Here is a 142,353-nt window from a genome sequence, read left to right as displayed (position 1 = left end):
AATCAACCACAATCTTCACCTCCACAGATCTGTTTTTCGAACTATCCAGTTCGCTTGGTCTGTACAGATTCGTTGCTAGCTTTCCTGGTTCGTCATTTTCAGCAGTGACCGTAGAAGATGGAGTGAGATCAGATGGAAGCAGCGATTCTGACGAAGGTGTAGGAGTCGGACTCATCGCCATTGAGAAGCTCTAGAAAATGAAACACAGAATTCAAACTACATTATGTGGAAAATTTTCTTCTGTCTTCATTTCCTATATTTTCTCAGAAACCAAACAGTGCAAGTTGATATTGAATTCAAAGCTTTACACGTTCGTAATCGTTCTAATTTCGTTGATAGTGAATACGAAAGAGTAATCAACGCAAATTAAGCATCAAACAACACGATTATCAAACTTATATATAGATAAAGATGAATTTGCGTGCAAAATAGATTACATGAATGCAATTTTTCACATAAAAATGTACACACAGCTTGAAATTTGGATTGGATTGGAAATTGAATCTTACATCTGTGATATCTCCGGCGTGAATAGATTCCGAGATCTCAGAAATCGAAGATAACTCGTCCTTGGAAGATTCATCGGAAACTGACGTAAACACCGCATTCAAGTTCTTCTTCGTGACCTGGAGAAGAAGAAAAAGCGAATCTGAATTCGAATTCGAATTCGAAACGTAGAGATTATGGTTTGGAAATGTACCTTCTGGAGCTTCTTCAACGAGGAGTCCTTGAATCTCCGATTCGCGAGCTCTGGTTTTTGGTGCTCTTTCATTTTTGCTGTGTGTTTTCGCGGAAAGAATTTGAATTTCAATTTTTAACCGAGTATGGGAAAAATGAACCGTATATATAGTGCGGGATTTGAGAGAGATTAGAGAATTGGGGTTTGTCGTTTTAGGTGGGCTTTTGCTACTTCCGAATTCAAACTAGTTTTGGGCTTTAAATTAGCCCAAGTTGGAGTACGCTTTGGGACAGGATGCAAGTTCCAAACTTCACACATCGTCTATAGTTCTGCACTCCTATTTTTGGCTTTTTCTTGTTTGTAATAAACATTTTTCTTGGTTCTAAAATAACTCTACAGCCTGTATTTAAATAGATGCAAAACTTGAGAACAAAATTGTAAAAATATATCTCTAACTCTCACCTAAAACATTTTTCTACAAAATAGGATCACCCTCCCACTAATCTACTTCTTTAAAACAACTATAGGTTTACTATTTATTTATTTTAAATAAATAAATAAAAATTGAACAACCCCATGTTGCTGTTGTTGTTGTTTTTTTTTTTTCTTAAATAAAAAAAATCACCCTCACATTTATCTTCCTAGCAATTTTTTTTTTAACATTCTCAAGTTTAAGATGTATTTTATTTTATTTTTTATTTTTCTAACCTTCTATAAAAAAAATTTTATATTTGAAATTTCAAATGAAAAAGAAAGGTCCAAGAATTAATTTGAGTAACATACTATAAACTATCACTAACTCACTATCTCAGCACCATGCACTATATAAACATCCATTATAAACATCATCAACACTATGCACGATCCCTCCATAATATCTAGAATTGACAATGTTAACACCAAGAAGTTGAATGCCCACCACCATAGAGTGTGGTTTGGTGGTAGGAGTTCTGTATCGTTTAACATAATATTTGGCAAGAGTTGAGCGATTAGAGTAGTACTTTAACGAATGTGTTGTGCCCTACTGTGATAGCCCTATCAAGTCCAAATGGTACACATGATATTATTTATTGTTGTCACGTGGTATGAGGTTGATGAGTTCACACCGCAGGCCCACTTTTTATTTGGGAAAAAAGAAAAGAAAAAATCGAATGCCCAACCGTTTCACTAAATCACATTTGAACGTTTGTACATGGCCATATCTTAGTAGTAACAAAGTTTGCTAATAGTTGTAGGATTAATTGGTCCAACCTAAAAGAAATTGATTTTAGTATAGGATTACTTGACCAATTAGATTAATCAATCCGAATAGCTCTCAAATCTCAATCATCTAAGACTAAGAGAAATGAAAAGGCAAATATGTCCGCATTCAATCAAAATAACTTAAATATTAAAAAAAAAAAATCATAAAAAATTATTGTCAAACCAAGTGTGGTTCTACAACTTGACAAATGCACCATTGTTTTTGACTAAAATGTTTTTCCATTTCCATATCCTTCTAGTTAAAGAAAATAGGATAAACAATTACACAATTTTATACAAAAAATATTAATGTTAATACAAAACGGTCATCTGGATTACGACCTGCATATTCCAAAACCACTCACAATACTTCCATTCTACTAATATTTACATTAATTAATTAATCAATAAATTAGCCCAACAACCCCACATCTTGCCTTTACAAACAATATGATTTCCATGCCTAGTTTTAGTGGTTTGTTGTTTTTCCTAGTCTTTTGATCCTTTTCTTAGCAGTCTGGGTATGCGGCTTTGCATGCATTGATGAATTGCTAAAGTAAAGATAATCAAGATACACTGCCTCTGTTCTTAAGGATGCCCACACTGAGTAGTCCTTGCTTACTAAACAAAATATTAGATACATTTATCTATTAGTTTACAAAGTAGAAGAAAATATTAAAGAACCAAAGGAAAAAAAAAAAAAAAAAAAAAACTCAAAACATATTAGATTTACTTTTTCAAGTGTGGTATAAATAAAGAAAAAAAAAAATCAAAACATATCAAATTTCACACCTTCATCTACCCTTTTTTTTTATTTTATATATATATATATATATGATTTATTAAACCCATAAAAGAAAGTTAGACCTGATAGCAGACCTCTGGTTATGATCGGACAATGCAAGAAATTGCAGCCGTGCAGACATCTGTTGGAAATTCTCTTTGAATTATGAAAGCCAGGTTTTTTCCTACGTACCCAATATGGCTAAAGAATTTATGAACCCCTAAATTGGTATTAAAAAATTAAAAAAAAAAATCTACCGTAAAAAAAAGTCCAATCAAATGAGTATAAAATATATATTAATGCAATTCAATAATTAGAAGGAAGAAATGGATTCAGGGCAATATACCACTGGACAAAGAAAAAAAAGGAATCCAAAGACCATTCCTAAACACAATACTTCCAAAACCAACATTGTACTTTGGTCCATCCATTGTGTTTAAAACGTGGGTTGAGTATTTTAGTAATCGAAGGAATATGTAAGCTGTAGCAGTTTAAATCTCTAATAGATATCAAGTTGAGTTTGAAAACCACCAAGAGAGTTGTCTTATTTTGTAAGTCATGTTTCAACTTTCAAGTGGGAGTTAAAGGGGGTATTATTACCATGTTATCCTCAAGTTTTGTTTCTGCTAAATTTTAGTGTAGAGAGATCTTTTTGGAAAAAAAAATCAGGTCCAAACAAGAAAATTTCTTTAAATAGTAGTATAGATATACATGTTTGATTACAATTTAAACAACTTTTAAAAAAACTAACTGCTCTTAACTTCTTATACTTATCTAAATTAACAATATCAAATCCTTCATTGTTCATAATTCTATCTCTATAGGTTGGAAGTCTTGAATCCAAGAGGTTCAATGTGATTTTTTTTTTTTTTTTTTGGGTGTTCAATCATTAATGTTGTTTTGAAAGTCATATGCTCATTTTAGGTTCACCGCTAATGCATTATGTTGTTATTTACTTATTTTTATTCTTTTGTGTAGATGAATTTCTTTGTTAAAATTTTTGCCTTGCATATTGTGTTGGGACCCCAACTATTAGGTCTCTTTAGGGTTTCAGGTTTATTGTTTCAAATAATTTAATCTTGCTTTAGACAAGTCTTCACGTTTGTCATGTTCTATCTTGCTTTAGTTTTTGATCTCTTTACATTCTGTCCCTTTTTTTTTTCACCCGTGAGTTAAGGTTGGAAATGTGTTCCACTCTAACAATACTGATTCGGCAGTAGGGATGAAGGGAGGACTGCAGCGAAAAGCGAGAGACGAAGAGAGCATGGACTATGGAGGAACCACAACTAAAGCATATGCTTTGATGTTTTGTGACAATGCAATAATAGAATAGTTGTGTTTGAGTCTATTAATAGTGTTGGGGTTGTCAGAGCATCTCCAGCAGCTCATGTATAACCAAAATATTAGCTATAATAGAGAATAGGACTAAAAAAAAACTACTCTAACAACTTCTCTATACCCAAATTTTTTTTTGGATTATGAATAGTAGCCCATCAAATTTGATGGGCTACCGTACATTAGTTATTAAATTTGTTAGATTAAAATATTACCAATAGTTCTATTATATTAATTCTTTCTCTCTACTCCTCCGAATTTCTTTTTTTTTTTCTCTTCTTCTCTCCGTTGCTTCTTTTTTTCTCTCATTCTCTTCGTTGCCGTTGCTTCTTTTTTTCTCACAAACCAAATGAAATCAGAAAAATTAAAGAAAAAGAAAAAAGGAAAAAAGAGAGAGACATGTTCATAAGCAAAAGAATTAATCCAAACACAAAACACAAAACAAAATCCAATTCTTAAAATAAAGTTGAATCAGAACAAGCAAATATGAAAAAGAAAAGAAGAAAAAAGAAAAAAAGAAAAGAAAAAAAGAACAAGCCGATCAGTGGGGAGGACGACGAGCGGCACTGGAGTAGCAACTGGAGCGACGCTGGAGCAGCGATTGGAGCGATGCTAGAGCAGCGGCTGAAGCGGCGCTGGAGTGTAGATGGCACTAGAGCGACGAGCGGCGCTGGAGCCGATCTCTCCTCTCTCTCTCTCTCTCTCTCTGATGTGAAGAGTAGATGTTGCTAGAAGATTGGAGTGCAGAACTATAGACGATGTGTGAAGTTTGGAACTTGCATCCTGTCCCAAAGCGTACTCCAACTTGGGCTAATTTAAAGCCCAAAACTAGTTTGAATTCGGAAGTAGCAAAAGCCCACCTAAAACGACAAACCCCAATTCTCTAATCTCTCTCAAATCCCGCACTATATATACGGTTCATTTTTCCCATACTCGGTTAAAAATTGAAATTCAAATTCTTTCCGCGAAAACACACAGCAAAAATGAAAGAGCACCAAAAACCAGAGCTCGCGAATCGGAGATTCAAGGACTCCTCGTTGAAGAAGCTCCAGAAGGTACATTTCCAAACCATAATCTCTACGTTTCGAATTCGAATTCGAATTCAGATTCGCTTTTTCTTCTTCTCCAGGTCACGAAGAAGAACTTGAATGCGGTGTTTACGTCAGTTTCCGATGAATCTTCCAAGGACGAGTTATCTTCGATTTCTGAGATCTCGGAATCTATTCACGCCGGAGATATCACAGATGTAAGATTCAATTTCCAATCCAATCCAAATTTCAAGCTGTGTGTACATTTTTATGTGAAAAATTGCATTCATGTAATCTATTTTGCACGCAAATTCATCTTTATCTATATATAAGTTTGATAATCGTGTTGTTTGATGCTTAATTTGCGTTGATTACTCTTTCGTATTCACTATCAACGAAATTAGAACGATTACGAACGTGTAAAGCTTTGAATTCAATATCAACTTGCACTGTTTGGTTTCTGAGAAAATATAGGAAATGAAGACAGAAGAAAATTTTCCACATAATGTAGTTTGAATTCTGTGTTTCATTTTCTAGAGCTTCTCAATGGCGATGAGTCCGACTCCTACACCTTCGTCAGAATCGCTGCTTCCATCTGATCTCACTCCATCTTCTACGGTCACTGCTGAAAATGACGAACCAGGAAAGCTAGCAACGAATCTGTACAGACCAAGCGAACTGGATAGTTCGAAAAACAGATCTGTGGAGGTGAAGATTGTGGTTGATTTTCTCAAAAAAGCTCGATCTCGGGCCTTGAACTCGGTGGACGTAGATACTCGATCAAAGAAGCTTCTGGATGCGCTGTTGAGTATCATTGTAGACGAGTTCTACGCTCAGCCAGAGAAGAAAGATCGCTTTGCTGAACTCATCGCAATGAAAACAAAAATTGTGCTTCTCTGTTTCGTGTTTTGGATCCTTGCGATGGCTGTGACTTTCTTCTTCAGCTCAAGAGTCGAAAACTCATTCCGTGGACCTCCTCCGACTTGAACTATAATGGTGAGAACTTTCATCACACTGATTCTGCTTGGAACTGTATAGTCCCACACTGACAAGATGTGTAAATGGAAAAGTGATTTGGTTGAGTACTGTTTCACAAAATTGAATTGAAAACTTGGTTAATGCAGCACAGTACTCGTATGAATTGTTAAATTTTCGTTTCGTATTGATTGTGATGTGAGCTGTCTGAATTTCCTGTATGGGATGTATAAATTCAAGCTCTGGTGCCTTGGCCTATGATTGTGACATATATATGGTGGTGACAAATTTGTAGTTTAATAGTTCTATTGGGTCTTGATTTGCAAAAACTTACTAATTTTTTCTCTTAGGTTATGAATAGTTTTTTTTTTTTTTCGGTCCACTTTGATGTTTATGATCTATGACATTTTCTGTTTTTCTGTGGGGAAAACAAAATCCCTAAAAAGAATGACTAATTCAGTTCCTGATGATGGGTTTTGGAACTATGTGAAATATGTACTTCTGTGGAAAAATTCTACCAAATATGATGCTTAAAAGTGTAAAAACATTATTAACCTGCCAGCATCATTCAATATATCAAGTCATGATTTATGTTGCCCCCTGATCAATGAATTATAAAAAGCATTTAGATACTTTTCCTTGTCCTTCTCTCAACACGTGAAACAAGCATCTTCATTATGTTGTCTGTCTTCGAGTTTCAGAAACCAGGCTGAGTTGGATATTCATCAGACTATCTGAGCTCAAGTAGCCATAGCACATTTGCTCGTCCTGTTAATGCTTGATTTGTTTATACACCCAATGGTTAGTTCTTAGCCTATTCAGATTAAGCTAAGATCTTACACTTGCACCTGTACCATGTGCCCCTCACCCCAAATAATGAAGTTTGATAACACTACTAACTACAGCTTGCAACTCAGATAAAATGCTGGCTTGATTCTTTTTAGTTTTTTCCTGATACTTGTCATACTTAAGTTGATGCAAAATTACAAACCAACTCAGTTTGATGTTATAGTTGATACTACTGGAGTCGCTTAGTAGCCTTTTCACCCACCTCTTATTGCAGTCAATTTTGCTTGGTAGTACTAGTTAGAAGTTAGCACAATTTACTTTTAAACTGTTGAGCCTGTTGGGATTCTTTAGGTTTTAAATGAGCAAACCCCAGCCATAGATTTGTTCTTCTGACTACATAGTTTCTCATTTCTAGTTAATTTTTTACTTTTTTCTTCTGTCAATCCTGTGCTTGGGTAAGATAGATTTCCAGCTGGGAAGACTCAAAAAACTAAATTCCTAAGGCATGACATCTAACAGATTACTAGCAGAAGCAATGACATCTTCCCTACTTTCTTCTATTACTTTACATTTACAATCTCCTTGTACGGCCAATTTCAAAAGAGCACAGTTGTATGATATCTTTTGAACCTACTTTCTTCGAATTAAATTCCAGAGCTAGCGATAACTTGTGTTCCCATTTTTGTCCCGACTGCCCAAACCTGTAAGGAACCAAGTTTCAGATAAAAGTGCTTGATCAACTTGTCTTGCCAGTCCAAATACGTCTCTTTGAAACGAAAATGAAAGAATAGCAAGCACAGCTATGAAGCTAGACATCTATACTTCATATATAGTCTTGTTGCTGAATGAATATAAGAGCTCAAAAGTAATATTGCAGCTTTCATATAAAGTAAACAGGCTTGCTAGCAAAGCCAAAAAGTAAATGAGCTTCTTGTAATATGGACATTACAATACATCTCAATAATGTTTTGAACAGTTAATGTGCTTTGAACAGTTAAACTGTTCAAAACATTATTGAGATGTATTGTAATGTCCATATTACAAGAAGCTCATTTACTTTTTGGATTTGCTAGCAAGTAAATGAACTTTTTTTTTAGAAGGAGCAAGTAAATGAACTTATTGTGATATTAACTGTTCAAAACATTATTGTATTTGTAATGTCCATATTGATGGCAAGTGGCCTCGTGTATAAGTATCTTAATGAGGCGTGGAAGGCAATATATAGGCCTTCCAGACCTTCACAGCCATGCAAACATTGTAAGTTGTAACATTAAATTTTCCTTTTTCATGATTTTTGTCATTGTTACATTGAACCCATTCTTGGTGTTCTTGCATAAAATGTATCTACAATAAGGTTCATTCTTCTTGATAATTGATTAATTTTGCATAATTATAGTACTATTAGAAAGCATTATCATACTTATTTGTGCTAATTCATGCATAAAAATACATATTTAATTTGATTTTGGAATAATGTTAAATAGTTAATTTTTTGCTTAAAATGAATTTTAATGTATGAATATGTCTTTCGTAGGAAAATGAAATTAAATGCAGCAGTTCCCCCTCCTAGGACATTAAAGTTAACATTACCGTATTCACGACAGCCACATTCTTTTTGAGTTGTATTTTGGTCTTTCACTCATATTTAGGATTGCATTATGGGTAGAAAAATATTGGAGGTTGCACATAATATGTACAAGTGTCTAATTATTTTCCTATATTCTCACTTTGGGGTTGGTTGGGGGACTTAAGTTATTTTATTTTTAATCTTAAATGAGACATAATGGAAAATCAAGATGTTATATCTAGAATCCAAAAGGATGTTCAACCCATAAGTTGATGGAATAGAATCTCAAGACATATTACGAAAATTTGGTCATGCTTTTCCAAAATCAGTTGCCCAAATGCCTTCATGATGATTTACACATTATCTACTTAATCATTCTTCAACATTTCTTCTTCATATAGCCCAAGCGTATTGGCTTACATAAAACATCAAAGTACAATATATACGACAACTTATTAGAAATTATCCAACAAGACATGAGCTTGGGGCCCAAACGCCACAATCAGAATAGTTTTGAAATTCAAATATACTATAGCATGAATTCAGGTAATGCGATCCTTGAATAATATTATTTTAATAATAAAAAAAGTTGATAATTAAGGCAAGAGGCACTAGGAAATTTCCATATAGCGGGTCTTTCTCTTCCACCAATGTTGGCATTTATCTAATTGAATCTGAAACCATTGTAAAGTGCAACTTTGTAAACAAAGTGGGTAAAAAATAGCATGGCAAGAAAGAAAATACAAAGATTTGTTATGGTTCTATACTCCTAAGCATGTCCATTACATTGACATAGTCACCGAGGAGTCATGTGTATCTAAACGTTTCCCACTATACTGTATAACGTATATAATCAACACAATCACAATTAGAAATTGCAATTAATGGTTTTAGAATATATATATATACACACTCTCTCTCTCTCAAAGTCCACCATAATCTCAACTAATTAATAGATTACGCAACATCTGACAAAATACCTAAACTCTTGTGGTAATGAGTAATGCTACAACCACAAACTATTTTACAACATTTTTACGAAATATTGATGTGGTCAATTTTTTATTGGTTTTCATATAAGGACTAGCCAATGCCAATTTTACTGGTGTGTATATATATATATATAAATTCATAGATTTCAAAATTAGGCATGAATTTATTATCTATTAATTACTTAAATTGTTATGAGAATAACTTGAAAACTCCAAAGTAACGTATTCTACACATAAAGCAACCCAAAAGGATACAAAATCAATCAATTTAATGATTCTCAATACTTTTATCTAATTAATTTTATATGATCAATTCAGTTAAAAAATCAATATTACATTCCTATGTAGTTTGTAAAAATTATAATTTACACAATTTTCTCTAATATCCTAAGTAGGAACTCAAAAAAAATAAAAATAGATTTCTCACAAAAATTGAGTTTTGAATAATATAATTGATTTCTTTCATAGGAAAGAGAATTATCAATCAAGGGGTTTTTTTTCCCCCCCCGATAATTTGATAGTTGAGGGTGGAGGGATTTGAATCCTAGATGTCTTTGTTAAAAATATCAAGAGGTAACAACTTGTTGAGGTCCTCCAACACTCGAACACTCTTCTTTTTATGGTTATGCATGGATCATTTTTTGTGCCCAACTTAAAATCTTGTCGAATGATTTGAACACCCGACCTCAACGACTTTTGATTAATTTTCATCTAAATTTGTTTCACACTTCTCATCCATCTATCTTAGTTTTAGTCCCTCCATTATGCATTAATCATATATATATATATGTTAAACGAGCGTGTCCACATCTTTTTTGAGTATTTGACTATTCCATTAGGTGTATGCAATGCTCCCATCCCACATGCACTAGATTATTACAAGGAGAAATCTCATTGGGGTGTCCCCAAGATGTTGGCAAGAAGTTTCGAACCCAGAATCTCATAGATATCATGAGACCTTAGGAACCACTAAGCTAACCTCTTGGGGTTACATTAATGATATTTCAACCTAGATAAAGTTTGGCAACAAATATGGTTATAGCCTAAGACTATAATTCCACTTAATATCTTTTTATTAAATGTAAATTTTGACAAATTCAACATTGGATTACATTTTCTTCTTGTATCCTATATGTTTGCGAAATTTTCAAAAGATCAAAGATCAATAAATTTGTCATCAATGAAATGTTCAAATTTCAAGATTTTATAATATAAAATTATAAATAAAAAAGAAGTTTATTGATCAAATAGTATGAATTTTACATATGTGTTAAGAATATAAAGAATATGCAATTCTACGGATATAGTTTCAAAATATGTAGCTATGTTCATATTTTTGGTGAAATTGTAATCTTAGGCTACAACTAAATTTGTAGCCAAATTTTGTCCTTTCAACCCAATCAATTTAAAGATATGGACTGAAATTGCATGAGATTACAAAACTGGCTCTGGCATGTCAACAACGACTTCAATTCAATCACGTAAGATTCGCGCGGTGTAGAATTTGTTGGTTTCTTATGCAACGTAACAAGGATGAGATCCATAATTTTATCGGTTTATTTTGCATTTGGCCAAAACTCAAAAGTAAGTAATCAGCTAAAGAAATAATTAAAGCAAACCCTTAATACTCGCTTTCTTTATCAATTTTAGTAATTAAGTCATTAGCTCTTCTTATTAAAAATAGAAAAATAAAAAAACAACATTAACTCTCTACTCTCTATCATCATCTTCATCCTCTCTCCCCCTCTCAAATGGCCTCGTGTTCTATGTACTTTCACCCTCAACAATAGAAATTAGGGACAAGTTCAGGAACAAATGAAAGTTTTTTTTTTTTTTTTTTTTTTTTTTTTGTTTAAAAAAAATAATTTTGAGAGTAGGAGTTTTTGATAGCTTCACTCATTTGCTGCCACCAGTGAAGCTGTTCTTTGATGGGGCCATGGCTTCCATGTACCAATGACGGAGTGGAACAAGAATTTTTGTTGATCAATATATTATATCTATTCTTCCCTCCCTACTCCCCTTCTTATAGATATAAAGACTCTCGTTCGGTTTCAGTCCTTATAAAATAATTAATACAACATTTCTTGACCTTGAATCACAAATCTGAAATCTGATTTTAATTAGATAAAAGCTCTTAAAGGTAGCATGTATAGTCTAGCTTTATGGTTGGCATGGTGATTGATTTACTAAATAAAACAAATCCATTGAACTTTGGGGTTAGCCTGACAACTTTGTGATTCTTGTTGTAGAGCTAGCGATTTGCCCTTAGATCTTAGTTGGGTATACAATTTAACAATTTTATAATTAGAAGTTGCTTTCTTTCATGTGGTAATGCCTTCCATGGTTGGTGCTTTCTATCCGTCATTGGTGGTGCCACAGTTTCACTAGAGGCTGCAAGTATAAACTTTTTTTCAAGTTACATCAGGTGTAAACTTAAATTGATTTCTCTCTCAAATCAAATCCATTAATTAGAGAGAGATAGAAGGTAGAAAAAATAATATAATATTCTCTAAAATTAATTTAGTTAGCTAGTGTGGCAAACGATAAATGTTTAATGATGACATAGATAGTTAGCATTTTTAACCGTTAGATCTTGTAGAAATCTATGATTTAAAAATGGTGTAATTCTTGTGAAGTTATATCAAGTGTAACTTGAATTCATCTCTCTCTCTCTCTCTCTCTCTATATATATATATATATAGTCTTATAGTCATAATTTTATGTTAATCTTTATCCATTTCTTACTTTCTCAATCCTTTTGGCTTAGATCAAGTCTTGATCTATTCACTTGCAAGTCACTTTTATTTTGGACTAAAATGGATCGAATTGACCAAAGTAAACTGAAAATGAATAAAGTAGACCGAATGGACCAAAACAGATTGAAGTGAATCGAATGGATCGAAGTGGATCCAAATGACTGAAACAGACTAAATTGGAGTGAAATAGAACAAAGTGGATTGATTTATTATAATTTTTTTTTTAATAAATAAAAAATTTTGGCACATACAAAATTCGCTCCACTTAATATATTTAATATAGACAATGAGGTCAAAAACATGATAAATTATGTTTCATATAATTAAGAAAATGATTGCAATGATACCAAAATTAGTAACTCTCTAATACAAATGCTTAACAAAAGTCCATGGATCACTTTGTAGAATCTAATACAACAAATGTGAGATTGCATCATGTTAGTAATTGTAAATGTCATTCTTCACATATAATGTAGTCACATTTAATTTGATATAAAAATATTAACATTCTTTTTTTCACTATTAATTGTTCAACTTTTTTATACGTAAGCACGGATTACAAGCTAGTTAATATGATATCGAATCATTGATTCTTGAACACCCTGATCAAGTGTGTCGGTTATAGTTAAACTCACCATTTGAAGTCAAAATTATTCAATCCAACGAACACATGACAATTGTATAAAACAACCACAGAAAAGTAAGCCTGAATATAGTTGGAAGATTTGTAAATGGTGATACATGCTCAATATGGTTCGAGATAATTTGGGCAAATGCATGGAAGGACTCAAAGCACATCATTATTTCTCAAACAATAGGATTTAAAACCTTGGCAAGATTTGGACTAGCTAGTAAAATAGTGTATATTACGATTAATTACAAAGAAATTTTAGATTCATCGGATTTGCTTCTTCTTCTTCTTCATTTTTTCTTCACAAAGGATATGCAAACAGGCAGGGACAACATATTTACATAAACATTAGAAAACGACAGAAGGAGAAAAAAAATTAATTCACATGGAAGCTTTTACTTTATATTTGCGTACAAATTTAATCAAGGATGGTGGACCTTGTGACATTGTGAAAGATAGCCTCGCCTCAACATATGCAAAGCAAAATGGAAGATGACAATCTCTGAGTTTTGGCTAGTTTTTTAAGCGTCTACGTGCTTCATGACATGCCGTGCCTTCTTGTTGAATCAAGGATGGTGGACCTTGTGACATTGTGAAAGATAGCCTCGCCTCAACATATGCAAAGCAAAATGGAAGATGACAATCTCTGAGTTTTGGCTAGTTTTTTAAGCGTCTACGTGCTTCATGACATGCCGTGCCTTCTTGTTGGATTGGAAAATATTATTTAGAACCGAAGGTTTCCATGCCAAAACCAAAGAAACTGCGTGCTGCATTACCATATAGAGAATAAGAACCAAACCCAGTTCAAGATTAGCCTTTAGTGTAACATAATGCATAGAACACATAGAGAAAACATCATATAAATCGATGATAACAATTGAGAATAGCGTTAGAGAGAATGAAAATAAAAGGCCAATCAAAATAACAGAGATAACTACAAGAAGAACGCAAGCGATGAATGAACCATGCAAAAATGCAACGAGGATTAGGTCTAAGTTGGGTATCATCTGCGAGTAATATTAATCACTAAGAATTCTTGAAAGAAAGTAAGAAAAATGTTGGGAGGTAAAATGGTTTTTAGAAGCCAGAAATTAAGTGCAATGGTGAAGAATGAAGAATGAAGTGACTAGCACTCTATTCCATTCGTGCAAAAATGAAAAAAATAGGCGATGAAGAAAAATAATAGGTATCTAACTTTTTTTTGTTTTACAAAATTAAGGACCACAAAAGCATTACTAATTACAATTGCTTGCAACACAAGTGCTTCCCAGTTGAGTATATTACACTATTATAACAATAAAAAGTTATTAAGCGTAACATTTACTAGTATTTACATCATTTGGTAATCTTTATATCCAATTAATATAATACCATGTAGCAGAATATTGTTTCTATTTGAGCAAAGGAAAAATGTTAAATTTTTATCTTTAGAATAACTTGCAGAAGCAAATGTTCCTTGATCCCTTGGGAACAATGGCTACTACTACATTTCATTTGAGCCAAAAGAAAATGGGAAAAAAAAAATAAAGAAGAGGAAAAGGGTCAGCCATTGATCTGTGATCTGACGGTGCTTGGATCTTTGCCCTTTTTTCAAGGCTTTGATTTCAGGGTGAAAAAAGAAACGTCGACAGCAGGATTCGAACCTGCGCAGGCAAAGCCCAACAGATTTCGAGTCTGTCTCCTTAACCACTCGGACATATCGACGCTTTGTTACAAAGATTCCAATATTATAGTTATTAACTAATACAAGAACAAAGAGAAGATGGGCTATTCGAGTTCCATCACCAAAGAAAGAAATCTATAATTGACAATTAGTTAGTTGAATAATGAAGCAAATTGCCACTACTTGAAATCATGGGTGGGGGTTGGTTTTGAAAAAGGCCTATGGATTCATCCAAATTTTAATTGCCAAAATAATAATACAACTCATTTGATAAATTCAATGATATACTGCGTTAGCTAGAAAATGAAAATGTTTTTACGAGTCTAAGAAATGAAACTTTATTATTGGAATTATCATAATACGCAAAAAAATAAATAAAAATTCATCCCTATAAAATTAAAGAAATGAAAACAAATATAGAGAATTTTTAATCCAAGAGAAAGGCATCAACCTGGGAGCTTTATTATTGATTTTTTTTCCCCCATTCTTTTTTGGGAGCTTTTGGAAAATCATGACAATTTGGGCTGCGTTTGTTTTGGGTGAAAAGCATTTCCGGAAATGCTTTTCTGCAATTACGGGTGTTTGGTTGCACCTGAAAAATCAATTTTCCGGAAATTGATTTCCGTTGACTATCGGTTAGAGGTGAAAATCAATTCAGTTCCTATTTTCACTTCAAATTCTATTTTCCGAAAAATGAGAAATAGAGAGCATGAAGAGGGAGAGGGAGAAAGAAAGAGAGAGCCCAGCGCCATCGCCGATCCAAACCCAGCGCCCATCGCCGGCGGCCACGAACCCACGAACCGCCGATCCAAGCCGAGAGACCATCGCCGGCGACCACGAACCCAGTCCCCATCGCCTCACCGCAACGAGCAGATCCAATCGCGCCTTCGATCGCACCGCGCCGCACCGTCGATCGTCGATCTCCTTCAAACCCAGAACCCAGTGCTCTTCGCATCGACGAGTCGCACCGCGCCGCGCCGTGCTGTCAATCGTCGTCTTCCTCGATCGCTTCCTCTTCCTTGATCTCTCCATTTTTTTTTTTTTTTTTTTTAAGTTTGATTGTTGTTGTTGTTTTTCTTTTGATGAACTGATTGTTGTTGTTGTTGTTGTGGTTGTTGTGTTGTTGTTGACTATGGATTCATCCAAATTTTAATTGCCAAAATAATAATACAACTGATCATTTGATAAATTCAATGATATACTGCGTTAGCTAGAAAATGAAAATGTTTTTACGAGTCTAAGAAATGAAACTTTATTATTGGAATTATCATAATACGCAAAAAAATAAATAAAAATTCATCCCTATAAAATTAAAGAAATGAAAACAAATATAGAGAATTTTTAATCCAAGAGAAAGGCATCAACCTGGGAGCTTTATTATTGATTTTTTTTCCCCCATTCTTTTTTGGGAGCTTTTGGAAAATCATGACAATTTGATCATCAAAAAAAAAAAAAATTTCTTTTGCAGGTTTTAATTGAGGTTAATATAAGATATTGTTGGAGATATCTTAAAGCATCAATTTGTATAATTTAGGGTAGGGTTACACTGTATTAGTATTTTGAGTTTTGAGACATAATACACTCTATCATTGTCCCACCCCCAATAGCCTTAAGATTCAATGATAATCATTGTTAGATTTTTTTTTTTAAAATTTTTTTTTTTAGGTGGGTGAAATGAGACTAAATCACGGGAAAGAGAAGGAGTATCACATGTATCATGTTGTATGACTTTCACTTTCACATATGAATAAGTTACACTAATGAGATTTGTCCTCATGTGAAAGGATGTTACATGCATCATGTTACACAACATATGAGCATTAATATTAAAAAAAAAAAAAATTAGCTTGTAAATATGTAAAATATATTTTTGTCTCATTGTCTTAATTTAAGCATTGCAAGATTTGGATTACTAAAAAAAAATTAGAATGAAACTTCAAACTTCAATTATTCTGTTAACTAAATTTTGCCCCATTCAATTTGAATCAGACTTTTGATTTTCATAATATTATAAAGGTAAAAAATATAATTTGTTTGTATTTTAATTAACTCAATTAGTTAACTATTTTGTCAATAAATACAACTGCAATAATAAAGCCATAGTCCCAAATATTTAGGGTCAGCTGTGAATTTGTAACAAACTAGTTTGGATTTATCACTTTTTTTCCCATATTCTATTCCATTCTCTATTACTTCTCTAATTTGAACATTATTTATACTACTATTTAAAGAGCTTCTCCTGTTTGGACTGGATTTTTTATATTCCAAAATACCCCTACACCCCTAGGTTTAAGTAGAGACAAAATTTAAGGATAATCTAGTAAAAACATGTTTATGCACTAAAACATTGCCTACAAAATATGAACAGTCTTCCACTAACCCACTTCTTCAAAGTAACTATACTTTTTTTTTTTTTTTTTAAGAAAAACAAGTTAAACAACCCAGCAACGTTGTTTGTTTTCCTATAAAAAAAACACCCCACGTCAATCCAAAAAAAAAAAAAACCTAAATAGATATATACACGTCCTTTTTTTTTTTTTAAATAGATTCATCTTTAACTCCCACTAAAACGTTGTCTATAAAACAAAACCACTCTCTTGATGGTATTTAAATTACTTTATTCATTTAAAAAAAAATTAAAATTAAAACAAACGCAGGTTTCTTTGTAAAAACACATCTGCCATACTAATAAATAAAAAAAAAAAAAAAAACACATCTACCATTATTGGGAAAAAATATATATATATATATATATATATTTTTTTTTTTTGAACTAAAAGAGCCTCTGAACACGCGCGTGCTTAGAGACTTGTTTTTTTTATTATTTCTATTAATATTATTGTTGGTCTTCCTCTTTCTTTTTTCATTCCTTAAACTTAGATCAATTCACTCTTTCTTACCTTGCATTAAATCCTATGAACATTAAAAAGAAACCTATTAATATCTTGATGTGATATTAAAGAGTGATCATTATAGAGCATCCACCATAAGTTTAAATAGTATATTAAAAAAATGTCCCTTTTATTGTAAAGGAAGAAAGAAAAGCATAAAACAAAGTGTTGATGTTCATTTGTTTTGTCCGATCCCTATACTGCATATGATATGAAGTAAAATCTAAAATGTAATCAGTTGCATTTCCTATCTTAACATCAAGGATAATTGCTCTTTACCATCAATTAAAAACACAATGAATTAAATAGCAGGAAAAAAAAAATCCCTCAATGAATATCTTATTGTTGTCCCTTCCTCAAGGACATAAACATTCCCAGACCTATATGAAACTCATTGACACCCTTATAGCCCGTTTGGATTGAAGGAGGGAGGGGGAGTGGAGAAAAGTAGAGTAGAGGCAAAAAATTAGCTAATTTTGAGCCAAATTCCACTCTACTTTACTTCTCCTCCCTCCCCCTCAATCCAAACAAATCATTAATAATATCATTGTGAAGCATCAAGCTTGACAGTTGACACCACTTATAAGGGATCACATGCAGTGGCCTATCATGTCAATGTACTAAAATGGCCGGAGCACCAACTAAATATTCTCTCTCTTTTCTTTTTTTTCTTTTTTTGGCTGAATGACCAACTAAATATTACAAAAATCAAAATTGCTTGTAGTTTTTTTACATGGAAAAAGGAATCGCAACATAAACTGAAATAGCTGGATCATGCATCTCTCTGCAGATGATGATTGTTTGCAATCTTGCTATTTCTTCCTAACTGGTTGTGTTGAATTTCACTGTTTTAAGAGATAGAGCAGCCAAGGCAGATAATACACAACTCATACAACTGTACAAAGCTATTTTTTTCCTTGAAAATAATGGAAGCTAACACTAATTTTAAGGCTAAAATGAGCAGAAAATGTGCCTGCAAAAACCATGTTCTCATGGAGGAACTGCATCAGCCAGCCTTAAAGGATTGGCCCTCTAAACTTCCATTAACCACTGGCAGGATGATCTATGATTCTTGATGATCTTTCCTACAATACAGATAATTAATGTGAAAAAAAGGAAGAGAGAATGATATAGAATTGGTTTTCAGAATACAACCCAACATAACAGAATTAATCAGCTGAGACGTGTTTGACACCATGAGCTAGAAGTCATTTTTTTTTTGTTTTGTATAGCATGTGAAATGCTTTTGCATGTTACTTAAGTTAATTGAAACTGGCCTTTGTAGTTGTAGCCAAAAATGATTCTTTCCTCAAACTATTGTTGGTCAGTAGGGGATCAAGTCCAGAAGTGGCCTTATAATTGGTAGGTCCTGCTTCAAGAAACTTTAGGCGTGTGAATCTCTGCATAAATCTTTTAGTAGGATCTAGACTAGGAAATCTTAAGGAATGGGAGCAAAAGAGGATGGTCTCTCATTAGATTTATGGGATGTTTGAGAATCTCTGTATCGGTCTTTTTCTTTTCAAGGAATTATGTATCAAATAAATGAAAAATTACATTCTCTTCGTGTGGCATCTGAAAATATAACAAGAGGAAAAGAAAATGGCAAATTGAACTGTAGGTCTCAAAGAGCTCACTTACTTTGCTAATCCAAATAGACTCATCTCACACCGAGAACTTCATGTAAGTGGAAGAATGACATCTAGATTATTCTTCATTAACCATGTGCTGGGATAGATGGAATTAGATGATCCAAGGTAATTATTCCAAACCATGATCCTTGAGCAGTCCTGCAGTAAGGCTTCCATCTGGCTTTCATCTTCCACAAGCTGTTCAATAAATGTGCTCACCTACATATGCAAATCAATTAGGTTAGCAAATGAAGCCAAGACTGTTCAAGCTTTCTGATAAAGGCATCTCAGGATATTATAGTGGCTAAAGTGTGAATTTCTCTCCAATAAAAAGGGATTAAACATTCAAGGGTGCACTTGAATATGGTTTAAGTAAATTCGTCTCTATGATTGCCTTTGTGGACGGTGAAGCTTAGATTCATTCCATTAGGAATAAGAGGACACACCAATCATGTTATGAAGACCAGTCACATTTCCAAAAATACAAGTTCTTTTGAAAAATGAAAAAATGACTATTTTGGCTGCTTCACATAAACAGCAGCAATGGCAAATCATATTGCAACATGAAGTATTATTGTGGACTACAGGATAACCAAAGAAGAAGCAAGGCAGACTAACTTGGAAGTCATCGTTGACTGTGTCAAGTTGCCTAATAGGTTCAAGAGTGGGTCGGTGCCACCTCTTTGGATCCCATAGTATAGTGCTATTGAAAGCAAACCCAGACATTTCAGCATGGAATCTCTGGAATCTCCCATTTGATCCATTTATGTGCCATCCAGTTACTTGAGATCCATTACAGATGGGCCCCTCCAACATATTTTTGCTTCCATTCCCTGTTAGTTTGGCCACCATCCATGTTCCAAATCGCCTGCAGATCAGAATAGAAATTCATGGGTTGTCACAACAAAATGCACAAAGGTATATATATATATATACACTTGTAATAAGCACATTTGTGAAAGAATAGAAAGAGGTCTATTTTATAATTGCAATAAAACTTAAACGATGATCTGGGATGATTCAAACAGACAAAATGTCTCACTAGTTTACATTTACAGCAGCACATAATTAGTAGTGTGGAACAAGTATAGATAAAGTTAAGCAATGCTAACTGAGTATATGACAGAAGTCAATCATTTTTAATTCCTTTACAGTTATATATATGGGGAAAGTACCCCCCAAAAAACAAAACTCATAGTTTTATTATTGGGACACATTAAACCCTAGACCTTCATAGATGTATTCATGTGTGAGTGGGATTTGTTTGGGTTTTTTTTTTGGCTACATTTATAAAAGTTCGAAGTACCCTTATATATATATATATATAGGTCCATCCTTGGTGCTAGCAACTGCCTTCCACCAAAAGCGACAGGTCGTGGGTTCAAGTCCAAGAAACAACCTTTCCAAAAAAATTTGGGTGTAAGACTTCCTACCATGACCTCTCCCAAACCTCGCAAAAGTGGGAGCCTCTGTGCACTGAGTACGTACGACCTTATATATATATATATATATATAAAAGCTCTCAGTAGTAACTATTAAGTTGTGGAAAAGATGGTTACAATCAACTAAACCCAAGATGTACAATCATCAGGAAAATTATTTAGACCAGGGGAGCCTTCGTGTGGAAGATTAATCTCAAAACGGGCCATATAGCCTTCCCAATCCTTCCTTGAACTAATACAACTTATAGAAGCTTTCTTCAGATGAAGCACAAAAATAAATAGTATTACTGGCAAAATGAAAGTTACTCAGTCACCAAAGGGTACCTTTGGAGAATAGAACTCCCAAGGAATAAATTAGGCACTTTCTATTCCATGTAAAACAGCCAGTGCCAATACTGAGAAAATACTATTTTTTTGGCTCAGAAATGATTCTTCAAAGAAAGGGTTGAGAAGGAAACCAAGAATGGGATCATTGCTCTCCAGTAGAATCGAAATGGGTCATAAATGCTCACTTAGCCAACCCTTCCAAGACAACATTTACTTATTGTTTACCCAACTGGTGCTAGTCCAAGCTCTCATAATGATAAAACATATATCTCTTTTCTCACTGCATTGAACCACATTCTAAATTCATTGTGTAGTATTTTGAACCATTAAGAATGACAAGCTTTATGAACATCCTTTAAACAAATCTCAGGAGACTTTATAACTACAATGATTATATTAATCCACAACCTCCACATTCTGCTCCAAATTTTCTCATTCTTGTCTTAAAACTCGTATCCTGTATTGTCAATCTTCCTAGATTTTTCTTTCCATTCACTTCTCTAAATAAGGCCCATACATATAGCCTGAATGGTTTTTTTGTTCAATTAAATCATGGTGTTTATAAATTCCTTAAGAGCTGCCGTTAAACAGTCAGAAATTACCTGCTATTGGAGTTACTAGCTAAAATTGTAGTAGTGCAGAATCTAAATTTCATCCATTTAAGATGCAAAGGCATTTAAGCAAGGCATCTATACCACAAGGTATTGGAATGGTTACCAAAATACCTACTTAGCAAACTTCGAAAGGCAAGCACAAGCATCCAATTACTTTCAAAAAATTACACGTCTTGCTCAATAACCGTAAATCATGGAAGGAATAAACTCCAACTAATATTTATGGTTAAAGAGGACACTATGCCTATGTTCTGGGTAGATATTATGCTTTGATATAAGTTAATTACAGTTTTAAAAAGCTAGAAACCACATTTTAGAAACTTTTTGCTAAAGACAGGCATATAGCACATTGGGAAAGAGACAACCAACAATAGGCTGACATTAATTTTACCAAGTGGGTACTAATAATCAATTAAAACTTAAAAGCAATTGAAGCTCACCTGAGTTACTCTTAAGATCCTTTTTTCCCCCTTCATGTGGATCCTAGTTATTTTAAGGCAATTTTGGTACCAAAATACCACTTGCCACAAGGTATTGGAATGGTTACCAAAATACCTACTTAGCAAACTTCGAAAGGCAAGCACAAGCATCCAATTACTTTCAAAAAATTACACGTCTTGCTCAATAACCGTAAATCATGGAAGGAATAAACTCCAACTAATATTTATGGTTAAAGAGGACACTATGCCTATGTTCTGGGTAGATATTATGCTTTGATATAAGTTAATTACAGTTTTAAAAAGCTAGAAACCACATTTTAGAAACTTTTTGCTAAAGACAGGCATATAGCACATTGGGAAAGAGACAACCAACAATAAGTAGTCCTAGAAAATGTAGCAAATTATAACCATTTCAAGTGTTCTTCCCCACAAGAACTTCCTATATGATGGCACTTAAATCTAACCTTTTTTTTTTTTCTCTTTCTAGGTAGCTCATAATTCGGCAGACAAAGCTACATTTGCATAAAAAAACAAAGAAGTAAGAAATAACATACCTGATCTGCCTCATTTCCTCAAAAAGTTCAGCCAAGTAAAAATTAGCATCATCAGCAAAGTAAACAATTCCATCAAGACGGTGAGTTTCTATGTGTGACAGCGCCACATTTCTTTGATGAATGTATTTATCTTTTATGTCAGACAGATTTTTATTGCAAACAAGATGCCTGTACACAACCCCAGTTTTCCTCAAGATATCAGCTGTTTCTGCAGATTGGGAGGTCATCTCCACTACAATCCATAACAGAGGAGGTGGGACAAGCTTCAATGTATGAGCTAAACGTATCAGATAATAGGCTTGAAATGGCCGAGCATATGTTGGTGTCACTATTATCAAAAGCTTCCGGGACACCAAATTTGAATTTTTGTTGAGTAGCTGGCTATCAAATTTATCACCGTGTATCTCCTCCATCAGTTTCACTTCCTTCACTTCTGACTCTAACGTGGCATTATGCTTTATGTCCCCACTGTCTAATGGCTTCATGGTTCTGGTCACATTGTCATAAGACTGAAAATTCCCAACAGTAGATGTTACCTCAAATGGGAAAGCTTGATGCTTTGACATGAGATTCGTGGATAAATTCATTGAGGTAAAAGGGGTAAGTCCAATGAAAACCCCGACCATGAAACTAATCAAAAAATGGAAAAGAGACCTCCTCCAAAATTGCACCTTTGGTTTTGACCTCTCAAGAGGCCTTGAAGACCGTGACGAAAGTACACTAAGAACAAAACCTTGAGAGTACAATGAACCCAACAACGAAGATAACAATCCACCAGATGGTTGATAGGGCTGAGGAGATGATGAGGACTTGGACAAGGGAGAAGCAACTGAACACACTTCTCCATTACGTATAGTTCCAGGTCTAGGCACAGGAGACAATGCTCTTCTAATAGAAGCCATCAAGAGGAATCAAAATCAATCTTAATCACTTCAGACTAGTAGCTCTTAAAAGAGCTATCCAAAATCACAATAACCGCCCACTAAACATGATAAACATACAAAAGTCGAACCTCATTTTAACAGTTTGCTAGCTATGGATGTCACAATTCATCTTTAAATCTGTTGACCAAATTGAGATTGAGCCAGATCAATTTTAAGAGTATAATAGTGAGATCCAGCTTCATTCAGCAAGCATTTCATAGGAGACAAAAGTCCATTTAAACCTGCCAATTATCACAAGTGAGTGATATCCAAATTACTATTGAAACATCAATAGCGAGTCCAGATAACATACCACACAAAATTTCAACCCATTCCCCACTTCACAAAGACATCCTTAATTAAGCATATAAACACCAAAAACAGTTCAAAATGCAAACTCATGTCCCAATCTTACCAATGTCCTAAGAATATATGAAGTCCAAATTAAGTTCTTAATCTACTATGAACTTCCCAAATAAAATACATACAGAAAAATCAAACCAGAAAATAACCAAGATTTCAGCTTTAGACATGAAACAGTGAGATTTCAGACAGAAATGCAATAAAATACATACTGAAACGAAAAGGGTAACCATGTTACCTTTCAGTGACAAATGGGTCTTCGATCTTTCTGACCAAATGATACCAGAGAGAGAGAAAACCAGCAGTCTCCGCCTTGTACTAGTCACACTCTTGACTCTAAAGAGATAAACTTTTTGATGCTTCTTGGTCAAACAGAGAGCGTGCTGAGACTAGAAAGTGATTTGGAATCTGTATTAACAGTTTAACTGTTTAAGAGTAAAATGAGTGTCTTTGAGAGTTGAGACTAAAGAAGACAGCGATGCTTTCCTTTAGAGTTCAGACGTTCAGTTAGACAAGTCTCTCCTCTCTCCCAAATAGAAAGATTCCGACACAAGAAAATATTTTCATTGCTTTGTGTGATCCTCCATACGTGATGCATTTTATGTAATTGGATCAAAAAAATGTACAACTCATACATGGCCCACATGTTTAATCCTGATGTTTTTCTATAATAGTATTAGTTTTTTTTTTATGTTGTTTTATCTTTCATTACCAACAGTAAGAATGACAATGTTAATATTCTTCTAAAGTTAATATTTTTTATCGATATCATACCATTTGAAAACTATTTATTCGTTTATTTATATAAAAAAAATAAAGTTATTTATCCATTTTATAAATAATAACTCATATAGTATTGATATGAGAGGACATGCACAAGTTATTATTATTGTTATTATTTTTTTAGAATCAAGGCATGCATAAAACTATTTGACTAAATCAAAGCATATAATCTATTGCTAACACAATTTAGTACCAATCACAAGGAGACACATTAATTAGATGTAGAATTGAGTATGCCCTTAGACTTATTGTTGACGACAATAAGCTTCCCTTTAATAACTTTCCACATAGTCCTATTATGCCATAGAGATATAGATTCATCTTTCTATGGTAATATGGCAAGAGAATATTTGGAGAGTTATTTAATAGCCAATAAATGATTGGTTACTTTTTTAGCCTTCTCCTAACATAGTTTTGTTTAGCATTATACTTTTTTATATTTATTATCACATCAAATGTGTCTACAAATTTAGTCTTACCATTTTCCATAATAACAAGACAAGGGTAGGAAAAAGAGAATTTAAATTATTTTTTTAAGCCCTTTTGTAGTTGTACATGTAATGTATTATAAACCCCATTTAAAACACTAATATTACTATTTTCGTGTGTATTCTAATAAGTATTATTATTTACCAAAAAAAAAAATTGTAATGGTGAATTTATATTGCAAGATTTGTGTCTTTTTAAATCCTCTAAAACTTTTTGTTTGTTTGTGGGAACTCTAAAACTAAAGTGAACTCAAATATTGAAAATAGGGCTGGTTTGGTCTCTAATTTCAAACTCACATTTTTATATTTTAAACAACATTACACACATTTTCACACATTTTTTTTTCACCCACACATATTTCAAAAAATTACAAAAACTCCATCTCAAATTACTCTACCAAACACCCCAACTTCAAGCCTCTTTGGTAGTAGTATTTAAAAACATTTTTTGAATTTAAAAACAAAAAATGGTGGATCCCACACCATAAGCACAATATGCACCAATAAATTAGTCTTACTATTAGGCACTATTTTGATAGCAATAAAACTACGAACACTTCATAAATTTATAATAATTTCATAACATTTCCAAATTAGCTTATCATCTCACACATAGACCTACTACAATTTGTACTTTGAATTTATAGTTTTTCATGGTATATTTTTGTTTGAACATCTCATCAGCAAACATTAATAAGATACCTTAAAACTGTTAGGGATGTTCATGTTGAGAGATTCATAGAAGTGGCTAGTATACTTGTACTAAAAAAAAAAAACTGCAATTAGAAGTCTTAAAATGGCTAACTTTTAAATAAGCAATTTTATGATCTTTCTCTAATTGATTTTGTTCCCAATAAATATAAAATTTGATAATTAAGATAGTTATTAATAGGCATTTATTGTGACTATGTTTATATGTTGAACTATCTATTTAAATAAAATATACTTTCATAATATTTTAATGGATGATGTAAATACAGTGGGTTTTACAAAGAATTATTGTAGAATTTAAGCTCAATTAAAAATATATAGATTAGAATAATGATATGAAAAATGAAGGCTTTCAAAAGTTAGAAACTTTTCTTTAACAGGGGAAGTTACTACCCCAATTTATTAAGCATGTCTGCATGACTTTGTGAGGCTGGGCTTGCTTTTTTCTTTTTCTTTTTGTCCCTTATGTGTGGGCCTGTTTTTCAAGTGCTGGATTAAACTGCCTCACTAACAAATCAGGAGGAATCTTGATTAGAGTAGTGGGTCGAAACCTGGACCTAGTTGTGGTCCATACTCCTCACCATGGTTCAATAGCAAATAAAACACCAAAAAAATAACAAAAGTATTTTCTAAGCGAAGAATATACAATATTTTCATAATAAATTATAAATAATTAGTTGTTATTAGTTTTAATTTGAACTTACTAATAAAATTATTTTTTGATTCTTTCAATAACAACCTGTTACTTAAAATTTATTGTGTAAATATTATAAAAATATTATAGCCATAGCATTTCTAAAAACATTTTAGACCAAAATAAAAACCTTACTAACGAATTCTTTCACTCTTCAATAGCAAATATTATTATTATTATTTATTTACTTTATACTTTATTATATATAAGAAATATTCAAATTCTTTTGAACCGTTATTTTATTTTATTTTTTTAAGATAACACATTTTTTAAAATAAAAAATTAAGCAAAATATTACTACTCCACAAACAATAGTGGTTGACTTTGTTCAAACCTCAAAGTGAGTTAAAACAATGTTATCGTCAGGAAGCGTAACACACTCAGGTTGCTGTTTAGAACCATGTCTCGTCTCGTTATTCGTTAAAACTTATGCATAATATTAATATCTAAAAAGTAAAATATTAAAAATAATAATTAAAAAAAAAAAAAACACGAGAAGCAAACCCAGTAGAAGTAGAAGTGTAGAACTCAGCTCACTTCTCTTTCTTCTCAGATCTGTCTTTTCTTTTCTTTTTTCTCTCTAAACACACAGAGAGAGAGAGAGAGAGAGAGAGAGAGAGACGCGATGGCCATGGCGATTAGGGTTTTTCTTCTTTCTCTATTGTTCTTATCATTCGCTGATCACAGCTTTTCGCTTTACGAAGATCAAGCTGGCCTCATGGACTGGTATAAATTTTTTATTGTCTTTCATTGATTTGTATGCAATTTTTGATTTCAAAATCAAATCATTTTTCTCTCATTCGTTTTTGTAATCCAAACTGAGCTTCGATTTCCCTTAGCTGATTGATTGTGTGTTTGAATATGGATTTTGATTGAAAATTAGGTTTCGTTTTTTATTAATTAAATTTAAATTTGAAATAATCGTGAATCACAGGCACCAACAGTACATAGGGAAAGTGAAGCACGCAGTGTTCCACACTCAAAAGACTGGGAAAAAGCGCGTTGTGGTGTCTACTGAAGAGAATGTCCTCGCTTCGCTTGATCTTCGCCACGGGCAGATTTGTACGTGGGGATTTTTAGTGTTTGAAATCTTTGCCTAATTGGGTTTTGTTAGCTCCAATGATTTTACATTAGGAAACTTTCATTTTTATGGGATATGTTAATTTATGCTCGGGTTTTGTGCAGTTTGGAGACGTGTTCTTGGGGCCAATGATGCCATCGATGGAGTTGATATTGTGCTGGGAAAATGTAATGATAACCCTTATTTTCAACTCATTTATTTAAAACCATATGACTTGGTAATGCAATGTTAAGTTGTTACTTTGGTCGTCAAGAAATTTTGATTTGCATGCTATGAGGCTTGCTTTTAATGTTCTTCAGCAAATTCGTAACTCGGGTTTCTTTGTATAACGGGAATTATCTATATTAATATCTCTTCACCATTGAGCAATTGAGTTGACTACTTTTTTTGTTGTGTTCATCAGTATCTATTTCTGTCAATAAACATAAATTGCTATAGCAATGCCTTGATTTTAGTAAGTGTAGAAGCAACCACAAAAAAAAAGAAAAAGAAAAGAAAAAGTATGCTCAACGCCGTCTACTGTGCTTATACCATGTAGTTATGCATATTACTGGATTTGATTGCTAATTTTAAGAAAAGTTTATCATTTTATTGTGCTTTGAGTTTTTGCTCTTTCTATTATTTCTTTGTAAATTTGCTTCTTCCTTTAGGCATCACCTACTGGAGTCCTGATCGTACAACTTATATTGTTGATCAAATGCTTAGATATTCCATTTTAAAATTTTCAGATGTCATTACCCTTTCGTCAGAGGGAAGCATTTTACGTGCATGGAGCCTTCCGGATGGGCAGATGGTGTGGGAATCTTTTCTTCAGGGTTCAAAGCCCTCTAAATCACTATTGTCTGTACCGGTTAGTGAATGTCTTTGATGTTATTCTTAGTAATTTGTATGAAGCCTTTTACCTTTTTCTAAAACCTTTATCCAGTGAACATCTTTCTCATGTTGTCTATAAATTTCTCTTCATAGACCAGAATGTATGGAATTTCTTTGTCATTTTGCATCAAACTTATATTTCAGATAACAGTCCTTAATCCAATTATCAACATTTTTTCCCCAAATTAATATTCTTGGCTGCAAGTCATATATTGCTTTTTTTTTTTTTTTTTTTTTTTTTATCTTAAAGCATATGGATTTTGCTCCTTTTTCATCAGCCAAACTGGTATCCTTCTGGAGTTTTTTTTTTGGTTCTCGCCAGCCTGCACTGGGTGGTTGGCAGACATGTTGAGGTTCTAGTAGACAATGCGCTATAAGATTTTTATTTTTATTTATTATTTATAATGAATATATATATATATTTAATTAGTCTAGTATTGTGCAGATAAATTTGACAGTTGACAAGGACAATGTGATTCTTGTTTTCGGTAAGGGATGTCTTCATGCTGTTTCTAGCATTGATGGCGTGGTTCTCTGGAAGAAGGATTTTTCAGCTGAAAGGTTTAAAAATTTTAACTTCAATGTATCTAATGTTGTTTTTTCTTTTCAAACATCACCATTTCATTAATGTTAGCTTGGTTAACTTTTCTGCAGCATAGAGGTTCAACAGATTATTCAGCCTCTTGGAAATGATAAAATCTACGTTGTTGGTTTTGTTGGTTCTTCCCAGTTTGATGTTTATCAGATAAATGCTAAGAATGGAGAGTTGATCAAGCACGCAAGTGCTGCCTTTCCTGATGGTTTTTTAGGGGAAGTATTATCAGTTTCAAGTGACATGCTTGTATCGTTGGATAGCACTAAGTCAATTTTAGTAACAATTAACTTTCAGAATGGAGAAATCAGCTTTAAAAAGACCCATATTTCAGATTTTGTTGAGGACCATTCTGGGATTGCAGACATATTACCTTCAAAGCTCTCAGGAGTTTTTGCTGTAAAGATCAATACACTTTTAGTATTCATAAGAGTGACAGCTGAAGGTGTTTTGGAGGTTGTTGACAAAATTAATAATGCAGCTGCTGTTAGTGATGCTCTCTCATTTTCAGAGGGTCAACAAGCTTTTGCACTAGTTGAACATGTGGATGGTAAGGTTCTCCTCACATTGAAGTGTAGTCATGACTGGAATAATGATTTGCTCAAGGAGAGCGTTGAGGTGGGCCATCAGAGGGGGCTAGTGCACAAGGTTTTTATAAACAATTATATCCGCACAGACAGATCTTATGGGTTCAGGGCCTTGATTGTCATGGAAGATCATTCATTGTTGTTACTGCAACAAGGTGCAACTGTCTGGTCTAGGGAGGAAGGCTTAGCCTCGATTGTCGATGTAACAGTATCGGAACTACCTGTCGAAAAGGCAGGTGTATCGGTAGCGAAAGTGGAGCAGAACCTCTTCGAGTGGCTTAAGGTATGGATATTCTGTAAATGCATAAAGTACATTTAGAAATGAGTTCAATGTTAAAAGGCATCAGATTTGTGCAAATTTCATGATTCAATGCCTGTATTCTTCTACTTTATTTGGATTGTATGGAGGTGTGGTTTTATTTGCAAATATCTTTTTCCCTTCTCTTCTTTACTTTTTTGTTGTAGTTTTGCACCAAGGAGTTGGATAGAAAACGTTGATACGTTTTGTTTGAAACCTCTACTGGACTGGTTCCCTTCTAACAACATGTTTTTGATATGATGTTTCTATTATTGAAGGGACACATCCTGAAACTTAAGGGAACTTTGATGCTTGCAAGCTCTGAGGATATAGCAGCCATTCAAGGAATGAGATTGAAAAGTTCTGAGAAAAGCAAAATGACACGCGACCACAATGGTTTCCGGAAGCTGCTAATAGTTCTTACTAGAGCGGGAAAACTTTATGCCTTGCACACTGGAGATGGGCGGGTTGTCTGGTCTCTTTTACTGCCCTCTCTACGTAAATCAGGATCATGCGAACATCCAAATGGGCTTAGAATTTATCAGTGGCAAGTGCCCCATCATCATGCCATGGATGAGAATCCTTCTGTCCTTGTTGTTGGTCGGTGTGGACCAAATTCAGATGCATCTGCTGTTCTTTCTTTTGTTGATACTTACACAGGAAAGGAGCTTAACTCTTTAGGTCTTGTTCATTCTGTTGCACAAATTATTCCACTGCCATTTACGGATTCAACAGAACAGCGTCTTCATCTTCTCGTAGACACTGACAAGCATGCACATTTATACCCTAGAACTTCTGAGGCTATTAATATTTTCCAACGTGAGTTTTCAAACATATACTGGTACTCGGTTGAGGCTGATAATGGCATCATCAGAGGACACGTTTTGAATAGAAATTGCATTGGTGAAGTAGTGGATGAATTCTGCTTTGACTCGAGGGAGTTGTGGTCAATTGTATTTCCATCTGAATCAGAAAAGATCATTGCAACTGTCACAAGAAAATTGAATGAGGTACCTTTTTCCCCGTCTGAATAATGTACTTGTTGATAGCTGTCAGTTCTTCTCTTTGTGTTTTATGATGGTAATGCTTCACAATGAACTTCTAAGACATTCTTGCATTTTATTAATTGTGTGTACAAAACTTAATTTGTTTGATTAACTAGAGATACATAATGCGTATTAATCAAATGCATAATTGTAAAGCTTGCATAGAATCTTAATTTGAGTGATTATCCTATGAATTCCAATTTTTCCAAACTTTTTTTTTTCTTATGAATAATCTTCTGTTGTATTCTATGATGCATGGTACCCTTTTACTGTTGAGCTTCTACCATTCCCCAGTCATACTTATTTGTTTTAGATTTTTTTGATAGGTTGTTATTTTTTGTTGCTTCAAATTCTGAGATACAATTGTAGTCTCATTGAGCATATAAAATGACGACAATGACAATTGTCATTTTATAATTTTGGTTTCTGGTGCATATGGGGTCTCTATAGTGGCGTCATAACTTGAAGTGATTGATATCCATATTCTTTTGGTGTCAAACAGTTGTGAAATAAATTAAATAATAAATGAGTTTTCCTAAAGGAATGCCATTAGTATGCCCAATGCTGTAAGCCTGTAACTAAAAAGATGGGCAATGCCGTGATGGTTCCTCTGGTTGGTTTTTGTGAGAGTTTACCCATGCTTTGTTGCTGCACACACACACATAATGTTATAATAGTATTTTTTTATATTGCTTTCTCTAGGTGGTTCATACTCAAGCAAAGGTTGTAGCTGACCAAGATGTGACGTATAAATATATATCAAAAAATCTACTCTTTGTGGCAACTGCTACACCAAAAGCCAGTGGTGAAATTGGAACAGCCACCCCGGAGGAGGCATCATTGGTTGTATACCTCATTGATACTGTAACTGGTCGTATATTGCACCGGATGGCTCATTATGGTTCACAGGGTCCTGTTCATGCTGTAAGTTCTGTAAATTACTTGTCCCTGTTGTGTTCATGAATGAAAGACATTCCCTCATGCATTTGTGCATTTTGTAGGTTTTTAGTGAGAACTGGGTTGTTTACCACTACTTCAATCTTAGAGCACACCGATATGAGATGTCAGTTATTGAGATCTACGATCAGTCTCGGGCGGTATGCCAGTGAACTCAAATCCTTAATTTTCTGCTGTGTGTTTTCATTTCATAAAATTTATATATAATTATTTTTTTTTTTAAATTGAACAATGATTCACAGGACAACAGGGATGTCTGGAAGCTAGTTTTTGGAAAGCATAATCTTACTTCACCAATTTCCTTGTTTTCTCGGCCAGAGGTCATCGTAAAATCACAGTCTTACTATTTCACCCATTCTGTGAAAACAATAGCAGTGACATCAACGGCCAAGGGTATAACTTCAAAGCAACTTCTTATTGGTACAATTGGTGATCAGGTAGGTTTAAAATATTTGAACATCCTGAGTTGTTGTTGGTGGTGGGTTGTATTTATTTATTTATTAACTTAATGTCAGAATTACATTTGTTTTCTATTTGCTAGTATTTTTTTTTGGGAAAAAAAGAAGGGGGGGGGGGGGTTGTATGGACATGCTTGAGATGGAGCTTGATTACATTTGTTTTCTATTTGCTAGTATTTTTTTTTTTTTTTTGGGAAAAAAAGAAGGGAGGGGGGGGGTGGTTGTATGGAAATGCTTGAGATGGAGCTTGTTTTCTTTTATTATGTGCACTGAATGACAGTAAATTTTTTGCAGGTTTTGGCTCTTGATAAGCGTTATTTAGATCCTCGTCGATCTGTCAACCCTACACAAGCTGAGAGAGAAGAAGGCATTATACCTCTTACAGATTCTTTGCCAATCATTCCTCAGGTGGGTTGGCTATATATAACAATTATTAACATCTTATCATTACTGTTGTGATTTTTGTTTTATATAAAGGTTATTGTTGGCATTAGTACTACTGTTATTTCTAAAGAAAGCATAAAATTTTGGTTGAGATATTGTTTTTGTTTGCAGTGTTATGTAGGAATACCTCAAGTTTTCAACAATAAGATGCAGTTTTGCAAACTTCTATCCTCTTACCATTTTCATTTAATAATCTTATAGTTTGGATATGCATGTGTTTTGTCTTTTTGGTAAGTAAATTTTGAATATGCATATGTAAAGTTGACTATCAGCTGTGTTTTTGTGGGTTGGTTTTGCTTTTAGAGGTTCAACTATGTTACTAAAAATTACATAACAAAAAGTTTCTTACTAAAAATTTCTGTTGGATCAAGAGAGTGTTGATCTTAGCTATGATCCTCTTTACAAGAATAATTGCACGTATTCCTTTTTAATTTCTGGTATTTAAGAAAATTATACATTTTTTCTGCCTCATAAAATTCAATTTATTTTTAATAAGGTGCTTTTTATTTGTTCATCCTTTGATTACATCAAATCAGTGATCCTGATTTGCATGTATAAATTTGGACAAGTTTTGCATTATATCCTAACTTGAACCCGGCACATTTTATGGGCCAATTGAAACTGGCTGTTGGTCTGTTTGTTATATAGAATATTATTAAAAATAATTAAGAATTACTGATAGAATAGGTTTTGGTGAGGCAAGTGCAAAAGCTTTCTTTAATTCAAAATTTTCTAGAGAAGACAATAATAGTAATTTGTTTCTGTCAAGGTTGAGGGTCTTGTTCAGTTCATAATTCAACTGTTTAATACTTAGTAGACCATCGATTCTTGCTAGGCAGACAATTTGCTGAGTTCCTGGATCCTAGCAATATTGGACTTGTGGCCAAGAGCCTTGTAGCTCAATTGGTTGGCACTTCCTGCTTTTTCCAATGTAGACATCCAGGGTTCAAACCCTCCCATGGCCCCATCCCCAATCATCAATCTATCAAGAAAATCAATATGGGACTTGTGAATACATGTGCATAATTAGTGCCAGATGTTATAGATCCAAGTTTGGAAAGAAGCAATTAAATTTTGCTAGATAGCGATGATCCATATGTGGCTTTGTGATAAGGTTCCATGCCATAGACTTGGTTCTAGTTTAAAGTCATTGGTTTTTCCTTTCAGGAGGTTGTATGGCTCCTTATCAAGGAGGTAGACCATGAGATTTTTTATTTTATTTTATTTTATAAATCGATAGTTATAATGGGAAAAGGATTTGAACTTGGGACGTCTTTGCTTAAAATACTAGGAGATGCTAGTTGAGCTACAAAGCTCTTGGCAACAGATGCCGAGGGTATGGTTAGAACTTGAGACATGAGCTCTGAAATTTAACATCTTTTCCACTATAATTAGAAACATATTCACCTTATGGTTTGCAATTATGTGCATCTTTAATTCTTTGTATTTTACGGTGACTTTTAAATGAACCATTCCCATTCATACCTTGAGGCATAGGTTCAGCATGAGTTCTATACTAGGATCAAGTGTGATTTAGCCAACTTGAGTTAGCTCCATCTTTAGAAACTTCAGCTACATGCTTCTGTTTTGGTGTTTATGGATAATTCTTTTATACTGATCTCAGCATTGTATGTACAGTCTTATGTGACGCATGCTCTTAAAGTGGAAAATCTCCGAGGCATTGTTACGGTACCAGCCAAGTTGGAGTCCACAACTCTTGCCTTTGCATATGGAGTGGATCTCTTTCTCACTCGAATGGCACCCTCAAGGACATATGATTCACTCACAGAAGATTTCAGCTATGCTTTGCTGCTGATCACAATTGTTGCCCTCATTGCAGCAATCTTTGTGACCTGGGTTTTGTCGGAGAGGAAAGAACTACAAGATAAGTGGAGGTGATTTCAACTCGTCATGTCCCTTTCCTAACAAATACTTTGTCCTTAAGCCACTTTTAGTTTTTACATTAGGTGAGGAGGTCAAGCCTTCCTTTAATGGCATTTTTGTTGTAAAATTCCATAAGGATTTTTTCGTTTCCAATTTTTGGGGATTTAGATAATTTGACTAAATTTAGTGCCTTCATGTTGTAAATCTAGAAACGCAGGAGGATAATTACATTATTCTGGAGGCAAGTTACATTATAAGTTATGACTTTAAATGGTTTTTTGTCAATTGGAAATTAGCACTGACCAGTTTCCTCGACATGCGGTGCTTTGTTTAACATTCAATAAACTCCTGGCTAAAACACAGCGGGGACTCACTCAGATCCTTTAAACTTTAAAGAGTTCGGAGTAATCAAAGTTGGAGCTGGATCTTCTTATCCTATTAATTTATGTCATGCAAACAATCTATGCGCTATCTGAATAATAAGAGTAAACAATTATTTGGGCTGAAAACTTGGAAATAGAATGATGTTAATTTGTAAGAATTGACTGATCTGAGTTTGTGCCAACCACGGCGGAGTTTGTAATTAAAACATCTCTTTGAATCCTACAATCATATCGTCAGCAAGCAAAGACCACAACCATGATTGAAGTCCACAAAGATAATTGCTACTGAACCGTGTCAGACTTGGCTTTTAGTGTGAAGGTGATATGTGCAGCTTTATACCATTCAAGGCAGACCTCCCTTACCTGACAACAAAAAATGTTAAAAAAATATCAGCAAGAAAGATGCCACGTCCTGCAGGTTCTGCAGCTGCAGTAGTGATCATTGTCCAACACTCCTATCCCTCTCCACCCAATTTTTACTTGCACCATCTTTCTAGTTTCTCTCTCAAATTCAGTTCACTTTATTCACAAGAGTGAGGACAGCTCTCCTCTTTAGTACCTTGGCACCATGAAAACTAATCAACCAAAGCTTAAGACCCAACTCTTCTCTTGTGGGTTTTTCCGCCGACTTATTGGATAACTCATTTGATAAAGAATAAAAATATATAAGAAATTTACAATCTTGAAAATTAATTTTATAATCCTTTCTTTTCNGGTTGACACTCTATTTCAATTTGAGATATACTTTAAAATTTGATTGCTTACTTATTTATACATGGTCTCTTTTATGAATATCATATTATTGTTAAGCAACACACACTCTAGGATATATCATAATTTATTTTGAAAAGCTGTTTATTTTGGACATAAATTATTAAAAAATAGGTCTAAGTATTCATAATTTATGCTAATTTGATACTTTAGCTTCACTATTTTCACACTTGTGAATATTTCTTACATGTCTACAATTTTAAATCTATGTTTTTAACTCTACTGTAACCAGATTATCTTGACATGTACTTTACTATTTGATATCTAAAAATATTCACTCATTACAGAATGTTCAACCATTAATCTTTCAATTAATTTGCATATAGTTATGTAAATGTATCAATTGTTTCCTTAAAGTTCACAATAAACAATTAAACCAATATTGTCTTAGTTTTACTATTTTTTTTACCAAAAAAAAAAAGTTTTAAAAAAATGGTTCGGGTTCGGGTTGGGTCGCGGGTCGGGTCGGGTTGACCCGCAAAAAACACGGGTCGGATCACGGGTCAACCCGTTTTTGCTTCGGGTCAAAAAAATCGGGTTCAGGTCGGGTATTTTTCGGGTCGGGTCAGAAAATTCTGACCCGTTTTGCCATGTCTAGGTATTATGGTGTGCATACAACATAGGAAAATTGTGTTATTTCTTTTCACATTCATAATAGACTTTATCATGAATTTAACAAGTAGACCCTGTTATACATTTAAGAAGAATGAGTACTATTCTCCATGCTCGAGATTTGCTCCGAGATTACCGGCTAATTACTCCAACACTTAGACCAATTCGACTGCACTCTCCACGTTCAAGCTACCACAACAGACAAATCAAAGGCTCAATAGTCAATTCTCAGTTCTCATTCTCTTCACCTTCTTCATCTTTTTCTTCTTCATCTTGTTGTTCTTGAAGCACTTTCAACAGCTGGCCCCCCTTTCTCCTTCCCCTAGCACTACAATTCCCTTGCAATGCCAACGCCACCGCACGCGCCACCTCCTCTACCGGCGGAGCCCCCTGATCCTCTAACGCACCTCCACCGTACATCACAGACAGAACACTGATAGCGTACTCCTTTGCACGCGCCGCCATTCTCCCCATCGTCGCCACCATCACCGGCACTGCCAGAGCGTGTGCTCTCAGCTCCGCCGCGCCCTCCGCCACCGTGCACATCAGCTCTAAAGCCGCCAACGCACGCTCAGCCGCCGCGTCGTCCAGCTCCGCCGCTATCTCAACCACTGCTCCCACCGCACCTGCCTCCACCGCCACGTGGCGGTTCCCCTCCGCTAAGCAAAGCGCTAACAGTATCTTCGTTGCGGGCTTTGCTCCAGCTTTGGTTTTCAAATTCCTCACTACCCCGCGCATTAGTTCGGGCGGGCACTCCGGGTCGGATGGCGGGTTTGGGACGAGCGACCGCTCCAAGAGTTGTAGCGCCACAAGTTGGTCCGGATCCGACCCGGTACTGAGTTGGAGCTCCGCTACGTGGAACAGTTCCTGGAGTTCTGTGGATGAAATGGGTGGAGGTGGTGGCCCGTAATGGGTAATGGGTTCGGGTACCGGGTCGAATCCGTGTGGTTGATTCGGGTTTGGAAGGATGGGTGAATGTGGGAGTGGGAACCTCCACTGGGTGAAGCTTTGGGAGGTTGAGGAGGATGAGGATGATGAAGAGGAGTCGGGTTGCAAGGGTCGGTGAAGTGGCGGTGGTGGCGGGGGAAGCGTGTCGAGTTGTTGTGGCGGTGGCGGCGGTGGTGATGGGAGTATTGGGTCAGATTGTGAGAGAGGAAAAGTTGAGGGGTGAGGGGTACTACTGCCTGTTGGGCTGACAACAGTTTGAGTACAATATTTGTAATTTTGTTTTATATTTGGAATGTTGATATTGTGCAGAAATAAAACTTGTGTATTTGTTTTACTTATCTTTGTGTTATTTTGTTTTAGATAGTAATGTTAGGATTTGTATAATTTTAAAATTGTTGAATAAGTATTAATAAGTTTAATTGAGTTCATTCTTGATATAAGTGGTGAATTCAAAATAATGCATTTTACATTAAGTAATTTGTTGCATAACTTTCCAAATGACAGATACATGTTGTTTTCTATATAAAAATTAAATAAAAAAAAATTCATGTGAAAAATACAGGTCAACCCGACCCGACCCGACCCGCAACCCGATTGACCCGAACCCGATTTTGACCCGTGACCCGTTTGACCCGTAACCCGATTGACCCGACCCGAACCCGACCCGACCCGCCCGTTTTGCCATGTCTAATAATACCAACTAAATGTTAGTGTTGGAAAGTGATCGTGAATAGATTGTATCCTAGTTGTGTGATCCTAAATTCTGCCTTCCATAATTTTCATTTCCCACATGTGCCAACTTGTTTTAGGCTCATCTAAGTTGCAAATTATACCCTTATATTTGAGGTTGTTTTTATTTTTTATTTTCCTAGAATTTCATAATTTTGATATGTTTTCCTTGAATGTTAGATATTGTTTGGATTTATTTTCTTCTGTCCATGTAGTGTGCCTAATTGTTTGTTAAATGTCATCTAAGGCGATTGCATGAGCTATCTACGTCAATGAAATTATGACATGTTCTTCTCAAAAAAAAAAAAAAAATAATAATAATAAACAATTATGACAAGTCATTTTAGTTATGCTGTATCAATTAAACATCTTAATTTTTAAGAAATAATTAAAAAAAATCTTTAAAATATAAAAAAATTATATAATAAAATGACTAGAAAACAATAGCAATGATTTTTTTTTTTTTTCCCCTTTAAATTACTTTGGGGGCGTTAGGGTTTCAAAGATTGGTATATGGTAGGAGCGAGAGTAGAGGATTAAAGTCTACTGGGATCATGAGGATTGTCGATTGAGATTGCGGCTACAAAGGAGAGGCTTTGGGGGTTCATCGATTGTAGGAAAGTAAAAAAGAAAATAAAGTTGAATTTTTGTTTTAATTACTAAGAAATGGGAAGAAAATTAAAAGAAAAAAAAATAAAGGACAAGGGAAATTTTGGTAAAAAAGAAAAAGAAAAATATTTTTCAAAGTTGATGTAGCTTTTGTTGCCATCTAAGTGTTGACGTGTCTACTAAAATTTAGACACGCATCATCTTTATTTAATATTTTAATATTAGACATGCTGACAATACAAAAAGTGTGCCATGTAAGTGTTTTTTGTGAATGAGTTGATGGTATAGACTAATTTGACAATAGGTTTTAAAATAATATTAATTAAATTGACCGACTAGAAAAAGTGAGAAACAAATCGAAAATGACATTTGATCAAAATAGTAATTTGCCAAACATAAAAAAGACAAATAATTAAAAAATTATTCAATGTTTTATGCATCCACATAGTCCAAGACAAGGGTCTTATTTTTAATTTGTACATTCGGCCTTAAGTCCAAATATGCATCCTTATCTAATATTTCACCATATATATATATAGCAATAATATTAAAAGACACAAATCTACATGCTTTATTACCCTGTAGAGTCTTTAACGGACAATTTAATGAACTCAAAGATCACATCGCAACATCCAAATCAAAAAGGTTGAAATTACGCTAATACTGTATAACTTTGGTTGATATTACACTTTTTAAAACCTTTTTATTGAGATGAGTATTTAATAAACACGTCTCTTGGATCACATTTTTTTTATAAATAATTTATACTCTCCGTAAATATCAAAATAATGGAAGATTAAGAACCTTTTTTTTTTTTTTTGGAGAATCAAGATTAAGAACAATTTTACTATAAAAGATTCGAAATTTTGTTTGTTTGTTTGTTTTTTTATTATATATTATTATTTAGAAATTTACATAATATATGAATGGATTTATTACGAAACCATATCTTATCGGCATAAAATTTAGTGCTAACTTTAATATATAAAGGACATGTGGTGGAATCATCACAATATTAATTTGATTAGTGATATTGAAATCTGCAATCTCTTGCTCACCTTACCAAACATTTTAATGAAGTTAATTTAGATACCGGTTTTATTATGGCATAAAAAAAAGGGGGAAAAATGATGAGGGAGTATTACTGCCCTAGCCCTACTCTCTCTCTCTCTCTCTCTTTTATATAATTCTGCAAATAGTTAAAATAAAAGAACTTTTGATATATAGTTTTAGAATATTTAAGTGTGTCTAAGATTGAGATCAAGAGACCGTTTGGCTGGTGCGTTGGCGTTGCACGTTTACGTTTTCAGCTCTTTTTTTTTTTTTTTTTTTTTCACGCGTCCCCAGCTTTTCAGAGACAAAGTGTTACTGTAGCAACACTGTTGTGGTTACTGTTCATTGAACAATAGCCGCAACATGTAACTTTTTTACCCAACTTTTACTGTTCACGGACCCACAATTTTCACTTTTTAACAACTTTTTCATTAAAAATGGGTCCCACGGTACTATTCACACATTTAAAAATTATTTTGCTATAGTATTTTTCAGTTTTCAGCTGTATCCAAACGGGCCCCAAGTATAATACCTGATGCAATTGATAATTGATATGAATAGTTAAAATTTAAAGTTGCAAAAAGCAACTTTAAATCTCAACCATTGAATATAAAAAATAAGTAAAAGCAAAAAAAAAAAAAAATATATATATATATATATATATATTGTGAGAGGGTGGAGGGTTAATTGCCCGGTGTAATTAAATCCGAATGTCTATATATGTTACGTACAAGTGAAGTAACTAGTTATCTGTGCATTTCCTTCATTGCCGCCTCTAGCTTTTCAGCCGCACCTTAATCCCTTTACCTAACACAAAAACCTCCATTACACTTGTGGGCAAACAAAACCTTGATGTACACAGTACACCCCATTGGTGTAGCTCCATTGTGCTCCAAGTAACTACTTTGTTCACCTCCCTTCAAAGCATTGCCTTTATCTTTATCATCCCCATATTTAATCCCTCACCAAACACCAAAACCTCCATTAATACACTACAGCTAGGACAATCAAGACTAAGATGTACACCACTTGGAACTGGTTCCTTGGTGTTCTTCACCTTGTCACATGGGGTTCAAGTTCAACCCTCCTAACCATCTATGCCATGCCACCACAATCCCCAGTTCAATGCAGCACAACCGGTGGCTGCACCCTCTACAATTCCTATGGTGTATGGGGAGACAGAAAGGATTGCCATGCCCCAAATGTCACATACCCAACAACAGAACAAGAGCTCCGGTCAGTCGTGGCCTATGCCAATCAAAATAAACTCAAGGTGAAAGTTGTGACCAAGTTTTCACATACCATACCAAAATTGGCCTGCCCCACATCAAATTCCGAAGCATCATTACTTGTAAGTACTGAAAAATATAACTCTAACATAGTAGTTGACAAGGACAATTTGGTTGTCACGGTTGATGCCGGAGTAGGATTACGTGAACTGATTGATAAAGTGGAAGAAGCCGGACTGAGTTTAGTGGCGGCGCCGTATTGGGAGGGTGTGAGTGTGGGAGGACTTATTAGCACTGGGGCACATGGAAGCTCGTGGTGGGGAAAGGGAGGGGCTGTTCATGATTATGTTATTGGCCTTAGTCTTATTGTTCCTGCTAGACCATCTGAAGGATATGCCAAAATTATCAGATTAGAAGCACTAGATCCACTCCTTAATGCAGCTAAAGTATCATTGGGATTGTTGGGAGTTATCTCTAAGGTAAGAACCAATATACATCCTATTATTTGGATCTAGATCTGGATCTTATTCTGTGAAATATATTTTATTCTTATATATATTGGAGATAGTCCTCAAATTTAGATCCCATGTATATCATGAAAATTCCTTTGGAGATTTTTTTTTTAATGCGTGTGTGTATATATATATATATGTATGTATATGTATGTATGTATTTTTTTTCGTTGGAGCAAAGCTTGAAATAATTATCTATATGTCAAAATCACTGATATAGACATCGGTTATATCCTCTGAAAATAATAAAATTTTGGATCAAACTTTATGGACACGGGTATAAATCCAACAACCACTTGTACTCATGAAACGTGACCATGTCAGTGCTCATATATATATATATATATATTTTTTTTTTTTTTTCTCCTTTCATAAGAATTATACTAAGCAATGTGTTCATGCTGAACCCTACAATTTTTATTGAATCAAAATTTGATAATGATCAATAACAGGTGAAGCTCTCACTAGAGAGAGGATTCAAAAGAAGCGTAACCTATAATTTCACGAACGATGATCACTTTGAAGACGTATTCATGAACCATGCAAAGAAGTATGAATTCGCAGATATAACTTGGTATCCATCAAAGAACACTGCAGTGTACAGATATGATGAAAGAGTTCCCTTAAACGTTTCAGGAAATGGGGTTTATGACTTCATTGGGTTTCAGTCCAATTTAATATTGATCTCCAAATCAATTAGAGCAACAGGTAATTTGATCACTCTTTTACTTCACAGTCTATTTCATGGTTTATATCATAAATTTTTGTGCGCATGTATACATGGTTGTACATAATAAAAATATAGGCTAAATTGTAAAAATGCAGAGAAAACATTTGAGAATACAAGGGACGTGAAAGGTAAATGCACTCTAGCAACTACTACTGTGGCTGCCAAGAAATTAGTGGGTAATGGGTTAAAGAATGGCCTAATCTTCACTGGTTATCCAGTAATAGGTCAACAGGGAAAAATGCAAACCTCAGGTTCATGTTTATATTCATCAAGCTCGTTTAGTACATGTGCTTGGGACCCAAGAATTAATGGGCTCTTCTTTTATGAGACAACAGCAATATTCCCAGCTCCAAAGTTTGGAGACTTTATCCGTGATGTGAAAAAATTGAGAGACCTAAACCCAGAGAATTTTTGTGGGGTGGATGTCTATAATGGATTTCTAATACGTTTCATTAAGGCTTCTGGGGCATATCTTGGCCAATCTGAGGATTCTGTTGTGGTTGATTTCAATTATTATCGTGCTAGTGAGGCTTCAACACCAAGACTAAACCAAGATGTTTGGGAAGAAGTGGAGCAAATGGCATTCTTTAAGTATGGGGCTAAGCCACACTGGGCTAAAAATAGGAACCTAGCATTCTTGGACGTGCAGCACAAGTATCCAAATTTTAATAGGTTTATTGCTGCAAGAAAACAATTGGACCCTCAAAACATGTTTTCAAGTGAATGGTCAGATGAGATTCTATTTGGGAAGGAAGCTGCAAATAAAGGTGATGGGTGTGCCTTAGAGGGACAGTGCATGTGTTCCGAAGACCGGCATTGCAGCCCAGAAAATGGATATTTCTGCAAACAAGGTCTTGTTTACAAAGAAGCTAGAGTTTGTAGGTATTCACAATCCTTAAGTGGTAATGAATATTTCTACGGAATTCGATATTAAACAATTTCATTTTTTGTAACCCCCTCCCCTCTCAATAAAATAAACTTAATCTGCACGTACGATTAATACGAAAAGCAAGTTTGATTTCTAGCACCTATTTTTGTGTCTCAATGGATCACTGATAACAAACCATTGTTCCATTAACAATCCAATCGAGAAGCTTCGAAAAAGAAATTAGTTCACTCATCACTGTAAATCACTAGCATTAAGGAAAAACAAAAATAACATAAAAAATGCCATATCTTGTCATGAGCAAGCTAATAGTTATCCACTAACAATTTTATAGCGCAAGCTTATTTTGCTTTGTTGGTGAATAAATCTATGGTTGCTGCTTCTGCTCATGCTAAAATTTGGTGATTTAGTCTTTAATTTGTATCTATATATTATCTTGATCGATCTGTAAACATTTAACATGTTTATAAATCTATGTCAATAGTAAACAAGGTTTAGGGACATCATATTACGTACGCTTCAGGTAACTTTTTTTTTTGGCTTTAAAGATTATTAGGGCTCTATATTATTATATCGCCGTCATATATAGATTGGCTTAAAAGTTTGATAAAGTAGTCTAAGCAACATAGGCGGCATCCATTATTATAAGTTAGATTCTCAATATGATCAGTATATAACCATATAAATAAAGATTCTGTAAAAGTAGCAAATTGGTGGCCTTCCTGGGGTCTAAATACTCCACTATCTTTAGGTTGAATCTCTAGCCTCCCAAAGCATGGGGAGAGTGGGAGACCATTTCATATGTAAAATTTAGTCCATAAATTTTGCTTGCATGCGTTTTTTTTTGTCAGTATTTACAAGTAGTGATAGTCGATCCACTGCACTGAAATATATTTTTAAAATATCTATTATATATAATTAGAATTGACTTCTTTGATTAATGTGCACTTTTTCATACTTTACCTTATTATATAATTAGTATGTTGCAGTTTGTAAGTCGATTACTAAGTTTTGTTATGCAATGTACTTTTGTTGAGTTGGGTTCAAAATTACAAAAAATTGTAATTCTTTAAAATATTATACAACTCAATAACTTTTAATTACTAATAATTTGTTAATCAAGTTCACGATTCAATAATTTATCCTTTGTATGCTTATCAATTACGGTAATTTTTGTTTCAATTTGATATTGTTCACTATCCAATCTGAAAAATTAATTATTTAGTATATTTATAAAACATTAAAAAACTATAAATCTTTAATATTTTTTTTGGATGAGGTGGTTGTTGATCTTCAATTATTTGGATATTTCGCAAATATGATGAGAATTTAGAAATTATGTAATTCAACAGAGGCTTATGTATATAAAGATTAACAAGACCATATATAGTAATGAATTTAAAACTTGGAATATTTGTGAATTTGACATACTAACAACCAAACTTTGCGATCCAAGTTCTGAACACCCCTTTAATTTCCAAAAATTGGTCATTTCAAGAGTCTTTGATGATTACACTGGTATCCAAAATAATTAATGGTCATAAGGAGAAGAGAGAGAGAAAGGGAGAAGAGAAGTTGAGGAAGGAATGCTACAAGAGAAGAGATTGCAGGAGATATATGGTAGTGCCTTCTTCAAGTGAAATTCATGTTTTATAGACTTTTCAATTTTGAACTTTCTTCAATGTTTATTGTCTTGTTGACTATTTGATCTTAATTTTTTTTTTTATAGGATCTTAAAAAGTTATTATTTTGTCTTTGATTACTTTTAATTTTAGATTTCATTATTGCCTTTTCGAATCTCTTAAAAATTTTCTAAAAGTTATGCACACCTTACTCTTTCTTCTGTTTCTTAAAAAAAAAAAAAAAAAAAAACTCTTTCTTCTAATTTAAATGGAGCAACTCTCTTTCTTATATAGGATGAATCATGTATGTTTTGTTAGCTCTTGTTCTATTCATATATAACATTAAATGCAAGTAATGGATACAATTTAATATAATTTCACAAAAAATTAATAATTGACGTACAATAAGTAAAGAAACATTCAATTCTCTATATCTTGGGTCCAATCTTCACTTAAAAATATATAAACATTTAAGTGTTTGATTATGATTTTTTGTGTGTTAATTTTCAAAATATTTTGCACACTTCCAATTCCAAGTTCCAATCATATGGCATGAATTGGAGTGAGTTTCTTTCCTCTCTCATCTTTCATTTATGATTTACCAATGAGAAATCGAGTTACATATATGTATTCTGATCGGTGGACACATGAGTTTCACTTTCAGTTACTGTTTTATTGTCCCACGTCACCTCTGATAGGAACATAAATACCAGGTGTCTTATCGGTCTTAAACTATCAAGATAAGCTTATAGAGTAAGTATTAGTAGTCACCCCTCATAGATTTTAGTAAATCTTGATAGGATCAACTTTATATATTTTTTTATTTGACATTGCACCAATGTACCTAGAATTAAATAGAACAAAAAGAAAATTCTCTAAACCCCATAGGTTATTATTATTATTATTATTATTGGAATAATTGATAATTCGATAGTTATTTGTCATTCAATTGGCAAAATAAATAAATAAAAGAGAACTGGGTCAATAATTTTACAAAAACCCAATTTAACGAGGCCTCCGATAGAACCAAGAAAAACAGCCCAAAGGGTCAATTAACCAAGATGCTCTAAGATGAACATGGGAATTAAAAAAGGAGCAAAACTTTATATTAAAAAAAAGAAAGGGTCAATCTTGGCCTAATTCTTAAGTACTCTAGAGACTGTTGATCCTTGTAAACTAGCCTCCCTCCTCAACCCCACTTCTCATTACTTTGATGTTACGTATAGGGGCAATTAAGCAAACCTAACTCTTGCGGCACAGTAAAGGAACCAGAACCAACAGTACTGTCCATAACGCTGTACTTGTCAGCTCAATTTAGCCAGAAAAATCAGTGCCCCACCACCAGAAAACCCAGAGCACAGTATGGTGTACATGTGTGGTGGCACATATATTGGTTAACTATTACACTAGCAGCAAATTGAGTATAAGTAGTTGGAGCTAGCTGTCCCTTCCTGAACACTGACGACTCGATGGACTTGAAAAAACGTGTCATAAATTTGGTGACCCAAGTTTGATCCACCAAACTTCATGACGTTTTCGGGATATTTATAGTTTGCCGGTGTTGGGTGGAACCATAGCATATATCTTGGTGCACGATGCTAGCTGGTTTATTAGGGTGGTCTCTGGAGGTAGCATATGGGGAAAGCAGGTTTTTTTGTTTTTTTTTTTTTTTTGGGTAATCTAGGAAAGCAGGTTAATTATTTGGAAGTGGCTAGCTAGTACGTACGTGGATATATCTATGGTCATGTAGGTGAAAAGGCCACGGGGTTAGAGAATAGTGAGTTTATGTTTAATCTTGTCATTCTTGTGCTTGCTTGATCAATGATCAATCTGGTTGTGTTGTCAAACGTAGCATGTTTCAATAACAGTTACAGCAGCATTTGAGCAGCCCGCAGGAGAGTCAGTAACTTTTCCTATTCTGATGAGGGTGGAAGAAACTAGCTAGCCATTTCTAGAGACAGTAACCTATTTCATATACATATATATGACACATGGGTACCCTATAAATATAATAGGTCTTTCTTTAAAATTAAATATGCTTTCAATATATATAGTTCTACATACATTAAGAGTATATATTTATATTAAGGATAAATATTTATAAAACAACTTATCTTTTAATTATATTGATCATAATTAATATATTTTGAAGATCTTAAATCAATACTTTCTGTTTTCAAATAAATTATAGATTGCATAATACTCCTAATACATAAGTTAATTTTAGATCATTTAAGTAATAAATATCAATTTTCTGTGCCCAAATATATATAAGCCAACATAGAAGAGGGGAAAAAGCACAATAATAAAAGCTTGAAGTAAAGCTATTTTTTTGGGTAATGGATGACAAAATAATAGAGGTCCCAAACTCTACAGGAAAACCTTAGCATCTTCTTTTGGCAAAAGGACAAGAACTCCAAATATCTTTACATCCTTACTTCTCTTTACTTCTTTGAATGCAAAATAAAAGAGGGCATTTGTTTTTAATAATAATAAAAAAAAGATGAACCTTTGTTAAAGACACTTATTATCTATTTTTAAACAATTTTGCTATGTAAACATAACTTGTTCCACAATTTATTAAAATAAAAAATTATGAATGGTAAACAATCATTTTTATATATATGAATTCATCATTGATATTATTTTATTTTTCATCACTATAACATGTCAGTAAGTTGTGAAATAAGTTGTTTAGCTAAACTTATCTAATAAAAAGCATATTCTTTAAAAGTACTTTTTATTATTATTATTATTAAGGTACACATTGTAATTTAAATGATTGTAGCAAAAAGTGAGAAATGACATGTTAATCATTTAAATGATGGTAGTATTTTTTTTTTTTTTATAATCTTAGGGGTCTTTTTGCAATCGACATATTTGTTAAATTTATTACGAGAAAGTATGGTGAATTGTGAAGAGGGTGGCATGTACCCCTACTGACTTGAGGGTCATGTTATTATGAAGCGAAAGGTATCCTATATATGTACTATGTACGAGAAGATATATATGTAACATTAACTCTCTATGTACGTGTGATTCATATTTATTGAGAGTGTGATATTGTACCTAATCATTGTACAAGATACCACTTGGTTATGAAGTGTTTCTCTCTAATTCAGCAAAAAAATGAAGTGTTTCTCTCTAGGTTATTAATAATAATTAAAGAGACAGAAGTGTCAATATGGGAGCAATTCAGCTGCAGCTGGAGAATCTGCTAGGGTATGGATATAGATTTTAGCACAATTGGGTACTGAATGATAGGGATTGGAATTGATTGCTGAGGTTGTTTCTTACATGCATTACGGAGGAAATTCAAAGAAAGCTAGCTATCTTTTACTGTGTTTGGTGTATGTTCTCCTTTCTAGCTTTTTGTGGTAGATCTGTAGGTTTGCGGTTTGCCCTTACAAAATCAATGCACCTGAATTAAAAAAAAAAAAAAAAAAAAAAGTGTCCCCACAAAAAACCAAAAGAAATGATTACTATTAAATATTCAATCTATTTGTATTTAACTAATATTGAAGTACGATTACAAGAGTTATTGAGTTCTTATACGCATAGAATGATGATGTGCTCGAGTATATTTTGGATTATACCTTATTATATGGCTTTAGTTTCACATGGCTAAGTGTGCAGAGCTCTCTACCCAATAAGGAAGATTGACTCTAAATTAACTTTGCCTACTTGACTGGTTATATATAATGGTTCGACCTTTTCTGCAGGTCCAGGTTTACAAAAACCAGAATGATCTGTGGGATAGTCAAGTATGTTGAATTGTTCTTTAATATCTTTTATTAACAAATGCAAATGAAAAGTTTGAGGTTTATATTTGTTTTCAAAAATCAATAGGTTGGTTTCAATTTCATGTATATTAAAAACATGAAGTTTTCAGATCACTATTTGGACGTATAAGCTTACATGGGACAGGAAACTACAGAACAGTCCAAATTTTCAACCAAAATATGAGAGGCCATAGTTAGTAATATATTTAATTTACCATTTCAAGTAAATGAAGGAGAAGATATTGATTATATTCTCCTTCATTCACTTGGTTAAAAAGAAGAGGAAAATAACAAATATAGTTCTTTTTTGTCTCATATATATAATTTAAATGGTTCAAATGATTTGATTTTTGTTTTAAAATATAACACATATTTACATATTATATGATATCAAGATATACTCATCCGAATTATATAAAAATCTTAACGGATCAAAGAAAATTCAGAATTATAATAAAAAGAAGAAGAAGAAGAAAGTGTTAGTGTTAATAATAAATAGTAGAACTTGAAACTAATTAAAAAGAGCAATTTTAATAATTTTATTATCACTCATATTAACAGACATTGGCAAATAAAAAATTGTATTGCCAATAAGAACATTAAAATTTGTCAATAGTTGAAGTTTATTTGTAAAATATAGTTTGGAAGATGTGCATTTTTATTTGTATGATAAACAAGAGTTTAGAAAAAATACAAACATACGTATAATATATATATATATATATATTAATTATGTGTGAGACTAAATAGCATACTTCTATATATATACGAAAGATGAATCAAACCCAAGTTTTTTTGTTATTATTTTTCCCTCTTCTAGTTAGTACTTCAAATGTTATTGCACAAAAGGGAGGATCCATCTCCATCTTCAGGTTCCACTAGAACAAAAGCGAGGATATCTGAGATGGGGGGACGACTCCAACCTGATTACAAGAGAGAATCCATTTTGCTACCAAATGGGCAACAAAATTTAATTGTCTACAAAGTACAAACATGGAAAAGTGAAATAATCCAGAAAAGACTGATTCAAATCCAAGTTGAAATCATGGACAAAACAAACCTAAATGAAGAGAATGTGCAAAAAGGAAGACAAAAAAGCAACATGGTCCTATTACAGCATCTAGAGTGGGTTTTGATGTATCTTTTTCTTTTGAAAATTCATTTATTGAAAGGTGGTTAATGCATAGTTGTAACTTGTAAGTTGTAACTAAAAAAAATTCAAAGTGAGGTTTTTATAAAAAGTATACATAAATAAATAAACTAAAAAATTAAAAGATAAAGATCTTCTAAAACTACAGACACTTAACAAGCCAAATTGCTGTAATCAGAAATATAAAATATAATAATAAATATATTAATTCATGTCTTTATGACCAAACCGGTTTGACTTTGGAAGTTTTAACATGTCTTTTGAAAAAAAAAATGCACGCAATTATATAGCTCCATATAGTTCTTGAGAACCAATTTATTTTATTCTCTCTTATATATATTTCCTTTATCTTATTCCCTTCAGGCACTTTTGGACTTCCCGTGCAAATAGAATCTGAAGAGTGAAATTTCAAAGCATTTGAAGAGAAAAGTTAAGGGATGGTGCCAATGTTTATCTTCTCTTTTTTTTTTTTTTTTTTTTTCCTACCTTTTCTTTGAATTCTTTCCTGAACAGAAGTGGCCACACACTCTACCAGCGATGGGACAATTTTAAAATGTTCAATTCATATTTTTTACCTTTTCTTTCCTGAACAAAAGTGGCCGCCACTACCGGCTTAGACAATTTTAAAATTCTCATATTTAAACATGTAGAAAGACAAACTTGTTTGAAAGCATAATGACAAGGGAAAAAAGAAGTCTGCGGTATTAAATTTAATTTGAACCCAATTGAACTCTTTATGAGATGAATCTTGTACAGTTTTTTTGGATAAATCTGATGAATCTTGTATAGTAACCGTGCTAAGTTCATTAACTGTATGAAAATTTGAGAGAATATCAATAATTAATTTTTATTTTTTTATAATTTGACAATTAGGAGAGGAAAAATTTGAACTATAAATATTTCTGTTGAAAATATCAATTGAGGTACAAGATTTTTAACAAGGTAGCAATTGTCTATCTCTTAAAGTAAATGGAATATTAATTTTTGAAATGGTTACCTAAATTAGGGCAATGTGTAAATATCCATCCAATATATTAACTTTTAGTAACTGCAAACACCATAATAATGGCAATAAAGCAAATAATAGCAATCACAATATCAATGATATATACGATCCAATTATATTGCAATTACACTTTGTCACAACTTATACGTGTCAACTTATAATTAGATTACATCAATTATACATAAATCTACCATTGGTATTCGGTAAAAACTAATCCAATCACCACTTAATATACATGCAAGAGTTGATGAAAAGTGTGTCCGTAGACAAGGCAATAGCAAAGTCAAAACCTTGGTAGTCTTGGTTTCAGTGGCTACTCAAGCAGAAAGTATAGGATCAAATTGGGTCTCTTTCTCGTGTCAGCAAACTAGGAAAATAGGTAAAGCATATGCTATATTTTTTTACCATTTAACTCTATTCCACAGAAATCTCAAGTATGAACAAAATTGATATCAAATAAAATGATCATATATCCATTAAAATTGTACTTTTCTTATCACAAAACTATCTTCAAACACAGTATGCTGACGGTTGCAAAGAGCTAAATATACAAGTTTCAGTAAACATAGAAGAATCACATTAAAGTATACACAAGACAATCTTGTTTGTGATATCTTATAAAGTCGTATTCCCAACTCACTCCAATAAAAGCAACACATTCTCTTTCAACTTAGTTTTTGGGCTATATAAATTACAACAGAAAGTAATAACAACACAAGAAGAACTTATTGATGAGTGATGACACCCCCTTGGGGTTATCCTGATACATGCATCCACGTACTACACTATCTAATGCCCTGTTCTTTGTTTCCAATACTACTTCTTGGTCATTGACAGGGCATGGGTTGAAACAAAAATGCATATGAGCCCTTCCTAAATCTAAAAGGGCGATTTTGATGATTATACATGACCTTGTGACTATGAAACAGCATAAAACATCTGATACAGTGATGAACTTGCAGAGAATATGGGTATATGTACGTATATACAGGCCTTAACTTGCACCAGCATGGATTTTGCAGCTCTGATTTGGACATAGAAAATGCCAAAGACAACCGTAAGTCAAAGTATCAGAGTTCCTAAATCAAAACTCTCAACTGCTACAAAAAGCATGAGTGGCATTTGCAGTCTGATCCTCAAAAGATATTCTCAATTTGCAGCAGCTGGCAGGAAATTTAAGACTTCACCTGCTGAAATTTAAATATTAGAAAGTTAAAAAGGAAACTGCGATCAATAATGTTTAGACAAACTATTTACTGAAGAGAAATATATAATAAGAGGTTCTGAAGTATTACTACCAGTATGAATTTCAGGAACTGTCACAGAATTCAATGTTGTACACGTTCTTTGATAGTAGTCTGCTTGGGATTCCTATGTCTCTTGCGCCCAACCAAATTACATACAGAATGCCTGCTTTGAGGAGTCGCCTTTTCAAATTTTAGGTCCTCACCTCTAATCATGTATCGATTTCCTGGCACTGGTTTGCTAAAATCAGCTGGATTTTGATTGATACCGCAAATTTCAGACCTTTTTGGATGTTGGGTTGAATTTTCCATCCCATGATATTGCTTGGTAAAAACTGTAGAATCAGATGCACCAAGGACTCTTTTCTGCACACTAGCAACAGGAATAGCTCCAAGATCTGTGCCTAAACTAGCATTGGGAAATACCAAATTTTCTGGTCTACGACCTCTGCTCTGTGTGGGTGATTTAGAAAATTTTCTTTTGTCTTTGTTTTGAGTCTTCAAGGCAACTTGACCTGTAAAATTAGTAGCCCTTTGGAAACCCTCATCATTCTGAAATGAAGTAGATGCACCAACTGTTGGAGTGCAATGAAAACAACCATGGGACTTCTCTGAAAAGTGATTTTTACTGCAATAGTCAGATGATGCGTGTTTTATGGAATCCATGGTCTTATATGCACCAATCTCAATTCTGGGAAACTCCTTAGAATTATGATCAAGAGGAAAGGAAGGTCTCTTTGGGAACTTTGATGTTCCACCCATGTTGAAGGTAGGACCTGATCGCATCCCTGCATCCATGAGGCTGAGCAAATGCATGGCTGGTATGGTTTCATTAGAATATATATCTAACGACCCCATCAAATTTTGGGGAAGCCCAATTCCATTGTGTTTGCAAGCTAACGGGTACTCCGCATTATTCCTGCCAAAAGTTTCAGAACCAAAGCTCATATTGTGCTCAAGGCTGGGAGCATTTAGATTCAAAAACTTCAGATCATGATCACTTTTCAATGTTTTCATATTCCCCTTATGCAGTGAACTGGGAAACTGTGAAAGCATATCTATGTTAGTAGACTGAGCTACACCCTTTTGAGGCAAGTTATATCCAAAGGGAATTTGATTAGGAATCATGGGTGGCCAAAGATGAACTGCTGCTTCAGTCTGTTTTGGAGCTGTCTGCTGTTGTGTGTTACATCCTCCCAAGGCTTGCAAAGTAGCATGAGAAGGCCCATGCCCCACTATACCTCCATTCCATTTGCAATTCTGACCACGACTATGTGTGCTAGAACTGGTAGCAGAAAATTGGACTCCACTGGATTGGTTCTTTTGGGACTGAGCAAAATTCCTAAACTCTTTAGGATTCTGAAATTGATCCAGGTGGCTCACATTCAAGTGGTTTCTATCAATAGGAGAAAAGTAATCAACTGCCTTTCGTTTGGGGGGTCCCACATTTTTGTCTGTTGTGATTACACCATTCCTCACATTTCTAGCCTGTGATATTCGCTTGTGAGTAAGTTCCTCCTGTAACCTCAACTCCCCATTGCCATATGTATTAGCAGAATCCATCATCTGACCATTTCCTGTATTATTGGTTGTTTCTAACTGGCGTTTCTTATTGTCAGCATCATGAAGACACCTCTCATATTGATTTTTTGCCATGAGTTCAACAATTTCCATGGGTATGTCATCTAAAGTTCCCTGCTCAGACACCTTGTCAGCTTTTTTGTCACTATGTTTCTTATCAACTGCTGAATGTTCCTGAGCTTTACTAGTTTTGGAAATGTTGCTTGCACCAGAATAACCCTGTAAAAAGAAAAATTATTTTCTCCAAACAAGGTATACTCTAAAGCACTTCATCATATCATTTATAGACCACAAAGATGAACAGAAAGACCAGAAACTTGAGAAGCATTTCTGAGAAAAACCATGCGAACCACATAATTAGGAGATTTATAGGCCATTTACAGGAAAAAATTATTGCATAAAATGATCCTATATATAACCAAAAACATTGCTATATATGCCATATCATGTACTCTAGAAGAGCATGGGTTACCATCTATGTGCGCATAAATTAGCTTATGAAGGCTTGGATATGGAAATATTATATGTGTGTGTGTGTATTTGCAGACAACCAAAACATGCAAAGTCTTAAAAGATGTATGGACTGATCTACATGCTAATTTATAAATGAAAAAACTGAGGTTGGCACTCAGCTAACAAATTTAAATACCTCCACTACAACATATAAGATCCAAACTCAACCAAGGTAATGACAATTAGAACAGAACAAAAAATATTGATGCTCTCTCTTTATGATTAGTTAAGTATGAAACTCATAGGAGTTTCCAATTAGGTGAATTTCCTTCACTTCACGGGGAAAAGAAAAAGGGAAAAAATATTTTCCTAACATATATTGTGGTATAAAATATCTTTGTTACTAATTAGTAATTATGTATGATTACAAAGACAATGAGCAAATACACTTCCAAACAGACACCAATATTAGAATTTATACTCATTTCTTCTTTATTTATGGTCTACCCCGTTTTCAACTTCTTGAGGTGAAGTATATGTAGCAGGCCTACTTCAACTACCCAAATGGTTTTTTTAAGTTCTTGAGGCAAGGAAAAAAGTTGGTCCCTGCTCGAGGATGAGAGCTGAAAACTCTTCATTGACTGAGTTGCTGAGTTTAGTCCAGTAAGGTTCTATTGAATTAAGCAAGAGATGGCTCAATCATTGAATGGAAGAGAACGGCTGCAACAGCTGAGAAAGTTTCTTTTGATAGATAGACGGTTAGAGGGAAAAGGGGTTGGTTTGACAATACTTGAGATCAATTTGATGGGCCTTCACTCATGGAAAGACTGGCCCCAACAGCAAACTAAGCTCTTTACATTGCATTTAAATTATGCCATACTTCAGTCAGGATTCTTGATTTTCTTTTTCTAAATGTTCATAGGAGGTAAAAAGAACATCTTCTGACTCAAGAAGCCTAAACTAATTATTAGCACAAAACTCCCAAACAATGGTGACCCAATTGCAGCTCCAAACGACTCAACCAGAGAAATGAATTGTACGAATAAAAGGGAGAGATAATTATGTGTACACACACACACCAACATCACAGCAAAAACCCACCCACATTGTAATCTATACATACATTCATGTAAACATTGTAATGAAACAATCCTAATAGTGAGAAGAAAGAAAGACTCGTACCATTTGCTGAATTTGAGAACATCCCCCAGCCTCAACCCCATAGGTGCAGTTATGCTCATTCAGGTATGGTATTCTAAAAGTGGTTATCTTGCTCTTGACTTCACAATTTACTCCTTTTCCAGAAAAGGCATCTGTAGGGGATTTAGAAGGAACACTTGACTCTCCAAGACTGTTAATTTCCATATGTTTCCTCAAAACCTGATCTACTCTGGGAGTGCCTTCTTGCCAAGGCGACAAGATTGGTTGCCCACCTTCAACCCGACGAATAAGTTCTGTGTCATATCTTGGTACATCCAAAAAGCTATTAAGTGAAAGATGTAGCCCTTTTTCAGTGGATGAATCTTGCACAGATTGAAATGGAGTAATAGATCCAGTTTGCATAATATCTATATTTTTCCGTGTAAATGGATTATTTCTGAGCATGCTGTCGGTCAAAGGAAAAAGAGCAGCTTCACCTCCATCCACTTGTGGGTTCTTGTTTTTCTTCTTGCACATTTTAGGCTTCTTTTCCGTTCTTAGAGCAAAAGGAAAAGTATCCATTTCTCTGCCTGCAAATGCATCATGGGCTAATCTGAAAGAAACAGTATCAACAGCATTGCTCTTACTTGTATTTCCAATTTTATCCTGAATTCCTTTTTGCACATTTGCTTGGGGCAGTGCTAATGACAAATCAGCACCAACATCTTGCATCTTCTTATTCTTCTTCTTGCCTACAGTCGGATTTCGATCAGTTTTTAAACCTATTTCAGCAAATGCATCCTCAGATTCATTACCCACAATTGCATCAGTTGTCTCTGCATCTCCCTTCCATGTCTGAGCTTTTTTATTCAAATTATTTGAAGAGGTTATTTCTGGAGGTCTCCACTCTTCATCCTGAGCCAACTTCCTTTTCCTATTCTGAATCACAGCCCTTTTCACATTTCCTTGGATTGCCACATGTCCTTGGGGAACGGAAAGTGTATCTAACCCTCCAGATGCATTGGGGATTCCATTGGATGGAGGATTATCTGTCTCAATGTGATCACTCTTTGCATCACTATTTTTACCCAACAATTCAGTCAGCAGACGCACCTTTGGAATTTTTCTACGGAGCAAACCACTTGACTTATCTAGATGATGGTCCGGAAGATCATCGCCAACCATAATATCAGCATTTTCAGATGCTTCATAATCACACTCATCTAATTCCAAAGAAGGGTTTCCGGTTGTATGACTCTTGACAGCATTAGGTGCCTCATCAACCATACTGCCAAACCCAACAATCTGACAAGCTTTTGTTAGCTCTATGTGTTGATCAACTGGAGAAGTTTGTGTTCCTGTCTGACAATGTTCAGCAGAATCATTAACTATGCATTTGAGATTCCTATCAGCAAGCTCAATGTCAGCGACTACATGACTCCCACAGCCTGGCTCATAAAATTCAATAGATCCATTGCATTTTGACTTTGGAGCCACTGTTTCAGAAAGAAGCATTATTGTTGTGATAAATATGTAATTTAAATATTTACTGCATGGTTTGCAATTCATAGTAAAATTACCTGCTTCATTTGCATTGCTTCTTTGTATCATTCTTGAATTAACTTCTAGTGCAGCACTTGTTAATTTGGGAATTTCCTTATTGACATTATCTTCTGTACCAATGTCATTCCCTGGAAAAAAACATAGTAAATGAGCCAAACACTAAATAGTATATAAACTTCAATAGAACTGAGCTGGATTGATGTGTACCAATAAAAGTGTTGTTTGCAAGTTCAACTTTCTTTTCTTTCTTATCACTACATAATAAAAGATGGTTGTCATTGCTCAATTTGGTAGAAGTATTGGCATCAACCGATCTTCCATCAAGTACTTGCTTGGGAGCTTGCTGGAAACCTGGGAGAAGCACAGCAGCACTGCCCAGGGATGATACATGGGAACAAGTGCTATTGGATCTACATTTAGTACTACAACAATTCAAGACTGTTCCATCATCTTTTGCAGCACCTTTACTAGCAACCTCACGTAGACAATTTTGGCAACGCCACCATCTGAATTTTGGAACATCTAAAGGGGGAAGAAAAGATGTTTGCTCCTCAGACTCAGTCTGGTCACCCTCTAAAGAAAATGGATAACATCTCTTCCAATCTTTTTTGTGAATCTCAGCAACATACCCACTACATCCAAATGCATGAATTTTATAAGGAAAACTTGTAAAGAAAATCCAGAAGCCAACCTTTACCACACTTTTTTTTTAATGTGTGTGTGTGTATTATAATCATTCACTACATATAACAAATAGGATACATATGATAACCAACCCCCCCCCCCCCCCAAAAAAAAAAAAAAAAAAAACCAACAACTCACCACACATACAATTACAATAGAACTGGTATTGAATCATTGCCACATATCTGATAAATTAAAACAAATCTGAAAGACTATTACATGATTAGGGAGAAGGCTTACCGTATAGAAAAATGCTCGCACTTTCCAGCATCACTCTTATCCTTAGCACTAACAAGATCTATAGATATCGAGTCAATCTGAATAAACGGCCCATCTGACTTGGAGACAGTATTAACATTGCTCTTACAATGATTCTCCTCCACCACAATACTCCTCTCCATGTTAGCAAATAATACCACAGCATGCAAATACACAATTTCCTACGCCCCCTAAGAAAAAGTAACTCAGCAGCATCATTTATCACATGCTAAAATTACAATTTATTGGTAATAAAAGCAACAGACTTGAACACAATTTAAATTTCCATAGTCATTCACAATATCTTAAGCAAAGTCCCAAAGAAACATGCTAGGGTTTAGCACACCCACAAAGAGATCAAAAGTGAAGAAAAAAATTTTATTGTCAAAATTGTTATAGAATGCTTGAGAAGGTAAATAAACTCTATATAAAGTCATTTCACACATAAGATAACAACCCTCAAGCAATATACAAGTACATAAAGTATTTGGGTAATAAATTTAAAACCCTAGTTTTCCATAAAATAACAAACATAAAGATGTTTGCAGCCTCTAATTCCATTCTCAAACAATCCAACAAATCAAGTATCTAAACCAATCCACACAAGGTTCAAAGCAAACCATAAATCAATACCCATATAAATAAAAAAAGCACACATTAGGGTTTTATCCTTATAAAACTTAGATATATCCCCACACATTGAGAAAAAGTTGAGTCAATGTCCCAATATATATATAACACTAATTAACACAAACCCACCTCTAGTTTCTCAAATCAAATAACAAACGCATGAACTTAATTAAACTCAAAAATAAAACTTTATAGTATTTAATTGCTCACCAATTCAAAAGCCACTGAATAGTTATAACAACTTGTTGTACAAAAAATCAATCAAAATAACACATGAAAATAGTACAAAAGCGTTCAAATTCATCCCCAAAACAAAACCCAGATAGGAAAACACAAAGTAAAGGCTGGACTTGACGTACTAAACGCAGTGAAATGACCTAAATATCTTAAAGAACCCAACTTGGCGTTACCCAAAAAATAAAAAAACTGAGAGCGATCAACAGCGAGCCAAACAAGGACCAGGAAACCAAAATCAGCAGAAAGTAATTGAAGCATCAAAATTCACCTTGTGAACTCAATCGACGAGTGCCCAGAGACGATGTCGTATTGTTTTAGCTCCGATTCTCCACGGCGAGTCGAGGAAATGGTACTAAAAGAGAGAGAAGTTGGAGGAGATAACGAGTGGCTCAGCTGTGAGATGGGATTCGAAGCCTCGCTGAGTACAATTTGAGTGCGAACTTTGGAGAAACCCTAGAGAGAGAAAGAGTGAGAGAGAGGTTTTCGATTCTTCAGAGAGAGAGAGAGAGAGAGTGTGTGAGTTTTTATCTATTGCCCTTGAAATGAGGTTTTGTTATATTAAAAATCATCAATGGCATATGCTATATATTATAGACCATGTCATAGGGATACACATACATAAACAAAAAGTAAATATAGGGAGGAGAGAGACAGAGATAGTGTAAGAGAGAGAGATGGGTTGGCCAATAGGAGAGGGACAAGTGGCAGGAAGGTGCGGTTCTTATCACAAACCATTATGGTGTGTGTGAGACAGACAGGAAAGGAAACCCTAGAGTATAACAGTAAAAAAAACTACTTAAATTACTATGGAAAAATATTCTAGTTAATGTGCCTTCCATATGCACACACGATGTCTATAATTTTACTCGTGTTGTCCATACATTTTAGTAGGAATTTATTTGGATCTAATGATTCTGTGCACTAGATTCGTTGGAATGTATAATGTGTTAATTAACATCTATTACATGTTCAAATTTTAACAAATTCAATACCCAAAAATACTAGATCCAATCCTTCCCTCCAATTCTTGCTCTCTAAAATATAGTCACATTTAACATTCAGAATGGACGATATGCAAAAACAAGGTATATTAATGAATATGTAATAATAAATATTTATTTGAGAATAACTTATATAATTTTTTGGTGAAAATTTGTTGCAGAATAAAAAGTATAAATAAAATAATATAAGTAGGAAACTCTCCAAAGACCCTCTCGTAAACAATAAGAAAAAAAAAATTACAGAGGTGGCTTATAATGAAGATTGCAACGCACATCAATTACTATATTAATTAATTAATATAAAAAAATGAAAAGAATAAGGTAAGTACAAAACTTAAGTACCAGTCATTGTACTGTTGTGTTCCTTGCTCTTCGCGTTGTTTACACGCTCTGTTAGGCCGACGGTCATTTTTTTATTTGTGCCTGTCGTGTCAAGTAGGGCTAAAGATGCTCATGCCTTTGCACATAAACGGCTCCTGATTGGAGCGTGTATTACACGTACTACTTCAGAGGGTGGTAGTTGATAGCGAAGTTTGAAACCCTAGGTTCCTCTTGTGAGTAATGAGGATGGAATGGTATCTAACCCTAGCACTTTAGAAAATATTTAACCCTAACGCTGTGAAATGTGAACAGTAAATTGAGGTATAAGAATTAAGGGGTTAACTATTTATTTGCACAAGCAATTTTTTAGTTGCACCCAATGAAGGTTTAAAATAATAATTCCCTTTCTTCCTCATATTATTATTTTATTTTATTTTCCATTACCATTGTTAAGGTTGTGTGAGAATTACCTAGCTATTACCATGGGGGAAAAACCAGTATGTGTGTTTTTTTTTAGTCAGGCACAGTAGCCTTGTGTACAGTTATATATATGGGAGTGCCAGTTCAGATTACTTTGGACTTTGTACAAAACCAAGGAGGATATGCAAATCCATATATGGGTTTCCTTTTACCAAAATGTCATTGTTTTCCTTTTCAGCCAAAAAAACAATGATACTAACATGTGGGGGGAAATTATTTTACTTGAAAATATAATAGAAATGAAAAATGGTTGTATAATTAATGTTAGTTTTTAGTACAAACTCTATAATTTGTAGAATTGTTACTTATAATATATGGTAAAAGTAATGATATATATCCAAACAAATAGTAATTTACACAATGTACACATGTCATGACATATATATTTTTTCCCTAGAGCAAAAATGGCCACAAAAAGCACACCCCACTGTCAATTTAAGTAGATTAAATGGATACAACAAAATCTACCTTTTGCTGTATAAAACAAAAGCCATTCCGGCTTATAATTAAGTGAAAGCCTAGAAAGTTTTACTTGGGTCTCTCATCTTCTCTAAGAGCTACTTTTACTTTACATTACTACATCCGTGGGTCACTGAGTCACTGACCCAATGAGATCTTTGTTGATTTTTCTTTGTTTTTTTTTCGGAGAGCAGTGATCTGTGTTGAATTTCATAATGAAATGAGACACATATCTTAAAATTGAAAGGGTACCTCACTCTTCCTGTGGAGCTAGAGGGCCCCTTTGATATTTTTCTCTGTCGTTGCGCATTCTAGGTCCAAAAGATCCCATCAAATTCAAAGAAATGTTAAGTAGTTAGGGAATTTTCTTCCATGATCCTAGATCCTTGTCGCCTCTGGAAATTTTCTAAAGTTGATGTTTACAATTATCTGTACACGAAAAGGAGGGTCGATGTTACCATCATGACTAGCTAGGCAAAAATATTTGAAAAGTATAATTGGAGAATAAATTTGGAGAAAGGAGAATTTAGTTTATTTTATCCAAGAAGTTAGTGTGTAATTAACGATGATTTATGTGTGATGCATGCCTTAATACGTGTTTTTTATAATGACGTATCTTCATTTCAGATGCAAAATCATTACAATTTGCTAATGGTTCAAAATTTTTGTAGAGGAGTTGGGGTGAGTTTAGCTCAAACATATTTCCATTCATTCATTTGTTTATTTCTTAGGTACAACTTTTTTAAAATTTCGTACATTCTTAAATACGTTTATATTTTATAAATACGGATACTTACTCTAAGTACATTAGTTTATAAGAAATTTTTTTATAAAAAAATAAAAAATAAATAATTTTTTTGACAAATTTTTATATTTTTCATATTAATGTAATTTATTTAAACAATGACCTATGACAATAAAGAGGAACCATTACCAATATGACAATATCAACCTATTTTATGTCGAACATCCCAAGTGAAGCTCTGTCCCAATAATGCTGGGTGTGCACTCGGAGAAAATCAACATTAAATAAAAGAATTAATGGAAGTCAAGGTCATTGATAGAAGCTGGAACTTCTGAAACAACTTTAAACCTTTCTATAATTCTACGACTCTTTTAGGTTCACCCAAAAAGTACTTTTCCTTACACAAAGTTTGTGTACAATCAGCTCAGCCGAAATCACTAAATTAATTTGCCAAATAAGTCCACATCGATCATTACTTATCTAAGTGCGTATTCAGCTCTAATTAACTTGAAAAATTTTGCTTAATCAAATTGTCGTCTTGTCTTTTTTTCCAAGTTGAAATGATGCTATCATGTTAAACAGTAATGGCAAGAAACACGTGTCCGAGAAGAATATTGTACGTACGTACATATTATAGATATATAGCCCATATTGTTGAGAAATACATTACACACACATACATACATATATATATATATTGCATGTTTTGGTTCATAAAGGGTTTTTTTTTTTTTTTGCATAATATTCCTCTCCAAAATCTGTATTTTTTTGAACAAAACTGAGAATGAATATATAATATGATAGTCAGTTTGATAAAGGTACCTCTTAGCATGTTTCTAGGGATGGACCCTTTGAGATTAATTATGTTGTCTCCATGCTTATCAAACTAGCTAACCCCTTTTCTTTGTTCTTTCCTTAAAGTTTACTTAACAATATCAAATTGTACACTCCGTTTTATTATCATGAAAATATTACCGATGACTTCAATATTTTTTTAACCCTATCCAATTAGATCACAAATGCGTGGCTTAATCAAAGTTTAAATCCTTAAACAATAAGTTCCATAGTTATAGAACTTGATTTTCTATTCTATGTTACTTTCAATCATTTTATCGGAGTTAATAACCATCAATCATAATCCTACATTATCGTATTGGGAGGATATACAATATAATAACTTTTTTTAAATACTTATTTTGAATTAATTCTTATATGTAATTCCATAGGGGCAAAGACAACAGTCTCGCACTTATTTTTCCTCATAATTAAAGTTTTAGTAATTTTTTTTTTCTATCAAATCTTCTCATTTTAAATTTTCAAATGTATTAAATTAGTTTTGCTGTTTCGTTGGGGTTAAATGGATAAAATCATTCTAAAAAGACGAAACACGCAATGCATTAGATAAGAATTCACCATATGTTTCACAACGAACCAACAGCAGTATCACTATTCTCTCACAAAAAAAAAAAAAAAAAAACAAAACAAAAATAGTATCACTTCTCTACTTGAGGAAAAGAAAGAAAACAATCTTACTAATCTCGCAACTTTCGCAACCATAGCTTAAATGGCAATCATTGACTATCATTTGTTTTACATTTTCAGATACGACTAGCAGCCTAGCAGGTGGCCCTGCCACTTTCAAAGCACTTTGCAAAGTAATTTGAGGGACATATATTTTAAGCAACATTTTACTAATGAAATAAAAAGTGAGGAGACTTAAAGCTAAAGATAATAGCTAGGAATGGTTTCCCTAAAATTAAAAAATTAAAAAAAAAAAAAGAGGAAAATACGTTTGTTTGTCTTATCATGACCCCAAACATGTCAAATCATGTTCAGTTAATTTAAAATTGAACATATAAAAAATTATTTGACATCATTTAAGAATTAATATATAAGAAATTTTGCACTAAATTAAAAAAAAAAAATTGTAAGAAATAAAGAAAGGTACATTTACTTTTAAATAAAAACCTTGCTTTTGTTACAAAATTTATTACCATGATTTTTTAGTAAGGTTGCAATGTGCTTTTATCTTAGAACTCATTTTTCTCTCCCTTGTGGTGTGTGCGTTTGTTTCTAAAAAAAAAAATTATTTTAATAATTTAAATATATTATTGAGTCTTTTTTAAAGTCCAACTCATAATACAAATTTAAAAACATAAATCCTAGAATATTAAAAAATGTGAAGCCAAACTCAACCCTAAACCTATTTAAAAATCTCAAACCACTTATTATTAGGGTTATATTAGGTCAAAAAGTTCACCAAATCCAACCCATTGTCATCCCTTAGAGAGAGCTAATAAGGATGCAATGAAGAATAATTATTCAATATTCTAAGAGTATATCAATATGGGAAAATTATTGTGTACTCCCAGAATATCATAAATGCGTGCTCCCTTCTTTCACATGAATGGTAGATCTCACTAATTAAATTCATGGCGAGACCTACCATTCATGTGAGAGAGGGGACTACACATTTATAGTACTTTGGGAGTACTTAATAATTTTCCATTAATATGACACTTCCAATTTTTATATAATAATGAGTTTCATTAATTGCATTCATTAGGATTTACCGTGAAATTAGAATTTGGGAAATTAGTACTGCCAAGGAAATTAGTACTGACCTACCTAGCCAGCAACAAGAAAATAGTGCACATATGGCATATATGATATTAGGCAGCTTAGACCTACCTGTTTGATTGTGATTAGGCAGCTAGATGTTGTTTCTTAATTATCTATGCAAACCTAACAGTAACCCATGCATGAAGTATATATATATATAAAAGATCTTGTCAATATACATCAATATACATGTATAATTTTTTTCGTACATATATCTATAGTTGAAACAAAGAAATTTAAACTTACATATCTTCATTTAAAAACATCAAAATATATCAATAACTGACCAATTAAACTACAAAATTCCTAACAAGGTAATACCATACATATCTAGCATTAAACACAAGTACACAACCGACCGTATGTTTTTCATGTTACTGGTTCAAATTAAAAAAAGGAGATGGACCCGTATCATTCAAGGCCTTTGGCTATTTATCGAATCATTGTCACGTAATAACTGTAAGTTGGAAACTCATCCATCGAGATTCAGATATTTGGACCCTTCTGTATGTGTTTGCATGTTTGGACTTTTGGAATTAATTAGTTAATATCGCTATTGATTTTTTTTTTTTTTAAGTCAGCAATTGATTCTATTGAGGTATGATATTTTGTAATATCTCATATATATATATATATATATATACATATATATAATTGAAAAATATATTTTTTTTAAGTCAGCAATTGATTCTATTGAGGTATGATATTTTGTAATATCTCATATATATATATATATATATATACATATATATAATTGAAAAATATTAACGAGTACCCTTAGAGTACCGGTTAATAATCCATTTAATTAAAGAAAGCTTTTATAGGAAATGAAAAAAAGTAATTAATATTTTAACAGTTTTTTTCATTTCCCATAAAAGTAGTATCAAAACTTTCCTAAAATAGATTATTAACAAAGCACTCGTAAGCATTTTCCTTATATAATTTAAAAATTTTGAAGTCACTGTTTCTTCTTTTGCGTCAACCAATAATAGTTTGGCCCTTTAATTTTTTTCAGCTGCAAATATTCAACATTTATTTTAGATAACTAGCTTGTTGATATCGCCATTTGATCTATCAAGGCATGATATTTTGTAATTAATTTAATACAAGGTGTAAAATTTTTGAAGTGTCTTTTCATTTTTATTTATTTTTACCTAATAATCCACTAACTCTTTGGCCTTCTTTTTTGCACCTTCATATATCAAATTATTTATTTATTTTGGCCACCCTTTTTCCTATAAAATGTTAAATTTGGTTTTTATTTACAAATCCTCCCACTTCTCTTCCATTATAAGCTGCAAATATCCAATTAATTAATGTTCCTAATATATATATATTTGAGAATCATGTTCCTAATATTCTTGAATTACCAGTACTGGTACATCTATAGATTAAAAGTACTGCTTATTTCTTAATTAATGGTCCTTCTTTTTATTATAAGAGCATTAAGAACTCTCTCTAGCCTCGGTAGAACCCATCCACCCCAGGGTGGACCATCCTATTGCAAAAAGGTACCTCAGTGTTTTATCTTATTTTGTATCTTTCCCAATATTGATACAAAATATATGCTTCCTTAGCTAATTAACATGGCATATATACCTAATGAATTCCTATTAAAACTGACATTTCTAATAATTAGTACATAATTTCACCTCTGCTTTCACTGGTTATTAAGCTTTCATAAAGCTTTTTAATTTCTTCATTTCCCTTCTACCAAATAAAGGGATTTGTGAGGAAAGCAGTGGAGACAATGGTACGGTGAACTTAGAATGATTTTTTTTATTGTTTTATTCTAATTAAAAATAAATTAAATAAAAATAAGTTTGGGATTTTTTGGTTATCTTTATACTTTTTGTCTTACCCTTACCAAAAAGTAATTATATTTGTAAATCAAAAAGTAAAGTTTAAGAAGTTATATGTATATAAACTATAAAAAAAGCCACAAAATAAGGTGAGTCAAATGGACACTTTTTAAAACTTTATTAAAAACACTCACTAGCCTTTTATAATAAAGTGGGCTACATATATCTTTTCAAATAGACAATTGATGGCCTAATGCTAATTAAATAATGGTTCATTGACAAATGTTAAGTACCAAAAGAGCATTTTGAGTTTAGAAAATCAAGTTGACATCAAAAGATTCAAAACACAAACACAACCTAACCCCTCACTGTTGCCCCATATCAAAAGTACTTGGCAGCCACCTCCACCAAACACAATTGTCATCACTCGATCGTCCAATACTAATTACAAAACACAACTATGTCCACAATCTGTATCACCAAGTAACATATTCTCATCAACAACCAACAATACTCCAAACTTTTCCATACTTACTTTATTCAAAATGGATCAAATCAAGACTGGCTATAATACCCAGCCAGCACCAATGTTGACTTGCAAGTATTGTCAATTTTTCATCGATGCCATCAAAATCCAACACAATAATGACATTAACACCAATACCTCAACCTCAACCTTAACAGAGCCACTGCCACATTAACCAGACCATCAATATGTAATCACGTAGTACTACTAGTGCTGATACCATGTGCATAAATTGTCATGAATGATAATGTAATTTGAACTTATTCACCATAGGAAATAGGAAAGAGCTTGTGTTCAGTAGTTGCACTAGTCACATTAAGATATAGATAAATGTCTAGTTTTAAATACGTGTCCATATTTCAATGTATTTAGTGCAATAATATACTGGACACAAGCCATGTCCTTCACCGTACCATTGTCTCCACTGCTTTCCTCACAAATCCCTTTATTTGGTAGAAGGGAAATGAAGAAATTAAAAAGCTTTATGAAAGCTTAATAACCAGTGAAAGCAGAGGTGAAATTATGTACTAATTATTAGAAATGTCAGTTTTAATAGGAATTCATTAGGTATATATGCCATGTTAATTAGCTAAGGAAGCATATATTTTGTATCAATATTGGGAAAGATACAAAATAAGATAAAACACTGAGGTACCTTTTTGCAATAGGATGGTCCACCCTGGGGTGGATGGGTTCTACCGAGGCTAGAGAGAGTTCTTAATGCTCTTATAATAAAAAGAAGGACCATTAATTAAGAAATAAGCAGTACTTTTAATCTATAGATGTACCAGTACTGGTAATTCAAGAATATTAGGAACATGATTCTCAAATATATATATATTAGGAACATTAATTAATTGGATATTTGCAGCTTATAATGGAAGAGAAGTGGGAGGATTTGTAAATAAAAACCAAATTTAACATTTTATAGGAAAAAGGGTGGCCAAAATAAATAAATAATTTGATATATGAAGGTGCAAAAAAGAAGGCCAAAGAGTTAGTGGATTATTAGGTAAAAATAAATAAAAATGAAAAGACACTTCAAAAATTTTACACCTTGTATTAAATTAATTACAAAATATCATGCCTTGATAGATCAAATGGCGATATCAACAAGCTAGTTATCTAAAATAAATGTTGAATATTTGCAGCTGAAAAAAATTAAAGGGCCAAACTATTATTGGTTGACGCAAAAGAAGAAACAGTGACTTCAAAATTTTTAAATTATATAAGGAAAATGCTTACGAGTGCTTNGACTGTAATTGTAATTGTAATTGCAATTGTACCGGTGAGAGAGGCTGCTGCTGAGGCTGTGGCTGCGACAGTGACTGTGATCTCATTTGCAACTGTGGCTGTGGCTTCTGCGGCGAGAAATCCAATTGCCTCGCCGATTTCTTGGGCGCCGAATCTGAATTCGTTTCGTCGTCCTTCTCCATTTTCAAGAAAAATCTTGAAACACAAACGCAAACACAAAGTTCAGAACCAAATCTATATAATCGAATTCGAATACACAGAACACATTTAACAAACTGTTTCAAAACCTCAATAAATTTTTAGCGCAGTGACATTGAAACCGTGAAACGCCGCCGTCTCTTGGCCAAAATTGGCGCCAAAGAAAACCCCTCTCTCACGCACTGACTGAGACGAAAACAGTGTCGCTTCGAGTCCGAAACGCGACGACGATCGGAATCGGAAAACGTAGAATTGTACGGAAGAGATAAGCGTATCAGCTTATTATAGCTTAGCTTTAGCTGAGGATTTGTCTCAGTCTCTCTCTCTCTCTCTCCCTCTCGAGGTTTTGAAAAATTGAAATTGGATAAAATTTGACGGTTCGATGAGTGGGCTAGGAGATCGTACGGATGAAATTGAAAGGATTGTTTTGACGGCTGAGATTGGGTAATAGGTGGATTAGGATTTTGTAGCCGTTGGATTGAGAAGTAAAGGGTTCTTTTTACCTGGGAAAGTGACGAGAGAGGAATTTGGCGCTAAGAAGTCTGAAACTGTTGTGAGTGTTTGTTTTTTGTACACGTGTACAGATATGTAGATTCTGACATCACCGCTATAAATGACCAACGATTTTTTTTTAATCAAAATGTACGGACGATATTTAAATGGAGAAGGACGACGAAACGAATTCAGATTCGGCGCCCAAGAAATCGGCGAGGCAATTGGATTTCTCGCCGCAGAAGCCACAGCCACAGTTGCAAATGAGATCACAGTCACTGTCGCAGCCACAGCCTCAGCAGCAGCCTCTCTCACCGGTACAATTGCAATTACAATTACAATTACAGTTACAGTCACAGTCACAGTTACAGTTACGGCCGCACGCGCCAATGTTGCCGCAATTGCAACCGCGGCCGCCGCCGCCTCCACCAATGTCGCCGCAATGGCATGTGCGACTGCCGCTGCCGCCTTTGTCACCGCAATTGCAACCGCGGCCGCCGCAGCAGCCAGTGCTCCGCTCTCATCCAGTGCATAAACTTCCAATACCGGCAGTGACGTGAGTCTTGCTTAATATGAGCTCTTTTTTTTTTTAATTTTTAAATTTTTTATTTTAATTTTATTTCTTGAAAAAGATTTGATTTGGGAGGTGATATCAGATATGTCTTAGTTTAGAAATATTGGTTAAAAGAATCACTTTAATTCATTTTTGGTATGGAAATTTTTTTTTTTCCAAATATAGATTTGATATGTTTGAATAGTAGAATTAAGAGCATAGAATTAATGGGATTTCAAGAATATTTAAAGAGGCAGTATGATTGAGCATTCAAAAACATTGTAAAACAGTAATCATGTGTGTTGTGCAACAAATAAAGCTAAATTCAGGAGGCTTTATTGTAATGATGAATCTGTTTAGCGTTTAAGTGTGTTAGAATTATTGTTAAATGGTTAAATTTGGCATTTTTTAATGGCTTAAGCTTTTGGGACGATCGGAATTTTTAAAAGGGATTGGAATGTGAGATGGGTTATGGGATGGAAATTGTATTAGGAAGAGAGCTTAGCAAATAAGGCTTTGTTGTTGTTGTTGTTGTTGTTGTCATATATGATCTACGTGCTTGTCAACAGAATAATTTTCAAACATAATGAAGAATCGAGGGATGACCGTGACCGCAAACACTCCTCAAGAAGCTACGCCACAAAATGCTACAGGATAGTCCATATGGAAAGTTACAGGACAAAATTCTAAGAACTGCTTCCCATTTTGAACATCTAAATCCAGTAAAGGGGCTATATATCTAGAGAAAGAAACAACCCTGCTCTTGATATCTCTTTCATTGTTCCACAGTAGACTGGTAATTTCTGTATTACCTGTCATGAAGATGTTCTTTTTGCTCCCTTCTCGTTGGACATAGACGCAACAGCTGGAGCAAGTCTTCTGATCTTCTCACCACTGCTACAAGGGGTTTATTATATTTGGGTTGCTCAAGATAATCGATTTTCCCAATCCTTAACATTTTTTTTAGCAGAAAACTTAACCCATATGACTTTCTTGTTCTTCTTCTTTTTCCTTTCTCGGTCTCACCTTTTGCTAATTATTGCTTTTTTCTTTAATGAAGATATCTTTTGAGAAGCTTATATTGTGCATACATGCTTTTAATTATATATGCCATTGCTTCTTCATGGAATTGGAAGCATTTTATACAATTATGAATTCAGCTCTATTGTTTTGTTCTTCTAACTATTGCACATTTGTGTTTTTTCTTCAGCAAGCAGGAGTCCCCTAGACCAAAACCACGGGCTAATGCTGAAGCAAAGGATAGTACTCCAAAGAAACAAAAACAATGTAACTGCAGAAGTTCCCGATGCTTGAAGCTGTAAGCACATAGACTCCTTTTCCTACATTTTTAGCATGAAATGCACTTGGGTTGTAGCATTGCTTTTGTGCTCTAGCAAAACTTGCCTCCCTAAATGGAATTATTTTAGAATTGAACTCAAGGGCATCAATTCCTTGCCTTTATGAGGAGGATTAATTAACCCCCCTTCCAGATGGGGAAGGTGATTTTATTTTACTTTTCATGTTTGCTTCTAAAGAACTTTAGCCATTTCTGGGCCCGCATGTCTTGTAGATATTATTATACCATATGAACTAGACAATGGTCCTGCTACTAGACCGTAAGGCTGCAAGTATAAAGAACAAGCCACACCACTTGTTCCTTTTAATCTGGTGTATCTCTTTGTTTGAATTATTTTCTTCTGACTTGACACTTGATCATGAAGGACTAGGCAAATTTATGCAAAACTATGTTGCAGCTGAGTCACCTCTTCAACTGGAGTTCAAACAAGACTTAAGCTGCCAAATATAAATAGGAGATCATCTTCAAGTTTGAGTTGAACAATATAAGGCTTCCATTTTCCTTGTTCAGCATCCTCCTTTATTTCTGCTAATTCTCCTTCACAAACCAAGACTTGGGCAGGAGTGCAACTTGAAATCGACTGATGGGTTTGCCATGCAATTTGCATTAAGCATAAGGCTTTTGAAAGCTATCTTCTGTAGGGGTCTCCAATTTTACTGTTTCTAATAACTTGTTTCCTCAAGGAGAGATTGCTGCCAAATTGCTCAATAATTGGATGACATAGGTTAGAGAAATTTATAATGACTATACAAGTTTCCTATTCTGGAAGTATCATATGCATGATAGTAATAAGTTTTGTAGTGATTTTCCCCTCTTCATCTCCCCTATCTTCACCTCTCTCTCTCTCTCTCTCTCTCTCTCTCTCTCTCTCCTTCATTACGATTTTTTCTCCTCTTCACTATAATTGAGCCTTTTGTGGTCCGCTAAAATGTAAATGAGAGGATACAAGTGAAATCTTCTTAGGACACATGATGAGACATGAAGTAATCCTCATATAACATCCCTGGAGTTGTAATAAAGTCCTCCCTGTTTCTTCTCTTCAATATGACAGAGGTCTCTTCCAAATGTATCTTGAATGGGTTTGGTTGGTTAATTTATTGGTTAATTTGTTGAATCCATTTTCAAATTCTATATGATTTAATAGGAGTGCAACTGCTTGGTCTTTTAGTGATTTATCATAGATTACTGGTAGCTTTAACCTTTATGTATGTGGTGCATCATCTTTTCTTCCCACATATTCTAAAGTATTAAGAAGCAAAGTTATGTAATTGTAGGTATTGTGAGTGCTTCGCAGCTGGGATTTATTGTGATAATTGCAACTGCTTAAATTGTCAGAATAATGTGGAGAATGAGGCTGCTAGGCAGGAGGCAGTTGGAGTGACCTTAGAGCGTAATCCAAATGCATTCAGGCCAAAGATAGCAAGTAGTCCACATGAACCTCGAGATAGTAGGGTACATAATCTGACTCCAACTTGTGCAACAATATTGCATGATGAGTGCTATTGCATCGACTTTAACTGAATTAAATGTTGATGGGAGTGTCTTTTCTAAGTATTTTGATATGTACAAGAAATATCATTTATATGGATTTGTGCAGAGATTTTACTCTTTTATTTTTATTTTTATGATGAATGAGAAGATTTCATTCCAAATGCAAAGAAATACAACACAGTTCAGTGTACAGCAACCATACAACCCAGCTCAAAAGCCAACATCAAAACATTGGCCTAAACCAAAAGAGTACACAGGTCAGCTACAGCACAGACACAAAAATTACATCACAGCCCTTGTTGCCCTCTGCCCTTCAGTACTGAACATGAGATACCCCTTGCTATTTTCATTGTAGCTGTATTGATCCTTTAACCTTTTGGTCTGCTGGTTGTCATTGTTTGGATGGATTGTTTGTGTTGTCCTTGTCTACTTTTATTGACCAGATAATGTGCAGATATTATTTCTGATTTTCAATTTAAATTCTTTGGAACTATGATGTGAGCCACCACCCCATCAAAGAAATAAAATACCCCCTATTTTCCAAACTCTGCATTTTTTGTTTCCTTTTTTATTTTTTCCATTTCTTTATGTGTTTTTTTGGTGATATCTCTTTTACATATCAAACTTCATTTTAAGAAATAGAAATAATCTTCCCTATTTTGTCAATGTATTTAAAGTTCAAAAGTTATAAAAGAAGAACAATGGTAAAAAGAAAAAAAGAAGAAGAAGAAGTTAAAGTCTTTCAAAAGTGTTAAGAGCTCAAAAATCCTTTGTGTAATAATTTATTATTCTTCATAAAACAAGTATATAAGTAATAAATTTAGGAAATAATATATAGTAAACTCCACAGTTTGATATTGTTTTTAAGTCAAACCCTATAGTTTTAGATGCACAAATGGTTACTATATTAGTTTAACAAACATTTTATGAGTTTAACAAATGGTAACCATTAAGTAACATAAGTTGTTCTTGAGGCTACATAGCCATAAAGTAACATAAGAATAGAACTTTTGTTAAATCCATAATTTAGATGTACACACCATAAGTTTAACATAATTTGTTAAATCCAAAATCATGTTACATTTTAGATGCACAAACTTCAGGGGTGTATTTTGTACAAATGGTAACTAGAATTTGAAACTAAAACGGTATATGTTACTAATAATATTTACGAAGAAGAAACCTTTTTTTTGGTTTGGTGGGTCAAGCATATTATCTGTAATCATTAAACTTGGCATTCATTGATTATGTCTTAAAACAAATCAGGAAGATGTTGCAGAAGTTCAAGTGGTGGGAAAGCACAGCAAAGGGTGTCAATGCAAGAAATCAGGGTGCCTCAAGAAGTATTGCGAGTGCTTCCAAGCCAATGTTCTGTGCTCTGAAAACTGTAAATGCATGGAATGTAAAAATTTTGAAGGAAGCCAAGAAAGAAGGGATCTTATTCATGAAGACCATAATGCAATGGCCAATATCCAACAGGCTAAATTAGCTAATGCAGCCATTAGCGGGGCTATTGGATCCTTTGGTTATGGGACCCCGCTTGTGCCCAGGAAGAGAAAAAGCCATGAACTCTGCCAACGGGTACTTTTTCTTAGAATCCTTGAATATGAGATGTCTAGGTTGATTTTAATCTATTTTGTTGATCTTAATGACTGCGAAGCATATATTTAATTTTTCCATTTTTAAGGATCATTTGTTGAGTAACTCTGGATCAGTAGACTATAAAGCTTTTGTATTGCTAGTGATACTTCAAGTGACATATGTTATTCAAATCCTTTTATCCTTGTGTCATGTAATTTTATTTCCTGTAAGTTTGATTTTATTCATCCACATTTAAATCTGATTTCTTGTAATACCACTCTTATGGATGAAATTTTACTAAGAAAAACCATATAATTTACACGTGTACAACGGTTATGCTCCTCTTTTCTGCACTTTATATAATAAATTCAAGTTTTGTATGAAAAAGATTTTGGGTAATTCTTTTTGGGACTCGTAAAAAACATGTTAATGCTCTGAATAATCTTTGAGAGAGAGGGCAAGCTGCACTAACTATTTATGCTCAGAGATTAATTCAAGGGACATATGTTATTCAAATCCTTTTATCCTCGTGTCATGTGATTTTAGTTCCTGTAAGTTTGATTTTATTCATCCACATTTAAATCTGATTTATTGTAATACCACTCTTACGGATGGAATTTTACGAAGAAAAACCATATAATTTACCTGGGTACAACAGCTATGCTCCTCTTTTTTGCACTTTGGGTCTATTTGGGATCTACTTTTTTGCTGAGACTGAAAATTTTTTGCTGAAAATACTGTAAATAAAAGTAAAAATTAGTTGAAATAGTAAAGTAGGACTCATGAATAGTACCAAAAAGTGCAGTGAGGCCCATAAATAGTAGCAAAAAATAAGCTGAATAGTAAAATAAGCTGACTTTTTAATTTTTTCCAAACACACACTTTGCGTGCGTTTGGGTAAGAATGAAAAATTAAAATTATTTCACTATTCAACTTATTTTTACCACTATTCAGCTTATTTTTGCTACTATTTATAGGCCCCACTGCACTTTTGGGTACTATTCATGAGTCCCACTGTACTATTTCAACTAACTTTTACCTTTATCTACAGAACTTTTAGTAATAATTTTTCAGTTTTAGCAAAATAAGCGGTATCCAAACACACCCTTTATATAATAATGAAAAAGATTTTGGGTAATTCTTTTTGCTATAAGATTCCTGTTTTTTTTTTTTTTGGTTCTTCACTGTTTCCTCCATCTTCTCAGCAAAAAAGGAAGAAGAAATGCAGTAATTATTTTTAAAACTTTATTCAGGAAAATCATCTAAGAGCTTCATCCATCCCTGATTCATGCATTGCTAATGCAGCAGTATCAGGATCTTCTAATTTTAAGTACAGGTAGGCATATGATGTCACTTTGATGCACCTGGTAAATTTTATATATATATATATATATATAATATTCTCTTTCTTTTTTACACAAACTAATTGTCATAACTGCTCATGATTGAAGGTCTACATTGGCCAACATACTCCAACCACAGGACGTGAAGGATCTTTGCTCACATTTGGTCGAACTTTCAGCAGAAGCAACAATGACACGTACAGGTTATGATTAACATATAGAAATAGAAAGAACTTTTGCTGGTTCTTTTACATTTAAGCTTGTTCTAACTTTCAGCTTATTATTTGACTGAAATGACTATGCTGCCTGTATTATTATAAGTTTCTATGTCAACTGTTCTATGTAAACAACATTAGAACTGCATAAAGTAGTTTTCTTTTAGGGTAAAACTTAAGTATATTTCCTTTGGTGCTGTATACTAGGTTCCTCAATTAAATTCAAACAGATAATTGTATTGGATTTATTTGTCCAAAAAAATAACATTTTTGTGCTTTATTTCTTCAATGCAAACATGACTATTGAATTTAACATTATAAGTAAATAACCTCTAGAAAGGTCATATTCTAGAATATTTATTATTCATTGTCATGTGAGTTACTGCCAATGATGACACTTGTATATGTAATTGTATAGAACCTTTTTCCTTATTTCTGGCTGATCATTGTTTTCATCAGTTGGTTGGTCTGAAAAGTTTAACCTGTTATTTGTTATTTGCCATAATTAGAGTCCTAAGAATGTCATTTTGTACTTGATATCTATAATTTAAAAGAATTTGTGGAAGGATTTGGTTTGAAACACCCCATGATTTCTTTTAATATTTCTCCCTTATTTTTCATTTCTTTTCATCATGCTCTTATTCGATTGGTTTGATTCCTTTGAAGATGAATGAAAATATCTCCAATTTCCATATTTGGTCTGAAACACCCCATGATTTCTTTTAATATTTCTCCCTTATTTTTCATTTCTTTTCATCATGCTCCTATTCGATTGGTTTGATTCCTTTGAAGATGAATGAAAATATCTCCAATTTCCATATTGGTCGCACATTCAACATGTGCCTTCCAGAACAAGGGGTCTTTATTCTTTAAGCCTGCTTGTAATTTTACTGTGCTCAAAAACCCTTTACAGTGGACTGTTTGGAAAATTGATCAATATAGGCATTTGAAAAATCTTTTTCTTAGTGATATGTGTATATGTGTTTAGCTTAGCAGTACATTATACTGAAAACTATATTTTTTTTATAAAACATTTCATTTGCCTTCTAAGTCTTTAATGTAACATTTCCAGGAAATAGTGGCAAAATGGATAGGGAGACAGACAGGAAGAATATTGAAATTTCTACTGCTTTGTCCACTCAAGAAAGCGAAGTTGCTGAGAATGGACATGGTAGCCAGAAAGCTATTCCTGGTAACCATCTGAGTAGGAATCAAGTGGATAGAGATGGAAGCACTGATTCTGGTTCTGATGGAGTTGATATGGATAATGGTAGGCCAATGTCTCCTGGAACACTTGCATTGATGTGTGATGAACAAGACACGATGTTCATGGATGGTGGGTCACCAAAAGGGGTGCTGAGCGATGGTCAAAACACACGTCAGAAGTCATCTAATGGGCATGGGTCAGAACTCTATGCGGAGCAAGAAAGGCTTGTTCTAGCAAGGCTCCGGGATTTTCTTAACCGAATCATTGCTTGTGGGAGCATAAGAGGTAAGTTTCTGAAATTTATAATTCTAAACTTTCAGACTTTACACTGTTGATGAGAAACTTGAACATGGGCTTTCTTAACTACAAAAGGACAATCAAAAGTCCTATGAAGGCAAGGATACTCAATTGTTAGCTTGTAGAACGTTGTAATTAAAAAGACCTCATATTCTAGCTTCCAGTTCTCGAGTGAATTTTCCTCTTAGTTATTGATGTAAGCATCCACATCAGTCCGTGGAAAATTTTTTCCATTTTACAAGTCTAAAACTTACTTTTTCTATTTTACACACCTATTTTTACAAAACACCCACATCAGTTTGTCTATTATACATATTTATTCAAATAAAATATTCATTTCTTTAACCTAATGCTACAGTGCTACAGTGCCAGGCAAAGTTATGCTACATTACCAGGAAGAGAGAAAAAAACTATTAAAAAATGATATACACATGCTACAGTGCTCGTGTAAATTTACACGGGTACTGTAGCTCGTGGATAATTTTAGAAGATTTTGCAAGATTTTAAACGGACTGATGTGGACTGTTTTTGAACAAAAATGTGTAAATTTGAGCATTTTTTCTATTATACATACTTATACACAGACTGATGTGAATGCTTTAAAAGGTTTTTAATTCGAGTATCAACATTCCTTTGTAAATTGAATGAATGTGTGAAAAAAATGTCTCTGTATAGCTATAGGTTAGAGCTTTCGGGTGTTTTGAGTACTTTATAATGACCTTTAGACAAAATAAAAGGTCAGGAATTTTGTTTTATTAAAGCTGGAGCTTAGTTTTAGAGGTTGAGCCTTGCTTTTTACCATAAGCAACATGTCACGAATTTGAGTTCAAAATCAATCTCTCCAATAAATTAAGGGTAAGACTACTTACCATGACTTCTCTCAATCCTTGTATAAGTGAAGAGTTTTGTACACAGATATTAACTTTTTTTTTAACTTAATGCTTAATTTTACATCCACTTGGATTGTATTTTTTTTTTTTTTAAATGTGGATATTTCCACATCAATTATGGATATTTTATATATTAAAATAGATAAATCTGTCATTTTTATTATTAATCTAATAAAAAGTAAGAACAGTTGTGTTTCTATCACTATGCAGAAACAATGCCTTCGCCGGTGGCCAAAAATGGTACAGGAAGCCAACAAAAACCTGTAGAAAATGGAAATGTAAAATCTGGCAGTGAAGCGAGAAGTCACAAGGAGGCTTATGGCAATGGCATTACAAAGTCTCCAGTTACGGCAAGTGCTGAAGCGTCTTCAAGAGCCCATCCAGTCACTTCTGATAACAAAGATTTGTCATCGAAGGTTGGGTTGCCCAATGGGAATGGGGAGAAGATCAAACCAAATACTGACAGAGAGTTGTAGCTACTGAGAGAAACAGTTCAAATTAAATTAACGTGTCTCAGTGATATGCAGCTGCAGTTTCCCCCTAGGTTAGAAAGTTGAACCTAGGTCACCTTGTTAGAAATGTTTTTGGTTGAAGAATCAACATAACTAGGGCCCTTTTCTGAATATAGCATTTATACAATCTTTGTAGATTATATAGCAAGTAAATTTTGGTCAATTTTTAAGTTTGCTTATAAATGTGGTGTTTTAGATATCTTTTAATATATCTATCATATGCCATGATGTTCAACCGGCACCTTTTAATGTTTTTAATAAAGACATCCGTCTATTCTCCATATTTCCCCGTAGTTATCAAAAAGATATACTATCATATCGTCTCCAGTTGAATATCCCTACCTCAGAGGCTTTGCCTGTTGCGTACATGATCTGCTCAGATACTGATTAAGGTTTTTCCAACTTCTGAAAGTGGAGGACATTGTCAATTGTAAATGTCTCATTACAAGGCAAATCAAATCTTATGAATCTTCGAATTGTTCAATTGAAGACCCGGTAGTACACACAGTGTAAACATTGTCGGCAGTACAAAACACTTTGATGCTGTTGAATTAGAATAGCCGCAAATATCGATCACTTTTCACTTTGAAGTTTGAACAGAACAATTATTTGAAAAAAGGAATTTCAAAAATTGGTACGCCGCCGGTCATGATTGATCCCCCAGCCACGGATCCCAAACTGTAACTCAGCGGCTCCAATCAAGAACTCAACAGCTTGCTGTGGGGTAAGCAACTCAACCACCTTCTGGACCGTTTTCAGCCGTAGATCATCAGCCCTTTTAATAACACTTACCAACCGTCCGATCTTCTTCTCGAACTCATCACCACACTCGCCAATGACCTCACTAGCACCATCCTGCCACTCTGATAGCTCCTCCGTTATAGCATTCTCTTCCTCTACCTAATTCAACTGGGACATGTTAATAAAATTACCCCAACCATTACCAAACCAACTCACAAAGATATTGATTGAACAGCTAAATTTATATATATATATATATATTTTTTTTTTAAGAAAAGAGAGGGGAAAGGGTTCTAATAGGTTAGTTACTAATAATTGGTATAAAAAAAAAAGAATTAATAATTATATAGTGCAAGTGGAGTTGAGTTTTTTCTTTTAGTTTAAAATATTTTTATTAAAAAAAATAACAAATATATAACCACAATTTCATAAAAACAAAACTACTATACAAACTTAACAAAATAAAATGGCCATACTTTCATTGACAATAAATAATGAAAATTGACAATAAACTATCATGAGGTGATTTTAAAATATGAAAATTCGTAAAAAGAAATTATAAAATTTCATGTATTTGTGTGTTTTTTTTCGATATCTCAATATATTCAAGTTCTTTTTTTTTAATTAATTTTTTTTTTAATTTAAGTTTCTTAATGACCCTCTTAAAAAAAATTCCTAGAGTCACCACTGACCAGATCCACACAAACACACAACCCACTAGATATTTTTTCTTTTTTTCTTATCATTTTTAAATGTCTCTTAGCATCTTAGCATGTTTCATCATCATTTTTTTTCTTATCGTTTTTAAACCCTAGATCTTTTTTCTTTTTCTTTTTCTTTTTCTTACCGCTTTTAAATGTCTCTTAGCATCTTAGCATGTTTCATTTTCGACAGCCCAATCAAGGACCACAAGAACCATCTTTCTATTTTGTAAACTTCTTCGATCCAAGGATAAAACGTTATAATATTCTCACTACAAAAGTGAAATCACAAAGACTGAACTCTACATCTGTGAAAAACACGATTTAGAGAGGGTCTGGGGAAAGAGGTACTGCAACTGCTATTATGGGCAACTAGTAATATAATATAAATGGAGTTTAAATAAGATCACTGATGTAAATCTACTAATCATGTGTCTTCTAAATTTTGTAATCGGCTAGTTCTGAAATCCTCATAGGAACTTGTCCCCAAACAAATAAAGTTTTAGTTTGACCATGTTAGAAATATTGTATGATTGTATTGTATTTCTCAATGAAAAAATATCCATGAGTGCCTTTATATAGGAGGCATATGAGTGCAGTACAAGTAAAAATGTAGTACAAGAATGTGTGTTATACAAATAATCTACTTAGGCCTAAAGCCCAGAACACCATACACGTTAATAGCCCCCCTCAAACTCAAGGTAGATGTGAGACCAACTTGAGGTTGTTAACCAAAGTACGAAGGTGTCCCTTAGGATGTGACTTGGTGAAAATATTTGCAAGTTGATCTTTAGAGAAAACTGAGATCAGCTTGAGAGCACCATGGACAAGATGATAACGGATAAAATAACAATCGATCTCAATGTGCTTAGTCCGTTCATGGAAGACATCATTGTAAGCAATATGAATGGCACTTTGATTGTCATGATAAAGAAGAGTAGCAGAGGATGTAGACACATCTAAATCTTTGAGAAGCCATCATAGCCAAAGGAGCTCAGATGTGGTATTAGTAAGGGCACGATATTCTACTTCAGTACTAGAGCGAGCCACATGAGTTTGTTTCTTACTTCGCTAAGAAATCAAAGAAGAACCAATAAGAAAGCAATAACCAGTTGTGGACCTGCGATCAGTGGGATTTCCTGCCCAATCAATATCAGAAAATGCACGGAGAATAAGAGGAGATTGAGCAGAATAGAAAAGACCATAGAAGAGACTGCCCTTTAGGTATCGAAGAATACGCAGAACAGCAGCATAGTGAGTCGATCGTGGAGCAGACAGATACTGGCTCACCTAGTGAACAGCATAGGAAATGTCTGGAAGAGTAACAATGAGATAAATTAGATTGCCAACCAAGCGTCTGTAAAGAGAGGGATTAGACAATGGTTTCCCTCTTAAGGGAGTCAGATGTGCATTAAGCTCAACTACAGTGTCAATAGTCTTACTATTAGTAAGTCTAGCTTGAGACAAGAGTTCAGAAGTATACTTAGCTTGAGTAATATAAAGTCCATCTGTAGAATGAGTGATTTCAAGACCCAAAAAGTAGCTGAGATGTCCAAGATCTTTCATCTCAAACTGTTGACTGAGAAAATCCTTGAATTCTTGAATACCACTGAGGTTATCACCAATTATGATCATATCATCCACATACAGGAAAAGTAAAATAGTGCCTTTATCAGTGCGATGAAGAAATAAAGCAAAATCATAATGACTGGTCATGTAACCCAAGCGAGAGATGATAGAACTAAATTTGGCAAACTAAACTCGTGGAGCTTGTTTAAGGCCATAAAATGCACGTCAAATGTGACAAACCTTGCTTGATTCAACAGAGAGACCAGGAGGAGGTTGCATATAAACTTCTTCACTTAAACCCCCATTAAGGAATGCATTTTTGACATCCATCTGAAAAAGATCTCATTTACTGGTAGCAGCAACAGCTAAGAGGGCACGAACAGATAAGATATGAGCAACCGGAGTAAATGTCTGCTCATAATCAATTCCATACTCCTGTATAAAACCTTTTGCAACAAGACAAGCTTTGTAGCGCTCAATGGACCCATCAAAACGAGTCTTAATCTTGTAGATCCACTTACAACCAACTACAGATTTCCCAAAGGGGAGTGTCACCAAATCCCAAGTATGGTTTTTAGATAATACATCAAGTTCCTCTTTGATTGCAATTTGCCATAAAGGGTCAGTGGAAGCCTCACAATAGGTGTAAGGCTCGTACAGTGTAGCAAGGGCAGTGTAACAATGATAGTCAAGTAAACGTACAGGAATGGATCTTACCCAAGTCGAGTGACGAGGTGGAATGTCTTGTGCAAGATCTTCAGGAAAAGTAGGAGCAGGGGACCCAAGCTCAGGGTTGGGGTTGGGTAGTTCGTCTTCGACCTGTTCATCTTCCACCTGTTCATTAAAGGGCGAACTAGGAAAGGGATTAATGATATCTGGTGGTTGGACAGAGAAGTCTATAGGAGAATCAAGAGCAACTACAGGAGGAATATATGCTTCTTTTGGAGTATTTAGTGAGTTTTAGGAATAAAATGCCCTAACGCATATGTAGAGAATTGTGCAAAAAAAAAAAGGAGATTAGATAATCAATTTTAAAAAAATATACATGCAGTTAAACATAAACTTGTATTTTTGAAATATGAAATGAAAAAAAATTTATTTTCATCCCATATATGCATATTTTTTATACCATGCAAGTTGATACTTATTTAATTTAATGTAATCTATAAAACGTTTAAATTCTTTAGAGTACTTTCAAATTTTTAGACTACTTTCATTTATTTATATTTTTTAGAGTACTTTATTTGTTTAAAGTACCATTTTATGTTTAGGTTATGTTTACGTTTAAAAAATGGTAAATAAATAAAATACATGTTGATATATAAGGATCCATTTGTTTTGTTGATGTTTCTGGATATAAATATTTTTAGCATAATTGTTTTTCTAAAAAATGTTTTATTTTCCTATATTTGGTTTCATTCCTTAAAATGATATGAAAAACATTTTTCATATGTTTGATGCAACATAAAATCAAAAAAATTGTGATGTCTCACAACCTATTCACCACCATGTACAACCCACTAGATCTTTTTTCTTCTTTTTTTCTTTTCATTTTTAAATTCTCTTAGCATCTTGGCATGTTTCATTTTCAACTACCCAATCAAACACCACGAGAACCATCTTTCTATTTTGTAAACTTCTATGATCTAAGGATGAAAAGTTATAATATTTTTCTTCCACTACAAAAGTGAAATCGTAAGGATTGAAGTTCAGAATTATGGAATATATGTAGATATCCTTCTGTGATAGTAAAGTTTTGAGATGGCCAATGGCAGAGCTAGAGCAAATCTGAATAACCAAATTTGATAACGATAAAAATTATGTATAGCATGATACCAAAAAAATGTGAACATATAGAATGAATGAAAAAAATGGTTTAATTTATTCCATATATTTAAAATAAAATTTCATGTTTAATTTCTTAAAAATTCTTTCTTTACATAACAAATTTCAAAAGATGTATTGTGTAAATTAAATTTTGGTTCCATGCAAATTGGTACTTATATAATTTGGTGTAATAAGTAAAGAGTTTAAATTCTTTAAAGATTGAAAATCATTTATTATTTATTGTAATATTAATGCTAGTTTCAAACAATGATAGCTAATAAATTTCTTTTAAGTTATTGTTTTTCAAATAAAATGACATTTTTGTGAGCGTTAAGTAAAATGAGCTAGATCTCGTTCTGGCTTAACAAAACCCTTAAATTCACAAAGAAAAACTCGAAAACATTGAAATTTATTAGAACGGTGAGGCTAAACAAGTAGAACGTGCAAATGAGCTATACAAGAAGCCGCTAGAGTCAATCAATGGGTCAGGCAAAGTGTACATGTCTCCTAGCTACTTTGGTTGATGGAGCTTACATTTTTCGGGGTGCTATATATATGCCAAATTCTTGTCTTACGGTGAAGTCCTGATCAGATATGTTTGATGCATGTTTACTATGTTCTAATTCTTCAATATTAGATTTTGAATAAGTAGAAGAAAAATGACTCGTTTCACAACTTTTTTTACAATTTATCAATGTGGTAGGTTATGAGTGGCATGAGAAAAAGATGATATTAGTGGTGAATTAATCCACATAAAAGTGATCGTGTACCATTCACAAGAATCACAACTTATTATGTAAACAAGTTAGCCATGAAAAAAAATGTCAAAGTTGTTTAGTATTTTATTATGGAATAGGTGTTTTGCTTATTGACGTTCGGCTCGCCAAAGGGGTTAGTTTGGGTAACGTTCAACCCACCAACTTTTTATTAAGATTGAGCCAGACTTTTCCTAATAAATAAAAGTATTATTATTATCATTAGGGACAGAGTCAGGACTTGGAGTTAGGGGGCGGCTCTGTTATTGGCTGTGTGCGGCAGCTCCAACCTTTGGCTCTACTGCTTTACCATTAAGGATTTTTGTTTAAAATTTTTTAAATGGCCAAGTTGTTTGTTTGGAGTAAAATAGATTGATTGGGCTTAATTTTATTTTTTTTACTTTATTATAGGTAATTTTTTTTTTGTGCTAATTTTTTTGGGCTTGTATATTTTGTTTTAGATTTAATCTATTAATTTTTTATGGCTTTTAAAAGGTGAAAAATGCTAAAACTACAAAATTCTTATAAATTGCTAATATGGTGAGTGATTATTGATAAATAAAAAATGATGCAAATGTGCAAACCAATAAGAACTTGCTACCTCAATAATTTATAAAAACATTTTTGTCTATAACATAACTCTCAAAAGAATTGAAGGCATTATTAAGGGGGAGCAAAGTGTAATCGTATTAAACAAAATTGCTAAAATTAGTACCTATTAATATACTAATATTTTTATTAAAAAACAAAATTAGGGGGGGCCATTGGCCCTTTACCGTTCGTGATTATTATTATTATTATTATTATTATTATTATTATTACTCGGTTGTATGTTAACTTGTTATAATGTGAATATGAATTCCAAAATTTTAGTAAGAGAGTCTTTCAAAACCACTTTTTTAAAGGACTCACTTGTGTCAAAACCGAAAATAATTTTATTAATGATCTCTTATAGTAAATAGCTATTTTATGATCTTTTTGTTTATAAATAGCATTTATCATTGCAGGACTTTTTTTTTTTTTTTTGGAGGGGGATCATTGAAGGACTTTGCTTATAGTAAATAGCTCTTTTTTATCTTTTTGTTTATAGTAAATAGTTATTATTATTGAGTGAATGTCATAAATTTTAAATTTATTCTATCTATAAAAACAAAAAAAGTTGAGCTAGATTGAAAATGAGGATCTCTTTCGTGTGCTGGTAGCATGGGTATGAGAATGAAAAGCTGAACCTTTTTTTTTTTTTTTGAGGGTCAGGTGAACTTTGAGCTCCATTTTAAATTTAGATGTGTCTTTTACTCTCTTCCACCCATTGGATTTTGGTCATTCAGACAATGTCTTTATTAGTTTATTACAGAAATCAAATTGGTTTCCAATTTCCATTGTTGGTGTCCCACGTGAACGTGACTAACAGATAAAACCTTCTTCATCTTCTTCTCATTTATCTTATAGTGAGTTGGGTTTGGGCTTGAACAGTTGGTCCCCCTTTCTATTCAAACAGGTTAAATGCTTCAGTGTTTCAAGCCATATATCAACGCTACAAAAGATAAGGCATTGGCCCAAATCACCTGATGAAGACAAACTTATGTCCTTAGTACTATAGTCCAGGCCATATTTGTTAATGCTACAAAATGATGAGGGCCATGAGGCATTGGCCTAAATATATCATAATTTGTTGCTAATGCCCACTTTTATCCCTTCGTCACTATTCATCTATTAAACTAAGACCTCTTCTTTCTATATGATACTCAACGTTAATTTAATACAGCAATCATAAAAAGCAAGTTTATTCAAGGAATTTCCCGTCTGCATATTTATCAATGACCTTGAAGTGGAGACATGAATATTTATCAAGGCTTCATACAAATCATATGCTATTATCTCTTAATGACAGGTCGTTTGACGCACTAAAAGATGAAAATTCGCTCATTACTTTTTCAAACTCACAATGTTTCTTCGATTTTATATACATTATAGATAGAATAGTATTGAGTCGTGACTAAGTTTGTAAAAATGTTGAGCATATTTTCATCTTTTAGCTCGTCAATGCTTAAGATCTGAGGCCTTGGAAGATACATTTGTTGAAGCCTTGAGGTGAGAGTGGGCGGTCTACAATTGTGAGTTCATTATAGAGAGATTTTGCTTTGGGTAGAAATTTAGTGACATAAAGATCACTTTGTTTAAGATTTTGTAATTTGCATTGCATGTAAATCTAAAAAATATACGAGTATTGGAAGCAGAGGCAAGTGATGTTTCAAGAGTGTAAATGTCACCCCTTGCCAGCACATGCACTAGATAAATCGAAAATTTATATATTTACTATATAATCTTAGAAGTTATGGTTGTACCAAGTAGTTTCACTAGATAAATGGAATAAAATAAGTAAACTTGTAAAGAACCCATAAAGTGGATATACATATGTTTATTCATATTGTGTATATACATATGTTTATTCATATTGTGTATATACATATGTTTATACATAAAAAAATAAAAAATAAAAAATCATTAAACTGCATATGAAATAGAAGTTTTTTCTTGTCCATTTCATTGTGTATAAAAACTTCATCTATTATATTCAGCACTCATTCCTCTGTTGCATTATTGTAGTCCATTTTGTAACTTGAGTTGAGCAAAATCAAGTTTCAAGTAGATAGCCATTCACGTGAATTGTCTAATTGAAAATACCACATTAGACTATCCACGTGAGAAGCTATCTACTTGGAACTTGAGTTTGTTAGACTTGATTTTCACTTAAAGAACTTGAGTTTGTTAAACTTAATTTTCACTTGAAACTCTAGTTTCAAAAGACATAACTTAATAACTTCAGGTAGTGGTTTATTTGTACTATTTTTTTGTAAAAATTGAATATTGGAAAAAAAAAGTATTATTTCCTGTGGTTTATCTTTCTTTCTTTCTTTTTTTTTATATTAAGATATAATGTATATACATGTTTATACATAAAACATTCATATGTTATATTCATCATTCACTCTTTTGTTTCATTAATTATCCCCACAAACTAGCATTTGGATATTATATACAAATGATCATATGCTGGTGAATAAAAATTAAATTACATCTTTTATTTACTTTAGTTTTTTTTTTTTAATTTAGGATTCATGACCATTTCGATGACCAAACAACCAGGTCACTTAAGCTAGATGGTGATATCAACTTTATCTATGATAATAGAGGCTTTGTTAAGTCCATTATCAAATTTCAAATGGGGGTGGAAAATCAACGCATTAAATCTTTGTCATTGTTTTCATTATTATAATTAGTGGTTTCAGCAAGTTTTGAATATGTTTTTTCCTCTCCTATGATCAATCAGTCAGTAACATATGATGTTAACGGCAATAGTCAAGTCACTAAGGCAGACAACATATTATGAACAATCTTATATAGATGATGTAAGGTTACAGTCATAAAATAATATGGCTGACAATAGGTGCTATGAACAATCTTATAAGGATGATGTACAATTACAGTCATGAAATAATTTACTATTTTTTTTTTTTTTTGCTAAAATGTTTTACTCTTGAGAATAATAGATTAGTCAATACAATAGGTTAATAAATTCAAAAAGGATATAGTGTAAAAGAAGACACCATCCAATATTAACATGCCACATTAGATTTTTACAACTAAGAGACTCATTTTTTAATTTTTTTTTTTTTTTTTTTGAAACAAATCAGAGTAAAAAGAACAGAGAAAAAACGTGTTTCTCTCAAAATCTTCCCTAAAATCTCTTAGCATCTCTCTCCTCTAAGCAACAATAACTAGAACAAACATAACAGATTTTGTCTTTAAACTCTTATAGGAATCCAACATCATAAAATTTCTTTTTAAATGAGAATATAATTCATTCAAATATCATATCTAAATATATTTTTATGTATGTTGGAAATTATGTTTTCAATTCAATAGAGATTTGCAATAATAAAGTGTGAGTTGCAACTTAATTTTATTTATTTTAATTTATCCATATAAGTTTCAATTTATGGAATATAATTTAAAATTCATACATTCAAGCATTTAGGTTTATATAGTCACATGACTTTGTATGCTACATTTGCGTTCTTTCCATGTTAAATTTCAAAAAACAAATATTTTATAGCTCAAGTTTTAGTATAGCATAAAGATCTCAAATATTTCCTTTTTTTTAAATTCATTTTTGGCCATAAAACCAATATGTTTGCTAAAATAGCATAATGAGGAAAAAATGTCAATCCAAAGAACATTCACCCTTAACAGGCTAAGCATTTTTTGCTCAGGTCAGGAGCTTTTGTTGTTTGGAATTTTAGAGAACTAAAAATTCCGATTATCTAGAATACAAATTGAGTTAGTTTGGGTAATTTATGTGTTCTTTGGAATAGCAAAAGGGTCCTAAAGTGATAGGACTCAAAACATTTAGACGGATGTAATGGAGAGTTTATGGGGGTAGTCAACCTCCAAGAGAAAAGATTGGGGATTACGAAGAGAGCATGGAGATCGAGTTGGGGAATTGGCATCAACTTTCATAATGAAGAATAAATACATGCGTGCCTAGTATTATATCAAACTAAGATCGAGAAAGAAAAGCTAAAGATTGGTTCTTTAACCAGCTAACAACTTATTCAACTACTTGTATCAAACAAACTAAATTTCTTGGCTAGCCTTGCACTAGTTTTTTTATCCTAGTCTTATGTCTTGTCCTTCCACAGCCCACTGGTCCATGTTTCTTGAGAAGGAGAGGGGCCAACAACTAGTGGTATGATTTCATAATAGGGAAGAAATGAGAAGGCTCATGAGAATTTGGTCTTGTCTAGTCCAAGAAAGGCAAGCCAGATTGGCGTTGAAACATTGTTGACTAGACACAAATTGTAGAAGGTAGGCACAACTTGGAAGCATCAATGAATCCAAGATCTCTTGACATTCAAGATCAGGAAGCAAGTGGGTTTTCTAGTAGAGATAACTATTGAAGGTAAGTTTAATGGAGAGAAAATGATGAGCATTTGACAAGGAAGAGAAGAAGAAGGTAATGGAGATGTGGTGGGGTTGATAGCAGAAGAAGGTAAAGAAGAGGCGTCAAAGGCCATGAGTGCTCTAAAAAAATTGCACTGATACCAAATTGAAACAGATGCGAATTGGATTGTAGTAACCTTCTCACAGTCTATTGAGTGTTTTGTATTGTTTATATAAGAACGATTGCACATTATAAGGAATGTAACAAATAAAGATTACAGGAATTCAAAATACGAATTGGTCAAATGCAAAACAAGGAGATATGGTTAATAATAATTAATGAAGTAAATAATATTGAAAAGAAAAGAAAACAACAAATTTACTGATCCAATAAGCATAAATTAAATTAGTATTAAACAAACTGATATTATAGAGCAAACTACCAAATATTTACCCAATGTGCCTTGCCCTCTACATTAAAGTCAAACTAAACAACCATCAGTACGTAATTTTTATCATGGCATTATTTTATTATTACTATACTTAAAAAACCAAACACATTACGGAGTAACATCACTCAATGTGCCAAGCCAAGTAGGTGGTAGCATCCCAGTCTGCTCATGCACAGTCTTTAGCAATGGTGGCAACATGCTATATACCCCAGCAACATCCTTCATTGCCCCATTTGAACCATCTTCACCACCTTTTCCATTAGACCAAACAGTAATCTTGGGCTGCAATCCATTCACTGCCTGTGCATTAATTCTGGCAATTTCTTGGTACATATCCTTGTTGATCATCATGTAGTCCCTTAGTGCAGATGCCCCATTTGAACCATCTTCACCACCTTTTCCGTTAGACCAAACAGTAATCTTGGGCTGCAATCCATTCACTGCCTGTGCATTAATTCTGGCAATTTCTTGGTATATATCCTTGTTGATCATCATGTAGTCCCTTAGTGCAGTGTAATTTCCTCCAAGTTGTTTCAATAGGGTGTTCAAGTAAAAGCCTTCAGCTTGTGCGAGTGCAGTAATTCCTTCAGCCTCTTTCTTCTTTGCATACAGTGCACTATTCGAAGCTTGTTGGCATGCATAGAACTTTGCATCTGCACTTGCCTTCTCTGCCTCAGCAGCTTTCTGCTTCTCATAGAGGATTGCTTCTGCTGCTTTTTGTTTCTTGTACAGCTCCCAATTTGCCTCTTGCACCTTTATCACCAATATTTCACATTTATATTAATAAAAGGGAAATGTTAACGAGTACTCTTAAAGTATTGGTTAACAGTCCACTCTTAGAGTATTGGTTAACAGTCCTTTAATAAAAAACCAATTGCTTATCATGGGGTTTTGGCTTGTGTACAAGACTTGTAAGATACAAATATAAACATAAAATCATAAAGTGAACCAACTTACTAACACGCTAAAACCAAAGCAATTTGTATTACCATCAAGTATTTTCACTATATATCTTTTTATTACTCATTCTGTCCCAGTTTGTTTGTCCTTTATTCCATTTTGGGATGTCCCAAAATATTGTCCTATTTCTAAAAATAAAAGTTACTAATTTACTAATGTTCCTATTATATTCCTACTTTATTTTCAAAATTATTTAAAAAGAAAACTAATAAATATTTAGAAAATCAATCTAATTGGGGCACTTTTTAATTGTCTCATTAAGAATAACTCTTTAAAAAAAAAACAAATAAATTTATTTAAGAGTAGTTTTGTAAACTTATACATTTTTGTAAGATAGACAAGACAATAAATGACGTTCCTTTAAAAAGTTTGGCTTTTTAAATAGGACAAACAAATTGGGATGGGGGAGTATAAGTTAAGAATAATGTACAGGCACAAACTATTTTACAACATTTTACAAACTGTTGATGTGTCCAATTTCTTATTGATTTTCATCTAAACCCACCATTAACATCATATTTTCATTTACTAATAATCATTCACCACATCAAAAATTTGTAAAAAATTTTGTATCTCTAGCATTAAATGCATGCCTTGTATTTGTGGAAGTAACGTTTTGCATTCCTTATTATCATATAATAATAATGTCAATATTGACATTAATGAGAGTGATTTACAAAGAAATGAAATGAAAATATCGGTCACATTATAATTCAAAGAGGTATACAATATGGAAAATAACACTATGCTATTAATTATTCTATCGAGACAAAGAGTATGTTAAAGGAATATTATAAATAAATAAATAAAAAGGAATATTATAAAGTCTTTGCTCCTATTAATAATAAGTCTTTATCTTCAAGCAATTAAAGCCTTATGGAATGCCCATTTGTTTTTCAATATAAAATTTTGGTCCATATCCTTTTGCCTACTTGTATTAGTATTCCACCTATTAATAGTAAATCTTATCTTCAGAGTATGTTAAAGGAACTCTTCTGAATTAAGTAGAGCAGCAAACAACACAAAGAACAAGGAGAAAAATTAACTAGTGTAACTAAACATATTAGTTTCACCACCAAATATACCTTAGTCTCATACTCCACAGCTGCCTTGCTTAGTAATTCGGCCCTGAGTTTCTCAGTCTGAGTTAATACTTTCTTCTTCTCCACCTCAGTTTGCAACTCAGCCTCCCTTAAGGTCACTGCCTTGGTGGATTCCACCTCTGCAAGCTGAGACGCCTGAGACCACCCGGCATTTTTCGTGGCCAGCTCAGCCTTGTACTCGGCCAACTCAGCTTCTTTCCTGTTCTTAAACAGTTCCACTTCAGTCTTAACCCTAATTTTTTCCTTCTGGGCCTCTCCTTGCCTTTGAGTCATTATCACCTTGGTCTCTGCATTAATTTTGGCAGCATTTTGTGAGGTTTGGCCTTCCCTCTCCTTTGCTCCGATCTCACCCTTCTTCTTAGCCTCAGCAACATCAATCTATAACATATGTATAACAACATTTATCAATTTAATTGTTTGTGACGAAAAATAACCTAAAATAATTGATGGACGTGCTAATTTATGTAGATAAAAAAATAAAAATAAAAAAAAAAAAAAAAAAAGTATTTATATGCACATATCGTTGTGAAGTTAATGACAAAAATTAAAATTTTTCCTCAATCACCATCGAGGATTATAGATTATGAACATAAAAGTTATAACTGAATTTACAATCTAATAATAATAATAATTTTGGACTGTAATTTCACTTAATAATGACAAAAATTAAGGAGTTTTAGTCTATCACCATTGAGAATTATAGATTATGAACATAAATTTAGAACCAAACGAACAAAATGATAATAATAATAAATTAATAATTTAGAATTGCATTTTCACATAAATACCCAAATTAAAATGAAAGAACATATATGTGTGTGTAGAATTGTAGCCAAAAAAAGTGGCAAAATCAAAACAAAATTTGTATACCTTAGCTTGATTGGCAGCTTCCATCTGGGTTTTCTGGCCAAGGTATGAGAAATACTCATGGCCAGGCACATCCACAAGTTGTTTGACATTAGCATTGTAGATGAGAAGGCCAAACTGATCGAGCTCAAGTTGAACTTTTTTGAAAACTTCTCTCTTGAACTCCTTGCACTACAACAAAAAACGTTTATTGCAATGAAAAAAACCATTGCAATAGCATTAGAGTCATTGCAATAGTTGATACAAGATGTTGCAATAAAATTTGAGGTAATAGGTTTATACAACAAAAATTTTTGTTGTAATAAACTCCAAATATTTTAATAATAACTTTGATGCAATAATATATATACTGTCGCAATAAACAATTTACTATTTTGAATATCTTGTAAGTATAAACAATTTACAATTTACTTGCAAACAATTGAACAAAATAAGTTAGATTAAATTACTGTAATGATATCTTTATTGTAAAAGATAATTAATTCATTTTGCCACTACGGTTGACTATGAAATAATTGATATCAAATTATTGCAACGAAATATTCGTTGCAATTAAATGTTTGTCATTGCAATAGATTGTAAAAGAATTAATATCAAATTATTGCAATGGTAACTTCGTTGCAATAAGCTATTAGTTCAAAATTTTCGTTGCAATAGATTGTAAAAACAATTTGTATCAATTTATTGCAATGATTCTTTCATTTTAAGTTATTGCAACAATTTTTCCTAATATATTATAACTTCTATTGCAACTAAAAATTATAAGTTATTGCAACTTATTATTGTTGATGCAAATATTGCAATGGTAACTTCGTTGCAATAAGCTATTAGTTCAAAATTTTCGTTGCAATAGATTGTAAAAACAATTTGTATCAATTTATTGCAATGATTCTTTCATTTTAAGTTATTGCAACAATTTTTCCTAATATATTATAACTTCTATTGCAACTAAAAATTATAAGTTATTGCAACTTATTATTGTTGATGCAATAGTTTAACACTTTTAAGTTACTATTGCAACCATTTTAACTTGTTGATGCGATATTTTATCTAAAACTACTATGTACATATTTTGTTGTATTAACACTTGAGGTAATAGACATTTTTTGATGTAGTGTTGGTACCCTTAAATACCTGTTCCATGGTCATAGAGGCAGCAAGCACCCGAGTCTCTCCCTCAATGACACCTTGAACAAGTTCTTTGACGTGGTTGGAGAGCTTGTCATGTGGAGAAATGAGCTTTGCGTAGAGGAGGAGGCTGTCCATGTCAGTGACACGAGGGCCAATTGTGAAGACTGCTGGGAGAATGAAAGGGAGTTTCTCAGCAGACATGGCTTGAACCTCGAAGGTGTAGTTGACAGGAGACACGTCGAACTTGGTGCACTTCTGCCCTGGAAATATCCATTCGTTCTTGGCTAGCTTTATGTCAGGGATGCCCCACCCTGTGATGGCTAAGTACTCTGAAGGACCAGTCGCTTTCCACTTCATGTTGCTCTAGTATAGGAGTTTATGTGTCACAGAGAGATTGGGACTGAGAAAGAGAGAGTTGGGGCTTATAGCTAGAAGGCTTTTCACTTTTGTTAGAGAGAGAGAGAGAGAGAGAGAGAGAGAGAACTAGGTGTGTATATATATAGAGAGGAGGCTTTTGTTGCCTTGATAGAATAATGCAGGGTGAGGTTGAAATGCATGGAAAACTCTTAAGGACAAAGTACTCATTGCAATATGCTTGAGTATCAATATTTTACAAAGTATCCGTGTTGGTCACATGTGTAAGTATTATATTTCAATCACAAGTGTAAGGATATTGGTGTGTTCGTACAAAATATTTGTATCTGTGTGTGAGAGATAAAATGAATGATTCAATGCGTGAATGTCTTATTAATGAATTTAGATCAATTGATTATGATGTAAAAAGTAAGATTGAAAAGGATTAGTATTAATCTGGCTAAATGATTGCGTAGCAAACAAGTAAAAGACTAAAAATACTCACATAACAAAATTCTACATGGCTACTATAACAAGTCAAATGAATACCTATAGTCAGGGGTGGAAGCAGCAGGGGGCGCCGCGGGAGGGGGGGGGGGGCAATTCCCTATGAAAACAACCCCAGAGTACAATTACTATGATATATATTCAAATATTCTAAAGCAATTGACCCCTCTGACATAGAAACCAATTGTGAAGACTGCTGGGAGAATGAAAGGAAGTTTCTCAGCAGACATGGCTTGAACCTCGAAGGTGTAGTTGACCGGAGACATGTCGAACTTGGTGCACTTCTGCCCTGGAAATATCCATTCGTTCTTGGCTAGCTTTATGTCAGGGATGCCCCACCCTGTGATGGCTAAGTACTCTGAAGGACCAGCCGTTTTCCACTTCATGTTGCTCTAGTATAGGAGTTTATGTGTCACAGAAAGATTGGGACTGAGAAAGAGAGAGCTGGGGCTTATAGCTAGAAGGCTTTTCACTTTTGTTAGAGAGAGAGAGAGAGAGAGAACTAGGTGTGTATATATATAGAGAGAGGAGGCTTTTCTTGTCTTGATAGAATAATGTAGGGTGAGGTTGAAATGTATGGAAAACTCTAAGGACAAAGTACTCATTACAATATGCTTGAGTATCAATATTTTACGAAGTTTCCGTGTTGGTCACATGTGTAAGTATTATATTTCAATCACAAGTGTAAGGATTTAGGTGTGTTCGTATAAAATATGTGTGAGAGATAAAATGAATGATTCAATGCGTGAGTGAGTGTCTTATTAATGAATTTAGATCAATTGATTATGATGTAAAAAGTAAGATTGAAAAAGATTAGTATTAATCTGGCTAAGTGATTGCGCAGCAAACAAGTAAAAGACTAAAAATACTCACACAACAAAATTCTACATGGCTATTATAACAAGTCAAATGAATACCTATAGTCAGGGGCGGAAGCAGCAGGGGGGGTGGGCAATTATGTGAAAACAACCCCAGAGTACTATTACTATGATATATATTCAGATATTCTTAAGCAATTGACCCCTTTGACATAGAAGGAAAAAAAAAACAAACAAAGAAGTAATCCTTAAAAGAAACAGACACCGAAAAATAAGGGAAATGAACTTCCCTGACCCACCAAACCAACATATCATTTTTTCTGAATTTTTTATCCTATCCCACTTGTAACTTTTTTTACCCGTCACCATTCAAGCATTTGAATTTCTTGCTTGTCTCATAAGTGAATATAAATCATAGATTCATAATAGTAGTTAAACGAATAGTGAAATGCAGTTAAAATTGTTTAGTCTTTTAGATAGGAATAGGATGAAGCTTTTTACTTTTTATTTTTTACTTTTTTAGAATAAGATAGGATGAAGCTAAATTACCTAATACCGAAGCACAATTCAAGATAATCTTTTTTTTATTATACAATTCAATTAGTGGGTCTCATATATATATATATATATATTAAAAATATTTAATCTTCTTATATTGTACCAAAAACCTAGAGCCTCCAACCCTTCATTATATTTTTCTTCTCCTCTGTCTCTTGGCTTTTTAACGGTTTCAAAATATGAAAATTTTGTTATAAACTCAAATTTTAGATACTTAAAAGGATAGATAAATAAATGTTGAATTCTACATATTTTAATAATCAATCAAAATGGTGAAAAATATATATAATTTAATAGGTATTTACTATTTACTATACTCTTAAGACTATTGGATGAATCTATTTTTAAAGCTTATTTTAATGAATCAATTAGATGTCTAAACTTTATGTATTTACATTACTCTCTTCTTTTAATTGTTAATAATTATGAACTGGTTATTTTTGTTTCTTTATTTAAATGATACAAAACATATACTTGTAATTACATTTATTTACAATTGTTTATTTATTTTGTTATCGTTAATCTGTTGTTGATTAACATATTTAGAATTTTTTTTTTAATCTTGCCCCCCTTAAATTGAAATCCTAGCTCTGCCACTGCCTATAGTATAATTCTCTAGTCTCCCTCACTAAAACTAAGGATCCGTTTGAAATCCGCTTATTTTGCTGAAACTGAAAACTTTTTGCTAAAAATACCGTAGATAAAGATAAAAATTAGTTGAAATGGTACAGTGAGACTCATAAATAGTACGAAAAAGTGCAATGGAACCTATGAATAGTAGCAAAAATAAGCTGAATAGTAAAATAAATTGGCAAAAATAATCTTTGCCAAATTAATGAACACTAATTCTTCTTCAAATGGACTCAGCCATTCAACCGCTTCAATGACAGGTTCTCAAAAGAAATAGAAAGTTATTTGATTTACTTGCTTAGAGGTTTGATTGATCACAACTATATTTATGGTTTTACTTTTCTTTCTTTCTTTTTTACTAAAATATTGTAAATGACTCTTATCTTTATTTGAACTTCGTATTAGCATTTTTAATTAAATTAGTATTTTAAACTTTAAGTAATGATTTAATATCACCTTTTCAAATGTTACAGATTGAATTACTTAATGCATCTAGCAACTTAATGCTCTTTTCAAATGCTCAGCACTAGCTACCAATGCCATCTAAAACTAGCGAGAAAGCGTGTAACATCAATGCGTGAAGCAGGAAATTCATAATTATATATAAAGTTTGTTTCAACTTTCAACACAATGAGTCAAATGAGGAAGAAAGTTTGCCGAAATTACCAGCCAGCACACATTTCTACATATGTCCTTGGNATATGTCAAACTCCGAAAAATACCAAACTTGTCTTTGTTTTTTTTTTATGTGTATGTATACTAGTTGAATTGGTACAGATTTTGATCTTAGCCTAATATGAATTAAGAGGCTTTCTCAACACTATTGATGTCACTGAAGGAATATTTCATTTGCTGCTTCATGCCAGAATGCACATAATATCTCTCCTATTTATTTTGGGTAATTAAAACCCACTTTCTTTTCTTTTCTTTTTTTTATCTAAGATAAGACCCACTTTGTTTTATTAGCTAGGAGTTGGGATATATGGGAAATGCATTGATTGTGAACTCAAAAGTCACAAATGCATTATGGGTCTCACCTAAAATTATTCTAGGTGTTCGGGAAACATATAAGTATAACATGTTACTTCCATCATGAATCATGTAATTGTAGGGTAGTAATTTTAGTGTTAATGCATACAGCATACAGGGGAAAAACTATATTTATAAAATCTCTCTAATAGCAAGTAACAAGTAGATTCTAGTTTTTTTTTTTTTTTTGAGAAACAAGTAGATTCTAGTTGATTCTTTAAAAAATATATACATATAGTGGATCCCAATTCACATTTTTAAGAGTTAGCTCCTCAGATGACAAACTTTCTCTTGGAAAGTATCTTAAACATGTTGTGGGCCCATATGTCAGTCTCACAAATGTCTTATTTGTCTAGATCATACAAGAATTTCTCTCCACCCCTTCCCTACGTCAATCTCAATTCTAGTTGTAGGACCCCACACGTCAGTCTCACAAATATCTTATATGCCCAACTCATACAAGAATTTCTCCACCCTTTCCCACCTCCTTCAACTGTGCTACAAGATTCATGCAATAAAACTGACAATTTTGAAAACAGAAAATTAAGCACTACAATTGGTCCAATTGGTATTCGTAACTAATAGTAGTTATTTTCAAAGTTCCAAATACGTTTTTTGACATTTTTTACACACAAATGTGAAATCAAAAGATTCCTTTATTCATGAGCTTCAAAATGAAAACACAACTCCCATAGATATTTTAAAACTAAGATATTTGAGATTTTATAAATGTCTCTAAGAGGAGACATGGTCACATTAATGCATGAAGCAAGAAATTCTTATCTTAATTACTACTTATATATGCGTGTCTGTTTCTACACAATGCTCAATTACAATGAGGAAGAAAGTGATCCGAAATTCATTTGCAGCCTGTGTGTGGTACATGGTATACATTTCTACATGGGGGGGGGGGGGTGGTGGTGTGGCGGCGGCGGCTAATCGATAACTCTAGGAATTAATTGAATTTCCTGGCTTAAACTCTTCAGGTCTTGCGCAATACTTTGAATTTCGACGCGTAATAAACTGCTTAGGATTTTTTTGTAGACTTTATTGGACTTATGAGATATAAGACATTTTAACCATTCAACTAGTTTAAGCCAAATGTAATAAAAGAGATAGAAAGTGAGCAATTTAATTTAAGCACACGAAATCTTCACCTAAATGGCTATTAAAAATTGTCACAAGCTGGATTTGCCATTTTGGTAGAAGTGGGCTCGTATCAATTATCATATGCCTCATGCTTGCAAATAATTCACAACGGTGAACTTCAAATTCAAAGGTTGAACTAAACAAAAATAATTTTCATGTTTTGAGTTTGGAATTAGGTGCCAACCGACAAATAAGACACGAGAATATAATATTATTTATTATTTATTATTTATATTATATAAGAGAATTTAGGGTAACTTTTAACTTTAGAGTACCCCAAATCTCTTATACAACTATCAGAAATTTTACCAATTGAGCTAACTGGAACCTGCATGTATTTATTTATTCTTGAATCTTTATATTATCAGCAAATTTTTTGCACATACCCTAGCCTACCAAAAGAGAAATCTTAATTGGTTCCATTCCTAGCCCTCAGTGTGACAAGTTCATGGTTCCACATTTTTACACCTGCTTTTAGCTAGGTTTAAAAAGCCACTGAAGTGAACTGCAAGTTCGAAAACTTTTTCTCTCTAGGTTCTCTTTGAGACCTTAGAGGTGAGAACTTTTGCTTGCCGTGGAGCTAGCAGCTCTTTTCCCTCTCTGAGAGTGAAAAAAGTTCACGTATGCTCACGATGGAAGAACCTCGCTCTCATAGAGAGGGAGGTGATAGAACATGACTTTGCTAGTACAACAATAATGGAAGGGACAACCTTGGTGGCAAATCTCTTCACAAAACGGAGGGTCAACCTTGAAGCGGTGGCAAGGACGTTGAAGGGTGCTTGGAAAACTGAACAGAGCTTTGAACTTCGTGATCTGGGGGAAAATAAGGCCATCATCTTATTTGAAGACAAGGTCGATATGGATCGTGTCCTGAGCATGGGACCGTGGTCCTTTGACAAATATCTTATAGCGCTTCACAAACTGGGTGATGAGGAACAGATAGAAAACATTAGTTTTGACTCAGCTAGTTTCTAGATACAGATACAGATCTCCTAGCCAGAAGAATGACTAAGGAAGTTGGTGTCCGGATTGGAAATACACTGGGAGAAGTGGAAGAGGTGGACATCCCAACAAGAGATAATCTACTGGGCAAATGTATTCGTGTTCATGTAAAAATTGATATCACACAACCTTTGTGTCGTGGGAGGCTGGTTAAGTTTGGAGGTCCGTCCTCAACATGGGTCTCCTTTTAATATGAACAACTGCCAATATTTTGTTATTGGTGTGGTAAACTAAACCATGACGAAAGGGACTGTGGAGTATGGATACGTAGTAAAGGTTCGCTTCAACAAAAAGATCAGCAGTATGGCGCCTGATTAAGAGCAACCTATGATAGACTACAACGACCCCAAAGGGTACAGGTAGACACAAGGAGAGGTAGTAAGGCTAAGGAAACCAATGGTGAACCCATTGAAAACAGTGCAGGGGATAGTGGAGATGGGGAAACTCCAATGAGCACTGTGACGGAGATGATGGAAGTGGTCCCCGCACCGGTGAATGTCAATGGCCAATTCACAGCTAAGGCAGCAATAGAAAATCAGGGGAAATCAACGTGGATAGTCAAGGAAACGTGTGGTGCGGAGAAAATTCTAAAAACTAATGATGTGACAAGAAATAATGTAATATTGGAAGCTGAATTTCGGGATACGGTGTTCATGAAATCTTATAAGGAAGAAAGTGAATCCAAAATTCAAAATATAGGAGGGAAAGGTAGAATAGTTGTTGGGCCCAGTAACAGAGATAATGGGCTAAGGGACTCCAACGTGAATGATAGCAATCCAATGGGCCGAATAGAGGGACATAACCCAGCTGCAAATCAACCCATGGGGATAAGGGAGGTTTTTAATCCAGGCCTCAATACGGGTAAGCAAAACAAGGAAATAATTTACACTAAAAAACCCAAGGCAACCAACAAAGAAAATACAACTCCAGCCCCAAAACAAAGTGCGTATCAGAGCGAGCAAAAGTGTATAGCAAAGGAGGGTTTATTGGGTAGAAAGAAGGATGAAGCTTCTCATCGTGCCATGGAGAATGGAAGATGGAAGAGACTCCAGCATGATCCAAGCAACAATATAGGAGTGGAGGAGCACTCAGAGGAGGAAGGGCCAAAGAGAAAAACCTTGGAGAGCTAGATTAGAACTTTCCCCAGGGGAAAAGATTAAAGTCTGAGACAAATGAGGTATGTCTGACTGAAAATTTCAATCAACACTTGAGATCGGCGGAGGTTGCATAGCAACCCCGTCAGGACCAATGAGTATTATAAGTTGGAAATGCTAAGGGTATGGGACCCCTTGGGCAGTTCAGGCCCTGAAAAGGGTGATTAAAAAAGAAGATCCCAATTTGGTTTTTCTTATGGAAACCAAGCTAATAGTGGAAGAGATGAAGAGGGTTCAAAGAGAAATTGGTTGGTTACAAGGAATTGTGGTGGCAAGTGAGGGCAGGAGTAGGGGTTTGGCATTACCATGGAAGCCTGATGTAAAGGTTACAGTAAGACTTATTAATCGATGGTATATTGATGCGGTGATTGACTCTAGTGGTGACATTGGAGAATGAAGATTAACTGGGTTCTATGGCAATCCTAGCACACACAAAAGAACAGAGTTATGGGAGACACTAAAATGTCTTGGGCAACAGACTAATAAACCATGGGCATGTATAGGAGATTTTAATGAAATTCTTAGTGTCAATGAGAAGGAAGGGGGAGTGGACAAATCTAGCATACAAATGGCAAATTTCAGAGATTGCTTGGATGACTCAGGTTTAGTAGATTTGGGTTACACAGGTTCTTGGTTCACTTGGGCGGTAGACAAAAGGGATTATGGATGCATTAGAGAAAGAATCGATAGAGCCCTAGGGACAATGGAGTAGCAAAGAAAATTCCCAAGAGCAAAACTATATTATGTAGCAAATTCAGCCTCGGACCACTGTGTCCTTCTGTTGCGATTAGACCAAGCCGCATGACAAACAAAGGGAAGAGCAAAACTCTTTCGTTTTGAGCCTATGTGGCTCAAGCATGAGCAGTGCGAAAGGGTTGTCAAGGAGGCATGGGAATCAGGGTTGTTGATGTAGGGGACAAATCCAATTGAAGATTGCTTAGAAAACTGTAAAAGAGCCTTAACAAGGTGGAACTCACAAGTTTTCGAACATGTAGGACAGAACATAGAAGGGATGCAAAGAGAATTGCAGTTTTTGGAGACTCATGCAATTGGTCTCTCGAACCAAACACAGATAGGCGAAACAAGAAAAACTTGAACAAATTGTATGCCATGGAGGAAGACATGTGGAATCAAAGATCAAGAAGTTGCTTGGAAAAATTTAGAGATAAGAATACTCGGTATTTCCATGAAAAGGCATCGAGTAGGAAGCAGAAAAATATGGTCTTTGGGCTGATGGACAAAACCAATCAGTGGCAAGAAGATCCAACAATAGTGAAGAATATCGCCATCAATTATTACCAAAACTTGTTCAGCGCCTCCCATTCTTCTGTTCAAGATGAACTTCTTGATGCCATTGGGGCCAGAGTATCAGAACTTATGAATGCACTGCTTACCAGAGAATTCCTAGCTACAGAGGTGAGGAAAGCTCTTAAACAAATGCATCCACTTAAAGCCCCAGGACCAGACGAGGGACTATCATCTCTAATTTGGAAGGCAACCTTGGAGGAAAAAATTACTGGCATATCAATTTGTCGTAAGGGACCACGGCTCTCTCACTTGTTCTTTGCGGATGATAGCTTACTATTTTGCCAAGCAACATCTGATGATTGTGATGAACTTATGCGACTTATCCAAGTGTATGAATCTTCTACAGGCCAACAACTCAACAAGGAGAAGACTTCACCGTTCTTTAGCCGAAACACTCCTAGGGATACACAAGAGAGCATAAAACAAATGTTTGTAGCAGAAATTATTAAGCAACATGAGAAATATCTTGGGCTGCCATCATTGGTGGGGAGATCGAAGCGGAACACTTTCCAAAAGTTGAAAGAAAGATTGGCTAACAAATTATCGGGTTGGAAGGAGAAGCTCTTATCCAGTGCAGGCAAGGAGATACTTATAAACGCAGTAACACAGGCTGTTCCAACTCACACCATGAGCTATTTTCTGTTGCCAAAGAACCTTTGTGATGACATGACAAGCATGGTATGGAATTTCTAGTAGGGGCAGAAGGGTAATGAACAAAAAATGGCATGGATGAAGTGGGACAAACTATGTGAACCGAAGATTAAAGGTGGCACGGGCTTTAGAGACTTGAGGGCCTTCAATAGTGCTCTCTTGGCTAAACGAGGCTGGTGGTTGCAGCAAGGTGATTGTATACATGCCAGGAAAGGCCATCACCCATCCTTTACTTGGAGGAGCATTTCGACAGCCCAATCTCTAATTAGAGATGGGGTCAAGTGGCAGGTTGGCAATGGGTAAAATATCAACATTTGGAAGGACAAGTGGACAAACAACCCAACCACATTTCATATATCCTCACCACAAAGAATCTTACCTGTGGAGACAATGGTCAGCGCACTTATTGATGCAAAAAGTGGAGCATGGAAAACCAACATGATTCGGGATGTCTTCATTGATCATGAAGCTGACTCCATTTTAAGCATCCCCTTAAGCACAACACTACCAGCTGACAAACCGGTATGGACAGCAACTGCTAATGGAAAATTCGGTGTTAAGAGTGCTTATCACTTAGCGAGAAGTAGAGACAGAAATGATGGCGGTGAAAGCTCGGACCCTTCAGGCATGCACCAATTTTGGCAAAGGCTGTGGAAAGCAAGAATTCCAAGTAAGGTGAGAAACTTTGGCTAGAGAGCATGTCAAAACATCTTGCCAACAAAAATGAACCTTTTCCATAGAAAAGTCATTGACAGCCTGACCTGTGATGAATGTGGCTTAAGTCCAAAAACTATACTACATGCCTTATGTCACTGCACAAAGGTAAAGGCAGTCTGGTCCCATTGCAATCTGAGCAATATGGTAGAAGGTCAAGGGGATTTTATGGACATTTTATGGCAATGTGTGCTAAACCAAGGTACTGCCTCAAGCCTACTGGATATGATTCTGATGATTGCTTGGAGTATTTGGTGCAACAGAAATGGAGTGAGACATGGGGGAAGGAATATGTCAGCTATGGAGATCTATGGGGCGGCAACCAAACTACTACATGAGTATACACTAGCCCAGGAGATGCCACACCAGCTGCAGAATACACAACCAACTCAACACCAATGGGTCCCTGCTCCAAATGGTTGGTATAAAGTGAATGTGGATGGGGTTGTTTTTTCAAAACACAAATGGAGCGGAATTGGTGTGATAGCAAGAGACGACCAAGGCCTAGTGGTTGCTGCCATGAGTAAGAAGTTGGAGCTCCCATTGAGACCTTTGGAAATTGAAGTGAAAGCAATGGAGGAAGCTGCCATTTTTGCCAAGAATATCAGTTTCCAGAAGGTAATTTTTGAAAGTGATAGCCTATTGGTATGCTCAGCTATACAGGGGGAATCAGATCCCTCCCTAGCTATTGCCAATATTATTGCTGGAACCATACACCATATGCGGATGCTATGGCAGTTTGAAACTCGCCACACAAGAAGGGAAGGTAACAAGGCAACACATGGGCTGGCCAAGTATGCGCAATTTGTTGATGATTTTGTAACATGGATGGAGGAGACTCCACCCATTATAAACTCTGAGATTTCTTCAAATGTAAACCAGCTCTTACAAGCTTGTTTTTTAGTTGAATGCAATGGTTTTCAAATAAAAAATAATAATACTTAAAAAAAAAAAAAAAAAAAAAAAAAAAAAAATTTTTTTCAGACTTATGTTACCTTTGCTTTCCAACAGTTTGTTTTTTCCTCTCCTTCTCCCTCAACCTCTAGCAACACAGCCATCAATAACCACAGCCACAGCACCTCAACCCATCAACCCATCAACAACCACCGGAGCAAACCCATCAACAACAATCGCCGATTTGAAACCCACCGGAGTAAACCCATTCAAAAATCCACCGATTTGAAATCCACCTTCCCTTAACCTCTACACCGCTCCTCCACTGCCCAATCACCACCACCGCGCCTCCACCACGCCCACCACGCCACCACTACCCACCAAAATCCCACCGGAACAAAAACCCACATAAAAAAAGAAAAATAAAAAAAATAAAAACCCCACTCCGTGACCCACGCCGACCAAAACGCATAACCCAGACCTCGCCGACCAAGCATGACCCAGACCTCGCCGACCAAGCATGACACAGCAACCCACGGTCAAACACAGCAACCCACCCTCTCCGATTCAAACCTCTGTCAAACCCATCGAAGCCATCTCTAGCAACCCACACCCTCTTCGATTCAAACCTTTGTCAAACCCATCGAAGCCATCTCTAGCACACCCAGCCCGCCGATCCACGCCGATCCAAACCCACCATCAACCGATCCCAACCCACCACCATGCCCAGATCAAACCATGAACCCACCACCACGCCGATCCAAACCCACCATCTCTGGTGCAAGCCTTGAATGAGAAAGAGAGATGTGAGATGAGAGAAAGAGAGATGGAGTGGGAGACGGAGAGACAGAGTGGGAGTGAGAGGCAGAGAGGACTAAATGAGAGATGAATAAAAAATTACTTATTCTTTTAGAATTGTGCTACAGTGCAATTCTAAAGATAGAATTGCACTGTAGCAAGAATTGCAAAAATTTTACAATTCTTGCCTTTAGCATTTTCTAATGCAGCAGTTTTTAAGGGTTAAAATGCTAAAAACACCTTAGATATAGCATTAGCATTCTCCAATGCTAATGCTCTTAGGCCTGAAAAGCAAAAGCAGGATTGAGATCCAGCAATAGCAATACCGGGTGTGATAATGCCTCTCATCTCATCCTTCCATAAATAATTTTCACTTTCTAATTATTTACCCTTTCATCTTTTTTTTTTCTTTTTTTCTTTTTAATTTTTATAGAAGGGTTGAGATTAAAATTTATCTTTTAATATCAACCATTCAAAAATATTGCACTCTACATATTGCACCGGATCTTAATCCCATAAAAACAAATGGTGATCCTAGCACAAAATATTTTTCTTTTCATTTTGTTTTACAATTGCTTAGATAGTACGACTAAGTACCTTATGAATTATAATTAGATTAACATAATTTTTATTTGGGTACATCATTAACGCTGCATTTATTATACACAAATCATGTCGATAAGCATAAGAAAACTTGTTAAACATAGTGTCTATGGGCTCATATAAGAACAACTTTACAAAATATAGCATCCTCAGCTAGAAATGATAGTTGACGATGGAGTAGCTTTTATTGAAGGACCTATCTTGATCCAAAAAGTTAAAAACCACATTGCACTGAAAATCCTGGAACAATTAGGTATTTTACTTTTACAGGTTTACAGTTGGACCTTAAAAAAAAAAATGGAAGGATCAGGTTTCAACGGGAATTACAATCGTAATTTCTTGGGCCATTTGGGAAATATTGTTAAAATGTTTAAAAAAATAAATAATTTAAAAAAAAAAAAAAAACATTCTGGTACTTGATTATCGATTGGTTCATTTGTGATCCATGGAAAACCGAAATTGGTGTGATGCGTGACCTGCTACTTTTCCACATAGGAATGGCTGATTGGCAAAAAGGCTTCAGTCATTTTAAGCAGAACATTAATCTAAAAAAAACAGAAACATTCTTACTAGTTTATGCAAAAATTACCATTTATTTTAAAATTAAAAAAAAATACCTTTTTTTTTTTTTTTTCTATTTTACTTAACCATTTTAAAATAAAACTTTTTTTTTCTAATTTAGTTAACCATTTTTCAAAACACTCATATGATCATCTATTTATACTCTATTTCATTAATATATCAATTTTTTTTTTTTTTTATTGTCTCTTTTTTTCGTACATAATAACTGTATCTACACTCTTCCTTTAGCTCAAGGGAAAAAAAAAACATTTTGCATAAGTTACACGGACTTGTATATTTGCTCAAACACCATAGCAAAATCTCATTTTACACGACAAATACATAAACTAATGTAGGTATTTTTTTTTTTTTTTTTTTTTGGAATGATTGTGCCAATTTTGACCTCATGCTATTTTACGCAAATAATTGAAAATGCAGACGTTTTCGGTCCTCCAGGAATGGAAAATGCAGGCCAAAAATTCTGTCACTTCTGGACCTCCAAGGCTCCAAGAATCGAATGTACATTAACATTTTCACCTTTTGGAAGACCCAAAAGTACTCAGTTTCAATTAAACTCACGTAGTAACTTATGGTAAGATCTGTTTCTTATCTCCCATGCAAGTTGAAAACTCTAGTTTTTATTTTTGGGTTCTTGGAGGACTGAAAATGTACCCCTTTTTTTTGTGTTCCAAACTTCCAAATACCATATATGACTGCAGCTTTTTGCTAATTACCATATTACTTCCTAGGAGGATTAATATGAAATTTATATTAATTTCACGTTCACAACCTCATTCCATGAGTTAATGAAAAATGATTTATGTGGAAGACGTTATCAATCTTCAAAAGCTGCTTATATAATACATCATACATTGATAACTCATTTGGGGAGGGCTAATTTTCATAATTAATAGTTTGAGTTCATAAATTGATCCACCTAGATAGATGATAATCAGCACTGGGGAAGGGATGGCCGTAGGGTATGGATATAGGATCGGGTATATCCATACCCTACCTGAAATGTTTGCCCATGGATACCCGGATACCAATACACATTATTATCCCTACCCAATTCTTACTTGGATTTATTATTCATGGATATTCATACTCTACCTAAAACCCATTTAATTTTTTCTTCTTAAAATCCAAAAACATTTTAACTTAAAAACTGAAACACATGCCCACGAGGCATTTTAATTTTTTCTTTTCATCTCTTTTTTCTTTCATTTTCTCGGCAAACAAATAGTCCTTTGATTTCTTTTTCTTTTCTTTTTTTCCTTGGAAAAATAACAATATTTTTTTCTAGGCAAACGATAAGTGTGCTTTGTTTTTTATTTACACCCAAAGTTTTTAGTGCATCATCTAACACACGAAGTATAGTAAAAAATAAGCTTAAAAACAAAATTAATGACACCAGGTTCGAAATCCCCAAATGAGCTTCAAATTGACATAACAATCAAATGCACATTGAGAAAGCAAAAGAGTGTTTCTTTATATGATAATCGGCAAGGTTTTGGAGAAACCCATTCATTAAAGTAAACCCATAAAAAGAAATGGACATCAAGGTCGTACAAAAGCCCCAAGACTCCAAAATTTCTCCTTTCCTTCAAGTTTTTCTCAACAACCAAACACAAAGAAAGAGATAGAGAGGGAGCAGAATGTATGGAAATCACGAACAGTGAGATCGGCGGTGGGTCCACAGATGGTTTTGTCGGCGTCTCCAAAGTCTAGATCAGCGACAGCAAGTCTACTCTGGTGATGTATGGTTCAATCTCCTCTGGTTTGAGAAAGTTTATTCGGAGATGGAGAAGACCACTATAGTGGTGGTGCTGGTGATCGAAGGGATGAGTTCAAGGTACTGGGCCATGGAGGCTCAGGTGAGAGAAAGAGAAAGAGTGACGGTGAGGATGGAGGCTTAAGTGAGAGAGAGAGAGAGAGAGTGTGTGTGTGTGTGAGTGAAAGTGAGAGAGTTAGGGTTTTTTTTATATATGGGGCGGGTATGGATAATATCCATACCCTACTCGAACTATTCGGGTAATATCCATACCCTACACGATTAAGTTCTACACATAAAGAACCGAGTATTATCCAAAACATTTGAATTGGGTAAGGTAGGATATCCATTACCCAATAGGTATGGCCATCCCGGGAGAAAAAATGAAAAATACAAAGTGGGGGAGGGAAGACTAAGATGAGTGTGACCTAAGCATTGTCATCTAAAGTTGCAGCATTGAGCCCGACCTCTCGCCAATTTGTCCCAAAGACAGATCATTTGCCTCGGGGATTGGTAATGTGCGTGAAATAGTTTTCCATGCACCCATACTGACAAAATTTCCAGCTGTGTGAGTACTGGACAGCTCTCATGGAACTGTTAAACTGCTCAACCCACATTCCCATTCTCACATCCTCCATCTTGAAAAGCTGCAGCCAAAAGAAACAGTAGTTTTTGGTTACCAAATGCTGAAACGGGTTGGAGGATCCTAAAAAGGAAGGCATAGTAGAGAAATAATGTAACTAACCCTTAGCCTTCGATTCCCATGTCGCGAGATAACATAGTTAGCAATATCAATGGAAATTATATATCCAGGCCCATTGGCATATGGAGGATATGCTTCTTCTGGCCACTCCTGTTACGTTACACAATTTCGTTAGATATAGGAACAATGCAAAGAGAATCAAACAGGTCTATCCAACCAAGAACACAAACTTCTTAATTTAGAAGAAAACAACAATAATAAGCTCGGATAATATGAGAAGAAATTGTTTCTCTTCTTATTTCCAATCTTAGTTGCAAGCAAGCACAATGTATCAGATTTCCAGAAGTGTCTGATTGATGAAAGGAGCTCTAGTAGAAAAATCAAAAGCCCGAAAGGCAGAACTGAGTAGGGATAGATTTTTGATCCATAACAGGCAACAAGTCCAAATAACAAACATACCAGCCCGCTAGCATACCTCATAGGTGACTGCCCATTTTCCATTTCGGAGAGGGCGATGCAAGAGATTGAGATTGCCCATATAAAGGGACTTATTAGGGGAGATGCCCTCAATTTCTTTTAGGACAGTGTCCACCCTAATAAACGTGTCATCATCACATTTCATGATGTACGCAGCTGTCAAATTCTGAACCTGCATGGAGAATGTTTGGACTTTAAGGATATAACACAACTCAGCATGGGGACCCAACACAACAGAAGCTCCAGGAAAGTGTCCAATGAAAGACAAACTAGATTATAATACAAAAACTCACCCCAAACTCACAGATAGTAATAGTTTTTAGAACAACAAGCTCATAAAGCTCCGTAAGGGGCAAAATCACAATGTCGCCAAAGTAAGCAGCCTCCTTCTTCAGCACTGCATTCACCTCCTTCCTTGGATTCTTCATGTTGATTTTGTAAAGAGTAACAACACCAAATAAGCAAAAACCCAATCACAATACAATGGAAGACAGAATATTTTTCAAATGGAAAAATGAAAAAAGAAACACATACATAAATAGCCAGTGAAGAATGTCCACAGGAATTAAAAATAGAAAGATAACAGACCCAGACATGCACGGCATATATCATATGAAACTTTGTTAGCTCATATGCATACATCATATATCAATGTATTAGTCCAAATCTCTGAATTCAAGAATCATAAGGACAAAAACAAACAAAACAAGCCCCTCTGTCGGATTGGAGTACATAAAACTTACATTGGTCCTCGTATAATAACTAAACACATATCACAAGGAAATTGATTTCATGTCATATGCTCACAGGGACGAAAGCGTCACATAATATCTCATAGTCATTAACCCTGCCATTTAATTATTGCAACACAGTAACTGGGAATAACGCGATCCAAAGTTATTTGTACCAAGGTTGACAACACTGTCCTAAACACTTCTGGCATCTCAGAAGTCATAATCTTATAAGGAATGCAAAACGTTACTTCCACAAATACAAGGCATGCATTTAATGCTAGAGATACAAATTTTTTTACAAATTTTTGATGTGGTGAATGATTATTAGTAAATGAAAATATGATGTTAATGGTGGGTTTAGATGAAAATCAATAAGAAATTGGACACATCAACAGTTTGTAAAATGTTGTAAAATAGTTTGTGCCTGTACATTATTCTTAACTTATACTCCCCCATCCCAATTTGTTTGTCCTATTTAAAAAGCCAAACTTTTTAAAGGAACGTCATTTATTGTCTTGTCTATCTTACAAAAATGTATAAGTTTACAAAACTACTCTTAAATAAATTTATTTGTTTTTTTTTTAAAGAGTTATTCTTAATGAGACAATTAAAAAGTGCCCCAATTAGATTGATTTTCTAAATATTTATTAGTTTTCTTTTTAAATAATTTTGAAAATAAAGTAGGAATATAATAGAACATTAGTAAATTAGTAACTTTTATTTTTAGAAATAGGACAATATTTTGGGACATCCCAAAATGGAATAAAGGACAAACAAACTGGGACAGAATGAGTAATAAAAAGATATATAGTGAAAATACTTGATGGTAATACAAATTGCTTTGGTTTTAGCGTGTTAGTAAGTTGGTTCACTTTATGATTTTATGTTTATATTTGTATCTTACAAGTCTTGTACACAAGCCAAAACCCATGATAAGCAATTGGTTTTTTATTAAAGGACTGTTAACCAATACTCTAAGAGTGGACTGTTAACCAATACTTAAGAGTACTCGTTAACATTTCCCTTTTATTAATATAAATGTGAAATATTGGTGATAAAGGTGCAAGAGGCAAATTGGGAGCTGTACAAGAAACAAAAAGCAGCAGAAGCAATCCTCTATGAGAAGCAGAAAGCTGCTGAGGCAGAGAAGGCAAGTGCAGATGCAAAGTTCTATGCATGCCAACAAGCTTCGAATAGTGCACTGTATGCAAAGAAGAAAGAGGCTGAAGGAATTACTGCACTCGCACAAGCTGAAGGCTTTTACTTGAACACCCTATTGAAACAACTTGGAGGAAATTACACTGCACTAAGGGACTACATGATGATCAACAAGGATATATACCAAGAAATTGCCAGAATTAATGCACAGGCAGTGAATGGATTGCAGCCCAAGATTACTGTTTGGTCTAACGGAAAAGGTGGTGAAGATGGTTCAAATGGGGCAATGAAGGATGTTGCTGGGGTATATAGCATGTTGCCACCATTACTAAAGACTGTGCATGAGCAGACTGGGATGCTACCACCTACTTGGCTTGGCACATTGAGTGACGTTACTCCTTAATGTATTTGGTTTTTTTTAAGTATAGTACTATTAAAATAATGCCATGATAAAAATTACGTACTAATGGTTGTTTAGTTTGACTTTAATGTAGAGGGCAAGGCACATTGGGTAAATATTTGGTAGTTTGCTCTATAATATCAGTTTTTTAATACTAATTTAATTTATGCTTATTGGATCAGTAAATTTGTTGTTTTCTTTTCTTTTCAATATTATTTACTTCATTAATTATTATTAACCATATCTCCTTGTTTTGCATTTGACCAATTCGTATTTTGAATTCCTGTAATCTTTATTTGTTACATTCCTTATAATGTGCAATCGTTCTTATAAATGCAATACAAAACACTCAATAGACTGTGAGAAGGTTACTACAATCAAATTCGCATCTGTTTCAATTTGGTATCAGTGCAATTTTTTTTAGAGCACTCATGGCATTTGACGCCTCTTCTTTACCTTCTTCTGCTATCGACACCACCACATCTCCATTACCTTCTTCTTCTCTTCCTTGTCAAATGCTCATCATTTTCTCTCCATTAAACTTACCTTCAATAGCTATCTCTACTAGAAAACCCACTTGCTTCCTGATCTTGAATGTCAAGAGATCTTGGATTCATTGATGCTTCCAACTTGTGCCTACCTTCTACAATTTGTGTCTAGTCAACAATGTTTCAACCCCAAATCTGGCTTGCCTTTCTTGGACTAGACAAGAGCAACTTCTCAAGAGCCTTCTCATTTCTTCCCTATTATGAAATCACACCACTAGTTGTTGGCCCTCTCTTCTTCTCAAGAAACATGGACCAGTGGGCTGTGGAAGGACAAGACATAAGACTAGGATCAAAAACTAGTGCAAGGCTAGCCAAGAAATTTAGTTTGTTTGATCGATACAAGTAGTTGAATAAGTTGTTAGTTGGTTAAAGAAATTTAGTTTTACTTTTTATAAGATTGTGTTTCTACTGGGTATTCTTTTGCCTTGTTGATTTAAAGATATTAAGATACTGTGGGAGATGCTTTGCTGATGGTTTTGCTATAACTTCAGGGGTTTACTCTTGAAGATGCAACTGGACTACAATTAAAGGAGACGTGGATGTTCACTCAATTTATGTTACTTCTCTCCCTACTTCTCATCCGAGTTTCTCACCTCAAAGAGTATTGGAAATGTCGGATCAGTGGAAAGCCCGTCCTATACCTGAGGGCAAGATTAAACTCTTTATTGGAATTTTGTCTGCTACTAATCACTTTGCAGAACGCATGGCAGTTAGAAAAACGTGGATGCAATCTTCTGCCATCAAGTTTTCTAATGTTGTAGTTCGATTCTTTGTTGCATTGGTAAGGTTTCTGCATATATCTTTACCCTCCTTAATTATGGGTCAAGAAATTGGGCTGATGAATTACTTTCCGGGATCCATTAGTGTAATGAATAGAACATGGTGATATTGATTATTGACATGCTTGAAACATAGAGATGTTGATGCTAGTGTTGCTATCTATTAAAGTATGATAGATAATAGCGAACCATAACACTTTCAATGAAACATAAGTCCATAGTAAAGAGTTGAACAACGTGGAATGCTTATGTAAATTGTTTGTGGTTTGTAGGTGCAAAAGTTCTGTTGATGAACATATAGGATACCAATCCAGAACATGCCAGATTTAAGATAAATTGGGGAATTATCTACGTGTGCTTGTGGTGGGTTAATATCTCAAGAGGATTTTGGATCATGATTTAGACTTGTAGAAAAAAGGGTTAGGGCTTAAAATTGGATAGGGTTTGATGAGCTTTTGATGACTATTTGATAAAATACTTGAGGTTGTTGGGTTTTTGATAGGTAAGAGCAAGGGCTTGACTTGGGTTGTAAGGATGAAGGAAAGCGAGAAATATATGGTGCTCAAGGTTTCTATGAACAGTATTTTGTATTTCTTCATTTTTCTTGTTCTATTTCTGCTGCTTTGTGACATTTTCATGTAGTCTCTCTTAATAAAAGTTTTCTTACCTATAATTTTTTTTACCATTTTATTTACAATGGAATGGTGAACACTGTTGTATTAAAAAAATACTACTCGTCTCATTTTTTTTGTCCTCTATTCCATTTGAGATGTCCCAAAATATTGTCCTGTTTCTAAAATAAAAGTCATTAATTTACTAATATTCCTATTATACCCTATTAATTTACTAATTCAATTTTTTTATAAATTTTTTAAGGGTAATTTTAGAAACTTATACATTTTTAAAGATAAACAAGACAATAAATGATGTTCTCTAAAAGTTTGACTTTTCAAACAGAAAAAAAGGACGGAGGGAGTAACCAAGAGGGAGGGGTAGAAAGAGAGTAGAACATGAAAAAGCATACAATATTAGGGTGGTAAATGACCTGAGTTGTCCATAAGCAGTTTAGACTTGAGAAAAGTTTAGTTATCATGTTATTCAGCAAACAAGCTAAGCTCAAGTCTAGGTTTAAACGCGATTATTAAATGTCTTACAAATTATGTGTTTGTGAGCAAGTTCGTAAGTATAAAGCTCGATTTGAGTATATATAATATTATATTTTTGCTTGTATACAGGTATAAAATATAATATCGTATCTCCTTTCCAAAGAGGGTTATCTCTTCTATTTTTAGCTCTGCTATATTTATATTGAAAGAATCTCTGGCCAAAAAAAATCTAGATTATACCATTCATTCTTCTGCATGTCTCACAAGTTTTTATACGAGGCTATTGTGAGTCAATTTTAAACATAATGACTTAAATAGGCTATATCGTGTCTAGAGAAATTATTAAATTTTTATTTTTTACTTCAACTGAAGATTATGACTTCTGAGATGCCAGAAGTGTTTAGGACAGTGTTGTCAACCTTGGTACAAATAACTTTGGATCGCGTTATTCCCAGTTACTGTGTTGCAATAATTAAATGGCAGGGTTAATGACTATGAGATATTATGTGACGCTTTCGTCCCTGTGAGCATATGACATGAAATCAATTTCCTTGTGATATGTGTTTAGTTATTATACGAGGACCAATGTAAGTTTTATGTACTCCAATCCGACAGAGGGGCTTGTTTTGTTTGTTTTTGTCCTTATGATTCTTGAATTCAGAGATTTGGACTAATACATTGATATATGATGTATGCATATGAGCTAACAAAGTTTCATATGATATATGCCGTGCATGTCTGGGTCTGTTATCTTTCTATTTTTAATTCCTGTGGACATTCTTCACTGGCTATTTATGTATGTGTTTCTTTTTTCATTTTTCCATTTGAAAAATATTCTGTCTTCCATTGTATTGTGATTGGGTTTTTGCTTATTTGGTGTTGTTACTCTTTACAAAATCAACATGAAGAATCCAAGGAAGGAGGTGAATGCANTTTTTTTTTTTTTAAAGCAAGTTGTCATTATATTTTAAACTTTCGAACACGTAATTTTTTCCCCGAAGGCTTTGTCTGAAAGCCACGGGAAATTAATGTTTTTGCTTTGAATAGAACTAATAATAATATGCTCGTGAAGTTTCAAAGCATAATTGTGGCGGCTTTGTACTTTTCTTCATGTTCTCTTATCCCGCTTTTATGGAAAAACTTCTCTCAGTTAATTTCTTTGTCAATATTTGAATGCTGATCCCTACCTGGATTGGAAAATAGCAATGACTTTACTTCATTTGGTCAATCAAAAACCATATATGTACTTAAAAATGGACAAAATTGGCCTTTGTCATTTTCAGGCAAATTAAATAGCTTTATACCCAATTTCCCAAACAAATTAGGGAAATGCCCATCTTTTAAAACTCGATTTATGATAAATCAAGTTTAAAAAAAAAAAAAATCTGAAACTTTATAGTGACGTTTTAAAGAGCCTATAGTGATGTTTTTTAACTCGACTTCAACGAAATCAAGTTATAGGCAATTTTTTTTTACCTATAACTCAATTTCATTGAAGTCGAGTTACAAAATGCTACGAGAGGTCCTTAAAACGCTATTATAGGGCCTAACTCAATTTATCATAAATCAAGTTTTAAAAGATTGGCATTTTCCTAATTAATTTGGGAAAGGAGATATAAAGCTATTTAATTTGCCCGAAAAGGGTAAAGGGCAATTTTGTCCCTTAAAAATTTTTCAATATAATTTCGTTCCTTTACTTTAAATCGTGTGCTATATATATATATATATATATGATATATCATTACTTCCTACTTTTCAACTTCAAAATTTGTTGTCAACACCTAACTCCCGCAAAGATGTGACAATATTATTGATAATATGTATAAATAAATTCAATCGAGTTTCTTATCTAACTGGAATTATTGACTTGGACAACCTTGGTTATTACTACTTATGATAATGAATTATTACTAATGTTTACTATTATTACAATTCTATTATTAATTTATTACAACTATAATGGTATGTATATCTAAGACTTAGGGTTTTTTGAATATACATCACTGTAAGTTTTTTTTAAAAAACCTTCTCATTTCTCTGTGTGTGTGTGTGTGTGTGTTAAAAATACTTAGTATTCTCAAAAGAAAAAATAGTAGGTTAATCCCATATTGAAAAATGAGTATGGGTTTAAGAGGTTTAAAACTTGTACTATGTATCTAAGAGTTAGATCCTTTTGGATATATACCACTGTAAGTTTCTTTAAAAAAAATTCTCCCCTCTTCCCGTGTGTGTGTGTTAAAAATACTTAGTATTTTTTTTTATTTATAAAAAGGTATGTATATAAAGATTTACAAGGGCATCATTGGCTCCATATTGTGTTTATGTTTGGACAAAGAATTTGAAATATTATTAGAAGTCTTAAAATTAAAAGACTTTAATTAATTTTAAAAAATTCTTAGAGTTTTGAAAATGAAATGATTTAATTGATGGGATTTTTAAACCTATCAGCGGTTTATTTAGATAAATACATCTAAAATTCATAATAGAATATATTGTTAATAGTTTTTTTTATTGTGGTTATATCTGACTTGTGCCCTCAGATACTCACAATATATCGTAGTCAAAAATAGTATAGAGTAAGCTGTCAAAAATAGCTAATGGACTCTCTGATACTTAAGTTAGTATTAAAGAAGAGAGAAATAACTCTGCTTTTTTGCATACATACTTTCAATTAATGTAATATATATGATATCTATATAGAGAGTACTAATGACGTCAAACTCTAAGATATCTGCATAATATGATTGTAGTCTAATACCCAAAAGTGTAAAATGCAAAAAACTTTCTCAAACTTATTAGATTTAAAATTTTGAACTAAAACTCATCCCACATTTGAAATTTTCTAAAGTTGTTGTAGAGGACTAGAGGCAATGACATCCCCCCCCCCCCCCCTTCTCTTATTAAGACATATTTAAATCATGTTAGGAACATATGTTAATATAGAATTGACTAACCTTTTGACAAAATGCATCTTACTTGTAATTGGATAGATTTAGGATGTGTTTAATGCTTCAAAAAACAAGAGTTCAAATCCAAGTGTTAAAACCATGCAAGTTTGTCCAAGAAACAAGTGAAGAAGTGCTGGATTTTAAAATTCGACAGCTATCTCAACAAATAGCATCTATCGAGGTTTAAAAGACAGTTTAGCCCGATGCTTANTGGTGGTTTGGGCTTCAAAGAGATTGAGAAGTTTAATGACTCATTATTGGCTAAACAGGTGTGGCGTATGATTAACAACCCAAATTCTCTTTGTCACAAGGTGTTCAAAGCAAGATTCTTCCCGGATTGCTCAATTCTAGATGCCAAAGACTCTGCCATTGGGTCATACGCTTGGAAGAGTATCCTAGGAGCTAGAGATGTGATCCGTAGGGGTATGGTGTGGAGGTTAGGGAATGGGAAAAATGTTAGAATAAAAGAAGACAAATGGCTTCCGACCAAAACCAATAGAGCTGTCATTTCACCCCTTACCTCAATTCAGGCCGATACAAGGGTGGGTTCTTTTATCAATAATGAACTAGGAATGTGGAAAACTAATGTGGTAGAGAGACTTTTTCTCCCCCATGAAGCCTCTGTGATATTGGGGATACCTTTGAGTTTGTGAATGCCTCCTGATGACATTACATGGGGTTTAACACCTAATGGTATTTTTTCTACTAAAAGTGCCTACAAGATGTTGGTAGCCTTGGATAATAGTGGTGAGGCAGGTAGCTCTTCCCCTGATCCCCAGTTGAAATTTTGGAGAAGTTTATGGTCACTGAGGGTGCCGGACAAAGTGAAACATTTTGCTTGGCGTGCATGTAATAATGCCCTCCCTACCATGGTTAACCTTCAACACAGACATATCAGCTCATCCGACTGCTATGAGCAATGCACAACCGAACCCGAGGACACTCTGCATGCATTGTGGGCGTGCAACAAGCTAGAAGAAGTCTGGCACACTCTGTCTTGGACTCTTCCTGCTGCTCATGCCCCCCCAACATCCTTTAACGCTTTATTGGATTGTTTTTTTCAGGTGAAGGACGATTACAGAAAGGAGATCTTTATCATGACAGCATGGACAATCTGGAACCGCCGAAACGCCTTGAAATTTGGGCACCCAACGATACCGGTGACCAACATCATCACAAGAGCTGCTTCTCTTCTTTAAGAGTTCATCGCAATCCAAGAAGTTCCAAACAAGCCACCACCTGTTACGGTATCGTCTCAATGGCTTCCTCCAGAGGCCCCATACTACAAAGCCAACTTCGACGCAGCAGTCTTCAAAGAAAGCTCCTGAGCTGGAATTGGCGTGATCATCCGAGACATCAGGGGCGAAGCAATTGGTGCTCTCTCAGCCCCAACACACATCTCTACCTCTGTAGCAGCAATGGAAGTGCTTGCTTGTCGAAGGGCGGTCCTCTTCGCCAAAGAAATTGGGCTCAGGCAAGTCATCTTCGAAGGTGATTCTGCAGTGGTCATCCAGGCTATCATTCATGGCATCTCAACGTCAGCAGAGTATGGAAATATCATAGATGATATCAGGAGTCTAGCTACTGATTTTGATTTTTGTCATTTCAATCATGTTAAACGCAACTGTAATGTAGTTGCTGATGCTCTCGCCAAGAAGGCCAAAACTCTTTCAGACCTTGTTGTTGGCTTGAGGATGTTTCAGGGACATTGCTCCTCCCCTTTTATTTGATGCTCCTTATAATAGTTTTCTTCCCTGGTCCTCTTGGTCCGGGTTCTAAAAAAAAAAAAAAAAAAAAAAAAACTTCTCTTATTAAAACAAGGCAAATGGAACCACTAGTATTGCATAATAAACGAAAAGACGTAAAGAAAACTAGCTTGAATACAAGGACAATGGTTACTTAATTTATAAATATATATGGCTAATTTCTTTAAATGGACTTGGTTTTGATCATGGTGCTCTTTCCTTGGTGGGGCCTGAGGGGAACTGCTCCTTTTGAAGATGTTGAAGGAAGTTGCGGTGAAATCCAGACTTCATTAGGACAGTAATAGCTTTCCAGCTACTCTTTTTCTCTGCCAAATAATAACAATAATAATAATAATAAAAACGCACAAACACAAAAAATCTTTTACATATAGTTGTTTGTTTCACTAAAATCTTTCATTTATGAACAAAAAAAAATGAAAATGCTAGAGATATAAATTTTTCGATGGGTTGATCCCACGTTGAAAAATGAGTATGAATAAAAGAGGTTTAAAGTCTGTGCTGTATATCCAAAAGTTAGGCAATTTTGGATATACACTACTGTAAGTTTATTTAAAAAACCTTCTCCTCTCTCCCCGTGTACGTGTTAAAAATACTTAATATTCTCAAAAGAAAAAATAGTAGGTTAATCTCACATTGAAATATAAGTGTGAGTAAAAAATGTTTAAAGTCTGTGCTGTGTATCTAATAATTAGGCCCTTTATATTCTCAAAAGAAAAAATAGTAGGTTAATCTCACATTGAAATATGAGTGTGAGTAAAAAATGTTTAAAGTCTGTGCTGTGTATCTAATAGTTAGGCCTTTTAGATATACATCACTGTAAGTTTCTTTGAAAAACATTCTACCCTCTCCCGGTGTTGTGTGGGTGTGTTAAATATTTAGTATTCTCAAAGAAAAAATAGTAGGTTAATCCCACATTGAAAAATGAGTGTGAGTAAAAGATGTTTTAAAGCTTGTGCTGTTTTTTAGAAAACCTTCTCCCCTCTTCCCGTGTGTGTGTGTAAAAATACTTAGTATTTTCAATAAAAAAAATATATATATATATATATATACATATATATAGAGAGAGAAGAGAGAGAGAGAGAGAGAGAGAGAGAGAGAGAGAGAGAGAGAGTTGTATCTTTACATTTAAGCTTAATGCAAATATTCACTCAATCTAATAGAATTCAACCTTTTTTTTTTTTTCTGGTCTTTTTTTAAAAATTCAGTAGAAAAGCAAGCATGCGACTAGTTATAAACCCATAATTGCATAATCAAAATCTTTATATAGCCTATACACGGTTTTTTTTTTTTTTTTTTCGATAATAACTAACTTCTCCTATTAAAACAAGGCAAATGGAACCACTAGTATTGCATAATAAACGAAAAGACGAAAAGAAAACTAGCTTGGAATACAAGGACAATGGTTTACTTAATTTATAAATATATGTGGCTAATTTCTTTAAATGGACTTGGTTTTGATCATGGTGCTATTTCCTTGGTGGGGCCTGGGGGGAACTGCTCCTTTCGAAGATGTTGAAGGAATTTGCGGTGGAAATCCAGATTTCATTTGGACAGTAATAGCTCTCCAGCTACTCTTTTTCTCTGCCAAATAATAATAATAATAATAATAATAACAACGCACAAACACAAAAATCTTTTACATATAGTTGTTTATCAACAAAAAAAATGAAAATGCTAGAGATCTAAATTTTTTTACAAAGTACTAATATAGCAAGTAGTCATTAGTAAATAAAAATTATATTGGTGGTGGCTCCAAATGAAAACAAGTAAGGAGTTAATTATAACAACAGTTTGTAAATATATTATAAAATAGATTGTGGTTGTAACATTACTCAAAAAAATTTAAAATAAAGAAATAAGCGACTCACTGATTCATAGGACAACGTTGTCTGCAACTGTTAATATTGCAGAGGAGAGAAACAAAAACAGGGGAAAGTAGATTATCAGAATTGTAATAGATGCCTTGAGCTTCATTTTTGTCTTCTAGGGAGTAAGTTACACTTCCTTAATAAATACTCTAAGAAGAGGTAAGCTATACCTATGAGTTCCAAGACAAGTACATGGAAGTCAAGACAAGTATTTTTGTCGAAAACCTTTAATTAAACAAAACTTTCGGAGGGTTTTCTTTTAAATATTCCACACCTGACAAGAGCAAGAGGATGAAAGATCACATCCTTATGACGATAATAACATCAGGAGACCTACTAGTCGTAATAAATTTAATTTTAAATAACTATTTTAGTGATTTTATAATTAAGTTGCCTAATCATTGTTGCGATGAAGATATGAACTTTTGGATTTTGTAGTTGTTCCCGCCATCCCCATCTACATGTCACATATGTTTATTACAAAAGTAGTTCTATACATTAGGGGTTTGTTTGGATTGAACTTATTGTTACTGAAACTGAAAATTGAAAACTGAAAACTGAAAACACTGTAGCAAAATAATTTTTCAATGTGTAAATAGTACTGTGGGACCCATTTTTAATATTTTTTATTACATAAACAGTACGTAAACAATAATAAACAGTGCGTGAACAGTAATTTTTGTCTCCTGAACAGTGATTTTACTGTTCACGCGCAAAAAAAAAAAAAAAAAAAAGAAAAAAATCTGAAAACGCAGCTGTGAAAACGCCGGATTCAGCTGAATCCAAACGCTCTCTAGGTAAGTTAGCGTATATTTTAATTTCTTTATATTCTATGTTCTCTGCACAATTCATACCATTTGCAACCAACCAGATAGACGACTATAGACTTTTGGCGAATAAGATGATGCTCACATGGTGAACAAGATCAACATAATTCAACTTAGGGCTGTACACAGGTCGGGTTGGCTTAGCTTTGGAGCTGACCCGTATTCGACCCGATTGAGTTGGGTGGCTTAGAATTGGACCTGTACTCAACCAATAATAAGGTTTGGACCTAGCATTTTGGGTCATCAGTTGGGTAGGTCCAAATTGTCAGTTGGCAGGTTTGGGCTACTGATTGGGCAACAAAATGAATCAAAAAAATTATTAATAAAATGAATCAAACAAATAATCAATAAAATAAAAATCAGATAAACAAAATAAAAATGTATTAGGGTTTCAATTTTTTAAAGTTTGGATTTCAAGTTTTTCATTTAATGTTTCGAGTTTGATAAGTGATAACTCAAATCTATGACTAAATAAATCAAATCAATAACTATAAATCTTTTATTTTTAAGTGATTTGAACAAATGATAATAAACTCATATCTCAAAATAGAGAAAAAGAAAAAAAGAGATATGAGAAAGGAAGAAAATACACTGAGACTCAACTCATTTTGACCGGGGTGAAAAGAAAGTGAGGTAGCATCATGGTGATGAAAAAGGCAGCTGGAGAGGAGTGTTAACACATTTTGACCGAGGTGGAAAGAAAGTGAGGTAGCATCATGCTGACGACAAAGGCGGCTAGAGCGGAGAGTGGAGACTAGAGAGAGCTTGAAAATTAAAAAGTGAAAACTAAAGAGAGGGAGAGAGAGATATCCGAATTTTTTTATGGACAAGGATTTCCTCCAAACAGGTTTGGAGGAATTCCTTCAAACAGGGGCAGGTGTCACTTAAAAGGAGAGACACCTCAGCTAGAGTCATGTGCAACGCACATGACCCATTTACCTGTGGAGGAGCTGTTAACCCTAACAGCGTTAGCTCTTTCTTCTCAAAACACACACACACAGCCACTTTCTTCTCCAACACACCCACACAGCCTCACGCCTCTCTCTCACAGCCTCAACCTCTGTTTTCTGAGCAACCTCAACCGTGAAAGCTCAATCTCAGACCGGCATCTCAACTTGAGGTTCTGACCGGCAAGAGCTTGTGAGGCGGAATGGACGGCGGCCACATGCAGCAGCCGCCGCTCTCACCGGACCAACTGGACAGCCCTCCTCTTCATCTGCTTCCCCCGTCGCTGCTTCCCTCGTCGCTGGATGGCGACCCACCCACTGCACATGCCGTTCCTCCGCCAATTCCGCCCCATCCCTTCTCTCAATCCGTTAACAGCCTTCTCTCTCTTTGCCATTCCCATCCCCCACCCATCTCTTCGCCGCCAAGGACCACCGATCCTACCACCCATCTTTTCAAGGCTCCAATTTTTTCCAGGTTTGTTACCAAATCCCTCTGTATTTGAGTTTATTTTGGTACGCTTTGTGTGATATATATGGATAATTTAACTCTAGTTTTTTCCTGCTGTGATAATTAGATTTATTTTTTTTAATTTTTTAAAAATTGCCATTTTTAATTCTAGTTTTTGCTTGCTGTGATAATTACATGGTGTCTCCTGTTCCTAGATTTTAAATAGTTAGTTTGTTGAACTCACACTGATGGGACAAATGTGTTATCTATTTGTTATTTGCAGAAAATGTGATATAGGGATCCAGGCAATACGCAAGGCAAAAAGAGCATATGAGACTTTAGAAAAGAAACAGAAAGAGAGAACGTATGGGAGTTTAAGGGCATTTGAAAACCTTGGAAAGAAATGGAATTGTAAACGTTAAGAGGGATCAGAAAAAATGGACATGCTTCTAACTGCAGCCAACACTCTAAACTATGAAGAGAAATTGGCTACTGTTCAGACAGACTTACAAAAAGGATGACATTTTCTGTAGAGGACAACATTTGAATTTAACGGTTTGGTCAAGTAGTGATTTTGATTTTGTACTTGTATCCCCCGATGCCAAAAATATTATTTTTGCTGCACTGTTTACATATTTGGTTAGGTTGTAAACGGATAGACTCCGCTAACTTTTGGAAACATAAATTGGGGAAGATATGATTCTTCAGGTTGTATATTGCTAGTCAGCAGCTCCAGAAACTATTATATGTAGCCTTGACCCTGCTAAAGTGAACAGGAACTATGGCACCAGTTTAGTTGGAGAGTTTTGAGAAGCTCTGTTAAATTTGCTGCTTTGTACTTCAGTAAATGATACTGTTATTCTGTGCTGTATGTTCATTCTTTAGTATAAATTTGGATATTGCACATTGGATTTTTTTTTCCCTTCTTAATTTGTATTATTATCCTATGGTGTAAAATGAAATTTAGCATCATTCATAAATTTGGAGTTATCATACTACTGTAATTTTCTCCTGTGTCAGTTTCTCATTTTGAACTCTGCTTGTAGTTCTTGACTCGCTTGTTAACAACTCTAGAATAATGTCCAAAAAATTGCAAAAGACCATGTTTTGGCTTCAAGTATTTCTTTAGCACACTATTTCATTGACTCACTGCGTTGAGTGCTTTTTCATATCAGCAGTGAACATATGTCGACCGTATACCATACACCATTTCTCTTTCACATCAAACATTTCACGCAACCATGGATTATCAGTTAAATCATATGTCTCAAGCATGTCATTCCAAGCAACTATCCATTCATTTTCATCTTCAAAATCATACACACAATGACTAAAATCATTTCGAAATTGGTTTGATGAATTAAATATATGATGTAAACGCTTAGCAGCATTCTGATAAATATGCCACACACATAAACGGTTATTTGATTCAGGAAACACATCTTCTATTGCATTAGCCATTGCAGCAGATTGATTGTAAATATAGTTTTTGGTTGTTTTCCTGACATTGCACTCAAAAAGTTTCAAACAACCACTTGAATGACATTATAGTTTCATCATAAAGTAAAGCTGCACCAAAGACAATTGATTGTTTATGATGATTAATCCCAATAAATGGAGCAAAGGGTCGACCATATGAATTTGTTCGATAAGTGGTGTCAAAACATACAACATCCCCAAAGTGTCCATAATCAACTATAGATCTAGAGTCAGCCCAAAAAATATTTAAAATTTGATTATCATCATCAAGTTGTATAGAATAAAAATAAGATGGATCTTCTAATTGCATCTGTCTAAAGTGATCCATCACAGCACGACCATCTCCTCTCTTTAAAGCCTCCCTCCTCTTGGAATTTACATGATTTTTATAGTCAACATTCAAAAACCCAAGATTTTCATAACCACCAACTTGCATGCTTAACAAATCTATGGTTTGTTTTATTGATACCCCAGATTTTTCTGCATCATCCGCAAAAGCTTGTTGGGCAGGTGTTATTTTCCTATTTGATCTTAACATGTGTTTCATTGGAGAAGAAGCAAACTCATGATTATGTTGTTTGTGAAAAGAAACAACTTCTAACATACCATCCTTTTGAAGTTGACAAGTCATTTGTGCTAAACAACCAATTCGTGAAATTGGGTGATGAAAAGATACCTGTTCACGACGTTTGTCAATAGCTCGTTCACCTTCTTTTGAACAACAAAATGTTCTCCTCTTAATATGTCCAGCACTTCCTCGCCTAACATACTGTTTCCTTACACTGAAGCCCATTCTATGAGCATATTGTTTGTAAAACTCATATGCATTATCGTCACAGTCAAATTTCATTCCAATAATTGGTGCTTTAATTTCCTTATTGTGTTTACTGTGGGTGTTTGGACTGCCATCAATAGGTTTTACTTGAGCTTCTTCCTAAATCCAAAAACCAATAAAAAAAGCAATAGTGTTAAGAATATTCAATATGAAAAAAAAAATATTTAATTTTTTTAATAAACACAGCAAGAAATATTTAGAACTCAAAATCAGCAACAACAACAACAGTCACAATCAACAGAAATTAATAAACCGTAGTTGCTTATAGTCTTATAAACAGTCACAATCAACAACAACAACAACAATATTCAGAACTCAAAATACCTAAACATCCTATTCAACAAAAATTATACTCAAAAACTCCCAAAAAATAAGTAGCATATAAATCCTGGCAACCAACAATAAATACCCATTCAAAACCAACAAAACCATAAGCTTTAAGCTATAGAACTCATCTATGTCCATAATCATAAGGACAAATATTCAAACTTCAAATGTAATGCAATTTGAGAAACCAATTTGAGGAAATAATTATCTTTAAAAAAACAATGTTTTAAAAAAAAAAAAAATCAGACCTGAACAAATTGAGGACCATTGCATTTGTCACTGTTAGGGAGAATGCCGAGACACGATGGAGCGGTAGGAGCGGTGGGAGCAGTGGTCCTTGGCGGCAAATTTATGGGAGCGGCACTAGCTGAGTGAGAAACTGAATGGGGCGGAATCAGCGACGGGGGAAGCAGATGAAGAAGAGGGCAGTCCAGTTGGTCCGGTGAGAGCGGCGGCTGCTGCATGTGGCCGCCGTCCATTCCGCCTCACAAGCTCTTGCCGGTCAGACCTCAAGTTGAGATGCCGGTCTGAGATTGAGCTTTCACGGTTGAGGTTGCTCAGAAAACAGAGGTTGAGGCTGTGAGAGAGAGGCGTGAGGCTGTGTGGGTGTGTTGGAGAAGAAAGTGGCTGTGCGTAGGTGTGTTGGAGAAGAAAGTGGCTGTGCGTGTGTGTTTTGAGAAGAAAGAGCTAACGCTGTTAGGGTTAACAGCTCCTCCACAGGTAAATGGGTCATGTGCGTTGCACATGACTCTAGCTGAGGTGTCTCTCCTTTTAAGTGACACCTGCTCCTGTTTGAAGGAATTCCTCCAAACCTGTTTGGAGGAAATCCTTGTCCNGAAAAAAAAAATCCAATGTGCAATATCCAAATTTATACTAAAGAATGAACATACAGCACAGAATAACAGTATCATTTACTGAAGTACAAAGCAGCAAATTTAACAGAGCTTCTCAAAACTCTCCAACTAAACTGGTGCCATAGTTCCTGTTCACTTTAGCAGGGTCAAGGCTACATATAATAGTTTCTGGAGCTGCTGACTGGCAATATACAACCTTAAGAATCATATCTTCCCCAATTTATGTTTCCAAAAGTTAGCGGAGTCTATCCGTTTACAACCTACCCAAATATGTAAACAGTGCAGCAAAAATAATATTTTTGGCATCGGGGAATACAAGTACAAAATCAAAATCACTACTTGACCAAACCGTTAAATTCAAATGTTGTCCTCTGCAGAAAATGTCATCCTTTTTGTAAGTCTGTCTGAACAGTAGCCAATTTCTCTTCATAGTTTAGAGTGTTGGCTGCAGTTAGAAGCATGTCCATTTTTTCTGATCCCTCTTCACGTTTACAATTCCATTTCTTTCCAAGGTTTTCAAATGCCCTTAAACTCCCATACGTTCTCTCTTTCTGTTTCTTTTCTAAAGTCTCATATGCTCTTTTTGCCTTGCGTATTGCCTGGATCCCTATATCACATTTTCTGCAAATAACAAATAGATAACACATTTGTCCCATCAGTGTGAGTTCAACAAACTAACTATTTAAAATCTAGGAACAGGAGACACCATGTAATTATCACAGCAAGCAAAAACTAGAATTAAAAATGGTAATTTTTAAAAAATTAAAAACAATAAATCTAATTATCACAGCAGGAAAAAACTAGAGTTAAATTATTCATATATATCACACAAAGCGTACCAAAATAAACTCAAATACAGAGGGATTTGGTAACAAACCTGGAAAAAATTGGAGCCTTGAAAAGATGGGTGGTAGGATTGGTGGTCCTTGGCGGCGAAGAGATGGGTGGGGGATGGGAATGGCAAAGAGAGAGAAGGCTGTTAACGGATTGAGAGAAGGGATGGGGCGGAATCGGCAGAGGAACGGCATGTGCAGTGGGTGGGCCGCCGTCCAGCGACGGGGGAAGCAGCGACGGGGGAAGCAGATGAAGAGGAGGGCTGTCCAGTTGGTCCGGTGAGAGCAGCGGCTGCTGCATGTGGCCGCCGTCCATTCCGCCTCACAAGCTCTTGCCGGTCAGACCTCAAGTTGAGATGCCGGTCTGAGATTGAGCTTTCACGGTTGAGGTTGCTCAGAAAACAGAGGTTGAGGCTGTGAGAGAGAGGCGTGAGGCTGTGTGGGTGTGTTGGAGAAGAAAGTGGCCGTGCGTAGGTGTGTTGGAGAAGAAAGTGGCTGTGCGTGTGTGTTTTGAGAAGAAAGAGCTAACGCTGTTAGGGTTAACAGCTCCTCCACAGGTAAATGGGTCATGTGCGTTGCACATGACTCTAGCTGAGGTGTCTCTCCTTTTAAGTGACACCTGCCCCTGTTTGAAGGAATTCCTCCAAACCTGTTTGGAGGAAATCCTTGTCCTTTTTTTATTTTGAGTTTGAGTGGTTGCTTTTAATTTTGCTTGAAAATCTCATACTCTCAACGAGAGTGTAAGACAATTGTATACAATTTGCCTAGAAATTAATGAGCGATGAAAACAAAATTTGAAGATAGGTGGTAGATTTTACCAATGAGAGGAAGACAAGTGGGGAAAAGAATCTTAAACCTTGTCACTTTGCCTGAAAATTGATGAGGGCTGAAAAAAATATAATTTTTGAATATAAGGTGGTGGATTTTCTACCAATGAGGGGAAGACACGTGGGTGGGGGAGGGGAGGGGGAGAAGAAATTTAAAACTGATTTCAGTATGAAGACCCGTATCCAAACGACCAGGCTATTTGGATCTACCCGCTGGGCTTCGGTTTGGTCTGTTTGATCAGGTCCCTGGCCCACTGGACAACCCTAATTCAATTGTTTAGGTGACATTTTGAGTGGAATTATTTAAGGAAGAAAACTATATCTGACTACTAAATCCAGGGTTAATTTGATTGCAATTTAAGCGATTCCCAACCAAAAAAAAAAAAAAATTACATTTAGGGAACTAAAAAATTACATTTTTCCAAATTTGTTGGTTTTAAAAATTAGCTTAGTGGTCAGTTCATCGTTAATTTGATTCGATTGGTCAATCCATTTCGATTTGGAAAACAATACTTATGACGTGTTTGAAAGATGAATTTTTAAGTGGGATTTTACTCATAAGTATAAATTTTGGAAATTCCTAATGGCTGCTTTTGGATATGAGAACTTAAAAAAAGCGAGATATGAATATATATATATATATATATTGTTGGATTCACTTGCCTAGTATGAATCTAACAACAAAAGCTTATTTGAGCTATAGGGATTGCACTGTGGGATAACTAATTTTACTTTTAATAAACAAATTAAAGTCGTTAGCAAGAAAAAGTTGATATCTATGAGAAATTTTTAACATATAGCATCCACTCTATAATGATTGTTTTTATTATTAGGTTAAGATGGTAATCAGTTTTTAGTACAGCTAGGCGAGGTTTTAACTCCAAATCTCTTATTCGATAACATAAACTTTAGCAAGCAAAAATGAAAGAACCCACTCATGAAGGTCGAAGAGCTTGGAAGTCGGCTTATTTTGCTTTTTGTTTTGTTTTTTCAGGCCATATTTGGTAATCGATTGGTTTCGGGTTCCTAGTTTATAAACGGTATATATTTCAATTGAAGAGCTAGCATGCGATGCGCTATAAAACCACAATTGCATAATAAAAATCCTTCTACACGCTTCTTTTCATTTATATGACTAACTCTCTTATTCAAACATGAAACCAGTGTTGCATAAAAGGAGAAGAAAAAAGTTACAAATAAACCTTGGAGTACAGGGACAAGGTATACTTATTTTATTAATCATGTGGCTAATTTCCTTTTAGGAGGAGCCCCTGGCGAAGCTGGTGAAGGTACACGCGGTGGAAGTCCAGCCTTCATTTGGACACTAATTTCTCTCCAGCTACTTTTTTTCTCTGCAAAATAATTATAATAATGTGAACATCTAATGTCCACTACTCTAGTATTCACAATTCTTTCACATCAATGTCCACATTTTTTTTAATGTATAAAATGTGAATATCCAATATTAAAGTGTGGAGAATGTATAACACATTTCATATCCAAGGATGTGAAATAATTTTATTTATTCATTTATTTATAATGCGCTAATTACAAAAACCGAAGAGGTTGAATTTAAACACCGAACGTCTTTGAAAGCTCGGATTTGTGCGAATACACGAGCTTGTTTAGACCCCTATCGGGGACCTTTTTGCGACAAGGGCCGAAAATGCGAGAATGGCCCAAATCTCCCCTTGGGTTCTTTAGAGGTGTTTATTGTGGAGAATCAAGCCCAAAATTCCAAATGTATAATGAACAAAAGGCTAATGGTGATTTGACAAGAGAAAATCAAAATGCTTATAACAAAAGTGCAGAAAACCATAAAAACATAACAGGTCTGAAACTTCAACCCGCAGTCACATAGAATAGGGAATTAAGGGAGGTTGTGAGGAGGAGAGGGAAGGTTCCCCTGTACCCATATTTCCACCCCCAAGCTTTGGAATTGTGAGATTGTTGATTGGCTGAATGGGGTTTGACTCTGAAGTTTTAGGTATATGAATAGAACGTGGCTCAACAAGTCTGAAACTTCGACCTGCAGTCACATAGAAGAGGAAATTGAGGGAGGTCGTGAGGAAAAGGGTGAAGGTTCCCCTATACCCATATTTCCACCCCCAAGCTTCAGAATTGTGAGATTATTGACTGGCTGAATAGGTTTTTGCTCTTAAGTTTCAGGTCTCTAGGTAGAACGTGGTTGGCTTCTTTATGTGCTGAAGAGAGAGTTTTATATAGAGTTTGGGGTGTTACTCTTGATTGGTTTTTGAGTAGTGGAAGAGGCTTTTATCCCCTATGACACTATTTTGGTGTTTTGACTTGGATTGCTTTTGTTTAAGAAAGAGTTTGGTATGCTTTAAGCATGATTTTGGAAATAAAGTGGGTTTTCTTTAATTGGTTGCCTTTGGTCAGAAATTTTAGACCATTGGGAGGGTCACCTAAGTGAGGGCTAGCAGATGGAGTTGGCCAATGGGAGCCAACTATGTTTAAAGGAAAAAAATGGTTTGGGCAGAAATTTTGGGCCACAGTCACATAGAGCATAAAAGCTGTTTTGGGGTGAAAATTTTAGATACAAGACCTCCTCCATGAGCTTGAGGTGCTACCAGTGTCCCTTGCCCACTTGGTAGCACCATGGGCTGGGCTTATGCAAAAGGTCCGAAGGAACCGACCCATACCCTCCAAACCACACTTCCTCAATTTCCCCAATAAGTCACATGAGCTTGGGCTATGCTTAAAAGAATAAATAAAATATAATACATGAATCAAGTCCATAAGAAAGTTGAGCTTGGTTGAATTGGGCTTGTACAAAATGTGTCGCGAAAATGGATATCAACATTAGCCCCCCAAGCACGCATGACGCTTGCGCCATGCGTGTAAGTAGTTGATGTTTTCCATTGCTTATAGATTTTGCGGGTTTGGGAATTAGTTTACCCAAAAGCTCCATTTTAAAAAAAAAAAAAAAAAAAACAATTCTTCTATAACCTCGATGAAGCCTATTTGTAGAAATGTCGCCGATCACAACACCCGCTTGTAGAAAAAATCTCGAACGTGGGATGGACAAAAGATGGTTGCTGAGTGTTATCATTTGAATAACTTGGATGGCAAAGGAAATAATACTGGCAGGTTTGTAGCATGCGGGCTAATATAACCCGAAGCCCATGAGAAATAATTAAGGCCTTTGAGTCTTGGCCCATGTATTTGTTGATCAATGTATGGTGGGTACCCCATGAATATTTTGCCAAAGAGATATATACGGAGAAATAGGAAGGTGGGATGCAGCCACATTTTTCTTTCTTTTCAGTGGCTTTGACTTTCATGCCACATCCTTTTGTTTTCTCTTAGAATCAACACTCCTCTTGCTTTAAGTTTCACATGTATTTACTTCAGGCATATCACACTACTTTCTTCTTCTAGTTCTTCTTTAGCTTCCCAAGTCCTTGGCATGCAATATTTCTCCAAGAGCTTTAGCCCTCTTTCTTTATTTCATAAACCTCTTCGTATCAATTTCTTGCGATTATTTCTTATTTTCTTTTAAAAATTTCCTTAGTTCTTCAGATCTTCTTAAGTATTGCTGTACCCACCTTCAATCTTGCACCCATGTGGCCAAAACCCAAGGGGGTGGTGAGATGGTGGTTGCAAAATGGAGGACTTAAGACACCACCAAATCTTCATCTGCTTTTCTAGATCGGCCAAGGCTCCAATTTTTTTTTATTTTAATTACAAGCTTCATCAGATCTTCTCGTTCTTCCCCCAAAATTTCACCTTAATCCTTCACCACTCATGTTGCTAAATTTCAAGAAGAGGTGTGTTGGTGAGATGGTGATGTCAGCAAAAGAGAAGAGTTTTTTCGTTGGTGAGGAACAGAGGGGTTTCGTTGGCAAAGGGTTGAAAATACTCGGAATTGTCTGCCATCCATGGGGTAGAGATTTAGGAAGGACAAAGTCCTCATAACTGAAGAAGAGAAAGAACCAATCAGTCACGAGTAGGGTGGTCTCACAAGAAATGTCATAGTAGGTTTGTGGTAGCCTGCCGCTTATGGTCATGGGACTTGTCAGTATTGATGTTGGTGAAGCAGTGTTCATGACGAAGAGAAGCAATGCCTTGTTGAAGGAAATTGATGCCAAATGCGACGATAAGGTGTTCTTTGCACAAGCTTGATAAAGTCAGATGTGACACTCACCTTGGTGAGTTAATATTTTTTTTTTTGCCGATCTCTTGGATGTATTTGGCGACATGTTGAATGAATAGTTTCGTTGATTGTGTAGGTTGGCTCTTCCTTAGGAGATCACAGAAATATCGCGATGTACTGACCCATAACGTTGAGCCATTGTAATTGAATCTGAATTTCATATCGAAGTAGACTCCTTATTGATTCCAATAGTCGCAGGATAGGAAAATCAGTTTGTAGCGCGACCATGCCTGATATTGAGTTGGCATTGGTGTTGGGAGTAGAAGTAGCTTACTTAACTATAAATTTGACTCGGGTCCATAGGAGAAGATGATGATGAATGAATGGCTATCTTGAAACTCTATGAAAATTGTACCACATTAAGGATGCTTCGATTTTCTTGAGTTGCTTGATTGTTGGTTAATTTGGTGAGATTACGTTTGCCAAGATTTGTTTCGATGAAGCTGTAACCACGAGCGATAAGTGATATTGCTAGCCATATTGCGCATTTGAGATGGAATGGAGCAAAAATATCACTTGGCGATGTAGTATAAGGGTGTGACATAGTTGTTGTATGTGCTAGCACTGGCAGCCCCTAGTATTGTGTTATCGTGGCGAATGCGAATAAAAATGCAGAGTCCCAAATTGTTGTTGCTTCATGTTTGTTGTGATGATGAGGAGAGTGTTGGCGAAACCATTATTAATGATTCCATAGAGCATCTATTATTTGATCATGGTATTGCCCATCTATAATAGCCCTCGTGTCTTGGGCCTTGATAGGACCATATTAACCACAATAACATGAGAGGTTGCCTTGTAAAATAGCTGTTGTGTCCGCTAAAATGATGAATGGCGTAACTTGTGAGCAAGTAGGAGATTCCTCTTTGTTGCGTGGCTATAAAAAAATGTTCAATGAAATGTCGTTGTGTTGAGATGCTTTCGCTTGTGGTAATGTCACAGCTCCATTTGTTTGAGAATGAAGCCGTAAATTTCTTTGGCAGCATAAAATCTATTATGGGAAGACAAAACTCATTGCCAACCCCTTTTCATGCTAATAGGGATTATTGAGTGCGCCACATTGCCGTTTTGCATAGAATAAGTGTACTTTGGGAGGTACACCATTGTTGAGCGGGAACTTTGTACACTTGGTAAGTCACATATCTTCTTCATTTTCTTTTCTTGATTGCATATAATAGTATATTGAGCTAGTCATACTATGGTTTCTTGTAGGATGACTTTGGCTTAGAGAATTGTGGTGCTGTCGTTGAGACTTTCATCCACGAGGCCAATCTCATTACCAATGCATCATTTTCTGAGGTTGAAACTACTGCGGACAGCAACATAGAACTGCAATAGAAGGAGCTACAGTTGCCGTTAGTAACTTTGAACCTTTTTTGGTCCGTTTCTCACTTGCAGCTTCGAAGTAAAAAGAGAGTGTCTGCAAGCCAATGTCCCAAAGATGGTGATGTTGGATAGGGACTACGACACTGCTTCAACTTTTTTCTTCGCCTCCTTTCTTGCTTTCCCTTTTTCTTTTTCTTTTTTTATCCGATTTTCTTGTATTGAGCCCCAAGCTCGAACTAGTTGAAGTGTGTAATATAGGCTGCTGCCTTGGAAACATTATCTCTTGTATTTCACCCTTGTGAACAGCCCACCTATGTATAGAGCAATTCCTATCTAGTTATATTGGTGAAACTTTGAGTTTGTACTGTCATGGTTAGTAGGCACAATTTGTATTCTGTACGAAGAAACATATATATGATGTCTCAACATGTAATTTGAATTTTGGAATGAAAAGAATGATTTGTAACTCAAGGATGTGAATAGTTTGTATTTTGTACTTTGAGATTGAGTTTCTACTTTTCTTCAATAGGCTATGAGCATGTTTTTGTTGCGAAAACAACTCTTGTATGGCTGTAACCATTTGAATATGTTGAGAAAAGCCTACTTGGAAGGGTCGAGTGCACCTTGTGATGAAGTAGCAAAATTTTGATAGATTATACACACTTAGTCTCTTGAGAATGACTTGTGGTTGATTGGATAATTTGTGAATATGGCTTTGCCTTTGCAATGGCAAGTCAGGAGACATGTTTCTTGCTTGCCATGTCTTTGCGAACAGGCTTTGGCTAAGTGCACGTCTTGCTATTTGTGCACCATTTTCAGCGCTCTATTGATGGGCAGATTTGGTTTCACATACAGCAGCTCATATATATTGAAGCTTGGCTCACTGCTTGGTAGTCGACTTATTCTCGACATGTATTAGGTTACTATTTCATTAGTTTCAAGAAGCCCCCACATATGGGCTGCATTTTTGCGCATTACGGCTCATGGTGCATTTGTTCGTCACCATTTCATAGGGCAATCGCGTTCTCACATACATAGGCTTGCTAATTTCTTGAGGAAGGATTTTATCCTCGCGTATAGCAAATTACCATGTGGCAATGAGATAGTGATTTGTTGCGTCGATTTTCCCATAATGTTTTAGGGATGATTATGTCCACCATGTAATGGACCGTTATGCTTGAATTATAAAATGTTGTGTTGGCTTCAATACTGCTTCGTAAGGCCTGCCTTTATGAAAACGTTGGTTTTCCCTACCTTGTTGAAAGTGTTGCACCATCGCAAGTAGGGGTCTTACCATGTATGAATAATATGACATCTTATTGGCTTCCTAATCATTTGATAGGGCTTACCTTTGAGAGGGTAAGTGTTTTTTATTAGGAGAAAGCATTGGCTTTCCCTACCTTATTGAAGGCATTGCACCTTCGCATGTAGGGGTCTTACCACGCTTGGATAATATGATAGTTTGTCAGCTTCCTAACGTTTCATACGGTTTGCCTTCGAAAATTGGCATAAGGGAGATGTATTGTTGTCGCTTATGAGTGAGACGTCAAAGCGACGAATAAGATGCTTCTTAATGAGTTTGGCTATGACCATTGCCATTGCTTTTATGGAGTGGATTTCCAGCAACTAGCATGTGATTTTTGAGCCTTTTGACTTCAATATCTAAAGCGAGGTCTAGCAAAAAATTCTTCAAAGGTGCGCGCATAAACCGTTCTTATTAGTTGGCTTAGTTGCAGATTTCATTTGCAAGAGTTGAGTGACAATAATAATTTTCTTGAGGATGACAACATTGGCGCTTCCCTCTTCAAGCATAATCTTGAATTCAAGAATGATTAAGGCATTGGCATGGCTTGGAATGCATGCACTTGTCGCAACTTGAGATATATGAACATGCCATGGCTTGGCATGCACGGATCGACCATGACTTTGGATGCGTGAGCTAGTCATGGCTTAGAGTGCATGAGTGTGTCACTGCTTCGGCGATAGGGAATCTAGTCTGACTTTCCCTCTTTGTTAGATGGTCTGAGAAGTTTTCCATTTTGTCCCCTAGAGTAATTATGATTTCTATTAGTAAACGATAGTCATGGCTAAGCTTTAGCACAAATGACTTATAGAAAATATTTTGATTAAAAATTTAAAAGATTAAAATGGTTTAAACGATATATATATATATATATAAAATGAATTAGCAAAGAGAGTGCTTGAGAGTCTTAGCTTAAGCATGCTTTGATGATAGTATATCGCTCGGATGACTTCAAAACTTGGCTTATGAAATATCACTACTTTAAGACTTGATATATGGTATGTCGCTACCTCAAGGCTTAGTGTATGGAATATCTAACGCCTTGCAGTGGGCCATTTAGCTATGGCCTTTAGCTCTTTGGTGAAGACTTCATTTAGCGATGACGCCAAAAATGTCTAGTTGCGAAGGGTCGCACACAGCAGCGATTATTGTTGTGCCAAAATAATTTAATCACCCGCGACAGCCCCCATATGCTCTGCGTTAACTCAGCAACAATACAACTTGATGTATGGTATGTCGCTACCTCTAGGCTTGGTATATGGAATATCTAGCGCCTTGCGGTGGGCCATTTAGCTATGGCCTTTAGCTATTTGGTGAAGACTTCATTTAGCGGTGATGCCAAAAATATTTAGCTGTGAAGGGTTGCACACAGCAGCGATTATTGTTGTGCCAAAATAATTTAATCACCCGCGGCAGCCCCCATATGCTCGGCGCTAACTTAGCAACAATATAACTTGATGTATGGTATGTTGCTACCTCAAGGCTTGGTGTATGGAATATCTAGCGCTTTGCGGTGGGCCATTTAGCTATGGCCTTTAGCTATTTGGTGAAGAATTCATTTAGCGGTGACACCAAAAATATTTAGCTACGAAGGGTCACACACAGTGCAATTATTGTTGCGCCAAAATGAGTCAATCACCCGCGGTAGCCCCCATATGCTTGGCGCTAACTAAGCAACAATACAACTTGATATATGGTATGTTGCTACCTCAAGGCTTGGTGTATGGAATATCTAGTGCCTTGCGGTGGGCCATTTAGCTATGGCCTTTAGCTATTTGGTGAAGAATTCATTTAGTGGTGACGCCAAAATATTCATCTACGAAGGGTTGTGCATAGTGCAATTATTGTTGTGCCAAAATGAGTCAATCACCCGCGGCTCCCATATGCTCAATGCGTGAGGGGTTCTTGTTTTTGAAATTGATGTTTAGAGCTTTGCATTGTTAATCATTGGTTGGAACCGTCATTCCCTTTGCGGTTGGATTTGTGGCTCGCCATTTTTGCATTTTCAAGCTACAACAAAAATTTTCACAAATATCATGTAAAGCAAGAGATATATGATGTTTCATCCATAAGAATGATAGCTAAAAAATAATAATAATATAGATGAGTGGAAGAAAAAAAAAAATTTTCTTGAATAAGAAAGTTGATTTTCCCTCCATCCTTCACTTCTTGGATGGCTTTCGGAGGTTGAAGCGATTTTGTCACATGATTCGGATCATCTCCAATAGCTCAATTAGCTGAGGATAGAACTTTTACAAGCTCAACTTCACAATGCTCTTCTTGCGCGGTAAAGCATGATACGGTTTCCCTTGGAACGACAAGTTGGTGTGAGAAACACCATCTCTTTGCTGGTTCCACACCTTTGGAGGCACCATTTCTCTTGTGTCAATTGCTCTACTCCCCAGTGGAGTCACCAAAATGTCGGGGACGTTTTTGCGACAAGGGCCGAAAATGTGAGAATGGCCCAAATCTCCCCTTGGGTTCTTTAGAGGTGTTTATTGTGGAGAATCATGCCCAAAATTCCAAATGTATAATGAGCAAAAGGCTAATATTGATTTGACAAGAGAAAATCAAAATGCTTATAACAAAAGTGCAGAAAACCATAAAAACATAACAAGTTTGAAACTTCGACCCGCAATCACACAGAAAAGGGAATTAAGGGAGGTTGTGAGGAGGAGAGGGAAGGTTCCCTTGTACCCATATTTCCACCCCCCGAGCTTCGGAATTGTGAGATTGTTGACTGGCTGAATGAGGTTTGGCTTTGAAGTTTCAAGTATATGAATGGAACGTGGCTCAACAGGTCTGAAATTTTGACCCGCAGTCACACAAAAAAGGAAATTCAAGGAGGTCGTGAGGAAGAGGGGGAAGGTTCCCCTATACCTATATTTCCACCCCCAAGCTTCGGAATCGTGAGATTATTGACTGGCTAAATGGGTTTTTGCTCTTAAGTTTCAGGTCTCTAGGTAGAACGTGGTTGGCTTCTTTATGAGCTGAAGAGAGAGTTTTATATAGAGTTTAGGGTGTTGCTCTTAATTGGTTTTTGAGTAGTAGAAGAGGCTTTTATCCCCTATGACACTATTTTGGTGTTTTGGCTTGGATTGCTTTTGTTTAAGGAAGAATTTGGTATGCTTTAAGCATGATTTTGGAAATAAGTGGGTTTTCTTTAATTGGTTGCCTTTGGTCAGAAATTTCAGACCATTGGGAGGGTCACCTAAGTGAGGGCTAGCAAATGGAGTTGGCCAATGAGCGTAAACTATGTTTAAAGGAAAAAAAATGGTTTGGGCAAAAACTTTGGGCCACAGTCATATAGAGCATAAAAGCTGTTTTGGGGTGAAAATTTTAGATACAAGACCTCCTCCATAAGCCTGAGGTGCTACCAGTGTCCCTTGCCTACTTGGTAGAACACATGGGCTGGGCTCATGCAAAAGGTCCGAAAGGAACCGACCCATACCCTCCAAACAACACTTCCTCAATTTCCCCAATAAGTCGCATGGGCTTGAGCCATGCTAAAAAAAATAAATAAAATATAATACATGAATCGAGTCCAAAAGAAAGTTAAGCTTGGTTGAATTGGGTTTGTATGAAATGTGTCGCGAAAATGGGTATCAACAACCCCTAATTAAAAGTTATGGCTCGGTTACTTTTACTCTAACTTAAACTAAGTGTGGAATAAGAGTAAATGCGAGCGAACAAACGATAAAACTACTCTAAGCCATATTCATTAGATATCAACAAATAAAATGAAAGCTAAAATAGTAGGGAAGAAGGATGCAAACACAAGATAACACCGAGACATGTTATCAAAGAGGAAACCAAAGAACTTGACGAAAAACCTCTTCGCCGCCCTCCAAGCGGTAAATCAATCCACAAGAGAATAAGTTGAAGTACACGAATAACAAAAGGCCCTCCAAGCCTAGTCTACCTTATGTACTCGAGCCCTCCAAGCTCCTATTACCAACTGACTTAACGAAGCCTTGTCTTCTTTAGCTTTCCTAAATCATGCAATTCAGCCCGATTGCATCCGCCAACAATTGGCTACTTCCAATGCTTCCCAGCAGCACCAAAACCTCACTTTACACTCAGATTGGGTGTGGTAAGTGTTTGAGCTATCAACCTCTCAAGGATTTGGATATGGAAAGGTAAGAGTAGAGGAAAAACACAAGGGAATGTGCAGATGATTGTGGGTATAAAAGTGTGTATGCTAGGGTTTTCTCTCTAAAAAGCACTTCTTGCAATATGTGGGTAATGAAGGTATATATAGTGTGGGTGAAGACATGGTGGAGCAGATATGCCAAAATAGCAAAACAAAATGTTTCGCGGCAATTTCATGGGAAGGCCTTACCTGCAAATTACTCACAAAAACCAGATGTCATTACTCTTTGCATTCCAATCATGTGCTCTACACGTGGCTTACTTCGCAGGATAGCTTCTCGTGAATCTTCTCGCGAAATCCACTTGGTCTTCAATAATAGCTTGAGTCTTCACACTCTCTCTCACACACAACCCTTACAATAAAATCCCACATAAAATAAAGGGTAAACATGATTGAACATAATTACAATCCAATTTGTCACGGAATTAAAGCCAACACAAAGTAGTTGTAAATAACAACTTCACAATCTCCTCCTTTGGCTATTCTGTGACAAAACCCCTAAAACAAACTCTAGACTCAAATGTGAGTTTGGGATAATGGCAAAACTCACTCACACCTAATTCTAGAAGCTGTGAAGCACTTGCACCATATATACCTGAAACACTCGCACACAAACAAAACTTTCGTTAAGCTTATGACAAGTTGAATACAAGGTACGTATAGGAACAAGTAAAATGTGATCAAGGTATAAAACAAGATTTAATCTATGAAGCGTAACTAGATCAAACAAGACCAGTTATTAAAGAATGATTACAATGAGCATTTATCTAGTAAATGATCATCCAGACACACAATGCAATTAAGAGCAACGCAGAAATCAATTGCTTATCCAACACACAACCAATGCAAAACACTAAAGTATTTGCATCAAGGATACAAAATCCAACAAGGATACAAGATCCAACAAGGGCACAAGTGTACAGTACTAAAGATAATACATACATAATCTAAATGTACTTAAAAAGCTACAAAGCATGGATACATTAACAAAGTACTAAAGATGAACTGAAATTTAAACTAGAGTACTTTAAAGCTTTAAAAGAAAGCAATGTAAATATCATAAAAACAAAATATTAAATATAGCTTTTCTTACTCTTGCTCTTCATCTCCAATGCCCCCCTTTCAATCTAGCTCTTTCTCGCCCTATCATTTTACACTCCCCCTATCATGAACCATCTCCCCCTTTTTGTCATGGAATAGCTAGTCTTCATCTTCCTCTAGCTTCCTTCAAATTTGGTCCAATTGAGTTTGGAGAGACGTGAACTTTGTGTCAAAACGAGTGTGTTGGGAATGCATGATAGATGCAAGTCCAGACAGCTTGGTGCTGATTTCTTGGATTGATAACATAATTTTGTATAACTTCTCATCATAGGGATATGAGCTAGAGCTCGAACCATTATGAGGAGCATGACTCTCTTTCTTGACTCCCTTTTGGTTGTGACTGATGCTAGCATTGAAAGTGTGAATGTTGATTGGACTTAGCTTAGGATAAGGACTTTCATTTGCTAATGGATGAACGCCTTTGAGCTTCAAAATTTTTGAAATGAAGCAATGGAAAGGAAGGCAGATCCTTAAGGCAGCTCTCTCAACAATCTTGCTCAAAATGTGAAAGATATAGGAGTAAATATTGACTTCTTCATCAATGATTAGGTCATGAAGGAATAAAGCTCGACCAAGATTCATGTACCCGGTGCTTGAGAGAGGATAGAGGTTGTTGAACATGATTGTTGTAAGCAGCCTCAATTTGGGAGATAGTGATGAAACACTAACTGATTTTCCATTGGGAGAGAACTCCAAGTTTTCTTCGAAAGCTTCTTGAAGCAAATCCGCCTCCAGATCTAAGTCATAGTACACCAATGATTTTTTGAACACTAGCTGGTTGATGCGTAAAATGATGGCAATATAGGATGGTGTCATAGTGAAGTCCTTTCCTCTAACCCAACATTTCATCTCATCCCTATCATAAAATGGAATTTGCATAGAATTCCTTCACCATTTCTTTGTATGTCTCGTCAAAATTGGATAGAAGAAATTCCAATCCTTGGTGGTGAACCATTTCGGAATGTTTGTATCAAGAAGAGACGCTTGCTTAACCACCCTTTCAACCACTAATGGGGCATCCCTGAAATAGTTCTCATAGTCTTGAAATGCGGCATATGATCGGAACTTGTCGGCATCATAAAACCATGTCGATAATCGAGTCTTCTTTGACTTTGGGGTGAAGCTCTCAAGATCAATCATCGATTATTTTCCTTTGCTACTACTTCCTTTCACAACTGATTTCTTGAAAGGAGACATCTTCATGCACAATCATGTAATATCAAAGAGCAAGATGAAAACAGAAAAATGGCAACAAACTTGATTAGTACCAAGTTAGTTCATAAAACAATTACAAAGTCCTAAAAAGAACATAAACATTATCACAAGATCATGTTATAAGTGCTAAACATGTAGCAACATTTATCTAGCATGAGTGATATGCAAAACATGACAAGTGAACAAGTGTGTGCATCAAGTGTGCATGTGGTATGCATATGTGATGCATGATGAAGGTATGACTAAGCACATTTGGATCAAATTGTGTAAAACACACAACCAATGATCACAACATGATAAACATGTATAATCATGGTAATCCCCAAAGTTTAGCACTCATCAGAGTCCAAAACTACACCAAGACGCCATTTGGACATTTTATCAAACACTTGGTATGCACAAACACAACTGACATGTAACAATGCATGAACATATAAAAATCTTACCTAAATATATGTTAAAATGCCACACAGGGCCAACACAAACACAATCATAGCAAATGGGACAAAGCCCAATCAAGAAATTTAAAAGATTTTGCACAAAAATAAAATTTTCCCAACCCTTTTAAAAAATGAACCCAACCCATGAAAACCTAGAATCTAAGGCTTAATCTAAGGAATTAAAGAGAAAAGAATGATGAAACATGCCTTAGTGAAGACCTAGAGTAGATTGAACTTGAGTTTTTGTTGAGTTTTTGAGAGAAAAGTGGTTTAGGGTTGAAAGAGGCTTGAAGGAGGCAAAAGAGTTATGTTTGAAAAACTGTCCTAGTCTACCTTTTAAAACTAAAAACACGCGATTTTCACGAGTAAGCTTATCACGAAGTTACTCGCGAAAATGCCACTAAAGCATTGAAACTGTTTCGTGGGTAAGATTTTCTTGCGAGACAGTCGTGAAAGTTTTTGTCTGAATTTTAGGGTTTTCAATTTTTGCCATCCTCATTTTCGCGAGAAAAGCTTACTTGTGAAGCTTCTCATGAAAATGCCTCTAAAGGAGTTTTTATGTTAAAAACAAGAAATATGCAAAGTGAACAAAGACTCTAAACACAAAAGCATAAAAACACTTTCAAAAACATATAAAATACTCAAAAATATTTTTGATTTTGATTAACAAGCAATTGAGTATACATATCACATTTAAAGACGTACAATCACACAAATGAAATAAACATTCATTGAACAATAGACTTGTAGGTTGTGCGTGTGGATCAAGTATGAACTAGTCTATAGTCTACTATGAAGCTTCAATGATCAATTCAATCAAGTCATACACAACTAGTACGAAGTCAAGTGACCTATCTCACTTGTAAAAATCAACATATATGACCCCTCACCAAATTGATTACACTTGATTGAATGCTTTTAGCTTTGCTTCCTTTTTACATACTTTTGATCAAAGCAACTCAAATTTTTGAGAAACAATGCCATAAACATTTTGAATGAACTTTGACAATTTCGCCTTTGGCTTTGGCACCATACAATTTAGTAAAAATCACTTTCCCTTTTTCCTAGTCAAATACTAATATGTGCGATGGCTTTTTCAGCTCAAAATTCTCTTTTCGAGATTGACATTTGTAGAGCTCTTGAAAAAGAAAAACAAATGTGAGGAGAGATATAAGCACAAGTCTACACATGTATCAAGATCAAGCAAGTCTATTGATCAATCATTCAAGACAAGCTTGAAGATCTATTTACAACAATCAAATGTAGATTTCTAGATGTCACTTACACTTAGAAAATGTGCATACATAACAAGCTAAGCTCGTAAATGCACTACACCATTAGTACGAAGGTACTAGGCGAAACTCTCATGTGATATACACAATACAAGTGATCAAACTTTTTGGAGATTTTTCAATTTTTATGGTTTTTGAATTTTTCAACACACTCAAAAACAGAACATGAAAAGTAAGATCAACAAACACACCAAGTACAAAACAAATATGAAAAAAAAAAAAAAAAAAAAAAAAAAAAAAAAAAAAAAAAAAAA

General features: G+C 34.7%; 13 protein-coding genes, 1 long non-coding RNA gene and 1 other non-coding gene across 19 annotated transcripts in view; 5 read left to right on the top strand and 10 right to left on the bottom strand.

Moving 5' to 3' along the window:
- Positions 1-804, bottom strand: part of LOC136064615 (protein SINE3-like) — a 1,135-nt gene extending 331 nt beyond the window's left edge. The window contains exons 1-3 of the mRNA XM_065766560.1: positions 701-804; positions 510-626; positions 1-190 (exon numbers count right to left, since the gene is read on the bottom strand). The exon at positions 1-190 is cut by the window's left edge and continues 331 nt beyond it. Of these exons, the coding sequence (XP_065622632.1) occupies positions 1-190; positions 510-626; positions 701-772 (379 nt within the window). The 5' untranslated portion in view covers positions 773-804. The remainder of the gene's footprint in view (positions 191-509; positions 627-700) is intronic.
- A 4,187-nt stretch (positions 805-4,991) lies between these two features.
- LOC112016052 (protein SINE3) lies at positions 4,992-6,339 on the top strand. The gene is made up of 3 exons (XM_024048548.2): positions 4,992-5,095; positions 5,170-5,286; positions 5,606-6,339. Exons 1-3 carry the CDS (start codon positions 5,024-5,026, stop codon positions 6,053-6,055), a joined length of 639 nt encoding a protein of 212 aa, XP_023904316.1. The 5' UTR covers positions 4,992-5,023; the 3' UTR covers positions 6,056-6,339.
- An 8,061-nt stretch (positions 6,340-14,400) lies between these two features.
- On the bottom strand, positions 14,401-14,482 carry TRNAS-CGA (transfer RNA serine (anticodon CGA)). The gene has a single exon. It is a non-coding gene; the product is annotated as a tRNA-Ser (tRNA).
- Positions 14,483-18,025: 3,543 nt separating this feature from the next.
- Positions 18,026-24,194, bottom strand: LOC112025674 (probable beta-1,4-xylosyltransferase IRX9H). Of its 3 annotated transcripts, XM_065766283.1 has the most exons (6): positions 23,862-24,194; positions 23,350-23,502; positions 22,338-23,225; positions 19,579-19,828; positions 18,971-19,179; positions 18,026-18,417 (listed from the first exon to the last, which is right to left on the bottom strand). In XM_065766283.1, exons 2-5 carry the CDS (start codon positions 23,352-23,354, stop codon positions 19,009-19,011), a joined length of 1,314 nt encoding a protein of 437 aa, XP_065622355.1. In that variant the 5' UTR covers positions 23,355-23,502; positions 23,862-24,194; the 3' UTR covers positions 18,026-18,417; positions 18,971-19,008. The 3 variants fall into 3 exon arrangements, with proteins under 3 accessions (XP_065622355.1, XP_023914122.2, XP_065622350.1); XM_024058354.2 differs by having other exon boundaries at positions 22,338-23,502; XM_065766278.1 differs by having other exon boundaries at positions 18,026-18,412; positions 22,338-23,502.
- Positions 24,195-26,810: 2,616 nt separating this feature from the next.
- Positions 26,811-34,834, top strand: LOC112025673 (uncharacterized). The gene is made up of 12 exons (XM_024058349.2): positions 26,811-27,025; positions 27,234-27,361; positions 27,485-27,547; positions 28,109-28,230; positions 28,699-28,814; positions 28,908-29,715; positions 30,009-30,740; positions 31,479-31,700; positions 31,778-31,873; positions 31,976-32,170; positions 32,486-32,599; positions 34,274-34,834. Exons 1-12 carry the CDS (start codon positions 26,925-26,927, stop codon positions 34,532-34,534), a joined length of 2,958 nt encoding a protein of 985 aa, XP_023914117.2. The 5' UTR covers positions 26,811-26,924; the 3' UTR covers positions 34,535-34,834.
- Positions 34,835-36,293: 1,459 nt separating this feature from the next.
- LOC112025687 (E3 ubiquitin-protein ligase PUB23) lies at positions 36,294-40,496 on the bottom strand. The gene is made up of 2 exons (XM_024058369.2): positions 40,445-40,496; positions 36,294-37,550 (listed from the first exon to the last, which is right to left on the bottom strand). The coding sequence occupies exons 1-2, from the start codon at positions 40,494-40,496 to the stop codon at positions 36,514-36,516; spliced, it is 1,089 nt and encodes a 362-aa protein (XP_023914137.2). The 3' UTR covers positions 36,294-36,513.
- A 109-nt stretch (positions 40,497-40,605) lies between these two features.
- On the top strand, positions 40,606-43,122 carry LOC112025667 (L-gulonolactone oxidase 3). The gene is made up of 3 exons (XM_024058345.2): positions 40,606-41,332; positions 41,818-42,073; positions 42,191-43,122. Exons 1-3 carry the CDS (start codon positions 40,643-40,645, stop codon positions 43,027-43,029), a joined length of 1,785 nt encoding a protein of 594 aa, XP_023914113.1. The 5' UTR covers positions 40,606-40,642; the 3' UTR covers positions 43,030-43,122.
- A 7,944-nt stretch (positions 43,123-51,066) lies between these two features.
- LOC112025683 (protein EMBRYONIC FLOWER 1) lies at positions 51,067-58,890 on the bottom strand. 3 transcript variants are annotated; one of them, XM_024058363.2, is made up of 7 exons: positions 58,600-58,890; positions 57,447-57,655; positions 56,730-57,154; positions 56,540-56,650; positions 55,002-56,455; positions 51,840-53,585; positions 51,067-51,731 (listed from the first exon to the last, which is right to left on the bottom strand). In XM_024058363.2, exons 2-6 carry the CDS (start codon positions 57,605-57,607, stop codon positions 51,870-51,872), a joined length of 3,867 nt encoding a protein of 1,288 aa, XP_023914131.1. In that variant the 5' UTR covers positions 57,608-57,655; positions 58,600-58,890; the 3' UTR covers positions 51,067-51,731; positions 51,840-51,869. The 3 variants fall into 3 exon arrangements, with proteins under 3 accessions (XP_023914131.1, XP_023914134.1, XP_023914133.1); XM_024058366.2 differs by having other exon boundaries at positions 51,067-51,728; XM_024058365.2 differs by having other exon boundaries at positions 57,447-57,646.
- Positions 58,891-68,398: 9,508 nt separating this feature from the next.
- Positions 68,399-77,840, top strand: LOC112025689 (protein tesmin/TSO1-like CXC 5). The gene is made up of 8 exons (XM_024058371.2): positions 68,399-68,787; positions 69,995-70,102; positions 71,416-71,593; positions 72,899-73,213; positions 74,467-74,549; positions 74,665-74,759; positions 75,844-76,263; positions 77,376-77,840. The coding sequence occupies exons 1-8, from the start codon at positions 68,399-68,401 to the stop codon at positions 77,639-77,641; spliced, it is 1,854 nt and encodes a 617-aa protein (XP_023914139.2). The 3' UTR covers positions 77,642-77,840.
- A 461-nt stretch (positions 77,841-78,301) lies between these two features.
- Positions 78,302-80,835, bottom strand: LOC136064716 (uncharacterized mitochondrial protein AtMg00810-like). Its single transcript, XM_065766796.1, has 4 exons — positions 80,470-80,835; positions 80,240-80,409; positions 80,187-80,190; positions 78,302-78,577 (listed from the first exon to the last, which is right to left on the bottom strand). Exons 1-4 carry the CDS (start codon positions 80,833-80,835, stop codon positions 78,302-78,304), a joined length of 816 nt encoding a protein of 271 aa, XP_065622868.1.
- A 195-nt stretch (positions 80,836-81,030) lies between these two features.
- LOC112020385 (flotillin-like protein 3) lies at positions 81,031-93,974 on the bottom strand. Its single transcript, XM_065766789.1, has 8 exons — positions 93,762-93,974; positions 92,698-93,090; positions 91,600-91,767; positions 90,712-91,107; positions 89,050-89,419; positions 88,787-88,917; positions 85,344-85,376; positions 81,031-81,522 (listed from the first exon to the last, which is right to left on the bottom strand). Exons 1-8 carry the CDS (start codon positions 93,972-93,974, stop codon positions 81,031-81,033), a joined length of 2,196 nt encoding a protein of 731 aa, XP_065622861.1.
- Positions 93,975-107,607: 13,633 nt separating this feature from the next.
- On the bottom strand, positions 107,608-109,102 carry LOC112024475 (hydroxyproline O-galactosyltransferase GALT2). Its single transcript, XM_065766254.1, has 4 exons — positions 108,705-109,102; positions 108,410-108,583; positions 107,977-108,084; positions 107,608-107,878 (listed from the first exon to the last, which is right to left on the bottom strand). The coding sequence occupies exons 1-4, from the start codon at positions 108,837-108,839 to the stop codon at positions 107,726-107,728; spliced, it is 570 nt and encodes a 189-aa protein (XP_065622326.1). The 5' UTR covers positions 108,840-109,102; the 3' UTR covers positions 107,608-107,725.
- An 866-nt stretch (positions 109,103-109,968) lies between these two features.
- LOC111990830 (flotillin-like protein 3) lies at positions 109,969-110,706 on the top strand. The gene is made up of 2 exons (XM_065766784.1): positions 109,969-109,989; positions 110,206-110,706. Exons 1-2 carry the CDS (start codon positions 109,969-109,971, stop codon positions 110,704-110,706), a joined length of 522 nt encoding a protein of 173 aa, XP_065622856.1.
- Positions 110,707-123,119: 12,413 nt separating this feature from the next.
- On the bottom strand, positions 123,120-125,409 carry LOC112025243 (protein FAR1-RELATED SEQUENCE 7-like). The gene is made up of 3 exons (XM_065766249.1): positions 124,830-125,409; positions 124,096-124,353; positions 123,120-123,247 (listed from the first exon to the last, which is right to left on the bottom strand). Exons 1-3 carry the CDS (start codon positions 125,058-125,060, stop codon positions 123,230-123,232), a joined length of 507 nt encoding a protein of 168 aa, XP_065622321.1. The 5' UTR covers positions 125,061-125,409; the 3' UTR covers positions 123,120-123,229.
- Positions 125,410-125,425: 16 nt separating this feature from the next.
- LOC136064473 (uncharacterized) lies at positions 125,426-126,944 on the bottom strand. The gene is made up of 2 exons (XR_010626083.1): positions 126,313-126,944; positions 125,426-126,056 (listed from the first exon to the last, which is right to left on the bottom strand). It is a non-coding gene; the product is annotated as an uncharacterized LOC136064473 (long non-coding RNA).
- Between the last annotated feature and the right edge of the window lie 15,409 nt (positions 126,945-142,353).

The sequence above is a fragment of the Quercus suber genome, unplaced genomic scaffold (assembly GCF_002906115.3).
Source record: "Quercus suber isolate HL8 unplaced genomic scaffold, Cork oak 2.0 scaffold_24, whole genome shotgun sequence".
NCBI classification, from domain to species: Eukaryota; Viridiplantae; Streptophyta; class Magnoliopsida; order Fagales; family Fagaceae; genus Quercus; species Quercus suber.
The sequence above is the reverse complement of the archived record's forward strand: the minus strand, read 5'-3'. Positions and strand labels throughout refer to the sequence as shown.

What these genes read in the sequence shown, in the direction of transcription:
- LOC112016052 (XM_024048548.2), top strand. Translation starts at nt 5,024, where the DNA reads ATGAAAGAGCACCAAAAACCAGAGCTCGCGAATCGGAGATTCAAGGAC. An exon ending in CGTTGAAGAAGCTCCAGAAG is followed by an intron (nt 5,096 to 5,169) that starts GTACATTTCCAA and finishes CTTCTTCTCCAG; the next exon opens with GTCACGAAGAAGAACTTGAA. An exon ending in ACGCCGGAGATATCACAGAT is followed by an intron (nt 5,287 to 5,605) that starts GTAAGATTCAAT and finishes TTCATTTTCTAG; the next exon opens with AGCTTCTCAATGGCGATGAG.
- LOC112025674 (XM_024058354.2), bottom strand. Translation starts at nt 23,239, where the DNA reads ATGGCTTCTATTAGAAGAGCATTGTCTCCTGTGCCTAGACCTGGAACT. An exon ending in GAGGAAATGAGGCAGATCAG is followed by an intron (nt 19,829 to 22,337) that starts GTATGTTATTTC and finishes TCTGATCTGCAG; the next exon opens with GCGATTTGGAACATGGATGG. An exon ending in CAGTCAACGATGACTTCCAA is followed by an intron (nt 19,180 to 19,578) that starts GTTAGTCTGCCT and finishes TTGCATATGTAG; the next exon opens with GTGAGCACATTTATTGAACA.
- LOC112025673 (XM_024058349.2), top strand. Translation starts at nt 26,925, where the DNA reads ATGGCCATGGCGATTAGGGTTTTTCTTCTTTCTCTATTGTTCTTATCA. An exon ending in CACAGGGTCCTGTTCATGCT is followed by an intron (nt 31,701 to 31,777) that starts GTAAGTTCTGTA and finishes TGCATTTTGTAG; the next exon opens with GTTTTTAGTGAGAACTGGGT. An exon ending in CTTTGCCAATCATTCCTCAG is followed by an intron (nt 32,600 to 34,273) that starts GTGGGTTGGCTA and finishes TTGTATGTACAG; the next exon opens with TCTTATGTGACGCATGCTCT.
- LOC112025687 (XM_024058369.2), bottom strand. Translation starts at nt 40,496, where the DNA reads ATGGGGTGTACTGTGTACATCAAGGTTTTGTTTGCCCACAAGTGTAAT. An exon ending in TGCCCACAAGTGTAATGGAG is followed by an intron (nt 37,551 to 40,444) that starts GTTTTTGTGTTA and finishes CAAATACACAAG; the next exon opens with TTTTATTTCTGCACAATATC.
- LOC112025667 (XM_024058345.2), top strand. Translation starts at nt 40,643, where the DNA reads ATGTACACCACTTGGAACTGGTTCCTTGGTGTTCTTCACCTTGTCACA. An exon ending in TGTTGGGAGTTATCTCTAAG is followed by an intron (nt 41,333 to 41,817) that starts GTAAGAACCAAT and finishes GATCAATAACAG; the next exon opens with GTGAAGCTCTCACTAGAGAG. An exon ending in CAAATCAATTAGAGCAACAG is followed by an intron (nt 42,074 to 42,190) that starts GTAATTTGATCA and finishes GTAAAAATGCAG; the next exon opens with AGAAAACATTTGAGAATACA.
- LOC112025683 (XM_024058363.2), bottom strand. Translation starts at nt 57,607, where the DNA reads ATGGAGAGGAGTATTGTGGTGGAGGAGAATCATTGTAAGAGCAATGTT. An exon ending in AAGCAATGCAAATGAAGCAG is followed by an intron (nt 56,456 to 56,539) that starts GTAATTTTACTA and finishes TTTCTGAAACAG; the next exon opens with TGGCTCCAAAGTCAAAATGC. An exon ending in GTTCTCAAATTCAGCAAATG is followed by an intron (nt 53,586 to 55,001) that starts GTACGAGTCTTT and finishes TTCTTTTTACAG; the next exon opens with GGTTATTCTGGTGCAAGCAA.
- LOC112025689 (XM_024058371.2), top strand. Translation starts at nt 68,399, where the DNA reads ATGGAGAAGGACGACGAAACGAATTCAGATTCGGCGCCCAAGAAATCG. An exon ending in ATGAACCTCGAGATAGTAGG is followed by an intron (nt 71,594 to 72,898) that starts GTACATAATCTG and finishes AAAACAAATCAG; the next exon opens with GAAGATGTTGCAGAAGTTCA. An exon ending in GCCATGAACTCTGCCAACGG is followed by an intron (nt 73,214 to 74,466) that starts GTACTTTTTCTT and finishes AACTTTATTCAG; the next exon opens with GAAAATCATCTAAGAGCTTC.
- LOC136064716 (XM_065766796.1), bottom strand. Translation starts at nt 80,835, where the DNA reads ATGACCAGTCATTATGATTTTGCTTTATTTCTTCATCGCACTGATAAA. An exon ending in CCTCTCTTTACAGACGCTTG is followed by an intron (nt 80,410 to 80,469) that starts GTTGGCAATCTA and finishes GCTGTTCACTAG; the next exon opens with GTGAGCCAGTATCTGTCTGC.
- LOC112020385 (XM_065766789.1), bottom strand. Translation starts at nt 93,974, where the DNA reads ATGAAGTGGAAAACGGCTGGTCCTTCAGAGTACTTAGCCATCACAGGG. An exon ending in TCTTCACAATTGGTTTCTAT is followed by an intron (nt 93,091 to 93,761) that starts GTCAGAGGGGTC and finishes CTCCTATACTAG; the next exon opens with AGCAACATGAAGTGGAAAGC. An exon ending in CTGTGGAGTATGAGACTAAG is followed by an intron (nt 89,420 to 90,711) that starts GTATATTTGGTG and finishes TTGGTGATAAAG; the next exon opens with GTGCAAGAGGCAAATTGGGA.
- LOC112024475 (XM_065766254.1), bottom strand. Translation starts at nt 108,839, where the DNA reads ATGAAGAATCCAAGGAAGGAGGTGAATGCAGTGCTGAAGAAGGAGGCT. An exon ending in TTACTATCTGTGAGTTTGGG is followed by an intron (nt 108,584 to 108,704) that starts GTGAGTTTTTGT and finishes TTCTCCATGCAG; the next exon opens with GTTCAGAATTTGACAGCTGC. An exon ending in AATGGGCAGTCACCTATGAG is followed by an intron (nt 108,085 to 108,409) that starts GTATGCTAGCGG and finishes GTAACGTAACAG; the next exon opens with GAGTGGCCAGAAGAAGCATA.
- LOC111990830 (XM_065766784.1), top strand. Translation starts at nt 109,969, where the DNA reads ATGGTAATACAAATTGCTTTG. An exon ending in TGGTAATACAAATTGCTTTG is followed by an intron (nt 109,990 to 110,205) that starts GTTTTAGCGTGT and finishes TTGGTGATAAAG; the next exon opens with GTGCAAGAGGCAAATTGGGA.
- LOC112025243 (XM_065766249.1), bottom strand. Translation starts at nt 125,060, where the DNA reads ATGGACGGCGGCCACATGCAGCAGCCGCCGCTCTCACCGGACCAACTG. An exon ending in ATGGTCCTCAATTTGTTCAG is followed by an intron (nt 124,354 to 124,829) that starts GTCTGATTTTTT and finishes TTTTGGATTTAG; the next exon opens with GAAGAAGCTCAAGTAAAACC.